Source organism: Xenopus laevis, chromosome 1L (assembly GCF_017654675.1).
Source record: "Xenopus laevis strain J_2021 chromosome 1L, Xenopus_laevis_v10.1, whole genome shotgun sequence".
NCBI lineage: Eukaryota > Metazoa > Chordata > Amphibia > Anura > Pipidae > Xenopus > Xenopus laevis.
The window spans coordinates 154910633-155054811 of record NC_054371.1 but is presented as its reverse complement, the minus strand read 5'-3'; the positions used below and the strand labels follow the sequence as shown (position 1 = coordinate 155054811).

Sequence of the window (144179 nt, the reverse complement as noted above, 5' to 3'; positions counted from 1 at the left end):
TACTTCTGGATCTCTGACGAAAAAACGACCTCTTAGGCCCTCTATAAGTATTTTGAGGCAGCGTTTTACCTTTCCCGCTTTGTAGGCTTTCTATTAACTGATCCAGTTTGGAACCGAACAGTTTTCCTGGTTCAAAGGGCAATGAACAGAGGCTGTTCTTAGACGACAAATCTGCCTTCCATGCTTTCATCCATAATGCCCTTCTACCAACCGAGGAAAGCGCCATCATCCTGGCTGAAAGTTTTACAGCCTCAACAGCGGGTCCACAAAGAAAATCTGTTGCCAATTTTACATACTTGAGGGATTCCAAGATATCATCCCTAGGTACTCCTGAGTCAATGTCTTCCTCCAAATTATTTACCCAACACTTTAGTGTTCTGGACACGGACACTGCTGCTATGGATGGCTTAGCGATTCCAGTTGCAGCAACATAAGACCTTCTTAGTGCAGTGTCCACCCTCCTGTCCATGGGTTCCTTAAGACCAGATGTATCTTCAACAGGAATTGTTGTCCTCTTAGACATCCTCGCTATGGGTATATCCACTGAAGGAGGTTCATCCCACTTAGCAATATCCTGCTTATCCAACAAAAACATCTGTTTAAATCTTTTGAAAAATCTGGTCTCTTAGCAGGATCTTTCCATTCTGCTTTCATTAATTCTATAATGACTGGATTAACAGAGAAAGTGTCATCTCTTGGTTGTGAGAAAAAAAGAAGTGTATCCTTTGGCAGATCTTTGCTTTTCTTTTTTCCCCTGATCTTCCATAACTTTATTTACTGCTTTCACTAGCTTGTGAGTTTTTTCAGGAGGGAAAAGAAATATATTCTCTCTTTTATCATGGACCACAGAAGAGGCAGAAGACGAGGAAACTTCCCCCGAATCTGAATCAGCAGACACTTGATCAATAATAATCAAATCTTCCTTCTCAGAAGTTGTCACTGTTTGTCTCATTTCATCAAATGTTTTTGACATCATAGACTTAAACCAGTCTATAAAACACTCAGATTTCCTTATCTGATCTTCATCCACATTAGCCTTAATACAGGGAGCACAAATCTTCTGTGCATAATCTTCAGGTAATGGCTGCTCACATGCAGCACAAATCCTGTGTTTGGTTTTTTGAGTTCTTTTAGCAGGAGATTTAGACATCCAAAAAAAATAAACAGACAGCACTTATTAAGCTGCACACATCTAAGGCAATATAACTGACCTGCAGGAATAACTATACCTTAGTCCGTTTATTTATCTCCCAACAGCCTGGCAGAAGGACAGAAGAAACACCCCTCCAGTCAATGGCCCCCCTTACTGGCAACAAGGGTCTATATATACCTTAAAGGAAGCTGAGATGTGTAGAAAACGCTGCTCCATATCCTCCTGAGATGTGTAGAAAACGCTGCTCCATATCCTCCCACGCCATAGCTGCTGCTCGCGTGCGAAACCGGAAGTGACGTCACAGCAGCGCGACGTCTGAGCGCACCTCAGTGCGGTCTCCTCTTGCTCTGAAAAGTACCTTACCAGGACAATGAGCCCCATGCGATCTCATGGATCTGCGCTGCCAAGGGATATATACTCCCCCAGGGGTTAACCCTCAGGTAACCCTCAGTCGGCCATCAAACTCCTAAGAGCCTGGATGTTCATGGATCTTCACTACCTTGCCCACAGGTAGGACAGGAAAAAACATGCAGTGGGGGGGTGATCAGGGGATTTGAAGGCTGCTAATTGAATATTTTATGTTACCTGTCCTATCAGGAGAGACACTGGAGTTAACCCTTGGTGTGCTGCCTGTAGGATGTAATGGAAATCCAGTCTCCTGGCTAACACAAAATAAATGTTTTTCTTTCTCTCCTGAAGCTGAGCACTGCAGCAGTTTGTCTCAAACACATTCAACCCTGCTGCTCAGGATCAGGTGTACTAAATACCGCCTAGGGCCTCTTGAAAAACCTGGCCTACAGATTTGGGAATCCGTCCCACCCTACTCTTGCGGGTTCCCAGTAAGACCAGTCCCGGATCATCAATTACAAAAACCTTGCAGAGAGACATAGGGGCAAATTCACTAAGCGGCGAAAATACACTAGCGACGCCTTCGCCGCACATAAGTTTCGCCAGGGTGCTGCTAATTTACTAAAATCCGAAGTTGCGCTCAGGGAGGCGAACGGTAGCGAATTTGCGCTAGCGTTAATTCGTCAAGCAAAGCGAAGTTACGGTAGCGATGCCTAATTTGCATACGGCTCCAAGTTAAACTTGAATGGACGTATATGTAGCAGCAAATACATTACACTACACAAGCCTGGGAAACCTTCATAAAATAAAATAGAGTTGTTATTTTGCCCTATACATGTGCCCACTGTATAGCTAAGGTGCCATATGTTAAGAAATGTAGGGGGGAAGGAGGGTACCCCCAAAAAAAATTTACGATCTTTTTCAGCCTATCACCCTTAAAAAAGGAAAAAACGCCAGCGTTTTTTGGGACTTAGAAATTTTTTAAACTATCTACTCTATTGCACTGCGCCTGGTCTGAGGTGGCGAAGGCAAGTCTGGTGCAAGAGGTAACGTTCAGTAAAATGCGCAAGTTAGTGAATTAGCGTAGTTACATTGACCCTTCGCCAAAGCACAACTTTGCCTGGTGTAAGGGTGCGAAATAGCGCTAGAGTAGGTCCACTTCACTAGCGAATTTACGCCAGCGCCCGTTAGTAAATCGGTGAAGTAACGAAATGACATGACGCTGGCGAATTTGCGCTAATGTTTGAATTTGCCCCATAGTGTTTCTCTGATTACAGCACTACTGGTCTCACCTCAGTAACAATATCTGAGAATCCATGGCCCAACATACAGTCCATCAGTCCAATCACTGGGGACCTTTCTGTAACCATACCAAAATATATATATATATATATATATATAACACTCTAGGAACGGGAGATGAATACCCATGGGCCATGTATTAGATCTTGTTCTCATTATAACATATTGTAACAGGACATTTAGTTTTTCTGTTAAGAGTGTTCCTGTATGAGAATGATACAAAGTCACTAATTACTAGAGATAAGAATGTTACATGTGGTTGTTTTTATCCTTACTTGTTACTTTGATACAATTTAAGTAAATATGGGTAAGTTTTAACTGTTTATGGATTATAGTTTATAACATCAGTGTGATGGGTTAATGAGAGTCGCTGAACATATGACGATACATATACGCAATCATTGCTGTGTTTTTCCCGCCAGTATGTGTATTTAAACAATGTTCACTGTTTGTTTAGCTACTTTGAGAAAGGCTCTGGAAGAGCCGAAACGTTTTATTATTTTTCTAAGACCTGTGAGTGCTGATCCTTTTTTTGTTTTGTATAGTTTATTTACTGATCGTGCACCCAGGCACGTTTATTTGTTTTGTCGTGAGTGCTGGCACCCATTGGAATAGATATATATATATAGATATATATAGATATATATATAGACAAATACAAGAGTCCTCTGCACTCAACCCATTATCAATATATTTAAGACAGAGACATTTTGTGCATCAGATGAAAATTGAGTGTAGGACTGGCCAGATATGGGATGACTTTGACGTTGTTGGCCATCTTAAATATATTGCAATATATGGACAAACAATCCCTGTTTTGTTTAAAGGGTAAGGCATTTTTTAGTAGCAGTATGCACAAAATGTCTCTGTCTTAAATATATTGATAATGGGTTGAGTGCTGAGGACTCTTGTATTTGACTATATGTATTTTGTGGTCACAGCCTCGTTGCACCCCCGCCTAATTGTTTTAAAAACTAGTGGTGAGCACAACTTTCCCTTGTTTGTTTTATATATATATATATATATATATATATATATATATATATATATATATATATATATATATATATATATATATAATACACAAAAGCCATGAATATCTTGTAAATTATATCCTTATGTCATCAGTTATAAACAGTGAGTAGTGATGTCATTTCTGTCACATGACTCACTAAAACTTGTGTATTATAATAAATAAAGTACCCCCTGTTGCAAAATATTCGGATATTAGAAGTTACCTCGGAGTTCCATGACCTGTATAAAAACACTCGGTCTTTGGCCTTGTGTTTTTATATGGTCATGAAACTCCACTGTAACTTACAATATACTTATAATTTACAAAAGGGGTATTTTATTCACTATATATTTATATTATAATAAATAAAGTACCCCCTGTTGCAAAATATATGAGGATATTAGAAGTCACCTCGAAGTTGACATTAGGCCTTGTGTTATTATATGATCATGGAACTCCTCAGTAACTTATAATATCCTTATATTTTACAATAGGGTCTAATTTATTCATATACATACAGTATATATATATATATATATAACAAACAAGGGAAAGTTGTGCTCACCACTATTTTTTAAAACCATTAGGCGGGGGTGCAATGAGGGTGTGACCACAAAATACATATAGTCAACTACAAGAGGTCCTCTGCACTCAACCCATTATCAATATATTTAAGACAGAGACATTTTGTGCATACTGCTACTAAAAAATGCCTTACCCTTTAAACAACACAGGGATTGTTTGTCCATATATTGCAATATATTTAAGCTGGCCAACTACGTCAAAGTCATCCCATGCACAAAATGTCTCTGTCTTAAATATATTGATAATGGGTTGAGTGCAGAGGACCTCTTGTAGTTGACTATATATATATATATATATATATATATATATATATATATATATATATAGATATGTAATGCCCACAAAAACGTGACTAGGGTATGAACTTGCAAGTATCAGTGGAGTGTGTTGGTCAATGCTCCATCTCTCCTAGTAATATGCACACCTAAAATGCAGTACAGTATGTTTGTCATTCTCTATGCTGAGCAGGGCTGTATTTATATATATATGCACCCAAGGGCCTGTGCCAGGGATGGCCCTCAGGTGCATATATAATATATATAAATTTAAAGAATCGCCCCCCCCCCCCCAGCTGCTGCCGGAGATTTCTAAATCTGGGGGGTGAGGGGTACAGAGCACATTGCAGAGGAAATCAGAAGTGACGTTTGGTGGAAGTACTTCTGTACTTGGGGGGTACTGTTAGATACAATGCCTTGGGTGGTACTGGACCTAAGTACAGCCCTGATGCTTAAAATCATTTTGGGGACAAAAGTGTTTATAAAAGTGTTTAAAAACATACAAAAGTTTGTACTAGTCCCACACTGATACAATTCAGAAGAAAAAGATGTATTGCTCTTTCATATAGCTAACACATAAGTAGCCATCTGATGGTGTTATGTTCCTTCAACCTCAAGAAAATAAGCCAACTTTCAAAACTAAACAAATTGTGCTTTGACACAATGGAAAGACACTCCATCAAGTATTCAGTAGGTAGAACAAGAATTCTTTTAAAACATAGACAAGTTCTCATATAAAATGCACTTGCATTTATTCATAATATTGCAGGTAAATCACAGGCAAACACATGTAAGAGGCAGGCATATGGTAAAAAGCTTGATCAGTGATAACCTCTCATGTTATATATATACATATTTTGTCTATAATGATTTATTAGCAGTATCTGCCTCAATCGTTTTTCCTTTAATACCTTCTTATAGAAAGCAAAAGGAGCACCAGCTTGGTTTCATCTGTGCATAAAAATTTTCTCACTCATTCGTGTGCTTCAAAAATCTTTCCCGCAGTATGTGCTGGGCTTCACACCTACACCTGACCTTTAGACTATGATTCTTCTATGCTGAACATAAACTAAATTGTCTCTCTACACACTATTTTACTTTACAATTATACAGGTACAATTTAGGAAAACCCAATAAAAACAGTAAAATTAATTCATACAGAAACCATGGTATATATACTGAATGGCAGGTTTATAGCCCCCTTTTTAGATTATAAACTCTTTAAGAGGCACCACATGTTTAACCAGCAGGGCTGGGCATCAGGGGGTGTTAAGGAAGTAAGTAGCAGGTGAAAGTATTTAAAAGTAGATGTTATATTTGGTGAACAATTTTCCCTTTGCATTTGGAATTTAATTCCCCTTTGAATTTAAAATAGCTTTGGCTAACCCATATATATATTTATATTTTATTTATATATCTGCCATTGGATAAAAGACTGTACATTTGGGGGGTTATTTATCAAGGAAGCATGCTGTATTTTTTCATGTAGTGCAACAGACATTAACCATCCTGGAATGTTATTAAAACCAACCCCTGAATCATATTTGTGCACACAGAGGGTTTTTATGAACATGGCTCATTGAGCCCCATAGTGTTTTGGACATTTGATCACCTAAGACAATGCCACTAATAATGAATTTACCATTTACACTGTGCAGTGACCATTGGCTTAAAATTCTTCATTGATGACAGCAGGACTCCTCTGATCTGCTGGTTTCTAAGTGTCCAAATAAAAGGGCTCATAACAGGGGTAATAAAAGTGGTCACAATGCTCAGCAGTTTGTTGATTTCTAGTGACTTACCCTGTGTTGGGGTCACATATATAAAGATACTACTTACATAGGAAAGTGATATTATGAAAAAATGAGAAGAACATGTTGAGAAAGCCTTTTTTCTTCCATTGGTGGACGAAATACGTAACACAACTATTAATATACAAATATAAGTATAGAAGACTAGAATTAATGACCCAAGAATCACTAGGGAGAACAAGAAAAAATCAATCAGCTGAATGTGAGTTGTATCAGCACAAGCTAGCTTTACTAGTGGCACAGCATCACAAAAAAAATGATTAATTTTATTGGGGCCACAATATGGTAGTCGTAATTTTAAAAACGTAGGCAAACTGATGGAAAGTAAGCCGCCAAGCCAAGATGCTATTATTAAGCAGATGCTTCTTTTCCAAGTCATTATAGTGGAATAATGCAAGGGATTGCATATAGCAACATATCGATCATATGACATAACAGAGAGGAGGATAAAATCCGACGTCCCTATTAAAAAATAAAAAAAGCTTTGAGTGAAACAGCTGCCAGCAGGAATATTTCTTTTCAAAGACAAAAAGTTTTTCAGTGATTCTGGAATGACAACATTTGCCATTAATATTTCCATGAAGGAGAACACAGCAAGGAAAAGGTACATGGGTGCATGTAATTGCTTGTATTTCCAAATCAGTATAATTACAAGAAGATTTCCAGATAATATGATTGTGTAGATTAACAGAAATAGGATAAAAAGTGTCATTGTCGCTATCCAATTTACTGAGAAACCAACAAGAATAAATTCAGATACATATGATTTATTTTTTATTTCCAACATCCAGACACAAGGGTGTCCTCCTTTCTAAAGCAAATATATGAAGATGATGTCCAGAATTAATTCATAAAGGTTCAAAAGCACCGTGTTCCATGAGTTACAGAATATTTGGGTGGCCTTGAAAGAAGTAATGCTTTGCAACTAACAAAAAATGGTTACCTTTGCTGTGGCCGTGATATGGAAGTCGTTTTTAAAAAACACAGTCATACTAATGGAAAGCAAGCCACAAAACCAAGATGCTATTGCTAAGCAGATGATTTATTTCTAGGTCATAGTGGGAAATAAGTAACTGATATATGTTTACTTGAATTTACCATTATCATGTATTTTCTAAAAGGTCCTAACATAGTATTACCCCAATTTACAGATTGTATATATACTGTTTTTCAATTATAAAAAAATGGTTAATATTGAGCAAAGCTTGGGCTGATAGTAGTTTTAGAGGAGAACTGGAAGCAGATCTGGAATTCATGAGGTAAAACGCAAATGTTTTGCAGTAGTTATTTGCAATGGTTTCATATATATTATGCATAGTATTCCTTTAGGTAAAAACACATAGGGACTTTCCCTTATGGGATAAGTTCCAATTTACAGTCACCAATTAAAACTTTCTTCATCAAGGAGCATTGAAATATGAAGCCTCCCATTTCTTTCTATTAAATATTACACAGGTATAATTTAATAATGCTTAAAGTGTTATTAAGTTTAAAATATTGTTAGCTTTGTATTTAGAGGTAACTTTGACAGCAACTAATGACAGAAATGAAAACTGGTCTGTTGTGTTAGAAGAACTACATAAAACAGTATAGAAAATGTTGATTTACTATCAAGTTCCACTATACTGGTCACCTTCCTGTTCCAGCATAGATATGATCTGGGGCATTTATGCGCTTTAACCTATTTTTCTAATAGATCATACTTCAGAATACTGATACAATTCCTGACTTTGCTGGATTTGATAACCTGTTTTATAATTGTTTTTATCATTTATAAAGTAGACTTTGTTGTCTGAAGCACAGTGCAGGACAGACGGAAAAATAGCGTTCATCCTTTTTGTTATTCAATAATCTCATTGTCTTTGTGGCATTTCGCCATACGCCATTCGCCCTCCATTTTTGCCAAGTTTTCTGTACCCCTGAATGTTAATAATTTTGATTTGTGAATCTTACTGCCATCGATGTATGTTTTGTACTGTTTTGTTAATTTGTTGCTCATTTCTATGTGTGCAAGGCTGTCTGAAAACGGTAGAATGGGAAGTGCATGAGCAATCCCGGGAATTTCCCTAGTATACCCTTGCTTGCAAGTCATTTAGGAATCACAAGGCATGGTAGCTGGAGAACACAAGGCATTAGAGATTCCAATAAATTATGGTGTAAGCAAACAAGTAAAAGAAGAGGAAGGGAAGATGTCACTACCATTGCATTTATTTCCCAGATTGTACTTTCCAGATTTATGAAATTTAGATAGCAATTTCCTGCTACCTGCTCTATGAATCTGCTACCCTACTTTTTTGTCTCAAAGGACTTACTGCATACACATTAACAGTAAGTATCTGTCTGTTAAAATGCTTACTTTCACAGACAGATTTGGAAAAGTACATAAAGTCAATCACTACATTAATTGCAAAAGCCAAGGTGTTATCTACTGTATTGGGTGTCCATGTCGCATGTAATACATTGGAATGACAACCCAAAAATTAAATATCAGAATTCAACAATACTGCAGCTGATAACCCTAAAAAATCAGAAGGACCACTATACACAGTAGCACAACACTACAAAAAATTCCATTTGATGGATCCATCCAAAGTCAAGGTATGGGCATTAGAAAAGATCAATCTGGGAATCAGAACAGGGAATTTAGAACAAACCCTATTAAAAAGAGAAAGTTACTGGATCTTTAAAATGAATACCGTATCTCCAAATGGTGTTAATGAAAATAACCTTTTCGCAGCATTCCTATAAAAAATCCATAGATTAGCACATCAACCCAGTATTTGCAAGTTACAAGACATCTGTGAATTCTTATTTATAAAGATTTACAACCAAGTAATAAAGGTTACATATTATGACAAATTATTCACTTGCATGCCCACCTAAGGATACCACCGGTATTAACTTCTATTCAGTTAAAATACCCAATTTTTATATGCATTAGGATATAGAAGATAACAAAAAGAAAAATAATGTTCACAGCATTTTTGTTATATAGAGAAAAAATAAGTGTTTTTATTAATGTAATAATTTCATATTTTTATTAGTAACAATAAATAGTTTTTTTCTTCCTTATTTTAGTTTTATAATATCCAATAAAGGTTATATTTTAAAATCATTCCATTTTACACACTTTATAAATATACACAACATAAACTTTTAGTAAGAGCCATTGTAAGGGTTACAATTACAAGAGAAACTAATTGGGACAAACTGATATTCTCCTTTTTAAATAACCACAATAAATGATAATGTAAACGCTGGAGACCAAGTCTGGAATTCTCACGAGATCTGGGAATAAAATGAGTGAGATTTCAGGGAAGTGGAGTCTCTAAGATGACTTCAATGACGTTAATACTTTTCCCTAGATGGAGCATTGCCCAATGACGTCATTACACATGGCGAGGGGTTGCGCAATGACATGGACGCAATTTAGAAGGGTTACAAATATTCGGCGTCCATTGCAGCACACATTGCCTGTGAAAAAGCTTACTGCGAAACGCGCGTCAGCATACCATTTTATCTAATACCAAGGTTTTTAACCATTTTTCCTGGGAGCGGTTTTCCTTTTGCTCCTTTTTGTTTTGGCTCAGAAATCTAATATTATTCTATCAATCTGTTTTCTCTACTAAGTGCTCTGGGATTGCTCTCAACACAAGTTAGACAAGGTATCATTGAGATCACAGTCCCAGAAGCACTGACTTCTCCATCTTTGCGGGGTCCCGAAGTTAGCCAAATGACAAGATAGTTCTCACGAGACTTCTCCACCTTCTTAATTTTTCCTTTTCATACTTAACTTATGAAATCTGAGCATTTACATTAATAGGGCAAATTCACTAAGCCCTGAAAATGCGCTAGTGACGCCTTCTCCACACTTCGTCAGGTGAAGTTTCGCCAGGGCACCGCTAATTCACTAAAATCCGAAGTATTTGGACAATAGACGTATATGTAGTAGCAAATACATTACACTACACAAGCCTGGGAAAGCTTCATAAAATAAAATAGAGGTGTTATTTTGCCCTATACATGTGCCCACCGTATAGTTTATAGCCTATCACCCTTAAAAAAGTAAAAGACGCCAGCGTTTTTTGGGACTTAGAAAAAAGAAAAAATTTAAACTTTTAAGTGAAGCAAGCCCTAGCTACTCTATTGCACTTCGCCTGGTCTGAGGGGGGACGAAGGCAAGTCTGGGTAACGTTCAGTCCCTTCGCCATAGCTCAACTTCTCCTGGAGTAGGGGGTGCAAAGTAGCACTAGAGTAGGTCCACTTCACTAGCGTTAGCCACATCGCCCTTTAGTAAACTTGCCCCAATTCGAATTTCAAGCTATTTTTTTTGTACTTCAACTAGGGAATAGTCCAAATTCGATTCTAATTTGAAAAGAATTAAAAATTCTACTTCGACCATTCGCCATCTAAAACCTGCTGAATTGCTGTTTTAACCTATGGTAGACCTCCTAGAACCTATTTGGAGTCTATTGGTGGACTTTAAAAAATCTAGGGTTTTTTTGGGAAAAACTTTGAATCGAATTAGATCAAAAGAGCTTTTCCTTTGATTCGTACGATTCGAATTTGTCCGAATACTGACCTATTCGATTGAAAACTGACCTATTCGACCAAAAGATCTAGATTCTTGGCACTCGTATCAGTTTTATTAACACCAACTCCATTGGTGGTGTGAAAACACAGCACACCCATTATTGTACCTTCAGATACATATTCACACCCCTGATATGAAATTGCCTCTGAGACAATAAAAAATGTTACCTGTAGAAAAATATATAGTTTTATATGTACACATTTTTCAATCAACTGGCAGATATTTTGGTCTTGGTTGTTTTCCATTGTGTTGGTTATCTAGAGGCACCTCCCTGGAAAAATTGCTGTGATTTGGACCTGAGACAAAATAGATGTGTGCCTAATTTAGTTCTTTACATTTTTTATATCTGGAAAGATTTGTTTACCCTTTTGAAAGTCAGTTTTTTTTTTTTTTTACCATTCTCTGATTTAACTAGAAGTTAGGTACACATTTTTTTGTTCAATTGCTTGAGATTGACAGATTTTTTAAGCTTCGTTAGTATCGTACTACGTGATAATTGTATGTTTAAGCATTAAGTGTGCATATACTAAGTTATCTTGTCTCAGATGTTCAACATCATTAATCATTTCAGAATATTTCACCCAGTATCATTTGGGAATAGAGAAGGTCGGCCTTTAGGGGATTTGAAAAGAGTATAAATAATTCTACAACAGAAGTGTTTATTTATCAAAGCAGACACATCTTTATGTGAGCAAGAAAAAAAGTGGATGTATTATCAATTACAAGGTGAGATACAATAAATCCACAGCACACATTCATACTATACAGAAAAACTAGCAATAAAAGTCACATTTCTCGAGGGTTAAATTTTCTGTTAGTGTCCTCTGTTAAATTAGTGTGTATTCTTTCCAATAAATTGTAAACATGAAGAAGTAACTGTGGCAGAATGTCCCATTCCTTCATGCTAAAACAAGGAAGGCATTTATATTTTGAAATGACATTTTGAATTGCATGACATCTTTGTATAACTGCATTGCAGCATTAAGGGGCTGATTTACTAACATTTGGATTTCAATTTTTTTCACAAATCTTATTTTTTCCCTAAAAAATCGTGTTTTTTTTATTTCTCTAGAATTCAAAAAATTCGAGATTTAGTGTAAAAACCATGAAAAACTTTAATACAAAACTTCTCCAAGTAAAAGCAGTGAGGCCCATAGAAGTCAATGCTGATCCGATTGGACCTTTTTTTAGCCATTCAAAGATCAGGTTTTTGAGATTTTTTGAGATCGCTCACCTCTTTTTTCCATTCGTTCTTTTTATATTCTGATCTTTTAATAACTTTCATGGCATTTGTGATTTTAGAGAAATAGAGTTTAATCATGGTTTCAAAAAGCTCTAATACCACTAAAATTCTATCTTGAATATATGGACCCAATGTAGCAAACAAAAAGCAACAACATGATTTTTCTCCCAGGCCAGTATTCTCTCCGTCAGGATAACCCATTGCTGTGTACCAAATAATGTGTATTACATATAGCATTTTGTTACAATACAGGTAAATTTATGTGCAATTACACTGGCTATGATGCCTGGGCTCATACTCTCATGTTATACTAAGCCATTCTTCTCTTTTTTTTTTTATTCTGTCATTCCTCCTTTTTACTGGTATATGATTTGAATTACTAGACAATCATATTGTAATAATTTCCATTACTTAAATGTGACTCCTATCTAAACCCTACGTGACACATCACGCAACCAGCCATTCTTGACTACTTTTGTTTTGTTGTTGTTTTTTTTTGGTTAGCCTTTCTAAAATAAAAATCTGTTTTTGTATAAATGAAATATAACACCTGAAATTTGTATGGCCATATATATCTAGTCTTCCTTTTTAATGGCTACAAAATCTTACTGTTGCAATTAATTCTATCTTTTTCATTCTCAATGCAGATATATATTGGTGAATGAAGCATTGCATTGGGGATATCATGTTATTCATCAATCAAACCCATGCCAATCATTTTATCATTCTGGGACTATTAAATACAACTGAGACAAACATGCCTCTCTTCATTGCATTTCTGTGTATTTTTCTAGTCACCCTCACAGGAAACATAATCATTATAACAGTAGTTTGCCTTGACCGTGCTCTTCAAACCCCTATGTATTTTTTCCTCGCCAACCTGTCTTTTCTGGAAATTTGGTACACAGTTACAATTGTCCCCAAATTGTTAGTCAATCTCTCTCTAAAATGCAATTATATTTCCTTTGTTGGCTGCATGACTCAACTTTTTTTCTTTGTGACATTTGGAGCATGTGAGTGCTACCTGCTCTTAGTTATGGCTTATGATCGGTATTTGGCTATTTGTAAACCTCTATATTATTTAACTGTGATGGATAACAAGACATGTTTATATCTTGTTTCTGGTTCCTGGATTATTTCTGTTTTCACAGGATTGATCCCAGTCATGCTTATTTCTCAGCTGGAATTTTGTGGGTCTCGGGAGATTAATCATTTCTTCTGTGACATACCACCCCTACTACAGTTATCCTGTGGAGAGATTTACAACACTGAAATATCTATTTTTATACTGTCCCTGGTAGTTCTTTTCTTCTCTTTAATTTTGACACTGGTTTCCTATCTTTTTATTGTAGTCTCTATACTGAGCATTTCATCATCTAATGGCAGGAGTAGGACTTTCTCCACATGTGGTGCTCATCTCACAGTGGTGCTGATCTATTATGGCACAATGATATTTATTTATGTCAGGCCTCACTCAGGACACATGTCAGAAATGACCAAATTTGTGTCTGTTTTTTACACTGTAGTCACTCCAGGACTGAACCCCATAATTTACAGTCTAAGGAACAAAGAAGTAAAAATGGCATTTAAAAAAATCATCCTTAGATTATTGTCTCCATGCGGATCTTTATTGACCTTTAAAATGCAAATGGAACCTTATCATATTTGTTAATGTTATATTTACATTTAAAAATTAACATTTTTGGATGTATAAGAACAAACCTTGTAATAAGCAGACAATGTAATATGCTGCTAATTTTCTAAATGAAGAAATTGTAATTCATCACAAATCTGTAGCAAAATCTTTGCTACTTGAAAATGCCAATTATTGTTGTGTAATATAATGTACTATTTAATATATTTGGCATTTTGTTTTTTTTTTTTTGTTTTTTTACTTTTCGCTTGATATAAATGTGTGAAAATCCTCCATTACCAAGAAGCAGTAAAAACATCACTTTAAGCACAGTTGATACCAAAACACTGGTAGCACTGGAATAAGCAATTGAAAAAATAAATCACAGCTAAAAGTAAGGCAGTTGTCTCTTGAAGAAAAGGTTGAACTTGATGGATGTATGTCTTTCTTAACTTTATCTGTTATGTATGTCAGTTGACATTTTGTATACAAATAATCCTTTAAATATAGCACACAAAAAAAGATTTGAGACATGAAACTTGATCAGTCATAAATGTTTATGAATTCTAAGAAACTATCATTATTGATCCAATCAACACAATAAAGCACTGTTTTAGCAAACTTTCATGCTTCTGTAGATTACTTTGAAATTGAAAATGCATTATTTTATTCTTCAATGATATCACTCATGCCTTATTTGATCAAACACAGTATAATTCATTTATTTACAGAAAAGTACAACTTCAGCAGCGTTGGCCTCAGGGAAAGTTTGGCTTGTATTTTATCTGTGCACATGTTCTCAAAGGAACAGTAACACCAAAAAATTAAGGTGTTTTAAAGTAAAGAAAACATCATGTACTGTTGTTGCCCTGCACTGGTAGGACTGATGTGTTTACTTCAGAAACACTACTATAGTTCATATAAACAAGCTGCTGTGTAGCAATGGTGGAAATTGGAAAAGGCTATATGGCACAGGTTGCATGTGGATAACAGATAACACAATGATGTTCCACAGAGCTTATCTGCTGTGTAACCTGAGCCTTTCTCCTTTGAATGGCTGCCCCCATTGCTACACAGCAGCTTATTTATATAAACAATAGTAGTGTTTCTTAAGAAAGTACAGCCGTTTTACCAGTGCAGGGCAACACTGCATTATATTTTTATTACTTTAAAACACATTTTTTGCTGTTACTGTTCCTGTAATTTGGGAGTTAGTGGGGTGCTTTTACGATAGACAGGATTGGCTTGTGGGCAAGCCTTCACACAGGCTTAACTGCTGAGTGAGAGTGTTATAGGGCAACAGCCGAAAACGTCAGTCCATAGCTCTTCAATAAATCATTTTTTATTTTTCTAAGACCTGCGAGTGCTGATCTCCCTTTTTGTTACATATATATAGATATATATATATATATATAAATATCTGCAGGAATAGCGACACTCACGGGACTCTTCTGAAGCTTAACAAATGTGATACTTTATTGGAGACTCAACGTTTCGATCCCCCACAGGGATCGTCGTCAGGAGAATACAGAACAAACAACCAGAGACCGCATGGTCCCATAGAATTTAAACCCCCAACTGTTTCTGTGCTCTAAGTCCGTTGCTAGGCAACCCTAATTAGCAAGGAATGTGCAGCATGTAATCTTTATCTTTTTCACACGGAAAGTGAAAAAGATAAAGATTACATGATCCCTTAATAGGGACCGGGTGAAGGAGAAAGCCCTTACCATGCCAAATAAAAATTACCTCTCCAGGTCGTTACCCAGAGTCCCCTCTTGGACTAACCGAACAGCCTTCTACCCAATCACTGTGCAGCATAGAGGTGGGTGTGCGAAATTGCGCACCGGAGTTCTGTACGTTGCTTGACTTCCTTCCAAAACCACATAAATCTGCATGGGGGTATATTTTTAGCGAACGCCCTTGGGTTTATTGACCAGGTAATAATTGGCATATCTGGTAGGTGCAAGAAGAACAAGGTGAAACCAGAAAAAATAAAAACTAGAAGAGAACATAAAGGAGAGGAGTCAGAGCCGAAAAGAGAAATGGCACCGGAGTTGCCATACTGCTTATCATTGTAACACAATGCTTCTATATCAAGTCCATCAAAACATAACAAGGTCATAAGGAGGGAGGGATCAAAGGGCAGAATGGCAAATGGGTATCATAATGACAACAATCATAGTCCAAAGAGTAGTAGTAAAGGATACCCCAACTAGATAAAGCACCCCAATGGTAGGGTCTCGTTCAGTCCTCGTGGGGTAACTGTGTCTAGGCGATAAATCCATTTGGATTCCCTTTTCAGAAGTGTCAGGTCTCTATTGCCCCCTCTGGGTAGTGGCGGTTGGAAATCTATCGTCATGCAACGAAATGTGGGCAGTCCATGGCCCTTTTGTAGAAAGTGTCTGGCAACCGGTTGTTTAGCTGTGTTTTCTTTAAGGGCCTTGCTGATGGCTGATCTGTAGTTTGCGATTCTTTCCCGTAGCGTTGTGCTTGTTTTGCCAACATAGTACAGTCCGCAAGGGCAAGTAACAATATAGACCACAAAAGTTGTGGTACAAGACAGTCTATGCATTATTTTGAAATGTTTCCCAGTGTGCGGGTGGAGGAAATCCTTCCCTGTAAGCAACAATCTACATGTGGTGCAGTCAGGGCAGCGATAGCACCCTAACTTCTGTTGTCCACTCAGCCATGTAGTTGTAATGCAAGTTTTATTAAAAAAGTCTGTTTTCACCAAAATGTCCCTTAGATTAGGGTTTTTGCCGTGTCCAAACATCGGGGGTGGGGACTGATAGAGAGACAAAGTACTGTCCATAGCAATCATTGGCCAGTTATTGTATACACATTTTTTTTTAAAAGTCGGGATATATAAAAGTCGGGATATATGTGAATATTTTGTAGTGAAAATCATTTTGGAAGAAGTATGATCCCCCTTTGGGTTTTTTGTGAGCAGGTCAGGTTGGGTATGTGTTAAAGCCCTTTGTAATTGTTGTTGCAGATCTAGATCTTTATAGCCTCTCTCCAAAAATCATAGGTCTCCCGTAGTTGTATCTCTGCCCGCTCAGGGTCATTATTGTTATGAATGGTACGCAAGAATTGGGAATAGGGAATGGCTCTGATCGTGGAGGGAGGGTGATCGCTTTTGGCATGTAAGATTGTGTTTCGATCAGATGGCTTCCTATAAAGGCAAGTGCCTAGGCCGTCATTTGTTTTGAAAATCTGTAGATCCACAAACTCTATGCTCTGGTCGTTGTAAGTTAAAGTCAGTCTTATAGGGCTGTCCAAGCTGTTGAGCCTGTTAAAAAACGTGGTAAGGGTTGTAGCATCACCACCCCTGATGATCAGTAGGTCATCAATGTAGAGCAGGTATGCGATCAGTTTGTCTGCCACCTTCCCAAGGATGTTCTCCTGTTCGTATTGTGACATGAAGAGATTGGCATAGGCCGGTGCCAGGGCACTGCCCTTGGCTGTGCCCGATGTCTGTAGATAAAAAGTGTTTTCAAATCTGAAATAGTTTTTAGTCAGAGTGAGTTCCAAAAGTTCTATCAGGAACTCGGTAGGGATTTGTCCATTTGTGTCTCTAGGGCTTTTTTTCAAGCCATTATTCCCTGGTCATGAGGTATGACAGTATATAATCTTTTAACATCCATCGTAGCCAGAAGAAATTGTTCAGGTAAATTATTAAGATTCTTTAGAATCTGTATAACGAGTGTCACATCCCGTGTATAAAATGGCATGCAGGTCACAAGAGGTTGAAGATAGGAGTCTATAAATATAGCCACAGTTTGGTATAGTGAGCCTACCGCAGAGAAGATAGGACGGCCTGGTGAAGCAGATTGTGATTTATGAATTTTTGGGAGTGTATAAATTATTGGAATTCTTGGGAAGTCTGAGGTAAGGAACTGAAATGTAACTTGGTCTAAGCAGCCTGCAGATAGTGCCATCCGAAGTGTATTGTCTAGCTCCCTTTTAAAGTGTGTAGTGGGGTCAGCTGGTAGAGGGCGATAAGTCGACATGTCAAGATAATTGGCCAAGTATCTCTTGTATATAATAGTCATAACTGAGGAGAACTATCCCCCCACGCACGTCTGCAGGGCGAATAACCAAGTTGTCGTCCTGTTGTAGTGTCTTAATTGCACGTCTCTCGTCAGGGGAAAGGTTATGGTGGGGTTCAGACTGTTTTACAATTTGTCCCATTTCTTGGGATATAATGTTTGAGAATGTCCTCACCGCTGCCGGGGTGTTGGGCGGGTCAAATTTGCTGGTGGATTTGAATCTAGGAACCAACGTTTTTGGTGTGTTCCTAAAATGTTCCTTCAGTTTCATTTTACATTGGAACCTATTTATGTCTCCCAAGATCTCAATTGGTTCTGGGGTTTTACAATCAAGTCCAAAGAGCAACGGTTTAAAACACTGCACCATTTACTACAAAAGTCAGGATTGTTACTGCCAATCGTGGGAATATTGTGTATCCTGAAGCCCCTTGGTATAAGATTCTGTCTGTGATAGTTGGAGAGAAACACCCCATGAAGTTGTAAGTCCACCTCCTTTCTTTTTAAATCCAACAGTTCATAAAATATATTTGTAGGGGAGAAGAGAAATCCTTCCCCTGCTTTTCTGTCTGTGACATCATTCAGCCCAGTAACAGGCTGGAGAGCGACCTGATTGGCTGGAGACCGCAGTGCATCCTGGGAGGAGAGGGTGTGCCAGACTGTGAAGCTGTGTGTGTAGGCCCTGCTGGATCTGTGTGTGTAGGCCGTGTGATTGAGTCTAACACCTGCTGTGGAGAAAGGATCAAAAGGGTGAAAAGTCCTGCAAGAGCTGCTGGATGTGTGAGGTCTGCAGGAGTGCAGAAAGAGGCTGTCTGACCCTGCCACGCTGCTAAAGCTTCAGAGGAGGAAAGTGCCATTGGTGAGAGTGATTCTGGAGAAGAGTTACTTGTGATTCCAGTGTGATCTGCCTCTGAGAGAAATCGCTGAGTAAATCCCTTGAAGAGAGGATTTGCCACAGTACTGAGCCTAACAGGAAGACAGGCCTTGTGTAATTTTGCCTGCTACGTGGGAAGCTGCTATTTTCCAAGGGAAAAGGTACTCTCGGAAAGGTAGCGCTACCGGGGGAACAAGAGCTCTGGGGGAAAGGGACATTGCATTTTGAACTGTGTGCTTTTTAACCCTTCCAGACAAGTGGGACTGTGATACTATACGAACTGTGTTTGAACAGATAGTTAAAACCTAATAGGGATTTAGGTAGTGTCCCTTATATTCCCATACAGGCGTGACTTTTGTATTAGTTACTACTTTACAGTTTATATAAAGTTAAATATTGTTATCTGCAAAGTGTGTGTGTTTATTATTTCCTAGGGGATTCCTCTGAGGTAAGTTCCTCAGTGCTCCCTAGGTGGAGGCACTGCACTGTGATTCCTAGTTCCCAGTACTTTTCGACTTGCAAAAGGGACTCAGGGCCCCTGAATTGCCAAGGAAGCTATTATTTAAAGGGACAGTAACCAAATTAGCGTTACATATTGATAGAAGATTTACTCACGGTTTCTGCAAATGTAGTCTCAGGGAATAAAATCCGGTCGGCATCTGATGCTGTGAATCCAAACTCTCCTGTGGAGTCAATACTGGATAAGGGGTGTGGATAAGACTCCTCCATTAACTCCTGTGATGTTCACTTCACTGATCCGGTGTCCAGGTGCACTGGTAGTTGAACATAGGGTAATCTTCGACCGATTGTCTTATTAGACCAAAATCCAAATAAAGTGATGGGTGCAACCATGAAGGGTCCAGGGACCCCATATACAAACAAGTCCCAAAGGTGCACTTTGTTTACTGTGTAAATGCCCGGGTGCCAGCAAACATGTAATGGTATATCTGCAGGAATAGCGACACTCACGGGACTCTTCTGAAGCTTAACAAATGTGATACTTTATTGGAGACTCAATGTTTCGATCCCCCACAGGGATCGTCGTCAGGAGAATATAGAACAAACAACCAGAGACTGCATGGCATACCTCCCAACATTTGAGAACAGGAAAGAGGGACAGAAAAATTTTTGCCCACACCCACATGATGGACACCCCCCCAAAGGCACGCCCATTTTACAAAAAGACACCCCTTCTGCTTGGTTGGCATGGCAGCATCAGAGACACAGTGATCACTAACAAAAAGCAGACAAAGTGGCCCCCATTATTTAATGACAGTGTGTGGCAGAAGCATTGCTGGCTCTCAGCATTTAATGGCACATTGTGGTGCCAGCACTTCATGACACCCTCTACCGCACCAATAACCCTGCTCAGTAATTGCTCTCCTAATTACATTAAAACATTATAAATGACACTAACTCAGTTATGATTAAACTTTAAATAGTGTTTATAAATATCATAACAGTTTAATTTTTTAACTTTAACATAATGTGTTTAATGTAATGTCTCTTCAGAGTATTCCTTCAATCATTCAATAATAAAAAACATTGTCTAATTCGCTGGCAGTCTCAGATACAGGTTCCTTAGACAGGTTAGCTGGATACTTGTTTGTTTCTTGCTAAACTGAAGTTTAGCTTGCTGAAGTGTGGCGGCAGCAGCAACAGCAGCAGATGGTTCCTTGCTAGACCCAGGTTCCATAACAACAGCAGTGGATTGTTCACTGCTAGAGCCAGCTGAAGGTTCACTTACAAAACTAATGGATGGGTCCTTGCTGAATACAGCTGAAGTGCCCCTAACAGCAGCAGAGGATGTTTTTCTGCTAGATGTGGATTCTCCAAGAACAGTCACTGCTTCACTGCTAGGCCCAGATACACTTTCACTACTAGCAGCCGCTGGTGGATCTGACCTAGATGAAGAGGAAGGCTGTCTACGACTGGACAAACTTATATAAGTGGCAGATTTAGCACTTTTCAGCAGGCATGGGGAAGGCTTCCACTGGTGACACTTTGTTTGGGAGAACAGATTAATCTTGGAAGCAAGAATCGCACATAATGTATTTCTTACAGTAGTTGCTTCCTCGTAGACGTTTGGTCCAGGCTGTTGGGTTATTGGATTCTTCCCCAAGGAACTTCGTTGGTCAGTTATTATTTTTCTGACAGTGCTAAATAATCTCTCAAATGTAGCATTGTTATGAGGAATCAGACATATAAACTTTGCAAGTTTACAAAGGATTCTGTACTGAGGCTGGCCAATCACAGGATCTTGGAAAAGGGATAATTTCTGCCAGAATTCATCTATTCGCTCACTCTGAAATGCTGAAAGACTGCTGGTTTGATACTCCCTAAATTCTGTGAACAACCTGTCCATGTCCTGAGAGCTGACTATGTTTGGGAATCTTGATATAAGCATCTGTAGTTCCTCTATGGTAGAGGACAATCGTGTGTTGGTATTTAAGAAGGAGAGATTTTGAAGAACCTGGTCCTCCAAAGGCATTGCCTTTTTCATGTAGTCAAGGGCCTTGCAAAAAAAATGTACAGCTTCCTTGACTAATGATTTGAACCTGGATGTGTCAATCATATTCTCTCTCCTTGCATAATTCCTGGTTTCAAAACCAAGCATAATTTCATTTGCTGGTAGATGTAGTGCTGTATCATGATAACTGATGTCAGTTATGTCCTGTACCCCAGCAATTACTGATGGTTTCACAAATCTTACTAACAGGTCCCTATATAATGTCTGCATTGCTGGATGCAAGACATACCATCGGAGCTTCTGTTTGCAGAAGTACATTAAATGTATTGAATACTGGAAAAACAGAGTGCAAAAATAAAAAGTATAACTTGGAAATGGGGTCTTGTATTGTCTGTAAAATCCTTTTCTCTCTGGCACTGCGATTAACACCTTAACACCTGATATAGGATTTAAGTGCATCCCATGTGAGCAGTGTCCGTTCCACTGCTTTTTCCAATGACAACCAACGTGTCTTAACATGCTTCACAATTTTCCGTACTCCCGTGTTACAAAATGACATGTAATCCTGAAGAGTAGCCACTCTTTTTGCACTCTTTTGGAAGTGGTAATAGACGTCAATCATAAAGTCTTCCACATTTACTGACAGCATTTTTGCTGCATGCTCAGCCATCAAATGGACTAAATGACATGGGCAGCCAACAGCATATACTTTTTGTGCAGATGTTTGGCTTGCCTTTATCCTTGAAAGAACACTGTTATGTTTCCCTTGCATATTAGCAGCATTATCCGCTGAATATGTTGCACACATGTTCCAATCCACATGATGTTTTTTAAGCATAACATCGACAGCCTCAAATAGATCCTGGGCTCTGCTAGATGCACAAGCTACCATATCCAAAAAGGCTGTTACTATTAGCCCAGTGTCTGGATGTTCGTAAGTAACTAGCACTGGAAAATATTTTTCAAACTGTTCAGAGCTTGCATCTAGCGAAAGCCCAAAATATTTATTTTTACTAGAAATGACACTCCTCACATTGGCTAATGCTTCTGGTGCAATTGCACCTTGAATTATGTGTGTTGTTTTTGTCGATGAACATGCATATTTTTCTGCAATTTTAGAGTCTGGAAACATTTGTTTGAATAAATGGCTGACGTGATCATTACTGGCTAAGGAAATATTGTGTTCAACCAGAAAACCAGTGAACAACACTTCCGCTTTAGTTACACATTCTGTAGCTCCTGGGTCAGAGAACATTGATGCTAATCCTTTGGAGCGTGTCACAGCTTTTGCCGACCCAATGTGTTTATCAGTGGCAATGTGTCTTGTTACGTCATTGTAGCCACCATGACCAACTATAACGTCAGCCCTACAAAGCTCGCAGAAAGCATATGATGAGCCTCGCCTTGACTTCTGCAGAAATGGGTGCTCTTTCCGCCAATTATCTTTAAACAGACAGAACCTTTTAGCTTTTTTCTTAGGTGACTGAGTAATCAGCCATTTCTTTTAGTAATTGCTTTGTAGTTACTCTGTAAAAGCTATCATTGGGGGATGAAAGAAAAACAATACCAACCATAATAGTCACTGCTAAATTAACAGTAGGTCGAACCGTTTAAACTGAAAAATATAACCTCAGCCTGGTAAAATGTGTTTACTCTTTAATATATCTGGGGTGGGGAAGCCAAGTTATATATCTATGTTATATGTCAGTCATGCTGACAAACTTTCGCATATCATAGTGTTGTACTCTGATACAAAGTACACTTTGACCCAGGTTGATGCTATATTTAAAGACTTCCAAGACTTCACCTTCCAAGACGTTTTTCAGCTCAGTTAGTTTCAGATCTTCACCAGAAATAGACATTTCCCAATCACTTTATATTTTCTATGTATTTTTCACCTTCTGAAGCAGTTTGGAGGGGTCATCGGCCCTCTAAACTGTTCTACATTGATACATTCAGTTGATACATTTCTTATCTTTGTCCCTGCTGAAAAGAATCCCTGGGTGGCTGTTAGAATTGATACAATAGTTGCTAATACTCCAGAGATGCTGCTGAGAAATGTATCAACTAAATTGTCTGCACATGAATTGCTGAGGACTGAATCACCACAGGCAGGGACATTCAACTTAACTTAGATTTTGGAAAAACTGTAAAAAGAACTGTTTATTTCTGCTAAACAACCTGAAAAAAAATAGAGCTGAAAAAAAAAGAATTTTGGAAGATGAATCACCTCTTTAAATACCTGATAAAAACAATGCCCAGGTTAAAGCAATGCAAACTTCTGCTGAAAGAAAGGAAAGAGGGCATGCACCCCTACAGAACAGCACATTTACTGCAGGGCATCTTTAACAACAATGACAAAACAACAACACAGATGTTTATAGATTTGGAACAACTTTATTTAATATGTTAAAATAAACATTGATGCAACAACAAACTCACCAGACTGTGCCAAAATATGTATTTTTCAAGATGACTGAAATTGCTCCAAATAAGTCACTGTTTGAGGACATATAAAACCAGAATATTTAAATATACAACTTTGTTGTTCTTCCAATCATTAAGTACTCATGTTACTATCCCATGAAAGGCAGGCACCTCCTACCGATGTGTATAAATACAAATATACAGAGAAGGAATGTTCTGGGATCACAACAAACTATATTCTCGTACTGTACTGTCTAATGAAATCAATATGGCACCTCCTAACCATATGAATAAATACATATATACAGAGAAGGAATGTTCTGGGCACACAATAAGCTATACCCTCATACTGTACTGTCTAAGGGAATCAATATGGCATCTCCCTCCTCTCATATCTATAAATACAAATATACAGAGAAGGAATCATTTTGGGCATGGTTGAGCAGCCACAGACTTTAGGTGTTGCATGGAGTTTTAGCCTTGTAACACTGAGCTTCAAGCATACATATGTTCAAGCATACATACATACATACATGTTTAATTAGCATTTATTTATAAAGCACCCAGCTGTCCTTTAGTATAGGTAGCTATAAGTCATATGTCAATCTTGGAATGATCACTGCCAGGCACAAACTCATTTGAGGCAGCCCTGATACTAATAATTGCAACTAGCAGCGACACTCACAGTCAGTGCTGAGCTCTTCTTAATCCCACCAACAGAGCACACAACAGCCTGCCAGAGAGCACTCAGTAGAATTTCTTTGAAAGCCAGAGAAAGTGCTTCTCTAAGTTCTTTTGACACGCCAGACCAGTCACGAGGACTGAGTGATCATCACTCAACATCCAGCAGGGAGATGGTGACGTCCTGACCTGAGCGAGACAGAGCTGAGACTGAAGAATGCATCGTGAGCTGGAAGATGCCAGCCGGAAACACCCTCTGCTGCGCCGGAAGTGCTGAACCCGGAAGTCAGCAAGAAGTGCAGGAATCCAAACCGCCGCAGGACATCTCTCCTTGCTATCCGGGACCGCGGAACTGTCCCGCGTAATGCGGGACAGTTGGGAGGTATGCGCATGGTCCCACAGAATTTAAACCCCCAACTGTTTCTGTGCTCTATGTCCGTTGCTAGGCAACCCTAATTAGCAAGGAATGCGCAGCAGCATATCTATTAGGAAAACAGACTTTTTAAATAAAACTTGCAATACAACTACATGGCTGAGTGGACAACAGAAGTTAGGGTGCTATCACTGTCCTGACTGCACCACATGTAGATCGTTGCTTACAGGGAAGGATTTCCTCCACCCGCACACTGGGAAACGTTTTCAAAATAATGCATAGACTGTCTTGTACCACAACTTTTGTGGTCTATATTGTTACTTGCCCTTGCGGACTGTACTATGTTGGCAAAACAAGCACAACGCTACAGGAAAAAAATCACAAACTACAGATCAGCCATCAGCAAGGCCCTTAAAGAAAACACAGCTAAACAACCGGTTGCCAGACACTTTCTACAAAAGGGCCATGGACTGCCCACATTTCGTTGCATCGCGATAGATTTCTAACCGCCACTACCCAGAGGGGGCAATAGAGACCTGACACTTCTGAAAAGGGAATCCAAATGGATTTATCGCCTAGACACAGTTACCCCATGAGGACTGAACGAGACCCTACCATTGGGGTGCTTTATCTAGTGGGGGTATCCTTTACTACTACCCTTTGGACTTTGATTGTTGTCATTATGATACCCATTTGCCATTCTGCCCTTTGATCCTTCCCTCCTTATGACCTTGTTGTGTTTTGATGGACTTGATATAGAAGCATTGTGTTACAATTATAAGCAGTATGGCAACTCCGGTGCCATTTCTCTTTTCGGCTCTGACTCCTCTCCTTTATGTTCTCTTCTAGCTTTCATTTTTTGTATCTGGTTTCACCTTGTTCTTCTTGCACCTACCAGATATGCCAATCATTACCTGGTCAATAAACCCAAGGGCTAAAAATATACCCCCATGCAGACTTATGTGGTTTTGGAAGGAAGTACCCTGCTAATAATATTTTCTGCTTTAACGTTGGCTGAGACGAATGGCATGGGTTTGATAAGGAATCGAGGAGTCATGACTAAGAAGCTGGAAACATCCAGTGTGAGAAAGTTCGGCAATGCCGTGGAAATCACACTCCATATGTAAGCTGCTTCTGTGTCAGGATCTACCAACAGTGTGTGGTTGGCAGGTAGGAGCCGAAATGCATGGTAACATGGCGACACCATGTTTTGTGTTAGAATAACCAGGAAATGGAAGTGTGCTCAGAATGAAGTTTAATGGTAAACTATAAAGAATTGGTACTGGTGAAACGGAAGACAAATAATAAGAAGTAAAAATGAGAACTATAACAAACCAAAGGTTGGGGCAGGCTGATGCAAGTCCGTGTACACAGGCAAGAGTTCATAGACGGGCGGCAGGCGATACAAGTCCTAGGAACAGGCAAGAGATCAGTGGCAGGCGGCAAACAATGCAAGTCCGTGAAACAGGCGAAGGGTCAAACCAGGAGATCAGATCAAGGATGTAGCAGGTACAAGGAATAAACAGGTCAGAGGAACAAGCAGGACAAGTCAGGAATCAGGGACTGGGTAATTTCAGGAACACTGGCACAAGGTGACTAGAACACAGAAATAAATCAATGATCCAGCAATGGCTGGCAGAAAGGTAATGGCTTATATAGAGCCTTGATGATAAGATCACCGACACCTGGCTTCAATGAGATTAGGGGTGGAGACATGGAATAGCAGTAATCTACACTGACAGTTCGAGGTGTGAGCTCCAACTGCCTCCAGTGGCTCAGCATGAGAATGCACTGTCCAGTCAACCTGCAGACCAGGGATTCAATCCCCAATAGTCCTGACATTCTGTCTTTTATGCCGATTAATAGCGCATGCCGGTTGCCTAGTAACGGCCCGGCTCCTGTCAAGCAACGTACAGAACTCCGGTGCGCAGTATCACACACCCACCTCTATGCTGCACATTAATTGGGTAGAAGGCTGTTCGGTTAGTCCAAGAGGGGACTCTGGGTAACGACCTGGAGAGGTAATTTTTATTTGGCATGGTAAGGGCTTTCTCCTTCACCCGGTCCCTATTAAGGGATCGTGTAAGCTTTATCTTTTTCACTTTTCTTCCAACGTACTGTCCCACCTTCCTTTCCTAATAGATATGCTGCTGCACATTCCTTGCTAATTAGGGTTGCCTAGCAACGGACTTAGAGCACAGAAACAGTTGGGGGTTTAAATTCTGTGGGACCATGCGGTCTCTGGTTGTTTGTTCTGTATTCTCCTGACAACGATCCCTGTGGAGGATCGAAACGTTGAGTCTCAAACAAACAAGGTAAAGTTGTGCTCACCACTAATTTTTAAAACCATTAGGCGGGGGTGCAATGAGGCTGTGACCACAAAATACATATAGACAAATACAAGAGTCCTCTGCACTCAACCCATTATCAATATATTTAAGACAGCGACATTTTGTGCATACTGCTACTGAAAAATGCCTTACCCTTTAAACAAAACAGGGATTGTTTGTCCATATATTGCAATATATTTAAGCCGGCCAACTGCGTCAAAGTCATCCCATATCTGGCCAGTCCTATGCTCAATTTTCATCTTATTCATTAAGAATTCTATTGCTTCATTATACATTTTACAAAGGGACTAAGTTTTACCTGCAACTTACTAGCTGCTTTCAAAGTAAAACTCCCAAACTTGGCTGCCATTTTATTAGACACCAGTGGGATCACCTGACTATAGTTGAAAAGGGTGGGAGCTACAACAAGGAGCTGGTCACTGCTCCTGACTATTCTCATCAGTCTAATAAAAGGGCAGCCAAGTTGGGGAGTTTTACTTTGAAAGCTGTATTTTGTGGTCACAGCCTAGTTTTCCCCCGCCTAATGGCTTTAAAAATTAGTGGTGAGCACAACTTTCCCTTGTTTGTTATAGTTATACAGGAGCACAGAAGCCTTCATCTTTCCCTGACGAAGGCTTCTGTGCGGAGCCGAAACGTTGGATCACCAATAAATCTCCACTTTCATTTGAATTATTGACTTGATGTATTTCCTTGGAGTGCTGTCAATCCCTGCATTTTATATATATATTATCATATATATTATCCCAAGCTGCCTCCCTGCCCTTCGGAATGCAGAGCAGCGCTGATTGTTTTTCACAACCCATCAGAGGATTTCAGCACGCAGTTTCTGGAGGGACAGGAGTGGGAATGGTGACTTGAGCTGCAGAAGAATGCTTTTTTTTAAAGAAATGGTACTGATATGCTAACTGAAAATAAATTGCAAATATGCTTCTTTTATGTGAAGAAGAAGTAGATGCCTTTATATCCCCTTTAATAAAAATACATGCTTTAAAAAATTATAGATCTTAAGTCAATGCTTTATTTTTACAGATTTATGTTACTTTTATTGACTCATTAGGCACTAGTGCATACAGCAGAAGTAGCTTAATGGAAAATGTTCTTAAACAGGAGGCTAATGAAGTTACACTGACTGACCGAGTAACATACAGTGGTAACATACATCTAATTTAAGGTGAAAAAAGGCACATAACCATCAGGTTCAACCGTTTTTTGTAACAAAATGGGGGGAAATGCTGCATTGTGGGTAAAAAAACATGCTTATTGCACTTTTATAGCAGCTAACCCATTGCATTTGCAGTTCTAAATGAACTCCTATGTCTCAAAAGGTTCCCACTTGTTGTAAGCCAAACTTGGGTAAGACCCATATCTAAGGATGTACCGAATCCATGATTTGGTTTGGGATTTGGCCAGGATTTGTCCTTTTTTAGCAGGATTTGGCTGAATCCTTGTGCCTGGCTGAACCAAATTCTAATTTGCATATGTAAACTAGGGGCAGGAAGGGAAATCACGTGACATAAAACAAGGAAGTAAAACATTTTCCCCCTACTTTTTCCTTTACTGACCCTAATTTGCATATCCATATATGCATATGCAAATTAGGATTTGGTTCGCTATCTGGTCTAATCTTTCACAAAGGATTCGGGAATTCAGCTGCATCCCAAATTGTGGATTTGGTGCATCCCTACCCATATCTAAGCCACAATTCTGGTTCTGTTTAAGAAGGAACCCATAAGCCCTAGTCATTGTTACCTAAAAATACAGGGTCCTACCTATATCTACCAAATCCCTCTATCAGTGCATGGTATGCTCATATGTTGACCATATTCATTTTGTATTAATCTTGGAAGAAGAGATGTGGCATTAAAGTCATGCAAAAACAGCTAATGCGAGCTACCATGGAGGTAGGATGTACAAAGGTTTGATTGAGTTTTATGAGTGTGAACAGGTGAACAATGTGTCTCAGTCTGGGTCTCATGTGTGAACAGTACTGGGCTGTAGGGGTGTGAACAAAAGAGGTGTAGCAGGTGTGAACAATGCAGGGGGGTTACATGGGTGAACAAATGGAGGCAATAACAGTAGTCACAATCTGAGGTTCAAACAATGCAGTTCTGTCGTGTGAGTTTCTGAATGTGAAAGAATCATGCCTTGAACCTGGATATTTTGGCAACTACATCAATAATTTTGGTATGGGCATCACAAACCACCTAGGAGAAACATTTTGAAACATTTGAAAACATTTTGAAAATATGAGTAAAAGTTTGAAAATGCTATAAAACAACCACATATATTTGTAAAATACTCTACCTACACATTAATAGAATACAAGTTTCCGATTATAATACAGTCTTTCTTTGTTGGAAGGTGGTATCAATGCAATGTGTGTGCAGTCTATGGCCCCAATAACATTTGGCATATGAGCCATGGCATAAATGTCTTCCTTGATTCTACATAAGTTATTGGTGCTCATGTTGTAGTGGAGAAGTTGAGGTGTCAAACTACATATCCCTGCTAATACTTTGTTTAACATTTTAGAAAAAGTAGGCTGGCTAAAACCAGATACTGCTGACACTGTTGTCTGGAAGGATCCAGAGGCCAGAAAATGTAAAGTAGCTTAATTCCAGAAATAGCATGGTTGCGTTTGATTTGTGGATATAAGTGGCTTCAATTTTGAATGTAAGTCTAGGATTGCTGTTCTTCCAAACGGGTAGTGTAGTCTGATTTCCTCATTAGTTAAGTTGTCCAAAATGGTTCTGTTATGAAATATTCTGGGTCTGCGAATTAAAATTCTTTCCTTATCCTCATTGGAATCTTGCTGAAAAGCTAGTAGAGTCTGCAACTGTGTTGGAAGTGACATTTCGATGTGTGTTAAAACTCTCATGAAATGAAGTGCGCAAATGTAATTAAGTCCCACCTTTTGCCGCTGTTTTCGCATTGCTGTAAATCCAACTGTGCATGCACGGACTTTTGCAGAACATAATTTGAGAGTGATTTCGCAATTAAAGTGTGTCTTTGTGCATCATGAGAGACTTTTTTCGCAATGATGTATTTCCAGTTGTTACAACAGATGCGTAGATGCAAAAGACAGGGCTATTCGTTTCTGGGAACAATTCCAGGAATGCCACATTCTTTACCAGCCCGGATTCCACCCAGCTGTGGGGCCACTCCTCCGCGCACCACTTTCCGGCCCAATATGCACCAAAGCCTGTGCTGCCCGGTGCGTCCGTGAACAATTGTAAGGAGTCCGCCGGTACCTCCTTCTCCTGAATAAATTGGCACCCATTAAACGATTCCAGGAACTGACCCCACACTTTTAAATCCTCCCGTATCCTGCCAGTTACCCGTTTGTGGTGATAAGGCTTTGTCACACCCGACGTGCTCAGGGAAAGGCGTCTGCTGAAGGCCCTTCCCATCGGGAGAATCCTACATGCAAAATTTAATTTTCCCAAGAGTGACTGCAACTCCTTTAAGGTTACATTCTCTCGACTGGCCACCCCTCTCACCCTCTCCTTCAAGTCGACTAACTTATCCTCGGGCAACCTGCACTCAAGCTTCACTGTGTCAATAGTGATGCCTAGGTATTTGAGGCAGGTAGTAGGGCCCTCCGTCTTTTCTTGAGCTAGCGGGACCCCCATGACCCATGCCACCCACTGGAGAGTACTGAGGAGATGAAGACACTGATCTGCTGCCGGACCTACACAAAGGAAATCGTCCAAATAATGCACGATCCCCTTGGAGCCCGATTCAATTCACACCACCCACTCTATGAATCGATCGAATGCTTAGAAATATGAGCAGGAGATGGAACATCCCATGGGCAAACAAAGATCGACATAGAATCCTCTGACAGTCTGGGTGCACCGCAACAGACGAAATGCGGACTCCACGTCAGCCTTGGCCAACGGCGCTCCTCGCCCGGCGCCCCTGACCAAGTCCAAGGCTTCGTCAGATGATGTATATTGCACTGAGGTTAGGTCCCGGCAAATCCCGTCATTAACCGACTCCCCTTTAGGGTAAGACAGGTGGTGGATCAGGCGGAACTTGCCGGGCTCCTTTATGGGGACTACCCCCAGTGGGGATACATGAAGGTTCTGCAAGGGCAACTTCTCAAAGGGCCCAGCTGTTTGCCCCAGTGACACCTCTTTGTTAATTTTTTCCCTGACCACAACGGGGTATTCATTCACCGACCGCAAGTTTTTGCCACAATCCACCCCAGGTGCATCCTGAAAAGGAATCCAGAACCCCCGTGTAAAACCTTCCCTCAACAGGATGGCATCCCCTTGACAACTACAACTGCTTAACCACCGCTCCATTTCTTCTAGCCTCACGGGGGTACTCCCCCTTTCCCCCCGCATCCCCGGGCTTGTTGCCTTGTTTGCCTTTTTTGAAGCATTTTGAAAACGGGTGCCCCCCACCGCAACTGGAGCATTCATGCCAGAATCTGCATGTATTCCTCCACTTGCACTGTCCCTCATTGAACTGAAAGCATACTGGCTTCCCGCTGCTTGCCAGCGAGCTGGACTGTTGCTGCCCGCTGGCGCCCCCCTGAAAGGGCGACCCTTTTTGAGGACTCATCAATTTTAGCCATAAGTTTATATCCTTATAATCCCAACGCATATTGGGGTGCGCCGCTTTGCGCTGACGAAATTGCTCGTCATATTTCCACCACGCGTAACCCCCAAAGTCTCTGCTTACCGACCAAATTTCATCAACATAGCAAAAAAGGGATGAACATAGCTGGGGTTGTTTTTCCCCCAATACACTAGCATATATGCAAAAAGCCCTCAGCCACGTGCCAAATGTTTTAGGAATTTTTCTGTATCGCCTTTTTTCCTCCTCCTCACGCTTTTTTGCTTTTTCTTTATCTTTTTCCTCATCCACATCTACAAAGTCCTCTCTGGGAAGTAGCGAGTACAGCTCCAAAAATTCCCCCTTCCATATCTTTTCTTTTTCTTTTATTTTCAGGTTTAATATGTACCCCCAAGGGGCCAGCACAACAAAAATATGACCCCCCTAAGGCCGTGTCTACCACCTGTACTCCAGCACCCACAGTGCCCCCGGCCGCCACCGCAGTGGCCTGCTGAGCTGGAGGCTCCGCCATCTTGATCCCTGTGTTGGGCTGACTAGTCCCCACGACAGGAGGAGGACTGGGGTTTGCTACCGGGCTACAACTCTCGGCCCCCGAGGACCCCAATTCCCTTTGTACCGGTGCCGGTGTGGGGTTCTCCCATTCCCTGTTTTCCAAGATGACACCATATCCCTGAGCCCTGTCAGCAAGCCTAAAAGTGACCCATGTCCCCCCCCCCCGGGTCTCGCCTGCACTAACACCACCTGCTGCGACTGCATTATTGGTAAAGCATGGTACTCACCACCCATAACGACTTGAGGAGCCTCAAGACGTTGTCCTAAACATCCCGGTACCGCAGTGCGGTCAGCTTCCCCTGATACACCACTGCTTCTGACCTCGCCTTGGTCCGCATTAGTAGTGGTAGGTCGTGAGTGATGACAGCTGCAGCGAGTGGTCCGGTCCTGAGATCCATCTGACTCCGAGCCATGGGGGCTGTATGACCGGTCCCTGTTCTGATTGCGTGGGGGGGGGTTCCCCCCCGGGCTGTCTGGTCCTGCCTCTGGTCTGGAAGCCCTGGTGGGGGCTGTGCCTCTCCTGTGCTTCCCTTCTCCATCTGAAGAACTGCCCTGCTCCCTTTCAGAAGCCCTGTCCTGGGCTGTTACAGTCCCATGACTCCAAGCTGCAGCTGCTTGACTGGTGTAAGCATTCTCCCCAGGGCTATGAGACGAAGATGCTGTACCCCTACTCTGCCTGCGTAGGCTTGGAGGGGTATTACTGCTGCTGACAGGTACAGGGGGATTGTCTCTGGTGCCTCTCTACCTGGCTGTGCCTCCGCGCGCACCCTTTCTTAGCCAGAATTTTGACATTGGCTGTTAGGAGTGAGTTGGGCTTATATGACTCACACAGTAATTTTATAAAACCTTTATTGGTATCCCAGCCACACCTGGGGCATTCCCATTGGGAAAGGACTCAATTGCCTCAGTCATTACACTTTTAATATTCTATCATCTGCATACAATGACAACACAATTCTTTGAATTGCATTGTGGAAACATTTTAAAATTAATGTGGATTCAACAGATCACTTGCTTGCTATGTTTTTAAATAAATACTTTGTTCAAAATTGTAAGTCTGTATTTGTAATACTTAACATGGTAATTTATTTTCAAAAACTGCTAATAACATTTTTTTGTGAATATTGGCACATTTCTGGTAAAGTATGCTTACTTTGAGATTTAAAGGCAGCCTTCACTTATCTTCATTCTTGGCATCACATCGCCAGGCTTTTTCAGGCGACTGTTGAAAAGCGCATCGCCTCGTGTGGTTAGCACAGGCGTTTTTACATAGGCGCCCATACAAAACTGTCGCCTGCGCCGGTCGCGGCGACTGTCGCGGCGCTTTGTCGCCGCGACCGCAAACGCGTCGCTATCTCCCCGTGTGGACTAGCCCTAAAAAATTACCACAAAAACCACAGTCTATAATAATTACTCCAATTATTATAGGCGCATTTCAAAAAAAATGTTCCCATGGAAGCCTTAGTATCTTTGGTGATTTCTTTAATTGTAGACTCTGCAAAGCTTGAGTTTATTTGGTCTTCACTTTGCTAATTTCAACTGGGTCTTCATTGGGAAACAATTTATCCAGAACAGCTGCAAAATGATAAAAGGAACAAAGTTAGTTTTGCTAATCAAGTTGATATGGTAAGTATGTAGTTTTCAAAAACACTTATTTCCTTAGAGAAATTAAAGAACTTAAGAAATGTTTCTGTTCAAAAATGACACTTGGTTAGGTAGCAGGTAGAATGTGCACACATCACTTCTAACCATTGCATGGCAGTTGCCTATTTCCAGGTCTGCCATATACATTTCAGAATGATGCCCACATGAGCTGTATCAGCCAATACCTTTTGATGTATTCTGCAGGCAGAGGTGAACATTTATTCCCCTACACCTCACATTCTGATCCGCAAACTCCCATGGACTTAAACAGACTTTTAATTAAAAGCTAATTACAAATCTCTACTCATATTTACTGAAAAATTCAACCCAGATGCTCCTTATTGTCATTATGTCTATTAAATACAATATCCATTTACCATTTTTAGCAACTGACTTAGGATCACTACTATCCAAAATAGAACCACCCTTCACTAAAATGTCCGGGATTGTTTCTTGAACCTAGTAGCCATAAAATATAGAATTATAATGATTGGATAAATGGATAAATGAAGACTTAAGTATTTATTATTTGACAAAATGTACCAAAATAATAAAATAGAAAACAGCCAAAAGTTTGATAGACTGCTATTTATATTTGACATGTAGAAGAGATCAGCACAGGGAAGATGATTCACAAATATATGTCCAAAAAAAAATCATAATTCTATGGGAAAGTACAATCAAAAATATTATTTTTAAAGCAACATAAATTTGTATGGTAGATAGACCCAGACTGGCAATGTGTTCAAACAAGTACAACATGATTAGCCATTAATTTACAAACACAGCCTGTATTTCGGCCTCATTGTAATTGTGTTTCCTGCCCCTTCTTTGACTTCAAGTCCCACTATGAAAGTTGTTCTTTTTATATAGACCATATATAAGGACCAACATTTTAGTTTGCCATTTAGAGTGATCTTTAAAAACATGAACAGACAATTTATGCCAATATATAATTTTATATAATTAACAAAGAAAAAGAGATGTTACTTGGCTCTCAAATTGACTAAGTTGTTTACTTTCTCCATCACCTCCTCCAGTTTTCCGCCTGCTTTTTTCTAAGTAATAATAGCTGTTTCCATTCAGATTCTGTCATAAACACCTGTTCTTCTGCCATAGCCATTTTGTGGTAAACTGCAGCAACGCCTAACCAAATTCCACCAAGACATACACTAAAATAAAACATTTGAAAATTTTCAATAATAACAATACACACATAGCCAAAAAGCAATGCGTAGCTTATAATTAATCTTAAATACACATTTGTATAATAGGAGGTCTACGGTAAAAGTAAAAAAAAAATGTTCATGTTCTGAAACAGATGCACGCGGCCACAAATATAGCCCTTTGTTCGCTTTGTGAATATTTATAAACATTGTTTTGCGAACACGAAATCCTCATTTATTTCATTATTTCATTACCTCATTAAAATTGCCCAGAATTTTAAATATGACGTTTTAATGATATGCGCAGTAAGGTTCTGAGTGCGATGTGAACTATTTTACACTGTGCAACGTTTATAAATAACCACCACTGTATGTACACAAATTAATATGCATAAAAAGAAACATTAGAGAAAACTTCAACTGCAACAGCCTTATTGGTCACACATGTTCCCTTTATAAATATAAGGAGCACCAATTCTTTAAATACCCTCTTTAAATGTATAATAAGACCATGTAAATGTAAGATCTGAATCCCTTCAGTGTAGAAAACTCATGTAAGTCTTTCACTAACGTTAGTCTTATCACATTTACACATAAAAAAACTTGGGTATTAAAATAAATTGATCTCAGAAGTTATCATAATGATATGTGAATGATTACTCACAGGAAAGAGTTTTTTTTGTGGTCCTTTAATATGGTGCATTTTGTTTTAGTTCACATCCTGATATAGAGCACTTTTTGGCATAAAAAATGTTTAATGTATGTTTTCCAACTCTTATATTCTGTTTCCTATTAATTTCTGACCTGACCCTGCTAGGTTTGTTGGGTGAATTCCATGTACTGCATTTTTCACAGTATGCCATATATACCTGATCGTTATTATCTAGCTGTAAAGGATGGTTAATTGCACTAAGAAAATAAATCACTAAGGAGTCTCTTGTGAATTTGTTACATCTAAGGACCTGAAATCCCTGTAGGGTTTGAATTTATATAAATCTCTTCTATTAAAGCAGCAAATCCTGTAACACAGATTCCTCCATTATGTATAGCTGGAAGGAAAAATCATTTTGGCATATGAACATGTAGAGGTGAGATACAAGCAGCCCTCTCAGTTCCTTATGGAATTTCAGTCTTAATACTGCTTCAAATTTATGAAAGTGATTCTCTGTATTTTACAAAACAATTAAAATGTATGTGTCATGTAAAGGATATTTTTAGCAATTTTGGGATTTTCCTTTCTTCTGTCCACTTCAGGCCATTAACGTTATAGTGTACATGCATCCTGTATATAGTGCTCTCAGGCCTTGTTTTAAAGGAAAACTATACCCCCCAAACAATGTAGGTCTCTATTAAAAGATACTGAGTAAAACAGCTCATATGTAAAACCCTGCTTCATGTAAATGAACCATTATCATAATAATATACTTTTCTAGTAGTATGTGCCATTGGGTAATCATAAATAGAAAATTGCCATTTTAAAAAATAAGGGCCGCCCCCTGAGATCGTAAGATTCACTGTGCACACATACAAACCACATGTAAGGTCACATGAGCCAATTAACAGACAGAGTTCTGCCTTTTGCTTCCTCACTTCTTCCTGTTACAGTTAGAGTTGAAGTATTTCTGGTCAGGTGATCTCTGAGGCAGCACAGATAGAGTCACGAAATGGTGGTTCAAGGCAAGAGATGTAAAAGGGCAATATTTATGTAAATATATATTCCAGTTTGGTAAGATTCTTTAATATGTCATTCAATTTGATATAAACTATCTGTTGCTTAAGTATTCATTTTGGGGGTATAGTTTTCCTTTAAAGCAATTATTTAGACATTCATTTTTTTTAGGTAAAAGTGGTGTGTGCTAGCTGAATACTAAGAAGTCAACGACATGGTATGTACCCATGAGAGTAGGAATTGAAAGATTTCTCTGTAAGTTGATTATTCATGAAGGAAGACAGAAATGAGAAGAGAAAGTAAGTGTTTTATGCCAGAAGGAAAGAATGAAAGAAAGGACCCAAAGTGACATGTCAGGCATGGGTATTCAGAGAGGTGGTAAAGGGGGTTACTTGCCCCCCCTGGAATTTTCCCCTCAAGCAGGTCAACAGAAAGTACTCCTTACCCGAGAAATGGTGTGAAAGATCATAATAACTGCTAATTATGGGCCTCTCTCAGAGATTACAGGTCTTTGGCAGCTGCAGCAATTTGAAACATGTTTTTTGAAACTGACTTACAGCCTGGTCACATGATGCTGTGTGAGGGCAGAGCTCTCAATCTGGAGGGAGGCCAACCCACCGGGAATTTAACATTTTTCGTGAAGCTGGTGACTTAACAGGAAGTGATATAACTGTGCCTGTCCCATTGCCTATTGCTCGCCGCACATAGGAAGCCAGGGGGAGGTGACCCAATTTGGGTAACTCCCAACAAAATAGTGGGAGGTGACTGCTGTGTGTGAGAGAAGAGAGGGTAAATATGGCTCTGGTTCAGCTTTGGGGAGAGGAGGCTGAATGTGCTGTCTCTGTGTGCATGTCAGAAAGTATAAGTCTGTTTTCAAGTGCGTAACATATATATATAGAAAAGCACAAAAAGGCAGCACTCAGATTATGCAAAAAAGTGTATTAGGTGAAAAAATTCCACATTAAAAACAGGCTATGTTTTGGGCAGGCAACATGCCCTTTGTCAAGCTAAAAGTAGTATAATATATATATTATATGTAGTAGGTTATATATATATAGTAGGTAATACTTCTTTTGGCTTGACAAAGGGCATGTTGCATGCCCGAAATGTAGCCTGTTTTTAATGTGGAATTGTATTATGATTATTAATTGTATTAATAAAATCTCTTTGACAATATGTACATAGGTGTTAGTACTTAGCACTTATAAGTAAGAGGCAGCACCTAAAGTAGGTGCGTTTCCCCTTCCACGCCTAACAAACACATTACTGCTGCTGAAAGCAGAAAGCAATGTATTCACAGATCTCTCTGCTCCAAAATAGAGACCTGTGCCAGTTCAACTAGAATGTCAAATTGAGCCTGTTTTTTGTAAATGTATCCATAACTTTGTTTTTGATCTCATCCAAATGTTAGACAGCTTATTAGAAGACTAATACCAGTTTATTTAAGTATTTATAGAAACAATTACCTGTCATCTTAAGGCTTGCATATAAAATTATGTTTGCTAATTGATTCATAAATGTACTTATCAAACAATTAAAACTATATGCACGACAATGCTACATATTTTTGTCACTGCACTAATACAACTATGACTTGATAAAATTAGCCTATTTATTAATGAACTATGATTCAATGGATCAAGTGCAGACAGAACAGAATTACAGCACAGAGTTGCATGTCATTTTCTTTTTAATACAGGCTCAGCAGGAAGGACATTTAACAATCACTGAAATACTTCTGTTCTGTTTTGGTGGTGAAACAATACGTGTTTGGATGATGGTGCTTAAGATTGGATAGTACCTATCCTAAATGAATTGTACATATGTGCATAACAAATAAGAGTGATTGTATGCTTGTCTGTTTACTCATAGGTACTTAACTGAACAGCTTCTCAAAGGATGCTGGCTTTAAATGCCAATTAAATGTACACTGGGTTGCCAATCTCCTGAGTGCCAGTTGTCACAACAAGGCTGTGACTTTTAAGAGATTTGTCATCAACCTGTTCACACTGGCTAGTTTCTGAATGTTTCATTGACAAGGTGCCAGTGAATCTTGTGAGTAACTTAATCCACATGGATTTGTTTGGCAAGTCATCTCAATTTCCACTGCAGCGTTAGTAGGCATAAGTATCCTTGAGATAATGGTATTGTATTTACATACAGCACATAATTTGCAGTTTCACAAGCTGGACACAGCCTGTAACACAGATAATAGTATACCTTGAAGCATACCTCCTAATATTTAAAATTTGAAAAGAGGAAATTCAATTACTGTAGACCACTTGAGGTGAAAGACAAAGCTTATTTGGCACAAACGCTGGCTTCTGAACTCATCAAGAGTCAGATAGCTGAACAAAGAAATCATAAGGTTTGTTTAGTCTGGGAGGAGTACAAGTGAAAGTGAGACATCAGTAAGGAGTTTCCAATGGGAGAGCATAAACATACCTCTTTGTATCACAGTTAACAAAGAATGTCTCTTACTGCCTACAGGTGGCTCTGCCCTCAAGCCCCAAGATAGTTCTGCTTGAGAACAGAATCCTAGGGACTGCACAGAGGATTTTGCATACACAGAATTTTGGTCTCTGTCACTGTGCTGTGTATCAGTATGATTCTTCAAATATGGATCTACTGTAAAGAGGGTGGCACTGCACAAGAACAAAGAATTCATAGGGTTTATTTAGACTGGGAAATGTTATGCAAAGTACGAGTACGAGTTAAAGGGAGACACCAGTATGGAGTAAAATGAGTTAGCGGTTAGAGAGTATAGACATCTCTTTGTATCACAGTAAACAAAAGAACATCTCTTACTGCAAATAGGTGACTCTGCCCTCAAGGCCGTGAAGTAGTTCTGCTTGAGAACAGAATCTAGAGGGCTGCACAGGGGATTCTGTATACACAGAATTTTAAAAAATGTAATCTGTCTGTGCGCCATATCTACTAGTTTACTTTGCATGGGCAGCTTCTTGTTACGCTCTGTAGTTTTGATGTTTGTGCTGTTGCCCAAATGATTGAATAAAAAAAATGGTCATGCCACATATGGCCCTTCATACAGTATCTGCCTGTTCATGGTTGATGACAACTTTATGATGAAGGAATGTCTCCAGAATATTCCTAAAAATTTTAGAAAAATCTGAAAACCCCACACATGACCAAAATCACCTTCTAAAGGTGATTTAGTTTTTTCTGACAGATGTTGTTAAACCAAACTTACTATTCTCAGACTCAGAAATTAACATTTTTAAGAAAGACTCACTCCTGCCCCAGATTACACCCTAATCTGCTCCAGCATAATCACCTCCTTCTTTCTACAGCAGTACACCTGATTGGCAAATATGTTTTACTGAGGAACAGGATGGGGTGGGGCTGAATCAACTAAAATTATTATTGGTGGGCTGGAGGAAGAAGGCGTATCATGCTGCAAGAAGGATTGGGCAGTCTTTCCCAGTGTCCGACTGTGGGGTAATTAAGGTAAAGTTGTTGTACTGTGATAACCAGTCACAGGGCAAAAAAAAGAAAGGTGGTTTAAAGGTGAAACCTCTATTGGCTAACTAAGATAATCATAGGAAGCTTTCAGAACATTTTAGTTCCTTTTTCAGCTTGAAAAGGGAACTAAAATGTTCTGAAATCGTGCTATGACTAGCTTAGTTAGCCAATAAAGATATCACCTTTATACCACCTTTCTTTTTTTTGCCCTGTGACTGGTTATCACAGTACAACAACTTTACCTTAATTACCCCACAGTCGGACACTGGGAAAGACTTTTTGTTATTGGGATATTTAAGTTAGCATGCAAGGACTGCAGGACAAGCCTCTGTTTTTTGGACTGCCTGCTAATTTAAGGAATGTTACGAGGTATGTTGTAGCAATAGCCTAGTGGATGGTATTCAGAAGAAGGTAAGTCAGCCATTCACACAGAGCACTGCTCCAAAGTGTGTTCCTGTCAACCAGTATCCAGCTTGGTTCCATTCTTTCTAATAGTAGCCATAGGATCAACTTTTAAGAGTGCTGGGAAGTGGGGATTAGTGGGATCTCAGCCTAGGGGAGTCCTTGATAATCAGATATTCTAATTTCTTACATTCTATTTTTTTGCTTTAGGAAGAAAGTGGAATTAAACTGTCCAGGAACAACAATGCAACATCTAGTTAAGAACACAATATGCTGTGTGGTCATAATAATCATAATTTTCATATGAATGCATCTGAAATAGCAAGTAATCAGTCTTGATGCATGTGGATTTTATATGTAATGTATTTAAAAGGGAAGAGAAAGCAATCATAATATACAGAAGGGACTACTGAGTAACAGATGGATTGTAAACCACAGCCAATACTATAAACAGTAGGCGATTGACAACAACAGTATTCATTAGAAAGAGAAATTATTCCAAAACAGATAATAGTTGGCATGAGGTTATTTATACCTATACTATTGTAAGTTATAGTAGTTAAAAATGACTCGTACAAATAACACTGTGGTAAATGATTTCATCTTGTTGGGTTTTCCAAGTCTACAGAAACTCTACCCCGTCCTCTTCTTGGTTTTTCTACTAATATACCTCTTCACAGTCACCGGGAATATCCTAATCTTTTTGACTATAATTCTGAGCTGTACTTTGCAAATTCCAATGTTTTTCTTTCTAAACCATCTCTCTGCAATGGAAATCGTGTACACTTCAGTAATAATGCCCAAAATGCTCTCAACCTTTGTGACAACCAATAAGCATATTTCTTTCAATAGCTGCATGATTCAACTTTACCTTTTCAGCTCACTTGGAGCATCAGAGTGTTACCTTCTCACAGTCATGGCCTATGATCGGTTTATTGCCATATGTAAACCACTACATTACTCTGCACTAATGACAAACTTGAAATCCTTCCAACTGGCCTCTGGATCCTGGGTGGGTGGCTTTCTTTCCCCAGTCCTGCCTGTAACCTTGATATCTAAGTTGGTATTTTGTGGACCAAACACAATCAACTACTTCTATTGTGATGCTCAACCTCTTCTCAGACTATCCTGCAGTAGAACTGATTTGACAGAAGCCATAATAACTATTTTAGCATCTGGCCTCATCTTTACCTCTTTTCTTCTTACCGTGCTTTCATATATGTTTATCATTTTGACAATTTTAAAAATACCCACAGCCAATGGGAGAAAAAAGACCTTTTCTACCTGTGCCTCACACCTAATTGTGGTAATTATGTATTATGGAACTATTACATGTATGTATATGCAGCCCATGTCTAGTTTCTCTTTAGAGATCAACAAAGTCCTTTCTTTGTTGTACACAGTAGTAACCCCAATGCTGAATCCTATTATTTACAGCTTAAGAAACAAGGAGATAAAGAAAGCTTTTTTTAAGATTTTGCGTTAAATGTAAAATTACAATATTAATAGAAAACTACAACAGAAATAAAACTACAATATCCAAATGGGTCTGAATATAAAAAATAGCTATCAAACAGACATATTACAACACACAGGGGGCTATTTATCAAAGTCCGATTTTATCTCAACATGTTCTGCTACAAACTCTGATCAAATCCCCACTGGTTTTTTACACTTATTTATTATTACATTTTCGCAAAAATGTGCAGATTTTCCCGATTTTTTTTGACTTTTCACTGAAAAAAATCAGATTTCCTATGCTTTTTTGCCCAAAAACTCAGAAAACTTCAGGGTATTGCACGAAACCCAGCGCACATCAAAAAATCATTGGGACTTCTCCCATTGACTTATATGCAACCTCGACAGGTCTGAGATGCAGGATTTTCTGATTCTGACATCCTCGGGATTTAATAAATTGTGAAAAATGTGTGTTTTTTTTTTTTAAAAGTCCAATTTTTTAAATATAAAGCAACATAATCTCTTCAATAAGCCTCTTTTTTTAGTGGTAAAATGTGGCCAAAAACTGGTATAAAACAAACTCTTTTACATACTCCATGTATATATATTGAATGAAATTGCCCTCATTTAGAGATGACAATTCTTTTCCTGTTTGGAAGGACATTACAGGTATCGGATCTGTTAGCCAGAAACCCATACGGGAAGGACGTTCCCATAGACTCCATTTTAATCAAATAAACCAATTTTTTAACCATTTTTTTTCTGTAATTTTAAAATAGTACCTTGTACTTGATCCCAACTAAGATATAATTAATTCATTTAATTTTTAAATTACTTTTTAGTAGACTTAATGTATGAAGATCAAAATTATGGAAAGATCCCCTATCCAGAAAACCCAATTTCCCAAGCATTCTGCATAGCAAGTCCAATACCTGTATTTCCAATAAGTATACTGATGAATTACAGTATTTATCTTCCTGTAAGGCATTTACAGAAAACTTGAATTCTATGTGACTAACTTTCAAGGTATTTAAAAAAAAAATGAAAAAGAAAGAGAGGGTGCATATTGCAAATAAGTTCAATCCCTAAAGTGCATGTAAATATGTTAATTGTATAAAGATAATGACGTCGAGGCCCATTTATCAAAAGTTGAATTTTAGTGGTTTGAAATTTGAAAACCTAAAAGTCCAAATTAATTAAAAATGGTCCAATAAGATCAGTGCAGCTCCCATCAACTTCTAAAGGACTTCGACAGTTTTTACATGGCGATTTTTGGTATTAGAGTGTTTCATGGTTTTTACACTTTAAATCTGGAATTTTTAGAGTTTTAAAGAAATATAGAAAAAAATTATTTTTGGAGATTTGTGAAAAAACAACTCAACCATGTTCTGTTCATTCCTATGAGATTGTTAGAATTGTATTTATCAAATGGTGAGTTCTAACTTTTACCCATTGATAAATACAATTATAAAAATCCCATAGGGATTAATAGAAAAAGGATGTGTTTTTATTTATTAAGCTGTAAACTCACATTTTCATAAATCTGCCTCTATGAATGTATGTTTAGTTTAAATGATTCTAAGCAGGGGTTGTGCTAGGTAGGTTGATTTCATCTGTATACATGATAAAGCAAGTGTGTTAGTAAGACTTGGGAACATACTGCAGTTTTTAGCTAATTCTTCTATTCAATTTCTTAATGAGGGCATTTTTAAAATGAACAGCTGATAACATTCTTTGATTTGAAGGATCTCTGAGACTATTGGAGTCATTTATTATTATTAAGGCAGTGTGCAAAGTTAAAAAAACAAGTCAGCCCTATTTTTTCACACTTTGTACACTGTCTTCTTTAAAGAATTTCCAAGAGCATGTACTTTGTGAACTTTGGTGAATTAGAAAATTCACACTTAAGTAAATAAATATCAATATACAAAATCTGTATGAACCTGAGTATGACAGAATTTACTTCATTTGAACTACTGTACACCAGACAGAGGGGCATTAATTCGCTAGCGTTAGGCATTTTCGTTACTGCGCAAATTCACTAACGAACGCTGGCGTAGTTTCGCTAGTGTTACTTTGCACCCTTACGCCTGGCGAATTTTCGCTAGAGACGTAACTACGCAAATTCACTAACTTGCGCAGTGTACTGAACGCTACCTTTTACGCTAGACTTGCTTCGCCACCTCAGACCTGGCGAAGCGCAATAGAGTAGATAGGGATTGTTTCAAAAAAAGTCAAAAAATTTTCTAAGTCCCAAAAAACGCTGGCGTGTTTTCTACATTATGGGTGATAGGCTGAAAAAGATCGAAATTTTTTTTGGGGCTCCCCTCCTTCCCCCCTACATTTCCTGACTCATGGCAACTTACCTAGACAGTGGGCACAAAATAAAATTTTTATTTGCTGATTTGAAGGTTTTCTAGGCATTTGTAGTGCTGATACGTATTCCTCCATTGAAATTTGAATTTGGCGCCGTATGCAAATTAGCCTTCGCTATCGTAACTTCGCTTTACATAGCGAATCAACGCTAGCGCAACTCCGCAACCTTACGCTACCCCTGAGTGCAACTTCGGATTTTAGTGAATTTGCGGAGCGCTGGCGAAACTACGCCTGGCGAAGTTGCGCCTGGTGAAACTACGAATGTTAGTGAATTTGCCCCATGGTGAGAGAAAAGGAGTGGTATAATAAGTGGTATTAATTCAAACCTGGTGGAGGAATACCCTTGTCACTATATGTGTTACAGGAAAAAAAAATAGAGCATTGGAATATGATATGGGCCAATATTAAAAACTTTTATATGCTCTACAATGAAAGATAATAGCTATTAATTATTTTAGCTGGTACCATGTTACCACCCTTTTGCAAAAACTTTTCCCAGAGTCATGGTAACAAGAGTATAGATGTTCACCCTTCTGTTTATCAGATACTTACCTCCATACTACAATTATGTAATAAAACAACAACCTCTCTCTCATCCCTCTGCAATTGTTCTTATGAGGCTCACCAGCTGCAGGGAGGTTGAACTCCTCAAACCATCTTACACCACCACAACGACAGAGCCATTTTGGCTCCCTCACTCCAATAACAATTCAACAGGCCATAACCTATAGCAATCTGTTGTACACCATCAGGCCCAAACCATGTAGCCTTAGCCTCCTCAAAATCATTGTGTGTAGTTACACACCCCCATTGCAAATTAAAACTTGCCTATGGCCAGTGCTTGAATTGGTGCTAAAAAGGTGGAGGGATGGTACGTGCAGCGCTTTTGTGTCCCCTGCTTGGCTTTTTTCTTTACCTTTTTATTTTCTTATACATTTGGGCTTGCTTTTTTCTTCCAGCATTTCTTTACTTTTCTTACATATTCTTTAGTTTTACATTCTGCTTTTGTTCATCCTGTTCTTCAGCTAGCTCCTCTCTTTTCTTTGTATCTCCCACATTCCCCTTTCTGAGTCCTGTCTCTTGAATCTTTTTGACAGTCCTCCCATTTTTGTTGTGCCCTGGCCTCTTCATATTTGTTCTGTGCAGTGTGCACTGAATGATTACAGCAATAGCTGACCTAACTTTGCCCCTGGTAGCATAAACCCTTTGACAGTATAGCCAGCTATAATACACAAAAGCCATGAATATCCTGTAAATTATATCCTTATAAACGGTGAGTAGTGATGTCATCAGTTATAAACGGTGAGTAGTGAAGTCATTTCTGTCACATGACTCACTAAAATTTGTGTATTATAATAAATAAAGTACCCCCAGTTGTAAAATATGAGGATATTAAAAGTTACCTCGGAGTTCCATGACCTGTATAAAAACACTCGGCCTTCGGCCTCGTGTTTTTATATGGTCATGAAACTCCTCGGTAACTAATAATATCCTTATATTTTACAAGAGGGGGTACTTTATTCACTATATAATCTCCTGCTCTTGCTTTGTCTCACATTGAAATATTTAAGTTAAACAGCAGTTTACAAGTATTGCCAACAATGCAATCTGTTGTGTGACATTAAAACCCGTTAACTAGTTTAAACAGCAGCTCTTATGCATATTCAGCAACAAATTACGATCCATCTTGTGGCCTTAACTCCCCCTTATAAAAGTTACTGTAACTTCAAAGAGCAGCCGTCTGGTATGAGCGCCCTTCTCAGAGCACGAGCGCCCGTAGACTACAGAAAACTACAGCCACTTGTGCAGTCCAATCCTCCTAAGCCTGTTTCCCCAACCCCCCTTTGCTGGATTATTAGCTAAAACCGCTGCCTCCAAGCCTCGTGATTCCTGTCTTGTTCCTGAAACCTGTTATCCAGAATTCTTGTTTTGTCCTGATAAACAGTTTTTTCTGCTCCTGACAATATCCCGGTAATCCTTGTTTCATTCCTGTTCCCTTGTACCCCTTCTTGATCTGTTTTTGACTTCCCGGAATTAACCTTAGCCTGATATTGGACATTGCATGAACTGTGCCTGTCTTGATCTTTTTGCCTGAATCTGATTCTGTTTGTCTGCCGCCTGCCATTGAATTTCAGCTTGTTTTTGGATTTGGTTTTTTCTGCCTACATCTGGATTTGTATTTTTTTTTTTTGCTGTATATATCTTTCTGCATAAGGCTGCATATATTTTTTGTTCAATAAATACGCTAAGTTACTCAGCACCCTGGCTCCTATCTGCAAATCATAACAGCCATCCCTAACAGGCACCTTCTGACCCTATTTTGTCTGTGAACTTTAGCAAAAACTCTCTCAAGGTCAAAGAAACCCAATACTATAACACTGTTAAGTAGTGATTATTGAAATTTTTCACAGAGTTTCACCACAAAAATGATGCCCATAGACTCCAATGGTTGGAAAAAATTGTCGCATGGCAAAAAAAACATTTGATCTGCCGTATTGAAAAATTTTTACGGCTTTATGGCGCCCGCTTGAGGTTGGGATTTGTGTGATGGTAATGAGAATGCAAACTTTCATATGAAATGAAAGTAAGTAATAATGGGAGAAGGAGGATGATTAGGGCAAGAATAAAATCCACAAGCTATTTGACCTTTATTTCTGTGCAGGACATGTTCAGTAAAGTAGAAATATCACAAAAGAAGTGATTTATGGCTCCTGAGTAGCAAAATTTGAGATAAACGATGTAGTAAATCTTAACAAAAGATATAGGGAAGCCAATGAGCCAAGATCCTGAAGCCAAAATCAAACATAGGTGCCACCTTATTATAGTGATGTAATGCATTGGCTTTCAGATAGTCACAAAAGGGTCAAAAGCCATTACAAATAACAGGACACATTCTATGGAAACCAGGGAAATGAAGTAAAGTTGTGACATGCAAGTAGTTAACGAAATGTCCCTACTTTCCACCAGCAATTTCGGAACAGTTACTGTAATATACCACAACTCCAGGAAAGACAAATGTCCCAGAAAAAAGTACATGGGTTTATAGAGTTTAGAATTAGTCCAGAAGATGACAATAACTAAAAGGTTTTCCATAATAGTTAAAATATAGGCTAAAAAGAAGAAGATGAAGAGCAATATTTGTAACGTTCTAGAGGAAGGGAATCCTAATAAAATAAAAGTGCCTCTTGTCATATTTCCATTTTCTTCAATAGTCAGCTTTAAATCCTGCTTTGGGAATAAAAATTTTTTTAGTATTGAATGAGCTATTAAAATCGAGCTTTGCTAGAAAATAACCTGCAGCACATTTTCCCCCAGAAAAGTTAACTCATGCTGTCCCAGTCCAGCCGTACCTCTTAGAACTGTGCTGTCCAATTTCTGTGGGACCAAAGGCTGGAATTTTTCTGGCGTACGTGGTGGAGGGCCAATAATGGAAGTCAGTGTCAACCACACTCCCTGTTTTTTAACAACACCCACTTTAAACCACACCCACATTACCACAAGAACTTTTAAGATAATATACACATCAATGGTGGTAGCACACCAAAATAACAAATGGTTGGTGCTCATTGCAGGAATATCACTCATCACTTCTATGTGAAAAAAAGTCATAGTAAGACATACCCTTAAATCCATATGCCTCCTCCTCCTCCTCTGTGGATAACACATGCCCCCCCCCAGCACATGATTAAACACCTTAGCGGCCCCTAACAACCATTTCCAAATGCTAACAAACCCCCAGAAAAAAACCCCTACCAGGCTCACATCCCATAGGGAGCATAAGTCATGCAGAGTAGGGCAAACAAGAAGCATATGGCAGGCAGAGTATGTCACACACAGGGAGCATAGGGCAGACATAGTATGGCAAACACAGGGAGCATAGGGCAGGCAGAGTATGGCACAGACAAGAAACATGGGGCAGACAAAGTATAGTACACACAAGGAGCATAGGGCAGGTAGATATGGCACACACAAGGAACATGGGGCAGGCAGAGTATGGAACACACAGGGAGCATATGGCAGGCAGACTATGGCACACACAGGCAGCATAGGGCAGGCACAGTATGGCACACATAGGAAGCATATGGCAGGCAGACTATGGCATACACAGGCAGCATAGGGCAGGCACAATATGGTACACACAGGGAGCATAGGGTAGCATATGGCACATACGTACAAAGAACATGGGACAGGTATAGTATGGCACACAAAATAAGCACAGGGGAGGCAGAGTATGGCACACACAGGGAGCACAGGGCAGGCAGAGTATGGCACACACAGGGAGCACAGGGCAGGCAGAGTATGGTACGCACAGGGGGCAGAGGGCAGGCAGAGTTTTTAACCCACAGGGAGCATAAGGCAGGCAGAATACAGCAGGAGACAGGGAAACCTATTGGGACCACTCTAAGATGAACAGTACATACTGCTCTACATACAGTAACACAATGCTGGCTACCTTCCCACAGTTTGTATGAGTGTGAACAGATGAACAATGTGGGTACTTTCAGTCTGGGTCTTGTGAGTTGTGCACAGTACAGGGCTTTAGGGTGTGAAAAATCAAGGTGTCACTTGTGTAAACAATACAGGGGGGATTACAGGTGTGAACCTTACTGTCTGAATTTGTGATGTAAACAATGCTGGGGCCAGATACTGATACATTTTAAATCTTACACAAGGTAAGCAGTCACAGCAGGCAGACATTCATGTGGGGGGGCACACAAGGGGGGTTGTGGGCCAGATGCGGCTTGTGGGCCACCGGTTGGACAGGACTGTTTTAGAAGATTGGGAAAGAAGTAAAAAAAACAGTTCTCTAGCCAACTGATGGATTGCAGAGCTTCAACCCATAGTGATTGACACAGTAGGCTCTCTTCTGGGACTGGGGTGATTCTAGGCTGGGTGTGATTTTAAAATTCTTATTCTTTTTAGTAATACTGTCACATATTGGGTTTATTGGTTTTTACGCACCTTCTAACCACCCATCACCACTGTTTAGAAGTCCTTTAATCTTAGACGTGCAGACAGCTCTTAAAGATTAACATGAATTGTACCAGAAAGAAAGGAACTAACGAGGTCGCACAGCCTTGTTAATAAATATAATTAGATTGTGTGTGTAACTTGGAAACCATGAAAGGAATAATTAATGGCTTAAATTTTTTTTTGATGAGTGCAAATAAATTCATTCACAATAAATTCATTGTGTCCACACTTTGATGTGTTGTCATTATTATATCTCGTGATAAACAATTAAGAGTTAATAAAGTGCAATAGTGTAAGGGGTGCTAATTACGTAAGCAATAGTTCAGATTCCACTAGTCTGTTGAAGAAGGAATCACTCAATAAAACATAACATTTAATAGTTCATTTAAAATCAAAAGAGGGAATTAATGAAATATAAAAACACTTAAAAATATGATGTATCCCGATCTGGTTTCACAGTTGTAAGGATTGCAGTATATCTGAGTATTGAAAATACTGGTCCCACCTAGATCATTACATCAGCCCTTTTGCCCTTTAATAGTAGTATGAGTTGGGGTGGGGAGCAGGAGGGTGTGTATAGTAAAAGAAATTAGGTTGCTCCCATTGTGGGAAAAACAACGGACAAACCAACACTTTTGTATGCTGGACCTTGAAGTATCGCACAAGTGTTAATTCCAAAATGGTGTGCAAGCAGAGTAAACTGACACTTTGGCGCCCGTTTACTAAAGCGCGTTAAAAATATTTGCACAATATATAGACAGAATTTTCACCAAATATGTTATCGCCAGTTTACTAACCTGCGGTAAATATAAATTTGCTAATTTTCTTGCGCAAGAATAATTGTTCGCCAGTTATCGCATTCACTGAAAATAACGCTACGTACACATTAATGCCCGTTTTACTAAACAGCGAAATGTGCTAACGACAAAATTAATGCCAGAATATTCGCACAATTTTACCGCCTCCTTTGTACTGACGCTAAAGTATTTTTTTGCCAGAAAATTCTCTAGGAGACAGGAAATATCTTTTTTTACCCATCATTCTTTCCTGTTCCCGTTGTCATTGCTGACAAATGAGAGAAAAATTTCTGGAGATGAGAGAGAATTGAAAATGTATTTGTTTTTGCTGTTATCTGCTGCTACAGCAGGTTTTTTGTCTCAGAGACGAATTATTGGCAGGAGGGATGGAAGGATTTGTTAGCCTCGACAGTTTCGAGTGCGGTCAATCTTGGAAGAGCTGAGTGACAGTGATGTCCGGGAGTTATTCCGATTGAATCATCAGGCCATTCTTGCTTTTTACACCTATATCGCCAGTGATCTGGAGCCACTGACTGGAAGGTCACAGGCCATACCTGGCATTGTCAAATTACTTGCAGTTTTAAACTTTCTAGCTACTGGTAATTTCCAACCATCAGTATCAAGGGTGATAGGAATCAGTCGTTCAAGTTTTTCAAGAATTCTCAAGCAGGTGTTAACAGCTATAGTTAAGCTCTCCAACATATTTATCACTTTTCCAACAACTACTGAGCAGTGGCAGGAAGTAAAGTCTGGTTTTTACAACCTAGGAGGGATGCCTAACTGCCTTGGTGCAATCGATTGCACACATATAATGCTTACACCTCCTCATGCTACTGAGGAACCGTTTTCGAAACCGCAAACTTTCCCATTCCCTGAATGTGCAGGTAGTTTGTGACTCGCATCAGCGAATATTAAGCATCAACTCTGGCTTTCCTGGGAGTTGCCATGATTCCTGTATTCTCCGCCAGTCAGCTCTTTTTGACCGCTTTCAGCTTGGTCTAATGCCAGAGGGCTGGTTGGTTGGTAAGTCAAAAACTTCCCTTTTATTTTTTCTCTATAGTTTCTCTATAGTTGTTAAATTATTTGTCTTCTTATGACTCTTTTCAGCTTTCAAATGGGGGTCACTGACCCCATCTAAAAAAAAAATCTTCTGGAAGGCTACAAATGTGTTGTTATTGCTAATTTTTATTACTCCTCTTTCTTTTTTTTCCAGACCCTCTCCTATTCATATTACAGTCTCTTATATTCATATTCCAAAAACAGGCAGATAATCTGGCAAATCTGTTTAAAGGATTCCTCCCAGCAAATTTGCCTTATGTATGGACATTGTGTTGGTGCACTGTACTCGCTGCAACATGACTGTAATGAAAAGTCATCCATATATTTTAAGGATCATTAATTTTGTTCATAATTATTTTAGGGGATGCCGGATACGGAAGTCAACCTTGGCTTTTGGTTCCTGTTGCTAATCCAAGGACACCAGCGGAAGCAAGATTTAACCATGCTCATATAAAGACACGCGGAATAATTGAGCGGACTTTTGGAGTATTGAAATCAACTTTCAGATGTCTGTCGAAATCTGGTGGATGCCTCCAATATTCTCCAGAAACTGTGTCGCTAATTATTCAAGCATGTGCAGTTTTGAATAATGTTGCCTTGGATCATGGTGTTTTTTTTGAAACGGATGATGAGCTTCCACCGGAAATTCCTGGTTACCCTGCTGTTTCCAGAGATTCCAGTGAGGAAGGGAATTGTGTGCGATCACATCTCATTACATCTTTTTTTCAGTGTAAGTTATTTTGGGCATTGAATGGAACATATTTATGTTTGGAATTAATGGTAGGTCATGTTGGCAAAATTTGAAGAATGCCTTGAAATACAAATAGGAAAATGCCTGATTTTAAAGATAATTATTAAAAAAGTAGCAATAATAATTGAAGCCTTAGATCAGTCAGTGACCCCCTTTTGTAAAGCTGGAAAGAGTCATATGATAAAGGCAACCCTATTTTATCTATTTATCTATTTTCTTTTAGGAATGTGATTTCCAGTTTATTTTTAAACTACGGTTGAAAGCTGATTATAAAAAGTTCAAGTTTAAAATTTGAAATTTCTACTTTACCTTGTACCAAGTACAGATGTTTTAAGGTCAGTATCCATCAGAAATAAAAGTGTAATATAGCAGAAATGCACGCATAAATAGTGAATCACACAACATTGGTATACATGATAATCCTTTTATTGCGTCATAACAGGAAGTGTATAAAAATAAAGTTTAAAAGTAGTCTCCAGTTTAGACAATTTTAAAGGCATATATGAAAATTATACAAAACAAACAAAACTTTGCTAATTATAAGCTTAGCAAAAAAGAAATTATAAAAAAACAAAATCTATGCTAATTGTCAGCTTAGCAAAAAATAAAAAGGGGAAAAACAATGTAAGGCAACGGCGTTAAGCCTTTCTGTCTTCTATGTCCTGCTTGATGTTGTCAAGGCAGGTTTTTATGTCAGCAATGTCCTTTTTGATTTCTGCCAGCACTGGTGCATATAAAAGTTCTGTGCACGTTTGTGTGCCTGCTTCTTGCACAGATGGGCCCTCTCCTGGATCCGCACTGGCTCTCTCCTCTTCCACAACAGCATCCGGTCCTGGCTCAATTTCAACCGGGGCAAGTTCTGGGATAAAATAATTCAAAATAATGTTTTGGTTTATTATTTAAACAACCTACTGTACATTTCTAAGGTACTGGACTTGCTAGGGTGCAAAGTATCCTAGTAACCATGCATTGATTACATGAAAAGGAGAGGCCTGAATAGAAAGATGAGCAATAAAAAGTAGCAATAACAATACATTTGCACTCTTACTGAACATGTTTTTACATGGGGGTCAGTGACCCCCACTTGAAAGCTGGAAATTGTCACAAGAATATGAAGGCTATCTTAAAAGTATATTAGACCATTCAAATGTAGCATTTGAATTACCGAAATAAATACAAAATAAATAATGAAGACCAATTTAAAAGTTGTGTAGAATTATCCATTCCATAACATAACAAAAATTAATTTAAAGGTGAACCAGCCCTTTAAGATTGGTGACAGACAATACTGGTGATGTTGCCCATACAAACAAATCAGCTACTGCTATACAGTCATAACAATATCTACCTTCTTGGACCTCTTGGATCATAGCATGGTTACGCCTTTTCATGTCAGACCACAGGCGTTGTAGTTGCCGGACCTCCATGTCCAAGCCAAACTTTCTGTGCATTTTACGCACTAGTTTGTGCATGATTCACCTTTTTACTTCATGCACCCCCACGGTGCCTAATGGCTGAGTATCATAATCACGTCAGAAGATATTTTGCCACGTACTTTGCTTCTTCAGTTGACAGGGAGCTAACTCCAGGCATGTCTCCAATTTGCTATCCCAGTAAAGACGTCCGCACGTGCGAGTGACGTCATTGCGGCAAAATATTATTTGTCGCGGAAATAGTCTCCATAGTAGCGTTGCGTATAAGTTATTAGAATAGTCGCTATTCATACTGACCGTTACTATATATTAGTCGCCTTATTTTTCTTGTTCACAAGCTGCTAATTGTCGCCACATACAGGATAACAATGAGTATATTTTTGCAATTCATGATATATATGTATTATTCTGTTTGCCTTTAGGAAAGAGATTTCCAGTTTGTTGACAAGTTTTGTTGGAACCTGTTTGTTAACATTTCAGTCAGTCAGTCGCTAAAGTGACGTATTTTCCGTTGCTAATAATTGTCGCAACATTCTTGCGAATAGTCTACAAACACATTTATAGGAATAGACGCAAATTAACTTGTGCAATACTGTAGTCACCATTAGTTAGCTGAATTAGTCGCCATTAGTCAACTGAAATTAATCGCCTGATATTCGCAATTAGTCGCACATTTTGCATTGAAAACACCCTATTAATATATTCATAAAATCATTCATGTATTTATATATACATAACATGAAATGTTTTTTTTTTTTGTGTAACCAACAATTAGGTCTTGCAGCAAGGAATTCTACTAAGACCAACTTTATTCAGCTGCTATCAGTTTTGCATGTTCAGCAATGTGATTGCTTTGGTAATTAATACCCTAGCAACCATGCACTGTGAATAAGTTATATTATATTATTATGTTACATTATATTGAACCACCTTTTTAAATGTAATGAGGGTAAATATAGCAATATTTGTGCGATTTATGCTAATATGTGTATTCTATTTTCCATTACAATAGTGATTTTAACAGTTTCTTGGCAAGTTGGGTTGAACCAGAATGTTACAATTGGAAGTTCATGAAGAAGCAGAGATCTTTACCATTATGTTTAAAGGTCAGTATCCATCAAATGAGAAATACAATAAATATAATCAAAGTACATGGTGAACAAATGAGCTAATGTCCCCTGCAAAAAAGTGTAGAATAGCAGCATATATATAAATATATATATATTTTTTTTTTCACAGCAAAAAAGTAAAGAAAATGGATCATTGTCCGTCTTTCAGGATTTTTTTTTCCTAGCATCCCGGTAAGTATTTTTGGTGTAATATTTCTGTGTTTTGTGGTTGACCCATTGAAATGATTTATATAGCCATTAAAAAATGCTGTCCCAAAAATTATCCAGTGCAAAGCTGATTAAACATGCTAAAAAATAGACTTGAAAATAACAAATAGGGGAGTACCATACTGTAGGAGGAAGGCATTGGGCCTGTCAGTAGAGTGCCTTTATACCCAAGCAATATTTCTGTGACTATAATTACAGCAATCTTACCCTTAAATTTACAGGTCAGTATCCAATATGATAAAAATAAAACAAACAAGAGATTTCAATGTATGAAAACCAATGCCAAACTTTATTTGAACAAAATCAAAAACACATAAAAAAATATCTTAAAACATTTTTTTTTAAGGTCTGTAAGCCTAGGGGGCCTAACACGTCTCCCACCCCTTCTCAGACCAACCCTACTGGTAACTGTGGCCCTTGCTGGCTCCTCAGTTTGAACTGCCCTTGCTGGCTCCTCAGAAATTGCAGAAATTGTTGTTGGCCTTCCCTGCATGAGTACTGCCTGCAACATTTCCCTTAAAACATTTTTTGTTTCCTGCCACGTCTAACTTCTCCACCGTTTGCAGTTGTAGGTTCTGCATTTGTGACATATGCCTCGACATCTGTCTCGCCTTTTTTTTCTTTAACAACATGTATGACCTGCCTAAATGTGTGATTACATTTAAATGATCACTGGTTTCAACAGGCCTTCCCCTTCCAGGAGTTCGCCTCCTTGCACTAAATGGTCCAGGAGCACTCCTTTGTGGTGGGATTGGGATTGGGATTGCAGGGGGGCTTTCAGGAAGACATGGAACTGATGGACCTGCTGTCTCTTCATCTGTGGTTTCTATAAAAAGATTATATATATGTTAGAAATAGTAAAGAAAAATTAATTTAAGGTATTTTAGAAAAATCTAATACATACATACATACACACACACATGCACACACACATATCACTCGTAAACATACAAAAGACATATATACATACTTACACACATACAAACACACACTCAACGGGCGCCTCACACTCTCCAACATAAACATCCACAGATAGAAAGAAGATGATTATAATTAATGGATACAATCCTGAAACGAGTTAGGCGGTTTACAGCAGTTTCTCCCAATAAATGTATCCAGAAGTGCCATCAGCCTGTGGAGTTTTTGACATACCTACATACACACACACATATTGCTCCTAAACATACGAAAGACATATATACATACATATACATACTTACACACACACACAAACACACACTCTCCAACATAAACATCCACAGGCTGGCCCATCAAAAGACAAGTATGTACCTATATCATTTCCTGCGAAGTTCACTATATCTGCAAGCTCCACTGTCTCCAGCGTTATATATTCTAATAAAAAAACATATTTAGGAAATTGAGTATTTAGCATTTTAAAGTGGATGAACACACATGGCTGTGTTAATACTTACCTTCACCATTACTCTGCTCTATTTCAGGAGCACAGATGACTTCCTCCATTGCCTGCTCAGCAACTTCACTGGCCGGGTGACCATCTACAATCACTTGCTGTTGTGCAATCTGTTGTTGAACTATGCAAAAAAGAATAAATACATTTTTTGGACTATTCACACTGTTTCTATATAAAGCACACTGTTATCTAGGGCATTAAAGTGCTGCAAGTTTGAGTGGGGTATAGATAAAATCACATGTGTGTAGGACAAGCAGAGGCAGACAAGCTAACATCAGTAACCATTACATGCACACGGTGTGTGTGTTTGTGGGGGGGGGGGATTATGACAACAGATAGGGAAATAAGTGGGTTTTTGGGGTGCATGGTGAAAGCAGAGGCAGACAAGCTAACATCAGTAACCATTACATGCGCACGGGTGTGTGTGTGTGTGTTTGTGGGGGTTATGACGACAGATAGTGAAATAATATATTTCACATAGCAAAAACAGAAGACAAGAAGGAGTACAGCAAACAGGCAAGTGCAAACAGTATCAACTCATATCATCAACAAATCTGTCAGGGGAGGGTTGGTACAGATGTTGCAATCCTGCCAAGAAGGCAGCAGAGTGGCAGTTAATCAGTGCAGTTGTAACTCTGCAGAGTAAAATGGAAAGACAATAGAAAAATCTACCTTGAAGATCTGTATCATTCTGGCCTTGGATTCCCTCAATGACATCCGGTCCAAAAACCTGCTTCATTTCCTCCTCATAGGGCAGATACTTTAGTGTCAGAGCTGGACCCCCTCCTGTTCCTCCTATTTTGACTCTTGAGCCAACTTTTTCTTTAATTGTAATTTGATGTCATTTAGCCTTTTTTTACAATTAATAATTGTCCTTTTATGAAAAGATACTGCATTGACGGCTGTGCATATCTTTTCCCACAGAAAAGTTTTTCGGGCCATGGAGGTTCGACTAACATCCTGGCCAAAGAGCCAGTGAGCAACTGGCCCATGTACCAGGGTACAGTTTTCATCATATGAAAATTTTGTACTTCTGCATCTCTTCCCTCCACAAGCATCCCCTCCTTTTCACTCTTTTGCGAACGGTGGTTACTCTGCAAATTCACTAAAATGCTAATTTTACTGAACGTTACCTCTTTTGCCAGAGTTTACTTCACCACCTCAGACCAGGCGAACTGATAAAACAAAGCTACATCTTCCTCATTCTTATGTCAGTGACATCATATCCTGTATGCTGGAAATGCATTAACGTTGTCAAAAAACGCTGGCAACTTTTCTTTTTTTAAAGCGGGATTGCCTTCAAAAGTCCCAACTTTTAAAGATTTATGTGCAAACTATTTTTTTAACTAATTTGAGGGGCATGCCACATTTGTTTAAGACTGGGCTCATGTCTAAGGCATTAGAGGATCTCTTCTGTCTTTATTTTGACAGACAAAGTCGACCTAAGCGTAAGGGTAAGGCCACACTAAGCGATAGCGCGGCGATTTGACTCGCCGCGACTATTCGCCGCGACTTTTAATCCTCAATCGCTGGCAAAACTTTGGCGCTGGCGTCTATGGGAAATCGCGCAAAATCGCCAGCGTAAAAACACACGCGGCGATCTTTTTTCTATAGTCGCTCGAAATCGCCTAGCGAGGCGATTTCGAGCGACAATAGAAAAAAGATCGCCGCGTGTGTTTTTACGCAGCGATTCCCCATAGACGCCAGCGTCAAAGTTTCGCCAGCGATTGAGGATTAAAAGTCGCGGCGAATAGTCGCGGCGAGTCAAATCGCCGCGCTATCGCTTAGTGTGGCCTTACCCTTAGAGTGCTAGCAAAGATTCGCTAGGCAGAAATTAATGCTAGCGAAAATTCGCTATGAAATGTTCACACAGCCGAAGTAACACTAGCAAAAATTCAACAACGTTTGGCTGCTGAGATGCAATTTTGCATTTTAGGGATTAAGCGTAGTGGTAACAAATTTGCACCTGGAGACGTGGCGTGAAGTGTGGCGAATCAGTCACTGGTGAAAAAGTGAATTGGCCCCATAACTTCTGCATACATTTACAAGTTAAATACTGTAAATATGTTTGTGATGTGAAATGTATTGATAAAAATGATCTCGTATTAATGCCAGCAAACTAAAAATTCACTGGGTAAGGCACTGATGTTGTATGAGGGCTCATTTTAAAAATGGACATAATAAGGAATTAGATTCAGTCGACGACATACTGCAAGGAGTTGAAAAAACATAGCAATTTGCATCCAACATTGCACTTTGTACAATGCTCTTGCACTTTTAAGTTAGACCTAAAATCTTTTTATAAAACAGCCCTGGACTGGACTGCACCAAGGCCAGACTGGATTCCTGACACATGGACATATTGCACTCTGTTGCATTGTACTTACACTATCCAAATAATTGTATTTGTGTGTTTTATTATAATATCACTTACAAATACACATATCTATATTTACATCTATAAGAGTGTGCATATACAGTTTACATTTTGGGGAAGTCTTGAAAGTGTGAATGGCTTCCTAAATATAAGTTTTCATTCTTCTTACACTGTTACAAAAAGCACAGCAAATATATGTTTTAATAATCAATTGAATGCATTCCTATATTAATTATGCCAATGGCATAACTGATTGAAGGAAATAGGAAGTAAGGACTTAAGGTGGCTATACACGGGCAGATAAAGCTGCTATCGGCCATTTAGACCAATTCGGCAATTTATCTGCCCGTGTATGGGGGCTTCTGACAGGTCTTCCCGATCGATATCTGGCCATGATATCGTTCGGGAAGGTTTCATTTTTCCGGCGACTGACCCGTCGGACCCCATTGCTCCTAGTTGTAATCTGATCGTTCGGCCCTGTGGCAGAATGTTCAGATTCCCCCGATATAGCCCTGCCATTGGTGGGCATATCGGGGAAAGATTGTTTGGCGATGCCAGACCAGACGAGCGGATCTCTTTGTGTATGACCAGCTTAATAGTGTAGCAGGAAAAGATGATTAGCGCAAATCACTGATACAGCACATTTAAACAAGGCTCTATGATTTGGTGGAATATACTCACAGATACTTAGAGACCTTAGTTCAGTTTAAACCAATCCATTATTCTTAACTCTAATGTGGTGTGTGATGTACAGTATATGTGGTATGTGGCAGTGAATTGGAGGAAACTGATGTAATTTCAAAATTCTATAACACTCTTTTTGGGCTATTTAGGCCGACGGGTTGGAGAACACTTGAGAAAGGGGGTAGATCCTCCGAAACGTAGTGTGGAAATCTCAATAAACCAAACATATTGAGCACATTTTGTATTTGTGAGTACCATCTGATTCCCTTCTTGTTCTGGCTGTAATTGGAACACCTGAGCAGCAAAGTTCCCAGATAGAGCACCACTGAAGTCACCACACAGAATCTGGATTTTTGTAAAATTGTTCAACGGTTAACAACCAGCTAGTATACTAGAGCATGAGTTACATTTGAATTTTTAAGACAGGGCCTTCGCAAATTGGAAGAAACAAAAGTGTAGAGTAGTGCAACTCCCACAGGCTACTGTGTATAAACTGTGTATAAATTGCCCGACAGAACAGAATATTTTTCTAAACAATCTGAAAATAAAAATTAAACTATCTCCAGGTTTTGCTTTGTTGCTTCTAGATGATAGTAGACTCTCTTCAAATTTTAATATAGAATTTAAGTCCCAAGAAAATAAAATATTGACAATTTTATTTTTGGCTGCCTCCAGAAAGACTTTATTTAACTGTTGGCTACAAAATGAGTCTCCCTCATTGACAGACACTATTGCTTACATGAACCAGCTTAGTTATCAGGAAGCTTTATTAGTAAAAACTAAAGAAAATAATTCCAAAGAATCATTTAGACTTATATGGTCTCCTTAATTTGAGTTCTGTGACTCCAATACCAGAAGTCAAATATCTCAGTTTCTTCAATTGTAAAATGTTCATAGGGGGGTTATCTGACATTCCCAAGACAATGGGCTTTTTCTTTCTTCTTTTTCTTTTAAGAATGTCTATGTGTCCACTGGCTTAGTTAGTGATAGTTAGTTCTTGTTAGTTTCTATTTTATTTTGCATACAACTTCCCTCTAGGCAGAAATACCTCACACACATGATCTAGATCTCACCCAGTGGAGTGGTCAGGGAGGAGAACCTAAAACCTGACACCCTATTCCCTGTGTCCCTTTACTGTAGGCAATCTTACAGCCTAGGGAAGCTACTCCCTGCTACACCTCCTTGATGGAACACAAAGCTGCTCTTTCTACCTTCCCTCACTATCTTACTCACCTAGAGAGTACTATAACAGATATTAAACATGTAACTAACTAGCCTCATCCATGGGGTCCCTGCTCCGCAACTTATCTAACCTAGAGGTACTGGTCCCTCTAGGGCAACTTGGCTTTACTGGGCCTTGGTGCACCCTGGCTCCCTGGAAACATCCAGCTGGGTCAGCAACCAGAAGCCAAAGAGGAAGATGCCCATGTTACAACTAGCTACATGGGCATCTGCCCAGCAACTAGGGAGATTGGAAAATGTCGGGATTTAAAGCCATAGGGGCACATTAACCCTATGGGTCCCTACAATTCCAAAAAGATTTATGTTCTCATTCTGGCAAGAACAATTCTACTGTAGGAAAGTTATCTGAATATTTGTTAAGAGATACTATTCAAGATTGTGTTTTTAAGCATTGGTTCCACAACTTGTGGCCCAGAGCAGAGGGCAGTGCCCAACCTGAAGACCAACTGGAGTGGGACTTGGTTTGCATTCCTATTTCTTCTCATAGGTAATCTTTGCAGTTTAGCTTGGAGGTTAATTCATTTTTGAATAGCATATTCTTGGATCTATAGCAAAGTGTTCATACAGTTCTACCTTGTTATGATGCAAACATAAGTGAATCTCAAAAGCTATATAATGGCTCCATACAATAAATAACACCATGCCTTATCAGTAGATCTTTTCTAGAAGAGGAATCATCTCAAGCTTTGTAAAAGATTATTTAGAGGTCCTACAAAGTCATAGAATTCTCTCCCACTTATATTTGTAATAAGAGGTATAATAGAGTGTGAAAGTTTCAAAAAAGGGGTTGGATGTCATTATACAGGTGAGAAAATACAAGGCTAATTGCATGCAAACTCATTGTACAAAGCATATTTAGTGACAAGTCTAATTGCCCTTTTGATTATCTGTATTTACCTAACTTGGAGGTGTTAAATTGTACTCTTGTATTTTTGGTTCTAAAATAATAGCGGCTATAATTAAACATCAGATTTGTGCCTGGAGGACACATATAAATACAAATATCACATTTTTAACTTACTGAGATTTCAAAGGAGAATCTGTAGGTATGAACCCATTTGTGGGAAATGTACAAAATTCAGTTTGATAAATATATAATTGCTATAAGCAGATCCTTAGTTCTTTTTACAAACAGTTTGAAATAAAATTATGCCATTAGAAATATTTCTGATTACACGGATAGTCCTAATTTTACAGAAAATGATCTGTTAACTAACAGGAACAGGTATGGCTTTGCAAAGAGAAATCCAGCATTATCTGGGAGATGTTATTAATATTCCCATAACACTAATGAGAATAAATGGCAGCCTCCCACTGGAGCACCCCAAGAAAAGGGAAATTAAAAATCCATCACCACTGCTACATTAAGGGGCCTATTTACTAACATTTGGATTTCTATTTTCTTTATTCTCTAAAAAATGTTTTATTTTATTTCTCTAAAACTCTACAAATTCGAGATTTATTAAGTTTTATTACATTTAAATTTTATGAAATTTTGAATTTTTAGTTTTATTAAAAATCACGATTTATTGTTATATTAAATGTATTAAAAACTGGGGGGTTTTTTTTAGATTTTTTTCCAGTAATTGTCCAAAAAACTAAAATTTTTAGAGGTTTTTGTATTTAACAGAGCATCATTCAGTGTTTTTTTCTGCTTGTACTTTTTATATTCGAATCTTTGAATAACTTTCATGGCATTCATAGTTTTAGAGAAAATAAGTTTAATTGTGGTTTCTAAAAGCTCTAATACCACTAAATAAATGGGCCTCCCAAACAAGAAATAGTTAAATACATAGAGGATAAAGGGAGAGAATAGATTGCTGGGAGAAAAACAGATAAAGAAGGTGGAGGCTTTAGAGAGGGTTATAGAGAAAAGATGAGAAGAAGAAAACAGGGGAAACAAAAAGAGAAAACTAAGGTATTAAACAGCAGCAGATTAAGGAATAGTAAGAGAATGATATATATGAACTAATCTTGGGTAATATAGAGTATGATGGGGTTGTGCTATGTTATGACACACAATACACAGAAAAGATGCTGTGTTTGCAGAAGCTGAATTGACAGCCAAGAAAAGTCATATGCACAATTTTCATTTTGGGGTCCCTACAGGTCACATACTGTACTTTAATCTATGCATACCGGATAGCAAAATGGCTTTGCTTTAAAGTGGGTGAAACCAGAAAGTATTGGTGCATGAGGCTTTTTATAAGAATAGGTGTGGATTACTAGTGTGGGAGAGGCTTGTTTAGCATTCTATGCTCACCACACAGAGCATCACTCCACTTTTTTCACTCCAATTCAAGCACTGGTTTTTATAACCTAGCCATAACAATCTTTTGGTTGAAATTGTCTGACAGGAACCAAGAAGAGAGATGTATTAATGATCTGACATTTGGTGAGCAAAAACAGCAACTAGAAGATCGTCTATAGTCACATTGGCTATTCCTACTGGTATGAATGACACATAAAATGATGGTTCCCTGGGAAAGAAGAGCACACACAGAGGCCCATTTATACACACTGAGCCAATTTACATGAGTCGTAACCCAAATAAAACAGTGATATACTTTTTTCAGGCAGCTGCATTTTGAATAAAAAAAATAAACCATTTGATTGGTTGCCATGGGTTACTATCTAGGGGCAAATGCACCCAGTGTTTATACATTAACCCTAGAGTATCTTAGTCCTTTGTTCTTACCCTTGTTGTATTCTATTCCTATTAATGCATCTGACTCACGCACCACTGTTTCTAGTTCTTTCAAGGCATAACATTTTAAAGAAGCAAGACTGTTTAAATCTGCATATTTCAATTGTGCATTCACAGATTCTTCAGGCAATGAACAAAAAACTTTGTAAACTTTCAACATTTGGCAAACTAGTTTGTTTATTTCTGTTGGGATCAGAAAGAGCTAGGAAAGGTAAAAAGTAAGACTGATGAGCTGGATGGGTTTTCCCAGGAATTTTGTGAATTTTTAAAGGGGTTGTTCACCTTTAAATTAACTTTTCACAGGGTGTAGAGAGTGATATGCTGGTTATTTGCTTTTTATTTAGCAGTTCTCCAATTTGCAATGTCAGCAATCTGGTTGCTAGGGCCCAAATTACCATAGCAACCATGCATTGATTTCAATAAAGGTCTGGAATATAAATAGGAGAGGGTCTGAATAGAAAGACGAGTAATAAAAATTAGCCATATCAATACATTTGTAAGCTTACAGAGCATTTGTTTTTTAAATGGGGTCAATGGCCCCCATTTGAAAGCTGGAAAGAGTCATAAGAAAAACACAAATAATTCAAAAACTATAAAAAAGAAAAAATGAAGGACAATTGAAAAGTTGCTTACAATTAGCCATTCTATAACATACTACAAGTTAACTTAAAGGTGGTATACCGGGAAAAAACTCGGTGGGCCCCGGCCATCATGGGCCCCCGCCGAGCCAGACCCCCTCTCCGGATCTCCTGGGCCTGAAGAAAAAAAACATTTTGCAAAGCTGCACATCGCTCTGTGGCTCCGTGCGTGCATGCTTGTTGTGCAGCTCCGTGCACTGAATCGTGCCGTGCGGCTCAGTGCATGGATGCGTGCCTTCTTGTGCGCATGTGCTGCGTCAAGTATGGATGCCAGGGGGTCCGGAGGGGGGTCCTGGAAAGAGGTCTCGGTGGGCCCTGGGAGCCCCAGTCCGACCCTGGATGTGGCTGACATCCCACCTCTAAGTGCTACTCTGCTACTAATGTCATATTTGTGGGAAAAAGTATGTCCCTGTCAGATTCCAGGGTGGGACAAAATTTGATCTACATTTGAAAGGCAAAGGGACATTCGGGTAATGATGAAGCTGTTCGGTGGAACTAGTTAAAAATTTTGAGTATCAGACCTGTTCAGCTTTTACTTTTAATGTCTCTTTGGAAGGAAAATGGTAGACTAGTACACTACCAAGGTTTTCTCTGGAAAACAGATGCTTGCCAGGAGGTATGATTACTTTTTACAAGTACATTGGAGGATGTTACAGACAGATAGCAGAGGGTCTTTTAACTCATAAAAAAAAGCATCAACGCACCAGAGGCCATCTCTTTAGGCCACAGGAAAAGAAATTTAATTTGAAGCATCATAGGTGGTTCTTCATGGTGAGGCCAAAGAGGTTGTGGAATGCACTGCTTTAAGAGGGGCTGGATCATTTCTTGAACAAGCATAATATCAAAGGCTATTGTGATACTATAACCTGCAATTTATATATATATATATATATATATATATATATATATATATATATATATATATAAAATATAAGTAAGTGTAAAGATAGATCGGTGTGTGTGTGTGTGTGTGTGTATATATATATATATATATATATATATATATATATATATATATATATATATATATATATATAATGTGTGTTCAGTGTACGCACTCTTACCGGATCGAAAAATGAATTTGGGGTGCGTAGGTCAAATCATATATACTGTAGCAAATGGCCCCGCGCTCCTTGTATTGTGAATAAAACGTGTCTTTATTTCCAAGCATAACCAATGTTTCGGCCCACATTAGGGCCTTTATCAAGGACAAATTGCATGTGTATAGGTGCATACTTAAATACCCTTCAAAATTGGTGCCAAGTATGATGTCATAGGCAGTATAAGCCTTACAAAAAAAATTTTGTAGAAACAAAAATGCAGTACATACTTTTCACCACATGGTGCCACTGTTGTGCAAGTGAATGACTTGTCCGACTGTGTGAAACAATGGTGTCCATTCAAAGAAAAATCCATTCATAGAAACCTGCAAGTTTATATAGAGATATATATATATATATATATATATATATATATATATATATATATATATATATATATATATATATATATACTATGTAATTACTTCTCAAATCTGTCTAAGCACATATTATTCCACAAGAGTATAATATCAAGTTAGAAAGCAGCTTAGCGCTAATTGTCCATTTAACCCTTTGGCTGTTCAAGTGCATGGATCCAATAGTGTTTTGTTGGTTTTTTCTGTACACTTTTTACCTTAGGGTCAGAGCCGGGCCAAGGTAGTTTGGCACCCTAGGCAAGGACTTCAATCACGCCCCCCCCCTGTTCTGTAGGACCATTTCCCACCTAATCACTTACAGTTTTTTTTAATAAGCCAGCAGCACCCAAAATATTGCCCCCAATCTGTACCTGTGCCAGCAAGCAGCACCCAAAATATTGCCCCCAATCTGTACCTGTGCCAGCCAGCAGCACCCAATCTGTACCTGTGCCAGCCAGCAGCACCCAATATTGCCCCAATCTCTACTTGTGCCAGCCAGCAGCACCCAAAATATTGCCCCCAATCTGTACCTGTGCCAGCCAGCAGCACCCAAAATATAGCCCCCAAATCTTTACCTGTGCCAGCCAGCAGCACCCATTATTGCCCCCAATCTGTACCTGTGCCAGCCAGCAGCACCCAATATTGCCTCCAATCTGTACCTGTGCTAGCCAGCAGCACCCAATATTGCCCCAATCCGTACCTGTGCCAGCCAGCAGCACCCAAAATATTGCCCCCAATCTGTGCCAGCCAGCAGCACCCAAAATATAGCCCCCAAATCTATACCTGTGCCAGCCAGCAGCACCCAATATTGCCCCAATCTTTACCTGTGCCAGCCAGCAGCACTTAATATTGCCCCCAATCTGTACCTGTGCTAGCCAGCAGCACCTAAAATATTGCCCCCAATCTGTACCTGTGCCAGCCAGCAGCACCCAAAATATTGCCCCCAATCTGTACCTGTGCCAGCCAGCAGCACCCAAAATATTTCCCCCAAATCTATACCTGTGCCAGCCAGCACCACCCAGTATTGCCCCCAATCTGTATCTGTGCCAGCCAGCAGCACCCAATCTGTACCGGTGCCAGCCAGCAGCACCCAATCTGTACCTGTGCCAGCCAGCAGCACCATAAATATTGCCCCCAATCTGTCCCTATGCCAGCCAGCAGCACCCAATCTGTCCCTGTGCCAGCCAGCAGCACCCAAAATATTGCCCCCAATCTGTACCTGTGCCAGCCAGCAGCACCCAGTATTGCCCCCAATCTGTACCTGTGCCAGCCAGCAGCACCCAAAATATTGCTCCCAAATATACCTTTATACCTTTGCCAGCCAGCAACACCCAGTATTGCACCCAATCTGTATCTGTGCCAGCCAGCAGCACCCAATATTGCCCCGAATCTCTACCTGTGCCAGCCAGCAACACCCAAAATATTGCCATCCCCCCGAAGTCTGTACCTGTTGTGCCAAACAGCCAAGATCAGTGTGTACCTGTCCTCTCTCTCTCTGTTCTCCAATAACACCAGCCAGCCGCCACTACACAGTTTCAGAACCAGTTATGCCGCACCCTGCAGGCCCACACTGCCTGAGCCTCTCTCTCCAACGTGCCAGGCCAGCACAGGCGCACAGCATAGCACAGCTCCTCTTATCTCTGTGGGTATCTATAAATATATATAACATAGGTATGTGTATTTATGTGGAGTTTATCTTTTATTTATGTAGAGCTCACATTTTATACAGAGTTTTTCAGAGTTAAACGATATGGTTCAGAAATGCTAATTTTGTCCAAGGTCTGACTGTGCTCTCCATCTTGCACCAGGTTGGAAATGTGAATGCCACACAAATTAAAGGACAGATGGAGGCAAGAGGGGGAATTCCTATGCGGCTCCCCCCACCTATGAAAGCATTTCCGAAAATACAGGGCAAGGATAAAGCATGGAGGTTTTATCTACTTTATGCACTTTGCACCCTGGCCTACACATTGTAAGTAATCCATTGAGAGACCATACAAACTGCAAGGGAGCTGTGGAAGAACTCCAAGGCTACTTACAGAACAATGTAATGTGTGTTACTTATCTGTCCAAAACATGAGTGACATTTGATCATCGTCAGGGCAGAGAAATGTGCTATGGTTCTGCATTCCAGGAATCAGTTAGGTTTTCACAGTTCTCAGGTGAAATTGTTTTGGATGGGATCGAGGGGACTCAGATGGGATGAGGTAGTGCCAAGGGGCTTTAAAAAAGCAAAGTGGATAGGCCCCCCCACACATTTTGCTTGTTCATTGTGGAGGGAACGATTTGGGGCATTGTCCCATGAAACAGTTGATTAAGAATATTAGATGGGATTTTATGAGGCATGGGGCAGTTTTTTCAGGCATAGGGCTCATTTGGTCAGAGATTATACCCAGGTTGCAGTGGAGGGATGCACAGTCAGTGGTGGCCATAAACAGGGCCAGGATAAAAATCAGGCAGTATGTTTGATTTGAAAAAGAAGAAATTTTTTCCCCCGTTTTTTTAAAAATTCTTTAAGTTTGAACTTGTAAGGTACCATTCGTTCTCCAATGCGGCTGCCCCAGCAGAGTTCCGCTCTGCTTCCCGACCCTCTTACTTGCCCAGTTTGGTGGAAGGCATGGAATTTACATGGAAGGCTTGAAGTAGCACGCAGAGTTGAAGGGGTCAATCTCTGCATGCTGTGGCTGGCCCTTGTCTGCTGGGTACAAAATTGTGCCAATAGGAGAGGCATAGTCATGATGGGATGGTTTAACCCCTAAGGTGGGTGGCCATCGGGAGGAATATTTTGTGAGGTTAGGTTGAGAATGCAGTGGAGAATTCAGGCTATTTATTAAATTGGTTTTGGTCACCCACATGTGACCCAAATGGTACAGCTTCCATCTAATAAGCTAATAAAAAATACCTCAGTCACTAAAGTGTACCATTGAGAAAGATGGCTTTTTTACTGTTAAAGGGGTAGTTTACGAGTAAAGTCATAACAAATTATTTTACTAGTTACTGTTCATAAGAGTATATCTTACAGGTTGAGAGCAGTCTGACAGCAGAAAAGCCAATGCTCCATGTGCCCTGGCCCCTACTGGAACAGCTGGACAGACGACCCCCCCACATTGTTTCTACATCCTCCGTAGATATATTCAGTGTAGGGGCCAGACCCCCTCTCCCAAACAGTTTTTCAAAAAATAAAATTTTGGCGCATGCGCACCTAGCGCCGTTTGCGCAATGCGCCGCCTGGCCAAGTATGCCGAGCAGCGCTTCGCCTCAAAGTAGGTAGCGGGGGGCCAGAGGGGGGCCCTGGACAGCAGTCCCGGTGGGCCCCGGGCCCCCCAGTCCGACCCTGGATATAGTTAAGCTACAGAAAACATCATTACATGCCTTTTGTAGCTATGACATATTCAATGTTTGGAGAGAGGCAAGAGTAATGTGGGAAACATTTACTATTATGTGCTAAACAGTGGGAGAGTTTGCAGATACCATTGCTAAGAACTGATACTACTTTTGACCGGATTCCCTGGTTTTCCATTGAATCCACTGCTTGAACTACTGATTCTGTACTGTCACGGTTTCCCTCCCTTTTCTTGTATTTATTATATGTTCATGTTGTAAACACAGGGGCCAAAGAAACTAAGGCTACTGGTGCACACTGAGACTCTTCCTGACCATTGTTGTTTAAAGGGCAGGAACCAAAATATAACAGAGATAAATCCAAAGACCGAAGGGCTGAACTCCACGGGTGTCTTTCGTTGGCTCTCCTCGGATCGACAAAACACAGGCGACCAGTCGGATGGAGCCACAGCCAGCAAAATCGAATTGGAATGAACGAAAAGTAGCAGGTAAGAACTAAATGATAAGACTGCCGGATGAAGATGCAGCTTTCTGCATTCACATCCGACAGTTGTGTTGTTTCAAATGGAGTGTAGTTCTTACCTGCTACTTTTCGTTCATTCCAATTAGATTTTGCTGGCTGCAGCTTTATTTGACTGGTCGCCTGCGTTTCCTCTCAGCGCGTCAGATCTGAAGACATTGCGCCGTGGAGTTCAGCCCTTAAAGAGAAATCCATTAGGAAGTCAGATTCAGATACCCTTATAAAATGTGTAAACATTTAAAAAGACCATTATTTGTATCACTAGAATCACTAGAATAATAACAGTCTAGAAGGAGAAAGTTATTAGGCTAGGGCCAGACAGGGCCGAAATCAGCCTGCTTAAATGTGCAGGGCAATTTCAGCCCCTACCACGAGCAGTATCCTCCTTCATTCTCATTCGGAACCCTTGTGTTGGCTCTGCTCTCTGATGATTTCAAAGCAAAATGCGAATTCTCACATTTCTTTGCCAAAATCCACAGAGTGTGTTTGCATGGAGGCAATACAAGGGTTCCGAACGTAACGGAAGATGAGGATACAGCTCGCAGTAGGGCCTGAAATCAGTCTGCAGATTTCAGATGGCTGATTTCGGTCCCATGTGGCCCTAGCCTAAAAGTTTTTTTCTGATACCAACATTTATTTTGACTTTGCTGATTAAATTAAAATCACACTAGTCATACCCCTGTGATATTTTATAGAACTATCACAGCATATTTAGACTGACAGCTAGGTTAATATCCTTCATCTATGTAAGGAGTAGTTATGAAGTGATCAGTCTATTGCAGGAAGGTGTAGGAATGGAGGGTTGATCGCTAGCACATCCACATTCATAAAATCACCTAGAATGGAAAATGTACTGCCTGCTGACCACAGTAGCGTAAAGAGATTGATCATCTGCTGACTTGAAAGCAGCAAAGCAAAATACTGTATAATCCCGTAGTACTAAACAACCCAAAGGGTGCAGGTTGGCATTACAGCAACTTGTATGGTGATCATTACCCAATATGCCAAACTTGTAAGAACTGATCAATTTAGTCTTATTCATTTATATCCAATCAGATATTTGCTTTTACGGTTCAACCTGCAGCTTGCTGATTACTGATCGGTTACTATGCGTTACTGCCCAGGTGCAAATTTGCCCAGTGTTTATAAATGAGCCCCAAAGTTTTTTTGTAGCTTTAAATATAGTTCACATTTACCAGCAGGCCTTATCCCATTAAAGGTACACTTACTGCGTCTGTCTTCTGTCATTCAATGTAACTGTTCATTAGTGGTATCATTTTTTATGGGAAACACATAACATAACTTTTAGGTTACGTATAACATTGATTTATAGATGTCCCTAGTTGTTAAGGGAAAGGCAACTAAGAAGGTGCATGGTCTTAATTGTAAATGTAATTAAATCCCTCAGTATATTTGCATAAATAGAGAAATACAACACAAATATCAAGACATTTTATGACTAATTTTCAGATCTTAACATGTACATCTTAGAAAGGTAAAGGGAAATATATATTTAAAAAAACCATAACATTAAATGATCAGAGTCTGATTAAAGATCTTCTGATCTGCTATGACAAAATAACTTATGTTTCTAGGACTAGAGATGAGTGATTGTATTGCGAACACTTTTGAATTAATAGCAAACACACCTTGATCTGCGCTGGCTTGCACTCATTTTGATGATTTGAAATGCAAACATTTCAAAATGTTACCTTTTGCCACTTCACTCATTTCTATCCACCTCATACTTTTGTTGTGACTGGTGGGAACACAGCAAAAGGGGGGAATTTTATTTTACAGACTTCTGAGTTTCTTCAGAGCTTCTAAGCAACTTTCCAATATGCATTAATTGCACATTGTATGTGGTTTTAGAGTTTTTTGAAAATACAATTGCTTTTTAAAGCAGTATTGATCTGTACCAGTCTCTGTCTGGCTGTTTTGACTTATAACAATATAACAGGAGCCTGCTGATTAACATACCTGTGAAAGCCTATGCAAGACATTGTGCAAACTGAAGCCTTTCTAGAGGAGATCTGGCTTCTGTTACATTGTTTCAGCTTTGCCGCTTTCAATCTCATTTACAAATTAAATTTAAAACTTTTAAAAACTTTTTTTTGACTCGTGTTCAAGTCTTCATTGTTAATCAACATATAAATGTGTGTGCTCACTAAAAGTCAGTTTGCTTCCATAAAAGTCTCAGCACAGTGTTAATCAACAGATTGCTCAATATGCAGTCAGCGATTAAAAAAAATGTTACTTAAAAGTTTGGTACAAAATTCTTTTGTGCAGCCAGATGTTCCCAAATTGGTGGGCTTGTCACTCTTGGGTAGAAGTTTCAAAACTTTGTGGGGAGTCTCCACAGTGGTGAGTGCAGCGGACAGCAAGGGGCACAGCAGGATGCTACTAAGAGAGGGTAAAGACCAGGGTTGTCCAACTTGCAAGCCGTATCTGGCGTGCTATTAACCAATAAGTAAGGAACATAAATAAAAAAAAATACAGTATCTTGCATGCAGATTTTCTTGGATTAATTCTGTTTATGGGTTAATTTTCAGGGGAACTTCTGGATCACAAGGAACTGCACAGAGCCACACTCCCACAAAACAATATCATAGGACAACCCCTTAGCTGTTGCTCTCGGTGGCCTCAAACCAGGTGCTTATTTTTTAATTCCAGGCTTGGAGTCTGTGGCATAAAAACCAGGTGTACTGCCAAATAGAACCTCCTGTAGACAGCCAGTCCATGAAGGGGATACCAAATAGCCAATCACAGCTCTTATTTGTCACCCCAAGGAATTTTTTTATGCTTGGGTTTCTCCTCAACTCTTTTTACAATTGATTGTGGCTCATGGGTAAAAAAAGGTTCGGGACACCCTGGATTAAGACAGTATACCCATCCATATATTTGGGCACATTCAATATCTTGAGTTAACTCCTGTGAAAGATACCAAACCGAATTCAAACCCTAATTTGCATATGTAAATTAGGAAAAGCAAGGGTTAAAGAGAACATCACGATTAAAAACTTCCTTGTTTATGTGATGAAAAGTCACAAGATTATTTATATTCTGTTTGGCTAGGCACTTGGATTCAGCCGAATCCTGCTGAAAAAAGCAAAATGCTGGCTGAATCCCAAACCGAATTCGGTGCATCCCTACATTTAATTATAGCATGTCATTAAGATTTAAAAGCCTGTTTTTAGTAAAGGAGTGAAATATACAAAATAACGGCACATTTTACCATGTTCTTCAGTTGTGATTCCGCTGGCGCAGTATGGAGTACCTGCAGGTGCAACACACAAAGGGAGCCCTATACCAGTTGCCCTTGTTGTTTCAACGTAGGTGCAACTGGAAATTTTTTGAATGGCAGATGAACACAGTATGGAGGAACACAGACTTGCATCATCTATAGTATTTTAATGGGCACAATTTTGCATTTTTGTACAGTACCAATCCCTAATGAATCCATTAATAAATTACATGAAAAAAATATTTACAGGACAAAAAATATATATTTTGCCTGTAATTTGACTCTTTCTTAGTTGGAAAAGTGAAAAATGTACTCAGTCATTTTATTCTTTGTATACTGTATGTGGATTTATCATGAGATAGTAACATCAAGGGGGTTATTTACTATAACTCGAATTTATCTCATGATTTTATTAAACCAAGCTCGACCAAACTCCCATCCACAATTTTATCTTATTTATCAATAAAATAACTCAAAAAATGGAGTGAAAACCCCAAATTTTTGGATTATTGGATGAATCTCAGCACAAATCATGATATCTTCAAAATGTAAAATCCATTGACTTCTACATGACTTTGGCAGGTTTGAAATGCCAGATTTTCGGATTCCGACTTTATACAGCTTCAGGGTATAATACATCGTGAAAAATATGAGGGTTTTTGTTCAAAAAACCACAACCAGAAAAAGTTGCGGTTTAGTAAATAACCCCCCAAAATTTGCGGATATATTCTCCATTGACACATGAACATATTTTTCATGGAATACATGGCAAAACATGGACATTATTAAAGGAAAACTATACCCCCCCAAACAATGTAGGTCTCTATTAAAAGATACTGAGTAAAACAGCTCATGTGTAAAACCCTGCTTCATGTAAATGAACCATTATCATAATAATATACTTTTTTAGTAATATGTGCCATTGGGTAATCATAAATAGAAAATTGCCATTTTAAAAAATAAGGGCCGCCCCCTGAGATCGTAAGATTCACTGTGTACACATACAAACCACATGTAAGGTCACATGAGCCAATTAACAGACAGAGTTCTGCCTTTTGCTTCCTCACTTCTCCCTGTTACAGTTAGTGTTGTAGTATTTCTGGTCAGGTGATCTCTGAGGCAGCACAGATACAGTCACGAAATGGTGGTTCAAGGCAAGAGATGTAAAAGGGCAATATTTATGTAAATATATATTCCAGTTTGGTAAGATTCTTTAATATGTCATTCAATTTGATATAAACTATCTGTTGCTTAAGTATTCATTTTGGGGGTATAGTTTTCCTTTAAACATCATTCACAAATGAAAGTATGCAAAGAAGGAGTTTTTAGTGTCCACATAAAAGCAATATACTGTACTGTAGGTCTGAGGCAAAAATAACAGGTAAAAACAGCACCCATTAGTAAGGTATATTGTTCCTTTTAGTTTAATTTGGCAAGACACATAAGCAATTCCAATGGATTGGCCTGCAACAAAGTTGGTTATATCACCTTGTGTAGTTCAATGTTGGCATGAATCTATCAGGCCTTGGTTGTTTGGAAACCACTAGTTTGGTCTGTAGCTGCCCTAATTCTATATAAAATCTGTGTGAATGCAATTTATGAACAATTACAATACTTCTCATATTTATTCTAATGAGCTAAAGGGACATGATGTATACTTATACCTTAAGTCAGGGGTCCATAAAGTTTTTTTTACCTGTGAGCCACATTTAAATGTAAAAATAAAATTGGAGCGCAACATAAGCAGGCAAGCAGTTCCTGTAGATGCCATAAATGGGCTGTGATTGGCTATTGGTAGCCCCTATGTGGATTGGAAGCCAACAGGAGGTGCTGATTGGCAGTACACCTGGTTTTTATGCAACCAAAACTTGCCTCCAAGTCTGGAATTCAAAAATAAGCACCTGCTTTAATGCTACTGGGAGCAACATCCAATGGATTGGTGAGCAATATATTGCACTAGCCGCTGATTGGGGACCACTGCCTTAAGAATAAGTGTTTCCTTTAACCTTATAAAAAAGATTCTGTGTTTTAAGCTGCCCTAGAAAAGATGTTTTCAATAAATGAATCGATTCTGGTTCCACTTTACTGATTAAAGGAGAACTAAAAGTGTTGGTTAGTGAAACTTCCAATATGTTATTGGCCATTAAAGACAAAACTAATACAAAAAGCACTTTGAATAGCATGAAAACACGTCTTTCTAAATACTGCACAACGTTATTCAAACATAGTCCGTTGTAAAGTAAAAGGAAATTGGTAAATTCTGTGATTAGAGGCGGGAGGAACAATTTAAATGCTTTTAGCTTATGTTTGGAAATGAGTGTGCTGTTAAATTCAACTTTGGAAAAACAAACTCCATTGGGTCTCCTCTCCAGCTCAGCAAACAATGCCCATTCCAATAAAGGCATATCTAGTGGGGGCATCTAATCTGGGCTTTGAAGGTGATTTGTGAAGGTTGTAGTTCTGTTTACTAAGGTGTTTAAAGACAAAGAAACATCTTGTGAAGATTAGAAATCTGTGTACTTTTTCACAGCAAGAAAGTCAAAAATTCTACCATGAGCAAAGCCATAATTGCTTATTGTTTAATTCATATATAACCAGAGAAGTTAAACTGTTTGGAAGTTTTTAGTTTCCAACATCACGGCACACTGGGGGTCCCCAACCCTTTATTTTTTACCTAAGAGCCACATTCAAATGTAAAGAAAGTTTGAGAGCAACACAAGAATGAAAAGGGTTCTTTGGAATGCCAAACATGTGCAGTGATTGACTATTTGGTAGCCCCTATTTGCACTAGCAGGTACAGGAGGCTCTGTTTGGCAGTGCACCTGTTTTTTTCTGCAACCAAAACTTGCCTGGTGATATCCCAAGGGCTCCCTACCTGAAGATCACATATTTATTTTATTTAGCAATGGTAGAAGTCTTTAGGTTGGTGAAACTTTGCTTTTTTCTAAAAACTGAAATTTTAATTTTATACCTTGTTCACTTGCTTGCTGTGTGCCATGATTTGGCTGGCAGTCATATTACTCAGCCTAGGGTTAAATAAAGGTGATCAGGATTTTTCATAACCTAAATAATTAGAAACTCTATTTTAAGAACATTAAATCCTCCAATAAGGTTAATGTGACCTTTATAGTTTTTAAATTATTTGCCTTCTTCTTCTGACGCTTTCCAGCTTTCAAATGGGGGTCACAGACCCCATCTAAAAACAAATGCTCTGTAAAGCTACAAATAAATTGTTATTGCTACTTTTTATTGCTTGTCTTTTTATTCATGCCTCTCTTTTTTCATTTTCCAGTCTCTTATTCAAATCAGTGCATGGTTGCTAAGGTAATTTTGACCCTAGCAACCAGATTGTTGAAATTGCAAACTGGAGATCTGCTAAATAAAAAGCTAAATAACTCAAAAACCACAAATAATAAAAAATGAAAACCAGTTGTAAATTGTCTCAGAATATCACTCTCTGCATCATACTAAAAGTTTTTAAAGATGAACAACCCCTTTAAGTTGTTAAGGTATGAACGTAATGAATAAATATGCAAAGTAACTGTACCCATCACTATTAGGGTAGGACTTCATGGTGCGCGAGGAACCAACATGCGATAAAATGCGATAAAATGCATGTGACGCGCTGCATTTTCATCCGACAGTCGGATCAATGTAGTTCTTACCTGCAATTTCTCCTTCACTTCCTTTTTCTTTAAAACATCCGACACGTCGCATGCATTTTATCGCATTGCGACGTGTCGGCTCCTCGCACACCATGAAGTCCTACCCTTAAAGAGATACTGACACCAGAAATTAAAGTTTTTTACATCTATCATAATATTGCCTTTGAAAGCTACTTATAACTTTGCCATTAAGCATTTGCACAATGATTTTACATTACCTGTCTGATGTCCCATGTTCCTGTATGAGGGGGCTGCCATATTTGTACAGCAGGAGTCTGTTAACATTAGAAACTCTAACTGACAGGCTGAGATGGGACAGTCAGGTTGGCAAAACAGTCAGGTTTAGGAACTTCAACTAACTATTACTTACAAAAACAAATCTCTCAGCAAAAAACAATCAACATGACCTATAGGTAACTTGGGGCAGATTTACATATGGTCGAATATCGAGGGTTAATTAACCCTCGATATTCGACTGCCGAATGTAAATCCTTCGACTTCGAATATCAAAGTCGAAGGATTTACCGCAAATCGTTCGATCGAACAATTAAATCCTTAAAATCGTTCGATTCGAAGGATTCTAATCCATCGATCGAACGATTTTTCTTCGACCAAAAAATTGTTACAAAGCCTCGGTAGGTTTTAGGTGGCGAAGTAGGGGGTCGAAGTTTTTTTTAAAGAGACAGTACTTCGACTATCGAATGGTCGAATATTGGAACGATTTTTAGTTCGAATCGTTCGATTCGAAGTCGTATGGTCGAAGTAGCCAATTCGATGGTCGAAGTAGCCAAAAAAAACTATTCGAAATTCGAAGGTTTTTTTTATTCTATTCCTTCACTCGAGCAAAGTAAATGTGCCCCTTAGTACATTCATATTTTAAAAAGTAGTTTTTAGTGTCAGTATCACTTTAAATGATGTGGTCAAATTGCGATAGAATATAAACATAAAACATCATGAGTGTGAATGCTTGGTTTGCCATAAAGAGTAAGTATTAAGACAGATCAGGGGATTTGTATGACCAGTTCGGCTTCCATGTGAGTTGCATTTTTTTCAGTGTGACTGAAGGAACTACAGCATGCAGAAGTAGGTCACCTCCAATGCTTACCAGAAGCAGGAATTGGCCATAACCTCTGTCTGTATGTAGTCTCCCTATGTAGTTCAGACTATAATACTAACGATACCTCCTGTATCTGAGTCTCTGACATACATTGAGCACATGGTAAAATTTGACCTTGCACATAGTAAATAGAAATGGTTCAAGCATTAAAAATATTATCTTCAGAAATATCTATATTTTATGAAAAACAAACACCAATAAATTAATACCACAGAATGTATGCTTAAGGTGCAGTTCATAAGTTGGTCATTCTTCTCAATGCCATGATGCAGCTCCTGCAATAGTGCAGGGGTGGCTTTGGAAAAAAAGCCAAAATAAATCTTATTTAGCTTATCGGTTGAAATTTCACATAGCTTCAGATAGTATAAGCAGTCAGAATTTCATTATCGGTAGACCCAAAAGAAGACACTTATGCTGAGGACACACAAGGCATTTTCTGGAGGCTGTGCTAAAATTTGCAGATTCTGCTTGCATGCAGGCAAATGGAGTAGAGATTGGCCTGAGAATGCCTGCTTTTGCAATTTTAGGCCTACTTTGTGTACCTGTACACAAGTGGAAGCTGTACTTTTCAGTGTAGATAAACAGAGCCGTGGAAGGGAGCATATCCGCTTCTCTTAGCCTTGTTGAAGCAACGTGTACTTTTTCAGTCTTCCCTGACACTGTATACTTTTCTGTCAGCTTAAGGGCCAGGGTACATGAAGTGTCTCTGCTGCTCTCAGCCAGCAAAAAAAACCTCAGGCTGAGAGCAGCGGAGCCGATGCTCTGTGTGCTTTAGACCTTAAACTGAGGGAAATATTCTATATATGAATATATATGTTAAATCCATATGGATTTGACAGAAGGAATGCCATTAGTGATAGTGATACAATTTGCAAAAAACAATATTTTAGAGGTAAGCTTCCTGCCAGGGTAATGCTACTGCAGCTATTCTTTATATTGGCTTTACATAAAAGGCCATTTAAAAGCATTTAAAAGAATCATATAATGAGATGTATTTTGCCAGGGTGTTGACATGTCTGCTAATTAACCCTGTTAAGAATTCAATATCCTGCAGTTATACATACTATGAGGAAGATTTACTAAAGGGTGAAGTGGCCATCGCTAGCGAAGCCAGAAATCCAATCCTCAGGGAGATCGCCAATTTACTAACAGGTGTAGAGGACTATTCGCCAGTGAAAGAGACCGTCACTGGTGCAGTTTTACACCCTTTCGCCAGGTGCATTTTCGCTCAGGCAAGCGATCGTTACTCCGAAAATTATCTGAAGTGCTAATCTTTTTTTTACAGAACATTACCTTTCACCAGTTTCCATTGCCAGGTTATACCTATTCAAATTGCGTAAGTAAGTGTACTAACGAAATTTCTCTAGGCAGAAATTAACGTTATCAAAAGTTGCATCTTAGAGAATTAACCTATGCGCTGCGAAATTACGTCTGAAGAAGTGGCGCGAAGTGCGGCGGAGTCTTTGCAGGAGAAAATTCGCAACTTTAGTGAATTAGCCCCAATGTCTTTTATATTCTCTGAACATGTGGTCTCAATACAACTACAGTTTTATACATTTGATGACTTTTGATCATGCATGTACAAAACAATTTTAGATAGTAATCAGACTTTCAGATCTTACATTCTCACTCTAAAAAAGGGGGGGTAATTAAAGGGGCAGGCCTGGATTTATGTAAAGGCCACAAAGGCTCTTGCCTACAGCGGCATAAAATTACCGGCAGCATGCAAACTAGCTGCAGTTACCTCTGGAGCATTGGATGAGCAGGAGTCCCTAGTCCCCAGAGGCTGAAGAATGAACAAAGTAGCCGGTGGACGCGCATGTGTGCATGGGAGACAAGGAGCAGTGGGCTGTCAGGTAGGCATGCATGTGCGTGCTGGAGACAATGAATAGAAGAGAAACTGAACAATAAGACAAAAATTTAAAAAGAAACAATAACAATAAAATTGGATCATTTGGAAGCTGGAAAGAAGTAGAAGAGAAATAAGTCAAAAACCTTAAAAAAATGTAGGCCAATTGAAAAGTTGCTAAGAATTTGCCATTATATAACATACTATTGGGCCAATTCATTAACTTCGAGTGTAGGAATAGAAGAAAAAATACTTTGAATTTCAAAGTGTTTTTTTTGGCTACTTCGACCATCGAATGGGCTACTTCGACCTTCGACTATGATTTCGAATCGAAAGATTCGAACTAAAAATCGTTCGACCATTCGATAGTCAAAGTACTGTCTCTTTAAGAAAAAACTTCGACCCCCTAGTTCGCCTTTTTTTGGTTGAAGGATAATCCTTCGATAGTTGGATTAAAATCCTTTGAATCGTTCGATTCGAAGGATTTAATTGTTCGATCGAACGATTATTCCTTCGATCGTTCAATCAAAGTATTTGCGCAAAAGATTTTGCAAGATTTGCAAGATTTTCATTCCCAGTCGAATATCGAGGGTTAATTAACCCTCGATATTCGACCCTTGATGAATTTGCCCCTAATAGTTAACTAGAAGGTGAACAGATTTTTGCCAATTGCTATTATTTGTATACAATCTGAAAAATACAGTATGTATCTATTTCCTCTATTTTATTTGATTGGAATTGTACAGGTATGGGACCTGTTATCCAGAATGCTTGGGGCCTGAGGTTTTTTGGATAATGTATCTTTCTGTAATTTTGATCTTCATACATTGTCTACTATCATGAAATAAACCCAATAGATTGGTTCTGCCTCCATTAAGGATTAATTATAGTTTGGATCAAGTACAAGGTACTGTTTTATCATTACAGAGAAAAAGGAAATCGGTTTTTAAAAATTTGGATTATTTGGATAAAATGGAGTCTATTGGAGACTGCCTTTCTGCAATTCAGAGCTTTTTTGATAATGGGTTTCCAGATAATGGATCCTATACCTGTATACAGTATGAGAAAAGAGCTTATCCATAACTGGGGCAAATCATTTGGGAACTGTTGCTAAAATGAAAATTCAATATAAGCTTCATCATACTAAAATAAGACAGGATTTGGGAGTTTGATTTTGAATGTCTAATACAGGCTTTAGGGGGGCTCATTTTGCCTATAAGATGTCTTAGAGCCTACTCTTTTAAAATCACCAGAAATCTTGTTTCCCTACATGCAGGGTTTGTGGCAAATACATTTGTTTTGTTTGTGCTGGAATCGGTTATTTGAGTTAGCTCTAATATATTTGCTAGGAAAGGGAGCCTTCCCCCCTAAAAGATATATTGGATCTAACTGTCAATGAAAATCTGACACCCAATTCCTGCAAGAAGACAGAATAAAGAGAAACAGCTGCTGAGCGAGTGACAGTGTAGATAAACTTGATTATTTCAGAAATGGTACAGAAATTAAATTTTATTATTTAGAACGTTTTTTTTATTTCCGTATGATAAAGCTTATAATAAATGTTTTTTTAAAATTTTAGCAGTAGTTCCCTTTAAAAGGATACTGTCATGGGAAAAAATTCTGCACTGAAATCCATTTCTCAAAAGAGCAAACAGATTTTTTTGTATTCAATTGTGAAATCTGACATGGGACTAGTCAATTTCCCAGCTTCCCCAAGTCATGTGACTTGTGCTCTGATAAACTTCAATCACTCTTTACTGCTGTACTGCAAGTTAGAGTGATATCACCCCCTCCTTTCCCCCCCCCCAGCAGCCAAACAAAAGAGCAATAGGAAGGTACCCAGATAGCAGCTCCCTAACACAAGATAACAGCTGCCTGGTAGATCTAAGAACAACACTCAATAGTAAAAACCCATGTCCGACTGAGACACATTCAGTTACATTGAAAAGGAAAAACAGCAGCCTGCCAGAAAGCATTTCCCTTCTAAAGTGCAGGCACAAGTCACATGACCAGGGGCAAATTGACAAAATGTCTAGCACCATGTCAGATTTCAAAATTGAATATAAAAAAATCTGTTTTCTCTTTTGAGAAATGGATTTCAGTGCAGAATTCTGCTGGAGTAGCACTATTAACTTATGTGTTTTGAAAAAAACATGTTTTCCGTTGACAGGATCCCTTTAAGCTTTTCAGCCTACAGCAGGCGGCAAGAACTGGGCTTGGTTCTTCTTACCAGATTTTTTATCCAATGTTCATTGCAAAAGGCAGAATTCCACCAGGGCATATTTCTGTATAGGCACCCAAGGCCTCTATGCTTAGGGCCAACAATGGAGTGTTGCTCCATTAAATAATGGTACCAGTATGGTTGTAACAGATACAGATAAGGCAAATGTGTTAAATCAGTTCTTTTCTTCAGTGTATACAATAGAGGAGTCTGGGTTCACAGGCTCACTTAATAACTGCACGAATGGTTCAGCTCAATCTAGTCTGTGGCTGACTCAGGATATGATTCAAAAAGCTTTAATACAAATTAATGTAAACAAGGCTCCAGGGCCTGATGGCATACACCCCCGGGTTCTAAGAGAGCTTAGTTCAGTTTTAGACCAGCCCTTATTTCTGATTTTCTCAGATTCACTGTCATCTGGTATGGTGCCTATGGATTGGAGAAAAGCTGATGTTATTCCAATATTTAAAAAGAGATTACGATCTCAGCCTGGCAATTATAGGCCAGTAAGATTGACATCTGTGGTGGGCAAATTATTTGAAGGCTTGTTAAGGGATCACATTCAAAATTTTATCCTAATGAATGGCATTATGAGCAACAATCAGCATGGCTTTATGAAGGATAGGTCATGTCAGACGAATTTGATTGCATTTTATGATGTGTTAAGTAAGATTCTGGATAGTGGGGGGGCAGTAGATGTGATCTATTTGGATTTTGCCAAAGCGTTTGATACTGTGCCCTACAAAAGACTGCTTTCTAAACTAAGGTCTGTTGGGCTTAATGAAGTCGTTTGCACGTGGATAGGAAACTGGCTACAGGATCGGGTACAGAGGGTGATTGTTAATGGGACATTCTCTACTTGGAGTAAGGTTCTTAGTGGGGTCCCCCAGGGCTCAGTATTGGGTCCACGTTTATTTAACTTGTTCATTAATGACTTAGGGGAGGGTGTTGTAAGTAATGTATCAGTGTTTGCAGATGACACAAAATTATCCAGCCCGATTAATTCCATCCAGGATGTGGCATCCTTGCAACATGATCTTGACAAACTGGCAATCTGGGCAGCTAAGTGGCAAATGAGATTCAATGTTGATAAATGTAAAGTCATGCACCTGGGATGTAAGAATATCCAAGCCACTTATACCCTTAATGGGACTGCACTAGGCAAATCCATTATGGAAAAGGACCTTGGAGTCCTTGTAGATGATAAACTTGGCTGTAGCAAGCAATGCCAGTCAGCAGCATCAAGGGCAAATAAGGTCTTGAGCTGTATTAAAAGGTGCATAGAGTCAAGGGAGGAGGGGGACATTCTTCCACTGTATAGAGCACTTGTAAGGCCCCATCTAGAATATGCCGTACAGTTTTGGTCTCCATCACTCAAACAGGACATTATTGTATTAGAGAGGGTACAGAGAAGGGCAACTAAGCTGGTAAAAGGTATTGAAAATCTTAGCTATGAGGAAAGACTGGCCAAATTGGAGATGTTCACGCTGGAGAAGAGGCGCTTAAGGGGTGATATGATGACTATGTATAAATATATAAGGGGATCATATAATAATCTCTCTATTGCTTTATTTACCAGTAGGTCCTTCCAGCTGACACAATGTCACCCATTCCGATTAGAAGAAAAGAGGTTCCGCCTAAGGGGTTTTTTACAGTGAGAGCTGTGAAGATGTGGAATTCTCTCCCTGAATCAGTTGTACAGGCTGATACATTAGATAGCTTTAAGAAGGGGTTGGATGGCTTTTTAGCAAGTAAGGGAATACAGGTTATGGGAAATAGCTCATAGTCCAAGTTGATCCAGGGACTAGTCCGATTGCCATTTTGGAGTCAGGAAGGAATTTTTCCCCCTCTAAGGCAAATTGGAGAGGCTTCAGATGGTTTTTTTTGCCTTCCTCTGGATCAACTGGCAGATAGGTAGTTAATAAAAAAAAAAAAAGGTTGAACTCGATGGACATGTGTCTTTTTTCAACCTTACTTACTATGTTACTATGTTACTGCATGGAGGGGGACCCTCAAGTCACTATATAGGGTGCCACGTGATTTTCATTTTAAACTATAGTTATACAATATGGCAACTTACCAATGTTTTGGGACCCCAGATATCTAGTTAGGGTAAGGGCACACCTGGCGATTCAGGGAGATTTAGTCGCCAGGTGTGCCCTTACCCTTAAGCCACTGGGGGGAAGCACTCTGATCTGATCTGATCCAGTTGTCACATGTGCAATAAGCTATGTGTATGTACCATTTGGATCTGAGAAGAGGCTGATAAAGAGAGGAGTTTCTAGTGATGGAAATCTGGTGCTAAATGCCACAGATAAAGCTATTCGGTCTGTTACCTATTCAGTCTCAGATATCCAGAAGATTCTTCCCCCGGACCCTCCCCCTAACACTAAAGAAAAACAGAATCTGTAAGGATTGTAGAGATAAGAAAAGCAAAGAGACCACTTGGGTTATTGTGTTGTAAAGGAGCAGTAATGTAACTACCCTCTTCCGGGCCTGGGTGCAAGATGTGCACTGGCCCCCCCTCCAGACGCGTGGTTTCATTACCGTGTTTGCTGTGGCGTGATCTCTGGCGGGCCCCGAGGGTGAGCGGGTCCAGGTCCGATTGCACCCCCTGCTCCCCTGGTACTTACGCCACTGCAAAGGGTTGGTTTGCCCTTAGCTACTCCCTGTCTAACTGGGAATAAATTATATATAGACAATTGAGTTTACAAGAAGTTCTGCGTTACAACTTTATAAATCATGTGAGCACTTCAGTACACACACACACATATATAAATACTAAATATGATTTTTTAATTGGTAGAATTGTTTGAATTTAACAGAACTCTTTACTATTTACAATTTATAGATCATCAGAGGGAATACAGCTGAGTGGAGCTAATGGATTGTCCAGGAAAACCCACCATTCTCCATTGGAAGATTAACTATACAGCATGCTGACAGCTTTAGGTCTGATAAAACTTGTTATAGGTTGGTGGGTTCTGCAGTAAATACGTATTGGGTAGACAGCTCTGAAGACCAATATAGGGATAAAGGGGTTGATAAGATTTATGCCAATGTCCATAGCATTACTAATAAAGGCATAATGCACACTTTTTATCTTATAGGAAGGATGGAACTTTAGAATTCTCGGGGAATATTGATAAAACACTTGCAGAGGCAGGCAAGCATAGAATCACTTGAATGTTTATCTGGAAGTGATGAGGCTTCATCTGGCTATACTTCAACCACCGATGGACAGGTTTTGGAAATACAAGAAGAAAATGTGCAAGAAGCATTACAGCATCTAAATCAATCTATTGAGGCTTTTAATCATGGACTTCAAATGCTTCCCTGCCCCACAGACAACCAGAAGTCAGAAGATGGCTTGGACAAAATTGAAGTAGAGCCTTCTCTGTCTGCTAGAATTGCCCTAAATCCTTCAGCCTTGCCCTTCTGCCAAAAGCTAATTACAAACAGACAGTTGGCCTACAACACCCTAGATTCCACACCGAGGCATGAATTTTACATAAACTCTGTAGCACCTGGGAGACTAAAATGGAGTCGTCCATCACTAGATTTTCTTCGCAATGCTATATTGGTATGGTTTAATTCTTACTATTACACAAACTCAGTCTAGAATATGGCTCTACTTTTTAACTTATTATTCTGGCCATACATGTTTTCCTTTATACCTTGTCATGTGCTTTGTTGTCCTATATTTCCATTTTGTAATTGAATTATATTTTATGCAGGATGAAAACAAAACAGTCCCTGTGCCCTTGGACCAAGATGTGGAGAGCGGTAACAAAGATGAGCCTGAAAACTCTGAAGTGGTAAACACTTAAAACAGTAAGAAAAAAAAGAAAGAAAGTGGACCTGTTCATTTTGGATGGGTAAAAGGTGTCATGGTAAGAATCATTTCAAATTATGTTTTATAGATTTTTCACTATAGGATCGTTTTGTATTGCAGATCCAGTCATCTCATATTCTCTGTAATATAAATTAAATATTTTTCACCAGATTCGATGCATGTTAAACATCTGGTGGGGTCATCTTGTATCTGCGATTGCCATGGATCACTGCACAGGCTGGAATAGGTATGTTAATAATAAGGCTGGGAATATATTTCTATTGTAGTTTTCATTTTAGGAAAGCAAAAAATGGAAGGTCAGTATCACATGTCATATTACATGATATTTGCAGCTACATTTTCTGAGTGTGTTTATATTTTGGTTTATCCTGGTTGCTTAGAAAAATATTTTTCTAATTGTATAACTTTTAAATTAAATATACTGCTCTAACACTGATTGCTGAAGATAGCTCATTGGTCTGCTTTTTTTAATGCAGTGACATCGTCTAAAGCAGTTGTATGTATGTTCAATAAAATCAAATTGCATTTTCTAGAAAGTGATTTTTATTCACAATAACCCTTTCATCTTCTACTTATAACATAGGTCTCACTTGGGTGATCATACTTATGTCTGTCCTGGTGACTTCTATCACAGGCTTATCTATTTCTGCCATTTCCACCAATGGCAAAGTCAAATCAGTTATACTGTTTGTAGTATGTAAACAATATTTGGTATATAATCCCATATAATGGAATCTGTCTGACTGAGAAGATGATTGATTGAGAGAGGGGTGATCATATTTGCAGAAAATAAGTACTTTTCCTGAACTGTGCAATCCTCCTGCAGGTGGGACATATTTTCTTATCTCTCGCAGCCTGGGACCTGAGCTTGGAGGCTCCATCGGACTCATCTTTGCATTTGCCAATGCAGTCGCAGTCGCTATGCACACAGTAGGCTTTGCAGAGACTGTTCGTGATCTACTAATTGTAGGTTTTGTTTTTTCAAATGTCCACAAATGATATGTTAATGTACTGGAACGTGCAATAGAAATATATAACGTATTTTAAATCTAAACTAATAATTCAGCCTTAAGGGGTAAACTGAGTTATGGGCTATGTACAATTGAAACTAAAACTTTAGTGTTTCACTGCACACTCTTAAAATAAATTTACAATAATTCATCTAATGTTCAAATGATCACAAGTATAGCTTTTACAGTAGTGAGTAGGCTATGTTTATATACATACCCACAGGCAATTATCCCTGTAGGTCAGATATTGAACGAATAGTCTACACTCAGTCCACAGCCAATAATCCTGTTGTGTTAGATGACATATTCTATTTTATTCATAATATAAGGAAAGTAAAAACCCTGTGGTTAAAACAGAATTTCTATATCTGAGAAATTCTGTGATTTTAATTCCATCACTGTAACATAGAGCATTCTTAAAAGAACTAAGTTGAATAAACCGAAGTACATCAACAATTAAGTCAATATACCCAGATGAATAAAATATGTATTAACAAAAACGTTGACATGACAGTGTCCCTTAAATCTGTGTGGTTCTCCTTTAAAGGAACAGTAACACCAAAAACCTGTTTTAAAGGAATGACACTTTAATGTAGTGTTGCCTTGCACTAGTAGATGGGTGTGTTTGCTTCAGAAAGACTACTATAGTTTATATAAACAAGCTGCTGTGTAGTCATAGGGACAGCCATCTAAGAACTGGATACACAGCAGATAACAGATACTTTCTGAAGAATCCCATTGTATACCACAGAGCTTATCTGTGATCTGTTGGGTATCCTGTAACTTTTCTCCCTTTTCCAGCTTGAATATCTGTCCCTGTGGCTACACATCAGCTTATTTATATAAACTATAATAGTCTTTCTAAAACAAACACACCCATTGTATCATTATATGTTACATTATATTTTCATTACTTTAGAACACTTTCTTTTTTTGGTGTTACTGTTTCTTTAAGGCACTGTGCTTACTATAAAACCAACGCAGCCCATATTAGAATCGGCTCTTGACACATTGCAATATTCATCTATGTATCCAAAAACAGAAGTGAGGTTTTACAGAAAAAAAAATTGTCGTAACTGATTTCCATATTTTTTTCTAATAATTATCTTACTGTTATGCTCTGCCTTGATGCCTTTAAGCAATCTCTGTACTTGCCGTACCATGCATATAAAATATTGCTGTCTTTATAGGAAAATAATGCAGTCATTTCAGACCCAGTAAATGACATCAGAATCGTTGGTGTGATTACTGTGACGGTTCTTCTTGCTGTCTCATTAGCAGGAATGGAGTGGGAAGCCAAGGTCTGCATTATATTATACTGTTAATAAAGACTGTATATGATCTTCATCGGACTGATTTTTAATGAAACTCATACTTCCTTTTTTATTGAATTTTCACCAGGCTCAGGTTGTCTTTTTTATTGTGATCATGGTGTCCTTTGCAAGTTATTTTGTGGGAACATTAATCCCTCCTAGTGAGGAGAAACAAGCCAAGGGATTCTTCAACTACAAAGGTAAGTAAGCCAAGAATGCACCTGAAATCATCTGGTTTTCTCAATTAAAACAAATGATTAGTGCAGAACCTGCTACAGAGTACATTATAAAATGGCTTTTCTATGACAACAAGGGAAAAAATGTAGTTTTAAACTATTGAAAACAAGTGAACTATTTGACTTTAACTAATGGCACATAGAGTAAATCTAAGTAAATATTAAAGTCTGCTGATATTTACCTGATGTAACAAACAACCAATTATACAGTTCTTATGCCATAGGATCAATATTCATGGAAAACATTGTTCCCGACTGGCGAGGCGAAACTAGTTCCTTCTTTGCCATGTTTTCCATATTTTTCCCATCAGCTACTGGTATCTTGGCAGGTGCTAACATCTCAGGAGATCTGAAGGTACTGGCATTTGGTTTTCTTTCAATATTAAGGATGCGCTTATAAAAATGAACTATAACTATAAATTTATAACTATAAAATAGAATATTTTTATATTCCCAAAACCAACAAAAGTCCATTAAAATCCAAAGATAGAAATTCAGTTTGTAATTCAATGTGTAGTCCAGAAGTCCCAATGCAAAATAATTTTGCGACAATCAATCGGTCTCTGGGCGCTGCCTCTTCAAATAAACGGATGGTCAAACTGGTACAGTGTCGGACTGGCCCGGCGGGATACCGGGAAAATACCCGGTGGGCCCCGACCCTAGTGGGCCCCCGCCGGGCCAGACCCCCTCTCCCAAACAGTTTTTTAAAAAAATAAATAAATAAAATTTCGGCGCATCGCAGCGCCGTTTGCGCATGCGCGCTGAGCGCCGTTTGCGCATGCGCGCCTAGCGCCATTTGCGTGATGCGCCGCCTAGGAAATTATGCCGAGCGGCGATTCGCCTAGGTAGCGGGGGCCAGAGGGGGGCCCTGGACACCAGTCCCGGTGGGCCCCGGGCCCCCCAGTCCGACCCTGAACTGGTATGTATCTATAAAACAAAGTAAAAGAAGGGCGTGCTCCCCTAGTGTAATACCTTTTAAAATGTTTTTTTATTAAAATAAAATGCACTTACAAGATTGTAAGCATCAACAGCTCATCAGTAAGCAGTAAGAAGAATCAAACCCAATGCGTTTCATCACCAATTTGTGACTTCCTCAGGGGCACATGATCAATACAGCATGATCTGCCTGTCAACCTAGTGCCCACTGACACTTGCAGCTAGGTATTAGAGGGATGAACTTCTGACTGTTCCCTGGGTAACTCATGCAAATAGTACATATCTTATCGATCATGTTACCCTGAGGAAGTCACAAATTGGTCTTGATTCTTTTCACTGCCAACTGATGAGCTGCTGATGCCTACAATCTTGTAAGTGCATTTTATTTTAATAAAGGAACATTTTAAAAGGGATTGCACTAGGGGAGTGTGCACTTCTTTAACTTTTCTTTATAAATATATTTGATTTTCTTTGTTTCTTTGCTTTCTTTTGTGTTTTAATAAATCTTCTTTCTATGAGGTGGCCTATTTTTGTTCAATAATCACAGGCCTTGGACTACTCATGTAAGTTCTTACTGCAATTAGTGTAAAGTAAACAAAAGCCATGTTTGCTAACCTCTTATTAAATGTCAATTTCAGGACCCAGCAGTGGCAATACCAAAGGGAACACTGCTGGCTATATTCTGGACAACTGTTTCATACTTGGCTATCTTTGCTACCATTGGTGAGTTCATATCTCTTAACTAATTATAAGAATTTTATATTCTGGAACCAGAGATTTTTTTAAAAGGCATATAAATGTCAACATTAATTTAACAGTAATTACTGCATTAATCATATTTAGCATTATTTCTATAACACAAGTTTTCCAATGAATCTGATGATTTTATGTTGCCTTGAAAAATATCCAGCTACTTAATTATTTCTTACAGTAAGGGTAATTTATCAACACTCTGCAAATTTGCCCATGGGCAGTAACTTATGGCAACCAATCAAATTTTACTTTCAGCTGGCTGAAAAAAAACAATTGCTGATTGGTTGATATGAGTTACTGCACTCACACTTGATAAAGGGCTCTGGGCCCGAAACATGTTGTGTGCAATAAAGAGCACTTAGCAGCAAGTTCTGCCTCTTCGTTTGCTTTCTCTCAGCTCTCTTGTTAATTGATCTCATTTCCTACACCTGGAGCGGGGGTGCCTTGCTGAGATTGAGAGCATAGCTGCCAGTTCCCCAGTCACCCTGTTATATTGTCCAGATATGAGTTACTGCGCAGGGCCCCAATGTGTATGTGTTGTAACACTGCCATACATGTTCTGCTAATCTAAGTCTATACTCTGCTCTGCACTCAGGTTCATGTGTTCTGCGTGATGCATCAGGTATTTTAAATGACACAATACCTATGAATAATACAATGGATTGTGAAGGGCTGAGCTGTCAGTTTGGATGGAACTTCACTTCATGCCGGGAAACAGAAAGTTGCTACTATGGACTAGCTAACCACTATCAGGTGAGATTGCCTGTCATTACACAGAGCAAGTGCACTTAGTGCAAAAGATGTAGAAGATACCACCATATTTGCTCCTATTTGATATTATTTTTGCCAATATGCTCTGATCTTTGGTAAATATATGGACACATAATGGAAAATAAATATGCAAAATAATTATAAATATTAGCTGTCATTTTATACAGTAACACCATTAATGAAATTCCTTTCTCTACATTCTATAAAGCAAATTTATATGTAATTTGATTTAAATAATAAATTTCACACAATTTTAACAGTCCAGCCAGGTGATTTTCAAATTACATACATTCGATAGGTACCCACTTTAGGTGGAATACATATACAAGGTGTATAAGCTGTATAAAATAGTTGCTCTATTTTCCTTCAGAGGGCACACAAAGTTTTTGCTAATATGTATAAATTAGCAGACCGTCTCAGTCTTTGTGTTGCCAGTTTAATGTTTTACACTTACAGTAAAGACAGCAAAACCTGAAAATATTTGGCTAACCGAGAGATTGTCAGATCAGATTAAGATAAAATAATATAAGCAAGAAGTCTTGGGTATATCTATATATATACAGTATGTGTGTCACAACACATGCATCTACACACACACACACTTGTCTTCTTAATCCTTAATCCTTCTTAATCCTTTACAGTAATTGCTTTAAGTGAAGGCCAGTATATCACCATATTCAGTGTTTTGGTTTCTGTTTCAATCCCAGGCAATGAGCATGGTATCAGCCTTTAGTCCTCTCATCACCGCTGGCATCTTTGCTGCGACACTTTCCTCAGCTCTGGCCTGTCTTGTCTCTGCTCCCAAGGTCTTCCAAGTAAGATAACATTTCTGTTTGTTTATTTCTCTGCAATAATCATTTACACAATATTTATATCCGTTAGAACATTTTTTTCGTGCTGAATTCCTCATTTTCCTTTGTATGTAAATTAACTATGTAGCTCTCACTTTCTCTGCCACCCAATAGTGCCTTTGCAAGGACAAACTTTACCCTTTCATTGGATTTTTTGGGAAAGGTTATGGAAAGAACAATGAGCCAATTCGAGGATACATTGTCTCCTTTGCAATTGCTATTGCATTCATACTTATTGGTGAGTGCTTATTAGTCCCTATTTCAGAACAACCCTTCTTTTTTACATTAATTTCTGTGTGCAAATTTGTTTAATCTCCATATTCAGGTGTTTAAAAGCTATGAATTTCCATGGTTCTCTAAGGCCTAGCTACATCATCATTACATGATAGGTGATCTATACATCATGCATTCTGCAGCTAAAAAAATGTATTATTGTCTTATGCTATTACAAGGTTAGCTGCATGATATGTGGCAGATAAGCTTTCGGTTTCAATTTATTTTTTTACCAGCATTTCTCTACTATTAATCCACAACCATACAGTAGTGGAGCCTCTTTTGTAAAAATGAAGTTCTCATTGTTAATGATTAAATGACCAAATGATGAGGAAATCTCAAATACGAATACAATGAATTGACCTGTTAGATACCAAAAAACAGATTTCTAACACTTTTGATATTCTACACAGCTGAGCTGAACACCATTGCTCCGATAATCTCCAACTTTTTTCTTTGTTCTTATGCTCTTATCAACTTCAGTTGTTTCCATGCCTCCATCACCAATTCTCCAGGTAAAAACAGTTAAAAATATGAATAACAAATGAAGAGCCATGTCGCTCTCTAAGTATTTCTATAATATACTATTAATTCTTCTTAATCTTTCAGTTTTCATTATAGTTACTGTAAATATGTTTTCATCTGTTTGTATACTTGGTATAAACCAAAATTATTATATATTTTTATGAGAAAGAGCATAGTATTACCCTGCTGCAGCATTTTTAATCTGAAACCACTGGTTATAGCTAGCGTATAATAAATTGTCTACTCTATTGCTCTACAGGCTGGCGTCCCTCCTTCCGTTACTACAGCAAGTGGACTTCCCTTTTTGGAGCTGTTGTATCTGTGGTCATCATGTTTCTCCTTACTTGGTGGGCAGCAATAATTGCTGTTGCCATAATCATAATACTTCTGGGCTATGTAACTTACAAGAAGCCAGGTATGGGAGCCATGTATATATTTGTCCCTTTGAAGCGCCAGTACATAACTGCTGCCTAGACATGCTCATCATATTTAAAGGCCAGCTTGCTGATGTTCTGTTTAATTTTTCTTTCCCTATGTAGAAGTAAACTGGGGCTCTTCAGTGCAGGCTGGTGCATACAACATGGCACTCACATACAGTGTGAACCTAAGTGGAGTCCAGGAACATGTCAAGAACTACAGGTAGTGATCAGTATGTTTTACGGTATTATATGCTCAATGCATATAGCATAACCATTGTGATGTATTTTATACAGGTATTTCATGCTTATCCCATATTTTCAACTGTGTTTTTTTTTCTCTCCTTAGGCCACAATGTCTGGTCCTCACTGGACCTCCTAGCTTTCGTCCAGCTCTGGTAGATTTTGTTTGCTCAGTTACAAAGCATACCAGTTTGATGATTTGTGGCAATGTTGCTATTGTGAGTACTACTGGGTAATATTATAAGGGTTTCATCTTACCAGTTGATCCTCTAAATTATTTTACATGCTCACTTAGGGGCAGATTTATCGAGAATCGATTTTCGAAGTGAAAAAAACGTTGAAATCCGACCATCGAATAGGGTAGTCCGACATTCGAAGGCGAACGATTTTTAAGATCGAATGATTCGAACGATCTAATCATACGATCGTACGATTTGCTTCAACTTCTAAAAACGTAGCCAAATGTTGGCTATATGTTCTAGGAGGTCCCCAAAGGCTAACATAGCAATTTGGCAGGTTCAAGGTGGCGAAGTGTCAAAGTTTTTTTAAAGAGACAGTACTTCAATTATCGAATAGTCGAATCGAAGTTCGAATCGAAGTCAGTCGAATTTAGCATATTCGATGGTCGAAGTACCCCAAAATTACTTCAAAATTCGAAGTTTTTCAATTTGAACATTCACTTCGAATTTACTTCGACCCTTAGTAAATGTGCACCATAGAGTATATACCATATACTTGTTATACATCAGAACTGAATTCTCTCTACAGTCTTCAAGACAGTCTTGAAATATTATATGTAATCAAGTTATTGACATTTGAGACCCATTTACAGCTTCATAAGATTGATTCTAGGGCTTTGCTAAAATGGGAGATACCACTGCTTAAACCCCCCAGAACTGAAGTTGATGTAAATAGCAGAGGTCGTTATTGTATATAGCTATAACACATCTAGATGGAGAAATCAGTGTGCACAACATTTAAACTGGGCACTCATAGGCCATGTTACAGTAATGTCTAGACTTTCATATCCTGGGTTAGGAACCCTGTAAAACAACAGAACATGCCTTTTAAAGAATTTTAAAGAACAGTATCATCAAGAAATAATTATTTTAAAGTAACTAAAATACAGATATAGGATCAGCTGGGAAATTGACAATATGTCTAGCCCCACGCCAGATTTCAAAACTGAATATAACAAAATCTGTACTCTTTTGAAAAATGGATTTCAGTGCAGAATTCTGCTGGAGCAGCACTATTAACGGATGCGTTTTGAAAAAAATATGTTTTCCCATCACAGTATCCCTTTAAAATCTGCTTGAAATTGGGTCTATGGGAAATGGCCTTACTGTAATCTGGAACTTTCTGGATAACAGGTTTCCATACCTATAATAATAATGTACTGTACTGTTGCCTTCACTAGGCTGCAGGCATGCATTTGTGGCTTGACTAATTATCTCATAGAATTGCTGGGGTGGGTGGGAGGGAGGGAAGCAAAATTATCCTTTTTTGGTTTTCAAATCTGGTGAATTTGCATCAAAGTACCAAACTATATTTTTGAGGGTGCCACGCAGAATCCAACTGTTTACCTGTCCACAATGAATGACCTAATCACTATCCATTGTTTAGGGTGATCAACCTTAGAGCGCATACACAAAATAAATTTGCCAATCTCCTCTTTCCCCATATATGCATTTTAAAGTATAAACTCTGCAGCATATTTTTCTTATGTTTTTTTCCTCATTACTCCTTGGAATTAGTTGGAGGAAGAAGCAGAGTAATGATGATGTTATAGATATAAGACAGTCAATCTAGGATTTTAGTAATGACACTTCAAAACCTCTACTAAGTGTGTGCCTGAATAAGCTGCAGCAGACATAAATGAGCAGGAAGAGGAAAGAAGAACAAAAAAAATATGTGAAAGAGTCAGAGAGAGAACAAATAGGAAAAAAGAGACAACCAGAATATGACATTTTCTCCAGTATAGAGTATTCATGGATTTTGTGTTTACCCTTACTTTGCCAGTCCTTGGTTTGCAAAGATTCTTAGTTCCATACAACAGTACTACTGCCACCCCAGTTATGCAGCCCTCCTCTCATCATTCCCATAACAGTTTGATTTAAAAAAAAAATGGGAAGGGAGTGGCAGATAAAAGGAAGATTAATAAATGAAATTTTGTGGATTATAAAACATTTTTTAATAAATGTCAGAAATATGTAACATCTTACAGTGTCAAAGCACATACAGAACTAGCACCTATTAGTATTTTCTTTTACAACTGTATCGTTTCTTACAGCTAAGGAGCCCGCATTTTCTTTATATAACTATACGGAGTATCACATGAATGTAGCATATGTGCATCCCCTTATGGCAGGGATCATCAACCTCTTTTCAGCCATTGTTGAACTACAATCCCCAAAAATATAGTTCAACAACAGGTAAAAAGTTACAATCTCACAATTCCTCCCTTAAAGGTACATACAACTTCTAAGGTTAAGGTAAATATGTTACAGGAGTGGCAAATTCCATGCATTCTTATGACCTGAAAACAAGTTTCAAAATTGCATCGCTATGGGCATTTTTCAAGCACCAAATATTGTCATTTAGTACAGTTATGCCCTAACACTCCCAAATGGAACATGTGGGTATATATGGTTTTACGGATTGTTAGCACCACAAAAAAATAGCAGTTTTGTCATATAGGGCTGTGTTGAAGAGATGTCAATCACTACAGTGTATATAATTTATATAGTCATATTCTATGGCTATATAGTGTTTTAGGTTGAATGATTAAAAATAATCTAAGACTACAGAAAGCTTCTAGGTAAACAAGGATTCTGTAATATGCATAAAAGATACATTTTCAGATGCTTAACAAAATGAAACCTATCTAGTCGATGTGTTGTGACTAAAACAAAGTGGTCTCCCATTGTACATAGCAAATTCCTGCTATGGTTTACAATAGCCCAATACATTATTATAAACAGTTCTCTAGTCAGAAAAGCAATGAATTGAAAAAAAATCCAAATTATGCCAACCCAGAAAGATTCTATTTTTAAAGAAGCAAATGAATCTAAAATATTTTGGATTGAGCATTTTATGTATATTACAAAATCCTCTTGCATACAGGATCAGCTTGTAATTTTCTTTTAATCATTTATTTTATATGGCCATCAAGAGTGTTATTGGACAATGGTCACTGCCCATTACTTTGCTCCTGATCTTGCAATCACATAAAGCTGGGCGTAATGCTTTAGACAGCACAAAATAATCCAGCCTCCAACCAACATTCTTAGCCCGGGCATTCATCATATATGTCCAGAATGTGTATGCACTTGGCTTATCAGGGTACAGCTCTCGGAAGCTGTCCAGGTAGCCCTCAGCCAACAGTTCTCCAAAGCCTTGGCGTTCCTGTGGGGTGAAACCAGGGGTCTTCTTGTTTGTCTTGGGGTTCTTTAGGTCAATCTCCTGGTGCGCCACATTCAGATCACCACACAGTATTAATGGCTTCTTGCTGTCTAATCCCTTTAGGTAGGCACGGAAATCCACATCCCAGCGCTGGCGATAATCTAAACGCACTAGGCCACGGCTCGAATTGGGGATATAAGCAGCAATTACAAAAAAGGAGTCGAACTCTGCTGTTATCACACGACCTTCCTTATCATGTTCTTCAATTCCTACAAGAGTATACAACATACAGGGTTACATTACCTCTCTGCCTGTGGTACCTATGGCAAACAGACAAAGTTAATCGAGAAATTCTTCTGTCAGAAATAAAGCATTTTGAAGCAACAATCTTGCAAGAATACAAAGTGTGTACTTTTACCTGAGCATATAAAAACTATGAAATCTGAACCTTTAATGTAAAAATGTTTTTTTTTTTAAAGACAAATATATATAGAAAGGGTTAATTATACAATGTCTCAAAGAATAATGAAAATATTTTTGTCCCAGTTTAGTCAAACTGTAAAAAAAACAAAAAACAGTAACACCAGGAAATAAGTGTTTTAAAGTAATTAAAATACAGGTATAGGATCTATTATCTAGAATGCTTGGGACCTGGGGTTTTCTGGATAAAGAACAGATAGGATTAAAGAGATACTGACACCAGAAATTAAACCTTTTTTTACATCTATCATAAAATTGTCTTTGCATGCTATCTATAATTTCACCATAAAACTATAAAACAGATGCTTTTACATTACCCATCTGATCCCCCATTTTCCTCTATGAGGGGGCTGCCATATTTGAGTTTCAGCAGTCTGTTAACATTAGAAACTCACAGGGTGAGAAGGGGCAGTCAGGTTAACAAAACAGTTAGGTTTAGGAACTTCAAGTAACAATTAAAAAAGCAGCCCTATGAGTGAAAAACAATCAATTTTTTTTGTGTTAGTATCACTTTAAGTACAAGGTATTTGATTTATTAATACAGAGCAAGTTTAAAATGTGCTTATGGGAAATTGCCTTCCTGTAATCTGGAATAAGGGATCCCATATCTGTCATGTACTGATGCCCTACACTGATAGAAGTTGCAGGCCTGAATCTGTGGGCAGTCCACAATGCCTAGAAAATTCACAGGTTTACAAAGCGATAAAAGATTGGCTCTCTAAAAGCAATGAGTCTACAGAGCCTTATCTGTTATCTGCTATGTATAGTAGTCTTTCTGAAGAAAAGACACGATTACCAGTGTAGGGCAACAGTACTTTATATTTTTCTTACTTGAAAACACTTTCATTTTTTGGTGTTGCTGTTCCTTTAAGCATCAATGCAACGCTTTTAAAAAAGTAGTTGGATACTTAACTGAATTCATGGACAAGTTCTTCCACTTTATTTTGATCATGTACATTGTTGTGCATACTGCCCCCTTAATATATCTAGACTTTAACAAACTCCTTGTATGACATTCAAGGGGACCAATTTAAAATAAAAACAGACCCAAGGGCTTCACCTTCCTACAAACTAATCTTTTCAGACTGTATACACAGATGAAACCAAAACAGAATTAATTGGATATGAATACTTACCAATACCATATGTGACATTTAATGGCTTGTCCTTGCAGAGCATGGCCACTCCACTGTACCCCTCCTTTTCATCAGGGCATGCCCAGTATTTGTGGGGGTATTCTGGCATATCCTTAACATCTGGAGGCAGCAATTTCTCTGCACATTTTATTTCCTGGAGACACATGATGTGTGGGTCCTCCTCTCGCACCCACTAAATAATTAGAAAACAGACATTTGTGTACTAGTCAGCTTGTGAATGGGGTTGTTTCTAAAACATATAAGCCTTATTTTTGTCTGAAAAACTGCAATGAAATAAGTCTGTGCTGAAGTAAGCATGGTGTGCGTGCGTGTGTGTGTGTGTGTAATAAACTGTACTTTTTGTGCATTAACATTTTTTGTTTGACAATTCTTTAAATCCTAGGAGTGCTGTTCTTGGTCTTGTACTAGCTCACAGGTTTGGTTGCTGCATATGGTGTGCATCCTTTCACCCATTTTAAATATATTTTAATATTTATTTTCAGTTAGGCCATATATACTACCATAAACATGCCACTGTTTTTTTTCCTCTCAAATTCACACCTTTACTTCTATGATACTGAACCCTACTGTGGCCATGAGAAGGCATTGACATTCTTTTTTTTACTGCAATGATTTTATCCATACTACATTATTTAGCTGAGCTTCTTTTATGTAAATCCTACATGCCTCAGAAATATGCACCTTTACCAGCAATTACGTCCTTTCATAACACAGGAATGACAATGACCTATGCTTCGAAAATATAAGACTACTATAACAATGTATTTTTGTTCTCACGTTGTGCCGGACTGCATTCAAAATGACCTAAAAACCAAAGCATGAAATCATCTTATAATCAAGTGTAAATGTCATGTGGATTACATGAGCAGTATCTAGGTCCTTTCTTAAGTGGAGGTCTGTTTTCACACATACTCATTTTTCCCTACCCACCATTAGCACTCAGTAATAAGCCCTTGTGGATAACATAACATAGTCATATCAGATGTGACAGCTACTATAACCGTTAGCCCAAACATTATTACTACAGTAGCTATTTTCCATGCATAGACTTGTAAGGCAAAATGATAAACACAGACTTGAATTCAGTCTCATTGCATCAAGTATTAGTAGAAGATGCTGGGATTTGTAACTTACTAAAAGTAACAGGGAAGTACATTTGACAACCCAACAGACATTTCTATGCACACACATTAGATATATACACTTACAAAAGTTTTACAAAAAAAAATCACTCAAAATGTTGCATATTTTTTCCAGGAACATCTCATAACTGCATTAAGTTCTGTCTCTCAGAACTTCTACCTTGTGCGGATTTCAAACAGAATCAGTTTCGGTTTGACAAGCCCCACATCCTGTTTGCGCGAGTAGACTACAGTAGCTTTGTTACATCTGGGTGAGACCAATGTTATAATTATTACTAGAAAGCAGAACTTCTGTTGAAATTATGGTGGCAAACAGGAAGAATAGACCATAAATAGTAAAGCTGTCTAACTGACATTGCCCTTCTCCCAAAGTGAGTTTAACTGTACTCACTAACCAACAAACCATTGTGTACTAAACAACAAAAAGTGTTAGTAAAGATGGCATGTATAATACTTGCAAGATATGTAAGTGTTGAGTGGGACACCAGTTGACAATCTGAAATGAACATAAGTACTTAATATTTATTATAGAAGACTAAAGGGTAAATATTTACTGTCAGCCATCAATGGATTGGTTTATTCTATATTGTAATGCTATTGTACTCACATTCAATCCCTGCTTTTTGATCCAGGCCCTGATTCCATCAACGTTCCAGGAGCTGATCTTCAGTGTGTACTTTTTGCCATCAGCTGAGGTTACATTGTCTGGTGCATCTTCATACAAAACAACTGGTTCTGGCTCTTTTGCAGCCTTCCCTGCTCCCTTCTTCCCCTTCTTAACTTCCGGTTCTGGAAGATACAATGGGATACTCTGATAAGGTCATAATTCCCAGACAATAGCAGAAAGTTGTACCATGTGAAAATATAGAACAATACCTTTTATTGGATAAATTAGATTATAGAAGGAAAGTTTCCCAGACAACTTAGATACATTGGGTTTATACTACGGGTTATATTTATCAAAGAGTGAAGTTAGAGATCTCCACAGTCCGGTGAAATACCGCCCGTCTCCATTCATTTCTATGGGATTTTTAAAGGTGTATTTATCAAAGGGTGATCGTGAAAGTTCATCATTTGATAAATACGCCTTTAAAAATCCCATAGAAATGAATGGAGAGAGGCTGTATTTCACTCTGTGGACTGTTGAGATCTCTAACTTCACTCTTTGATAAATATACCCCTATGTCGGAAGAAGAGACATTTCCTGCATTTTATGATCAAAGTATATTAAACCACCGAAAAAGGGGGCACAGGACAATCTATATTGATCATGCACCACGTGGAACAGGTGATCCAGGTGCACCAGACCATCAGCTTAGGGAGCGGATAAAACAGTAAGATACAAAAAGAGGGGTATCAGGCACATCGAAAAACTCCACAAGTTAAAAATGTAGTATTTATTGTAGATTCATTTAAAAAAGGAACTGTATCTCCATTGGCCCTATGCGTTTTGTGCCTCTCAGGGTATGACTAAGGACACTTGCATGCAGGCCCAATGGAGATACGGTTCCTTTTTAAATTAATCTATAATAAATATTACATTTTTAACTTATTTTTGGCGGCCATTGTGGAGTTTTTCAGAGTTCCAGATCAACCTCCTTTTCTATTTTTCTTATAATCTAAGCAGCCAATAAAAGGCATGACCATATATATATATATATATATATATATATATATATATGTCCCGTTTGTCACATATGCAGGTGATCATCATTGGAGCTTATTCTTACCATTCCCATCCTCCTGGGGCTCAGCAGCACAAACTTCTTCCTTCTTCCCTCTCTTGGGCATTTTCAGGGCTGTACAAATTGGCCTCAGGGAGAGCAGAGATCGGAGCGTGGTGAACAAAGGAGCTGGGCAAGGAAACAAAGACAGTCCATTCATTCATATGCACACATTTCATTTAGCAATCGAATCTCTTGCTACTAACAGTGAAGTTATAAACACAGCCATTCTGCCCCCCAGTGACAAACAGCAATTACACACGCTGTCCAACAGTCTGACTTTTCATAACAAAGCCCCGCAGTCTCTCATCACTACTTACACGTCCTGCAACGTTGTGTTTAATAGAAAGCACCTCGAGTCAAGTGCTACACAGAATCCCTACGTCACAAGTCTCACCACGCGAGATTATGGCGGCACGAAGCTACGTAAGTGCAGTGACGCGTCACGTAGCCGACAGGCAGGGATGGAGTGTCTCAGTTTTAGACTTGCATAAACTGCTAACAAGTCGTGGTAGGTCAGCTCTTTCTTCCTCTGGTCGCACCTACTGTTTTCAGGTATTGCTCGATAGCCATGTTTTCAGCTACCAATATTTAATCAGAAGTCATCTAGAATGTCTGCTCAGTGCTCAGACTTGAGCCAGGGAATACAGCAATGACTTTTTGTTCTAGCTGTCAGTAGTACCTGTGACTGTCAAGAGTCTCTTCAATAAGTTGACCATAAAGGAAAGAGTATTTGGGCAAACTAGGGTAGGGTTGCGGTTTTGACCTGGACAGCCAGGTTTTTTGCAGGGCTGCCTGGTTTTCCAAATTAGGAGAAACGCCAGAAATCCCTATAATTGACACTGCCATGAGCCAATAGTCCACCCCAATATCACTGCCCGCCCCTTTCATGTCATGGTCCAGCCCCCTTCACATCACGGCCCCGCCCCCTGCCAGGTCTCCACCTGGCTTAAATGTGACAACCCTCCAGGTGAAATTAAAGGGCTGCTGTCATAAGATATATTTAAACATTTTCTTTCTTGTTAGTAGAGCAAAATAAATAGCTTAACTATCTTGTTTGCTTTAGTCTTGGAATTCACAATCACAGCAGGCGGTTGCCATTTTGTGGGCACTGTTACTAAGGCATTCACCAGAATGTGGTACCTGATGGCCATGCACAGGCTACATAGACAGTGAGGAGGAAGGGAGAGTGTGCAGTTATAAAGAGGAAGTGTAGAATGGAAAGTGAATTTAATTGATTGACCGCTCAGATTTTTAAATGTCATTTTAAGTGGTATGAATGGTTAAATTTTTAAAAAGATGTGGAGTTTCCTATTTAATTTGTAAAGGACTTTCATTATACAGCGTTTTATGTTAGTAACAGGTCTCCTTTAATCATCCTTTTTTTTATTTTTTTAGATTTTTTTGTGCTGGTTTTTAATATTATGGCTAATTTTTTTTGTGCAGGTTTTTAATACTATGGCTAATTCAGGGAATGGGTGAAATTTACTAAAAACAATCTTGTTACCCTTTGTTTCCTTTGGTCCAACTCTGAAGTATGCAGCAGCTCCAAAATGGTGTTGGTCAAAACCAGTGCTGTCGGGAGTTTTTCTGTTCCCTGTTTTGGTCCCTAAATTTTGACAAATCTGTCCCCTGTTTGCAAAATAAAACCTTTAACATCACCATGAACAAAAGAGCCTAACAACTTAAAATTACTGTTGTATATTTCACCCATTGTCTTCTCCTAAATTAGCCCCTTTTTTGTCCCTAAAATAAATATCCCAATATTTGACCAATGATGTGATCTGATGGACATTTGTTGGCCCACCTGCACTGATACAACAGATTATTAAAGTATTTTATAAACCCTAACATATTCCGCAGCACTGTGCAATAGGAGGGACTACATGCCAGAAATACAGATTACATATAAATACTGACAGTACAGAAAGTTGGCCCTACATACAGCTCACCAGTCTCCTTAATGGCTGCAAGTCTTAGGACTGTGGACCTATTCATTTCAGGTTGCCATGTGACATAATTTTCGATTTTTGTTGAAGTTTAATGGTTTAAAATAAACAATTCTGAGGGGCAATATGTGTACAGATTATTGTACAATTTAGTGTGAAAGTGACCAAATATAAATTAGGATATTGGTTAATTAAAGGGTTGTTTACCTTCCAAATACTTTTTTCAGTTCAGTTGTTTTCAGATTGTTCCCCAGAAATAAAGACTTTTTTCAATTACTATCCATTATTTATTCTTTACTGTTTTTCCAAAATCTAAGTTTAAAGTTGAATGTCCCTGTCTCTGGTATTTTCACTCTGGCAGTTTAGTAATTCAGGTGCAGAGTCTAAACCAGGGGTCCTCAACCGCAGACAGTCCTGAATTGGGCCGCCAAACAATTAACTTGGCACACCGAATTGGTCACCGGCACGCCAGAATTGGAAGCCGACCCCTCCCAATCCCCTCCGACCGAACACCCCCCCGGTCCTTGCAAACAAATTTGGCTCTTCTTTGGTCCCCGGGCCAAAAAAGGTTGGGGACCCCTGCTCTAAACTGTTACAATTTTGCAACATTTAGTTGATACATTTCTCAGCAGTATCTCTGGAGTATTAGCGACTATTGTATCATTTCGAACAACTGCCTGTAATGAAACCCACAAAGATAAGAGATGTATCAAATAAATTTAGAACAGTTTACCGAGCTGCTTTAGAAGGTAAAAAATTACATTCTACGCTTCATTTGAAAAAATGGTGACACAGAAGATAGAAAGTAATTGGAAAAAGTAGTTATTTCTGGTGATCTATCTTAAAAAACAACTAGTTGTTTGAAGGTGAACAATCCCTTAAATAGACTTTTTAAGGAAATATTTAGCAAAAAGTTGATATCTACATTCACTTTCTCCCTTCAGACATCACTATGACCATTGTTGTTGGGTTCGAGGGGAGTGCCAACAAGATTGGTGTAGGAATAATCCAAGATGGGAAAGTGCTGAGCAATCCACGAAGAACCTACATCACTCCTCCAGGACAGGGTAAGATTCATATGACAGCGACTTTATCAGTGAGGCCTATGACAATCATTGTGTTCTCAGGAAGGTGCTTCGTAGTCAAATCTCCCTTCCACGAGTCTCATATTTAAATCCGTTCATGTTTGCTAGGGTAATTTGGATACTAGCAACCGGATTGCTGAAAATGCAAACTGGAGAACTGCTGAATAAAAAAAGTTAATTAACACAAAAACCACAAATAATAAAAAATGAAACACTACTGTAAACTATCTCAGAATAGCACTCTCTATATCATACTAAAATTTAGTTTGACAATGAATGCTTAATGATGCTGAAGAATAACCAGAAAGTGATGTGCGGGTCAAGAAAAACTGTACCCACACCCAACTTAACCCAAACCCGTCCCCTCCATTTATATATAGGCCCGTGCTAACCTGCCCTACTGATGACATCACAAAAGGGGGCAGGACAAGAGTATAAAAGAAGGAGGCAGGAAGCAGGCAGTGTAAAGTCGTGGGTGGTAAGAGCAGGAAGAAGAGCTCAACCCAAACCAAACCAAAGACCCACAAACATGTGCTGAGGTCGCCCCGAACCTGCTCAACCTGTGGGTAAACCCGGAGGTATCGGGCCAGCCCACACATCATTATAACCGGACTCTGTGTGCAGCACTATCTGCATTGGAAGACAATGGTGCACCCAAATCAATGTCACAAGTGCAATATTTTACCTGCAACTAAAATGTGCTTCTACCTCCTACTATAAGTCCAGGCCCTTGTTGTGCTTTCATGATGTGCTTCATTTTACAGATGCATTCCTACTTAAAGGAATAGTAACACCAAAAAATTAAAGCGTTCTAAAGTAATTAACATATAATATACTGTTAGCATGCACTGGTAAAAGCTGTGTGTTTGCTTCAGAAAGACTACTATAGTTTATATAAATAAGCTGCTGTGTAGCCATGGGGGCAGCCATTGAAGCTGGAAAAAAGACACAGGTTACACAGCACATAACAGATAAGCCCTGTATAATACAATGGTGTTTTATCTGTTATCTGCTGTATAACCCTATGCCCTTTCTCCTTTTTTTTAGCATGAATGGCTGCCCCATGGCTACATAGCAGCTTGTTTATATAAGCTATAGTAGTCTTTCTGAAGCAAACACTCCAGTTTTACCAGTGCAGAACAATTTAATTACTTTGATACAATTTACATTTTTGGTGTTACTGTTCCTTTAAAGGGGGGGGTGCCACTCAAAGTTTGAGAGTGGGTGCAGGCTCCTAATGCTTCACTTTCACTGGTGTGCCCTGTCCCTTTCCATGATGGTGGGGTGGGCGCGGGTATATAAGTAGGAGCGAGATAGGGTCAGAGGTCGAATGCGGTTCGAGGTTTCTCGACCTTCACATCACTAACAAGAAGGTGAAAAATTAAACTTTACGTTTCAATATTAGAAAAATAGCCACAAATAGAAAATAGAAAGTAATTGAAAAAAGCCTTTATTTATGATGAAAAAAAACCAACTGATCTGAAAGTGTTTGGAAGGTGAACAACCCCTTTAAATATGTATGTAGCTGAAAGCTTGCATTTGAGATTTGAGTCGATTCTATTGAAACCATTGTTAAAAATTATTTTAATTTATATATATATATATATATATATATATATATATATATATATATATATATATATATATTATTTTTTTTCTTAATCAGGCTTCATGCCAAGTGACACTGCACGTCACCATCGTTCCTGTATCCTAGATGTGCTGCAAGAAGCGCTCGAGGAATCAAATATAAAGCCGGAAGATGTAGATTGTGTAGCTTATACCAAAGGTGCGCAGTAAGATGGGTTGGGTTTGTGCAGCCATTTTGCACAGTATGACTTTGAAAGTATATTATTTACTATATGAAGGGACAATGGAGTTTGTGTCACAGAATACGCGAGGAAGCACTTTTGTAGAGAATAACAACCACCGGGATTCAGACTATGTACTATCCAGAGAAATAGTGATCAGTAGATCTCAAGACACTAACAAACAGCTTGACTAAATCACCCTCCTATTTCATGCTTTTCATTCAGATATTTATTATGTTAAAGAGATACTGACACCAGAAATCAAACTCTTTTTTACATCTATCATAATATTGCCTTTGAAAGCTACTTATAACTTTGCCATAAATTATTTGTCTGATGTCCCATGTTCCTGTATGAGGGGGCTGCCATATTTGTGCAGCAGGAGTCTGTTAACGTTAGAAACTTTAACTGACAAGCTGAGATGGGACAGTCAGGTTGGCAAAACAGTCAGGTTTTAGTGTAAGTATCACTTTAAGGTTATACAAGAAATTATATAAATTTAGAAATTATAAATCAATATTTGTCATATTTTCCATGGAACAGAATGCTAACAATGCTTTTATGAATGTAGATTATAATGGGCCAACATCACTAAAAGTAGACCTTGCATTTGTAAAGTATGGGCACGCCTATCTTAAAGGCACATTTATCAAGGGTCAAATTTCGAATTCATGTAAGTTTTTTTTTTTTTTTTTTTAAAACTCCCATAAATTCGAAATTCGACTAGTGGAAATGTTTTAATAAAATCAAATTTTTCCAACTCAGATAAATTAAACGACACGAAAATTGGAACCGACTTTGTTTCAAATTTGATCAAACTTGATTCAAGTTTTTTCTCCGAAAAAAATGTCAGGAAGGCTGCAAACATCTCCAAAATGATCCCTCTCCCATTGACTTAAAGTGATACTGACACTAAAAAATGAATTTTAGTGTATGAATGTACATTAAATGCTACCTATAGGTCATGTTGATCATTTTTTGCTGAGAGGTTTGTTTTTGTATATAATTGTTAGTTGAAGTTCCTAAGCCTGACTCTCTGACACTCTGACTTTGCCAACCTGACTGTCCCATCTCAGCCTGTTAGTTACAGTTTCTAATGCTAACGGACTCCTGCTGCACAAATATGGCAGCCCCCTCATACAGGAACATGGGGGATCAGACAGGTAATGTAAAAGCATCATGCAAATACGTTATGGCAAAGTTAGAAGTAGCTTGCAAAGCCAATATTATAATAGATGTAAAAAAAAAGTTTAATTTCAGGTGTCAGTATCTCTTTAAACAGCAATTTGCCAAACCTCAAAAATTTAATTTGAATTTATTTTAGATAACTCCTTAGTCAAATATGACAGTTTTGACCATATAAAAAATTTGAAAATTCAAATCCAATTTCCAATTCAACCCTTATCTGCCCCTTACAGTTGCTTACAATCAGTGCTTAGAAGGAACCTAAGAGCAACTAGGCCTTGACAGCCCTGGAGCCCCACCTTTTAAAGCAGAAGCTGCAGGGACCTACATTAGTATGAATGTAACAGAACAGATAGGGCGCTAGAAAAAGAAACATAATGGAAGCCTTTCTAATAATTAGGGCATGCTGTGCCTATATACAGGGATGGGATCCGTTACCTGGAAACCCGTTATCCAGAAAGCTCTGAATTATGGCAAGGCAGTATCCCATAGACTCCATTATAATGAAACTTTTTAACAAATAATTTCCTTTTTCTCTGTATTCATAAAACAGTACCTTGTACTTGATCCAAACTAAGATATAATTAATCCTTATTGGAAGTAAAACCAGCCTATTGGGCTTATTTAATATTTTCATGATTTTCTAGTAGACTTAAGGTATGAAGATCCAAATTATGGAAAGATCCGTTATCCGGAAAGCCCCAGGTCTTGAGCATTCTGGATAACAGGTCCCATGCCTGTACTAAAAATACAGGAAGCCCTGCAGAGGCTACATGTGAGCAATACTCAGTGCAGCAGATGTGCACACAATGGAGACTTAATTATTTATTTTTTAAACTTAAAAACTTAATTTTTTTTGTAATTAATTATTGCTTAATATATCTGTTTTACATAGGCCCTGGAATGGGAGCCCCTCTGCTGTCAGTAGCTATAGTGGCTCGGACAGTCGCACAGCTTTGGAAGAAGCCCCTATTGGGTGTTAATCACTGTATTGGGCATATTGAAATGGGAAGGCTGATAACTGGTGCAGAAAATCCCACTGTGCTGTATGTGAGCGGGGGCAACACACAGGTACTGGACAGAAAGCAGAATGGTCTGTGTTTTTAATATCACTGTAAGCTTGTGTATTAACAGTAAGAACTTTATGTACATGTGGTCATGTGATTACCTTAAAGGGCACCTTTTAGGTAAAAATGTTATCCCCAACCAAAGGTGTGGGCTAATAGAGCCCGCATTCCGTTGGGGATAACAGTAGTTTTTCATTTTTAAAAATTCCCAACCCCCCCCCCCACCAGCGCTACGATTCCCGCACCGGGAGGGAGCTCCCGGTGCGAGCAGCCATGTCCGGTCACTCGCATACGCATAATGAGCAAGTCGGGGCAGCTTTACATTATGTGCATGCGAGTAACCGGACATGGCTGTTTGCACCGGTGCGGGTAGCGTATCGCTGGCGGCGGGTTTTTTAAAAAGTAACGACTGTTATCCCCAACTGGAATGCGGGCTCTATTAGCCGCACCTTTGGTTGGGGATAACATTTTTACCAAAGAGGTGCCCTTTAATTGATGATGCTATTGTGTTTGTATGACTAGGAGCTTCCATCCTACTTGCCCAAAGGACACATACTATAATGTTATTTTTATACTATAACCTTATTTGACACAGGTAATTGCATATTCAGAGCGCTGCTATCGAATATTTGGGGAAACAATAGATATTGCTGTGGGAAACTGTTTGGATCGATTTGCCAGAGTGCTAAAGGTGAGAAACAACTTAAGGTTCTCAAAAGGCTTTTTAGTGCGTTTGTTGTCTTCACAACCTCTGTTTGGTAATAATAATAAATAATTAGACAGGCCCTGTAAATGGGCAGCTTCAGTTTAAGACACAGAACATTCTTCCCTCTGGAGATCCTCCAGATATTGCTGAAATACCACTCCTAGCAATCCTTGCTAGTTGGTAAATATTGCAGTTTAATAATATTTTGAGGACCACTAGTCCCTCATGGCTGCCTTAGGGCAATGCCACAAAATATTTAATAACCAAAGGTAGATATTTAATGTGACAGTTTTAAACGTGGGATCCAGGTGAACATGCTCCAGGTGACCATCAGCAAATGGAGTTATTCTTCAACTTTAGCTAAAATCAGGACCATGCTGTATTTCCCCAATTCTTATTATTTAAAAAAAAAAAGATACATATTTTTTTACAATTATGATGTACTAACAGATCATTGTTTTGTTTTAACCCGTAGCACCTCCCCTGTAACATAAGTTAAGGTGGCCATACATTGGCCAATAAACAGTTTCGGCAGCTTATTCCTCTATGTATGGGGACCTTCGAGGGGCCTCCCAGACTATATAGCCAAAATTGTCCAGATGTTGATAGGGCATGTTTGAAAATACTGTCAAGACAAGGAACACATCAGCTTGTTGATGCGCTGTTTAGCTAACAAGATAACAAAAACCATAAATTTTTCTTAATTCTTACCACAGACAAATAGTATGTTCAACAAAAATTCCTATTTACTGAACCTAACAAGGGTGTTTACTGTTCCTTTACATCAGGGGTGCCCAAAACGTAGATCAGGATCTACCAGTAGACCTTTTGCTGGGGATCAGTAGATCACAAGACAATGTCAACAAACAGCTTGTCTAAATTACCCTCCTATTCATGCTTTTCATTCAGATATTTATTACGTTAAGGTTACATATGAAATAGTTTATTAAATATAGCTAAATTCTCTCATGAATCAATATAATATTTAAGTAATGTTATCCATGGAACAGAATGCTAACAAATGCCATCGCTTCTTCTTCGGACAACTAATCTCCCAGAGCTGCCTTTTTAGTGCTTTTTAGGCTACAATGTAAATTGCCGGTGAGATGGCACTCGGATCGCTTCGGCTTTCTGAAGTCGCCCGAAGTTTCCTCGTGAGGCAGCATGTCTCTCTGCCCTAAAATGATACTGACATGTTCCTAAAAAATAGGAACGTGTCGGTATCAGTGAAAAGAAGCTGCATTAAAATATAAGCAACTAAAAGCTCCCCAAAGCTGCCCTCAACCCAGCGAACCCTAGTAACGGCGACCCTATGACACCATTAAATCATCTTCCTGAGTTGTTGCAGTCACGCAGTGCTGGGGGTGGTGAGATCCCTCGATAGGCTAATTACAAATAAAAACAGGACTCCAGCCTACTGAAACAACTCAGGAAGATGATTTAATGGTGTTGGAGGGTCACGATTACAAAGGTTCGCTGGGCTGGGGGCGGCTTTGGGGAGCTTTAAGCTGATTATATTTCACATTCAGCTTCTTCTCACTGAGACTGACACGTTCCTATTTTTATAGGAACGTGTCAGTATTACTTTAATACTAATGTGGGCTGCAAATTGTATTAATCCAACATTACATGCAAAGACCAGCCTCAAGTAAAGCTTAGCTATACAGCTGTTCAAGTTTAATACACAGTGTCAAACTTAAAACAAGTCTAATAAAAATAGACTAATCCCTTTTATATCATTATTTTATCATGTTGCTTTTCAGATATCCAATGACCCCAGTCCTGGTTATAATATTGAACAGATGGCAAAGAAGTGAGTATTATCAAGCATTTCAGTTTATCCTGAGTGATGCTTTTATTCACCATTAAGTCGCATTATACTACAGGTAGATCCCCAAGCTCAATGTTGTATTGTTATGAGATGGGTATTTAGTACACAAAGCCTTTGATATGCTGAGCTTAGCTGTCTGTTTTGGTCTTTCTACCAGAGGCAAGAAGTTTGTGGAATTGCCATATACAGTTAAAGGAATGGATGTGTCATTCTCTGGAATTCTGTCTTACATCGAGGTAAGGGCAAGAAATGTGTGATTGCTTTCAATATAAAGAAGAAAATGTGCTAAAATCCAGAAAAAGCCTCCTTGTTGCTTTAATGGTGTACTAAGGCTGATAACATAGTGTGTTTTCTCCACCACCACCATCATCACCTTATTTTATGCCACCACTTCCCCTGCCAGCTGCCATTCACTTGTACAGGAAATACCAATATAGTCAAAGTAAACTTTATGGTCATCTCAGCAGTATACGAATACACAGTGAGACGTAACACCAGTACTGGTTCTTTTTCAGTCTGAAGATGCTCTAGGTAGCTCTAACTATATTGTATTTAAGGAACAGTAACACCAAAGGAATGACAATATAATGTACTGTTGCCCTGCACTGGTAAAACTGATGGGTTTGCATCAGAAACGCTATTATAGTTTATATAAACAAGCTGCTTGAATGGCTGCCCCATAGCCACACAGCTAAGGATTCACAATAGTTAACTGATCATTTTTAAAGAATCCCATTGTATACTACAGAGGTTATCTGGTATATGCTGAGTATCCTGTGCCTTTTATCCTTTTTTTAGCTTTGAATGGCTGCCCCCATGTCTACACAGCTGCTTATTTATATAAACAATGGTGGTGTTTCTGAAGCAAAGGCAACTACATTATATTGTCATTACTTTAAAGGGGTTGTTCACCTTCCAAACACTTTTTTCAATTCAGTTGTTTTTAGATTGTTCCCCATAAATAAATACTTTTTTCAATTACTTTCCATTATTTATTTTTAAGTTTTTTTCCAAAATCGAAGTTTAAAGGTGAATGTTCGTGTCTCTGGTGTTTGAGTCTGGCAGCTCAGTAATTCAGGCACAGACTCTAAACTGTTAGAATTTTGCAACATTTAATTGATACATTTCTCAGCAGCATCTCTGGAGTATTAGCAACTATTGTATCAAGTCTAACAGCTGCCTGTAATGAAACCCAGAGATTCTGCTCAGTTGGGACAAAGATAAGAAATGTATCAACTAAATGTATCCATTTAGAACAGTTTACAGGGTCGGCGACCCCCCCTCCCAGAGCTGCTTCAGAAGGAGAGAAATGACACTTTATACTTCAATATTAGAAAAACCGTCACACATAGAAAATAGAAAGTCATTGGAAAAAGTCGTTATTTCTGGTTATCTATTTGAAACCAACTAGTTGTTTGAAAGTGAACCACCCCTTTAAAGAAGAATGAAAACTACAGAGGCAGTTTATTGGCAATAGATTATCCACAATATTACAAGCTAGAATGCTATATTTATTCTGTAGAATGTTGTAAACAGCTCTAGAAGCTCTCTCTGTTTGTTTAGGATAGCAGCAGCCATATAACCTTGCTGTGACATCACTGCCTCACTCATAACTCTGGGCTCAGGCTACAGCAGGGAGGGGAGAGGAGCAAACTGAGCATGCTCAAGCCCTAGCCCTGCAGGGTTAAGCTGAAAACAGGAAGTCTGATACAGAAGTCCATGTGTACACAATAGAAGGAAAGAAATCCAGTGTTTATTTTGACAGAGGACTCAGAGCAGAATTACTTTGAGGGTTTACTGGTGTATTCATATAGACCTTTCTTATAAAGCTTACTTAATTTTAGCCTTCGCTTCTTTAAAACACTTTAATTTTTTGGTGCTACTATTCTTTTTAGGGGTGTTTTACTGTGCAGTGTTTTTAGACATGTTGCTGTGCTGGATGTCATCTCGAATATCTGATTTTTATCTTTTGATCGGTTTGCAGGTCAGAGCATTATTCCTTAATAAATCTTCTTAGGTGGCTGTATTCAGTGGCCCACAAATCCCATTCTCGGTCTATTAAATCTATTGTCTCTGGGACACCTGTAAAGGGAGTTCTGATCATACACAGTATTAGAGGCGTGAACAGAATAATCCTGTTAGTTAATCCTTGAAAGACCTTGTTTCTCAAGGCTGGAGCTACATTTCTACATCAGAATATGAGTGTAATAACTCCCTGTGAGTTTTAAACAAACACTACAAATATACAAAGCAAGCAGTGCCAACTAAATTGAGCAAAATCTGGCACCAGAAAGGTTAAATGTATCTATTTCTAACCTTTCTCAGTATTTTATATATATAACAGTGGCAATATACCAAGCATGTGTCACATGCAGAGACTGAACATTCTAACTCACAGGTACCGTTTGAGTTTCTATTGTAAACATGGAAACCATCTGTTTGGCTTTGCAGACCGTTTTTTTTATCCCTGCAAAAGGGATACATTGGTAACTCTACCTCAGTCTGTTTTTCTTCTCACATTCTTCTGTTTCTCACACCTGTGTTTTTGTTCTGTTACCAGTACACAGAGTATATATTGGGTGAAAGGCTCTTTAGGAATAATAAGGGCTTTGTGCAATCATGTCACTTTTTCCATCACACAAGAGGCTTTTTATACTATGGGGCAAGGTGCTAGTGCAAGCAAATGGCACAACTCTTTTTGCTTAAAGGGATACTGTCATGGGGAAAAAACTATTTTTCAAAATGAATCAATTAATAGTGCTGCTCCAGCAGAATTCTGCACTGAAATCCATTTCTTAAAAGAGCAAACAGATTTTTTTTTTATATTCAATTTTGAAATCTGACATGGGGCTAGACATATTGTCAATTTCCCAGCTGCCCCCAGTCATGCGACTTGTGCTCTGATAAACTTCAATCACTCTTTACTGCTGTACTGCAAGTTAGTGATATCACCCCCTCCCTTCCCCCCCCAGCAGCCAAACAAAAGAACAATGGGAAGGTAACCAGATAGCAGCTCCCTAACACATAACAGCTGCCTGGTAGATCTAAGAACAACACTCAATAGTAAAAACCCATGTCTCACTGAGACACATTCAGTTACATTGAGAAGGAAAAACAGCAGCCTGCCAGAAAGCATTTCTCTTATAAAGTGCAGGCACAAGTCACATGACCAGGGGCAGCTGGGAAATTGACAAAATGTCTAGCCCCATGTCAGATTTCAAAATTGAATATAAAAAAATCTGTTTGCTCTTTTGAGAAATGGATTTCAGTGCAGAATTCTGCTGGAGTAGCACTATTAACTGATTCATTTTGAAAAAAACATGTTTTCCGATGACAGGATCCCTTTAAAAAGTACCTTGTACCCCCTTGCTGCAGATAGAAGTGCTTTAGGGCAGTGACACATGGGGGGATTAGTCGCCTAGAATTTTTAAGAGAGATTTGGCGATTAAATGTTTGTTTTGTCTTCCAAATGAGAATAATATAAATCGTCAGCGTCAAAACATACAAGCCTACTTTTAATCGCATGTCATTCCAAAACACACACAGACCCTTTTCTGAGCGACTTCACTGAAATAGCAATTCCATTACCAAGTATTGAAATCTACCAAAGTAAAACACACTGGGAGATTAGTAGCAACGATTGTATGTAAATTTCACGTATTGACGCTATACATAATTTCCTGGGAGGTGGTTTTGAATTGTTCTGTCCCAGCATCTTGTTTCCATGCACCATTCATAATAAAAACACGCATACGAAAACACACCAAGGAAATCCCGCAAGAGAAAACAAAATTTAGACTAAAATGCCATTCCTGAAGCATTTTTCAATAATGATCAACTTATTGATCTTGTGGGAGGAGAACAGTAGCGTGTGGCATCATGGGTAGTAAATCTTTTGGGAGCTGAAATCGCATGAAATCTTTGCTTCGCTATAGACCCACGACTTGTTGCTGAAACGGAATAAAAAAAACTTTAAGTAGCATTCCATTTCTTGAACCTCTGCCCATAGTAAATGTACCCTGATCAGGCACTGCAGAAGAGGACTCAGGAAATTATTTTTGCATCGTCTGAAACTGGATTATGAATAGGAGAGGGCCTGAATAGAAAGATAATAACAGATAACAATATAATTGTAGTATCACAGGGAAATCGTTTTTTTTTTTGGCTGCCAGGGTCAATGACACCCCCATTTGAAAGTTGGGAAGAGGCATAAAAGAAAAGAAAATCATTAAAAAAATCATAATAAAATGAAGATCAATTAAATAGTGTCTAAAAGTAGGTAATTGTATAACCTATTAAAGGGTAATGTAAAGGTGAACAACCTCTTTAAGACTTAATTATATTACTGGTCACCTGTTTAGAGAAAAATCTGAGCAAACCTTGTGACTTTTTATTACATATGGAGGTTAGTCGATTGTTAATTAGCACAGGGAATTTGCATCAAAGCATTTTGGGTTGAATAAACCCAATAGGATTGTTTTGCCTCCAATAAGGATTAATTATATCTGCGTTGGGATCAAGTACAAGGTACTGTTTTATTATTACAATGAAAAAGATTACAAATTTGAATTATTTGATTATAACAGAGACTATAAAAGTTGGCCTTCCCATAATTCAGAGCTTTTTGGATAATGCGTTTCCGGATACTGGATCCTACACCTGTATTAAAAGTAGGGGATTATTTATTCACTGTAAGACTTTCAGTAGAGTGTTAAATTGCCAAACTTAAGTTCTTAAAGGATAGGTAAACCTTTACAGTAAGTGAATATAAAATTGATGATTGTGCTATTCTAAGAAAGTTTGCAATGTGCATTCGTTATTTATTTGGTTTTTATTCCAAGATATTAAGGGATACATGTACTGTTAATACGAATGAATTTTGTGAAAGGTTTCTATTTTTTTTCCTAATCAGAAGAACATTAGAGCAGACTCTTTCTTTCTCCTGACAACTTCCTTGACTTGGTGGTCAGAATGGCTGGAAAATGACCAGTAGGAGGAGCTGTTGTAACAAAATTCATTCATATTAAAGGGATACTATCATGGGAAAACATGTTTTTTTTCAAAACGCATCAGTTAATAGTGCTGCTCCAGCAGAATTCTGCACTGAAATCCATTTTTAAAAAGAGCAAACAGATTTTGTTATATTCAATTTTGAAATCTGCAAGGGACTTGTGTTCTGATAAACTTCAGTCACTCTTTACTGCAAGTTGGAGTGATATCACTCCTCCCCCCCCCCCGGCAGCCTAAGAACAGAACAGTGGGAAGGTAACGAGATAGCAGCTCCCTAACACAAGATAACAGTTGCCTGGTAAATCTAAGAACGACACTCAATAGTAAAATCCAAGTCCCACTGAGACTGATTCAGTTGCATTAAGTAGGAGAAACAGCATGCCAGAAAGTAGTTCCATCCTAAAGTGCAGACATAAGTCACATGACTGGGGCAGCTGGGAAACTGGCAATATGTCTAGCCCCCTGTCAGATTTCAAAATTGAATATATAAAAAATCTGAGAAATTTCAGGGCAGAATTCTGCTGGAGCAGCACTATTAACTGACGGTTTTGGAAAAAACATGTTTTCCCATGACAATATCCCTTTAACAGTACATGTATCCCTTAATATCTTGGAATTGAAAGAAAATAAATAATGAATGTTAATTACAAAAATGCTTAGAAAAGCACCCTCGTCACTTATTGTATAGCTTTACTTATCCTTTAAGCCAATTCAGATAGAACAAGTGTTCCATTCACTTTAATGCAGTGCAAGTCTAAGTATTGGTAAGAATCTTTATGGCAGTAATACAAATTGATAGTAAGATTTAAAAATGTTTGTAAAGGATCGATAATTTGGTTTTCATTGGAAATCATCATTACTACCCCCAAACAAATCCTTCTTAAATTTGCCTCTACTTTTTTAACCGCTGTCATAAGAGTTTTTATACCCAGGCTGCAGCCCTTGTTTTCTAAATGCATAGAACTGTGTTATAACCACATACATGAAATGAAACCTAATTGGGGTGGAGATATAGCTTATCTTACATTATTTTTACAATAGTGGACACCAATGATGGGTTGTATTACAATTGACATGTCAGATACATTGGAATATTCTCCCTTATAGAAAATATGTATAATACTGGGTGGACATTGTGAAATAGGGCTACACTGAAGTTACACAGCAATCCCATATATATATTTTTGCTCAGTGGTGACTTAATCATCCTGTGCAAGACTCACATCATGGAGAGTTCGCTGTTGGGACAATACCAGGGGTACACAATTCATCGTTTTTGTGGGATCAGGTTGCAAAGTTGCACTGCTATTACCTAATGTAACGCTGGATGGCAGTGTTGTGTTTTTTTTTCAGCTGCTTCCACAATCATCTTTAGGATTTTACTAGATCTAATATATTAAATTGCCTATGGCAAGGACAAGATTTTCCCAGGTAGGGTGGGGGTGGATCCACCATGGGCATTGGCAATACCATTAGTATTTATAAATAAGCATTTGAAACATATTTGTCCGTTCTCTAATGAACAAAACATTCCTGCCATGGAAAGCACTTCAAGTCACACTGCATTTAAAAATATGAGCTCCTGTCAGACTAACATAGTAACTGTCATATTTTAAAGATCATTTCATAAAGCTTCTCTTAAAAGGTGTGTCCAGACATTTTTAGCCCAATTGCACTGTCTGTGTACACAGGAATTCCCAGAAGGTTAGATTTCTAAATGTCATCCTTTAGATATTAAACAAGAAGCACAATACATTGCATTCACTAATCTTTACTGTGTACAACACTTAAGGGTGTGGTGCTGATAGTGGGGTTACAAAGGGATCATGGGAAGTACTGCCTAGTCACTTGGGGTTACCCAGTGCTAAACTTGTGCCACACCTTCATTATATTTTCTTCTAGCCCTGTCTTAAAGGACAACTAAAGAAGTAGGCTCAAAATGTTGTACATTATGTTTTGAGCTTCTGTACCAGCCCAAGGTAACCACAGTCCTTTAGCAGTAAAGATCTGTGCCCCCAAAGATGCCCAAGTAGGTCCCCATCTTTCTGCTGATTCACTGCACATGCTCTGTGCTGCTGTCACTTACTGAGCTTAGGGACCCACTCACAATATACAGTAAACATAGAATAGAAATGTCACAATATAAGGCTGATTCGTAATTAATACAGATAATTACTACATGGCAGCACAGAAACCAGTGCAACTAAAGCTGGCCATAGACACACATCCTGTCGTACGAATCGAGGATTCCTACAATTTTCAGATGATGTGTGGCGTGTGCCGACATCCTTCAGTCTGGCGGAGATCGGTCGTTTGGTCGATCAGTCAGTTTTGATTTTGACCCGACCGATCCCGCCGGAGCCCATGGCACATCGTAATCGGATTGTTCGGCCATACGGCCGAACAATCCGATTACCCCCGATATAGCCATGCTTGTTAATGGCAGTTCGGGGAAAGATCCGCTCGTTTAGCGATGTTGCCAAACGAGCGGAGCTTTGAGTCTATGGCCACCTTTACATCAGCATTTACTATTCAGCCTTGTAACAACAACTTAGATTTCAGACCAACCTCATTTTCTGCTTGATAATTTGTGACAACCCCCTAAGCTTAGCTCCTCAACAGCTGCTCAGAGTCCACGGAGCATACAAATGTCGCACACACTTTCCAAGATGGTGACCCCCCGTTTGAAGTCCTGGATAATTGCTGCTAGTGAGAAGCTGAAACTTTAGGCTGGTTCAGTATATACAATATGGCATTTTTAACCATATACATTTTAGGGGTTAGTTCTCCCATAGACCTTTCATTTCTCTCCTGTATATGCTGCATCATGGAACTGGGGAACTCTCACACATATATCTTGATTTACTTGTTCTAAGCAGCCAACCCACAAATATGAGCATTAGGACAACTTGCCATCCCCCCTCTTTGTGTGTATATTGCTTTGGAATAGTGTATATCAGTGCCATCCAGCCAAGAGCTCTGTTTAATTCTTTGTATCACATCATTATGTTATTACAAATATGGCGCCTGGACATGTGATATAGTGAATAGCTAGCCCAGTACAAGCTGAGGGTTGGACTGCACTGACCAACATTCCTATTGTCCACCAGCAGAATCTGAAATACAGTATGCTGTTCTTCTTATCCTGTGGCTTCACTGGGACTGACTCTCTCTCACTACATTTTTGTAGGACATGTCTCATAAGATGCTGTCATCTGGAGAATGTACCCCTGAGGATCTCTGCTTCTCTCTACAGGTTGTAGTCTCACTGTTGTTACTGGAATACCAAGCAGCTTGTTTCCAAATGATCGTATGTTATGACAAATGACTGCTCATGACTCTTGTCCATTCTTGTGTAGGAGACCCTCTTCTCTATGCTGGTGGAAATTACAGAGCGGGCAATGGCACATTGTGGGTCACAAGAAGTTCTGATAGTGGGAGGCGTTGGCTGTAAGTGACATTATTCTGTAGTCTGATGAATTCATACCCAAATACAAAATATAAGAGTTTGAACTGAATTACCAGTAGCCGCAAAGTTCAATTTTAAAGTAATACTAACTCCAATATAACCAAGCAATGCAGTATTTCCATCCCTAGGTCCCAATTTGGTGGCGATTAGTTTAGTCCAAAATTCCGTATTTTCAGAACTACACGTATGGGGCCTGTTATCCAGAATACTTGGGACCTGGTGTTTTCCAGATAAGGGATATTTCTGTAATTTGGATCTAGAAAATTGTGTAAACCTTAAATAAACCCAACAGGCTGGTTTTGCTTCCAATAAGGATCAATTCTATCTTAGTTTTGATCAAGTATAAGCTACTGTTTTATTATTACAGAGAAAAAGGAAATAATTTTTAAAAATTAGGATTATTTGGCTAAAATGGAGTCTATGGGAGGCTGCCTTTCCATAATTTGGAACTTTCTGGATGACGGGCTTCCGGATAATCGATCCTGTACCACATTATCACAACAGGTCTGACTGCCCCTGAAGCACTGTCAGGATCACTTTTGTATTTTCTGTCTGATATAGTTCTGCAAGTGGAGCACTTTATACACAACTATATGTCAACCCTAGGATATCTATTCTCCAGGATCGCAAATTCCAGTCCAAGTTTGTGTCCCATTCTAACTGTATGACTAGTGTTCATAGTCACAGTGCAACAGAATTTAGCTGTACAACAGACCACAGTGATTAGCCAATATACCTGTATTTACTCATGCAATCCTATTTCAGATAGAAGAGCTGCGTGTTTGATATTTACTGTATGATTAAAGCTTATGTATATTTGCCTAGTCTGTATTTTTTCATGTGTCCCGTAGTCTGCATGGTGAACAGCTTAGTACACTTTAGTAGATAATTGACTGAGATTGTGGAAAATAGATATACAAAGGAAACATACAAAGGTGCAACAGAAAGGCTGAACAAAGATTGTAACACTCCTTTGGCCTTCACTTTTCTGCCTCGATTTCAGACACTATGGTTTCATGCACTGCTTAAATGATTAAGCTTCATAGGCTTTATTTATTATGGGACAAGGTGCAAAGAACAAAAGGGCATTGCTCTCAGCAGGTAGTTCTCTACCCTGTTCAATGTCCACTAAGCACATAGACTTCTTATCAATCAGGAGACTGTGCAACAGTAACCAAAAAGGCAAGAAGGAGAATTTGCAGTGGTAACAGCTGCATGCAGAAACTTTGCAAACGTAATATTCCCTCTGTGGAATGTCGTTCCTCCATTTTTCTATATCACTGATAAATATTTCGTTCTGCAGGTAATGTACGTTTACAAGAAATGATGGGAGTGATGTGTGAGGAACGTGGAGCTAAGATTTTTGCAACAGATGAAAGGTAGGCCCCAAGGCTTCCTGCTGCAACTCTTATCTATTTCCTAGACAAATTATAGAAACAGAACACGTGGGCTCAATTACATCGATATGCACACACCTAGGCTTCAACACAAGAGAATTTCTGTATCTAACCTATGCCTTGACCAGGCATTACAGAGGTTGTTCAGCTTTAAGTTAATTTTTAGTATGGCCAATTCTGAGAAACTTTTCATTTGGTCTTCATTATTTATTTATTTTTTACAGTTTTTAAATGACTTGCAGCCTTCAGCGTTTCAGCTATCAAATGGGGTCACAACCCCATCTAAAAACAAATGCGCTGTAAGGCTTCAAATGTATTGTTATTGCTACTTTTTATCATGCATCATTCTATTCAGGTCCTCTACTATTCATATTCCAGTCTCTATGCATGGATGCTAGAGTAATTTAAACCCTAGCAATTGGATTGCTGTTATTGCAAACTAGAGAGTTGCTAAATAACTCAAACCACAAATAATAAAAAATGAAAACCAATTGCTTCATAGTATCACTCTCTACACCACACTAAAAGTTAACTCAAAGGTGAACAACTTCTTTTATTACAGGGCTTCTTTTGCATGTGCGTGCCTATAACTTGATATTGAACCATTGAAAAACAGTTAGGCTGTGTATGTAAACACTCAAGACTTGTCAACTTGTTATCATTTTCTTAAGGTGGCCATACACTAGAAGATCTGCTTATTTGGAGAAGTTGCCAAACAAGCGGATCTTTCCCCGATATGCCCACCAAAGGCAGGGTTGATATCGAGCTAATCCGATCGTTTGGCCCCACGGGACAAGAAGCGCATCAACTAGCAAGAAAATCAAACCTGCCCCTATCGATATCTGGGCAATTTTTAGCCTATCGATTGGGGAGGCCGTCGGCACACCCCATACACGTGCAGATAATCTGCCAAATTGGTCTACAGAACAGATATCGGCACTTTTACAGCTAACTAGGTTGCCAACCATTGTACCGTTTCCTCCTAAAGAAATAATCTGGGCTAATCAGAAATTTTTTTTAGGGCCCTTTACATGTTTTTTTTTCTTGTAGATTCTGCATAGATAATGGAGCTATGATTGCACAGGCTGGATGGGAGATGTTCCGCGCTGGACAAGTAACCAATCTGCAGGATTCATGGATAACCCAAAGGTACAGTACAGTAATTTACAGGATTGAAGTAGTGCTGAATGTAATCCCACTGTGTTTATATCATATCTCTCCTCCCTATAGGTACCGCACTGATGAGGTGGAAGTGACATGGAGAGATTAACTCCGTGGGATTAAAGTGGATGACTGGATAAGAAAACACTTCTGTGAGATGTCAAGAGTAAAACCAAACCTCCCTTTCTCATGGACCAACCTGATTAGAATTCTTTGGTGCATTATGATAAAGTATATCTAAAAACGGCTAGAACAGTATTTTCTTTTTTTCACAGGGAAAGTTTATATTAAATTTTTAAAACAAGAATGCAGTTTGTTTGGAATGAGACTGTTTATTTACATCACATTGATCAAAAATGTATAGAATTGTATTATCTGTGTTACACAGACTGTGTGTCAGAAGCTTATAATTATACACTCATCACATTGTACAAACCCAGGTTGTATTTGAATCACCCCTTTTACTGCCATATTTCTGCTACTAGGTACCCTGGCAAAGGTAACTACTAGGGATGCACCAAATCCAGTATTCGGTTCTGCCTTTTTCAGCAGGATTCGGTCGAATCCTTCTGCCTGTCCCGAATCGAATCCGAATTTGCATATGCGGGGATGTAAAATAAACAGTAAAAAATGTTTTCCCTGTCCCACCCCTAATTTGCATATGTAAATTTGGTTCAGTATTCGGCTAAATATTTTGCGAAGGATTTGGGGGTTCAGCCGAATCTAAAATAGTGGATTCAGTCCATCCCTAGTAACTACCAGGTGTTGCTTAATATCGTTAAGGACATTGGGGGCTGTGCAAGTTAAATTACTGAAGATTCATAAGCTGTAGCGACCTGTATCATCAAGATTCCGTTTCTTTACTGGCCCTTTGGTTACAGTTGTCATGATTTTTGTTTTTAAACCCTTTACATCCTAGGTGTTGCTTTGTCTGTAATCCCTTTGGCAGGAAAGAGGCTGTTGTATGTAGGTAAGGCTTTTGTAACCGTTTGATAGGAGCTAAAGATATAAATTTGAAGACAGTGGAGATCTCTGGTATTTTATCAAAATAAGAACAATAACAATGGGGGAGGGGGGGGGTTTGAGGTTTTTTTTTGTTTTTTTTTAACTAGCGCCAGGATAGAGCATGCCAAACGCTGTACGAAGTGGGAACGATTATTATTACTGGACATACATCCTTCTCTTCTGAATTCTGTGTGAGCATTCTAACATGAGTGATTTTATTAGTACAAACTAAATTTCATAATATAATTAACAAAAAATGTTAAATATTGCCCATATCTCATAAGCAGTTTATTTTTATATCCTTACAATTAACAGAAAAGAAGTAACCTTTTTTGACACATCTGTCATTCTTCCTAGGCATCAAGTGAATGTTTTTAGCAGAAGCTAACATCATAGCAGCTTTCACTTAAATATGCAGAAAAGGTTTGTTTTTTGCACATAATTACTTTAAATTGAGAGAAATAGCTGTGATGTAAACGCTTTGCTGGCATTGCTTGTTACCTGCTAAACATCTTCCTATATTGGTGATCTTACTCTGACCCACAATTTGTGCTCTCGGCTAGAATGTCGACCATCCACTTAAGAGTTTTTTTCCTTTTAACAAATCCCACACATGCCTAGAATTCATTGCCATATCATTGTGCATATTGAGGTATCAATACCTTGTGGATCCTTTACCTTAACGATGTCCATTGAAATGACTCTTGCCCTTATGATACCATCAGAGTGTTAATTAACACTGCCTAGGCTCTAGCTCTCAGGTCGGCATCCTTCAGCATACATTGTTAAATTTAAAATGCCTCTAGGTAATGTATTTATACCAGTGTGTTGGCAAAGAATGCAATAAAAAACAGAAGTGGTTTATTCACACTATACATGAGCAACTGTTTAGGCAATCATAAAAGTCCTATGTAAATATTTTCAGTCTTGTTTCTAGTTTACCTATGTAGGGAACTTTTCCCTGTGCAAAATCAAGTTAGCAATGCTGTTTCTGACAATTTGTTGCCCATCCACTGACTAGGAAACAGCAGGATTTAGGGCCAGTGACCCTGCTGGGTTTTATACAGAGAAATAAATATGGCAGAGAAGGTGATGACTTTGAATCTAATGTACATTTGGATTATATTCATTATGAAAGCAAGATGTTAACTTTAACCACAGTTATTTTCAGTGTTATTTTACCTCTTTATGTTAGATTCCCTGGAGAACAAAGTAAACACAAAACATTACATTTGTTCTAAGCGGCTTCATGAGGATCATTATGGAATCTGTAACGGGTGCATGGGTCTGCGTTATGTGCGTACAGAGATATATATATATATATATATATATATATATTTGCCCACAAGGTGTTTTCGGAACAATGTTTTGCCAATATTCTGGAAGAAAGCTGAAGGCAAGAAAATGTTTAAAAAGTTTATAATCCACTGCAACCAAAGTACAATTTGCAAGAGGCACACCAGCAGGAAAAAAATGAATTAACAATTATATACAACTAATGCAATTCTGTACAGCTGCATACACATAAAAACAGGTTGGACCCAGTCTGCTTCCTGCAGTTAAATAATAGTATTGACATGAACTCATCCTAGGGAGCAACCAGTACACTTAAAATTCTCCATATACATTTAAATTCTTTCACTATCTGGAAGAAAATCTCTCTTTAGCAAAAGTCAGACTTTGTATTATATGATATGAAGGACAGATATAATTTCTGTAGTAAGCAAACGTCCTACTGGCATTATTGCTAATGGGAAGTTTATGGCTCGCTGTAATGAAACACAAAATGACTTGTGCATTTTCAAGCAATGGCTGCTCCTATGAACCACGGAGCACTTCCCTTTGCTGACAATGGAAAGAGATCAGCTGTTTTCCTTGGAGATGTCTCTGGCCTATATTTAGCTGACCATAAATAAACAAGCTTTTATGTACCTCTACAGCTGCTGATGACATGTAAATCCCAAAAGCCATGGTAGAACACACGCAAGCTGTTTTACTCACACAAAAACAAAATGAGAAAAGGAAGGTGGCCAGATTATGGGAAGTAAACATCCTCTACAAATCTACAGCTCAACACTTTTTTTTTTTTTTTACATACACAAAACTAGGGGGACTCATGATAAACCCCAGTCCAGCTCAACGTGTAGAAAACACCAATCTGCTAAAATATCTTAAGAAGGCATTCACCCCATTATTATGTAAGATTTACTGGACAGAAGAATATTCTGTAACTCATGTCTGACAAAGCGAGGATAGTGCAAATCTTGAAATGTTACTTTTGCAGCTTTTCTACTTAATGACAATAAAACCCAAAGTACCACTTAAGGCTCAGCTGAACCGTATTTGTGCCTCGTTCGTGCTAATTTGGGTGGATTTTAAAGGGGAACTATTGTGAAAATGTAATATAAGCTTCATCATACTGAAATAAGAAACTTTCTAAATACGATCAATTCAATATTCTGCATCGTTTCTGAAATAATCAAGTTAATATTCACTGTCCCTGTCTTGCAGCAGTTGGGCATCAGCAGTTCGATCCAATATATCTTATAGGGGGGCTTCCTTTCCTAGCAGATGAATTAGAGCTCACTCAAATAACTGATTCCAGTACAAACAAAATCTAACAAAATAACTGCCTTTTGCACAAATCCTGCATGTAGAGAGACAGGATTTCAGGTGATTTAATAGTGAGCTCTAATACAAATTCTAGGCATAAGGATCCCCCTATAAGATATATTGGATCTAACTGTAAATGAATATCTGACACCCAACTGCTGCATGAAGAGAGAATGAAGAGAAACAGATGCTGAGAGAGGGATAGTGAAGATGAACTATGAAAGAAATGGTACAGAATTTTTAATTGATTACATTCAGAAACCTTCGTATTTCAGTAAACTGAAACTTATATTAAATTTATTTTTGTGATAGTTCCCCTCTAAGTTGAAATATGGATATCGCCCACAATGTGAGCAAAAGCAACATTCGCCTCTTAATTCATAGCTGCATTTCCACGTACAAGTTTTGCAAAGCAAGGACTTTCTCTGCTAACTTCTCTAATATACTCTTACATCTACCAACAGACAGGTGATAGGATTATTTTTTCTGTGACTGTTCCCTTTTAATAGATATGTAGATCGGTTTTTATTGTATACCATGCCCTTTCATTCCAAATGGTTCATCTGAATTTTTTGTCTGCAAAACACTGTTAGTCGCTACTGGTTGAATAGAGCTGTGCAATAAAGCATCAGGTCCTAGAACTGAGGAGAATTCAGGGTGCTTACTTATTAATATTGTGGCGCTGTTCATGATTGGAATTGCCATTTCTTTATATTGTCCTAGATGCAGCAAACATAAGGGGAAAAATATCATGGGCATATGTAGCCATTCATTAATATGATTAAAGGATGAGCAGGAAGGAATGTACATTTAGGGTTATTAACATTATACTCAAATGAAAATGCAACAGGAATTTGAGTTTGGGGTTGGTTGTAAGAGACACTGTCATACCACTTTTCCAGCACATTACCATACATTTTAAGGGGATGAGGTAATTTTCTTCCTAAAGGGATAAGAAACAGGTCTCTTTTATGTGAGCAGGGTTTTGAGTGCTGCTTCCCCTAAAGCTGGCCATAGATGCAAAGATCCGTTTGTTCGAATCCTCGAACGACCAGACTTCCCAATCTCCCGACCTGTCGCTAAACTTCAGTTTAAATAAAGTAGTAAAAGAACAGATCAAGAACAGATCCGCCCCTAACAGCAATCGTACGAGACTTTATGTCCGACAAAGCTAGTGACAGTCTCCCTCTGAAAATCGTACAATTGGGCAATACACGCAGAGATATTATCAGCAGCCGACAGAAATCTTTTAACCTGTCCGATCGACCAAACGACCGATCGACATGGGGCGAAAAATGTCGGGACTCTCTACAAGCGGTCCGAAAATTGTACGAATTGAGGATTAGTATGATGGGATCTTTGCGTCTATGGCCAGCTTTAGTCAGGCTGCAGAAGAAAGGCTTTCCTCGAATTTCTCAGGGACTACAGCAAAAGCCTTTATCTCAACAAACCGTAAAAAGGTAAAAACACAAAACAAGCCTATACATTGCCTTACTTTCAACATGCCAACCTGCCTGCAAGCCAGCCTTACAGGTAGGTGTCCTGCTCTGAATTTAAATAAATTCACCAAATTTAGTGACACATTGAGCACTCCCCAATATGCGGTTCCTCAAAGTAAACATTGTCCTGGATTTGCTATATAAAGCAAATCGTGTAGTGTTTCTACAACCTGCATGATTTCAGTAGTGTATACAAGGAAAAGTATTTTTAGCCCTGTATTGTCAGAATAGAGAGGCAGGTGATTTAGGACTGCGGAACCATAATCATAACTGCATTATAATGCAGCAGGTATTCCCCCCCAATTAGTTGTGAGCCACTGCTCTCTCGCCATCCTGTGCCTTCCAGCGATTACTTGTCATCTTGGCCATTTTGGGGAAGCTGAATGAGGAAGGTCCTGTGCTCATGAGAAGCTCTGGACAGGGTGACTGACACGCATACAAGCCCAGTAGATACCACGGCCAATACATGCCAGTGCTAGGAGCAGCAGAATTGCCCAAGAGGCATAGATCCCACCATATTTGTATGCCAAAGTCCAAGTTCCTCCCTGTATGAAAAATAGAATGAATTATTAGATTTATGAGCATACACAATGACACTACAGATTCTAATTCAATACATAAGAATCCACATTTAGGACAATAACACTTAGAACCACAGAAGCTGCCTTCCCCTCTGCAGCCACATGCAAATTAAGCTTTATTTGAGGTGAAGGAATGGGGGGAAAGATAAGAATTTGGCATACCAAATAAGAATTTGATATACCAAATAAGAATTTGATGGGATAACATCACTACCCATCTGACACAAACTATATAAAAAAATGTGCTCCGTGTACCCACTCAATTGATCTGAATATGATCCACCTAAGTGCGCACACATGTAGCGGAGGTCGATACCTCCATTCCCATATTTGGGCTGACCTCCACTGCTCTCAGCCTGAAGCGGATGTGCTCCGTGTCCCTATTTAAGTGATTTGAATCTGATCCACCTACGTGAGCACACGCAGCGGAGGTCAGCCCAAATATGGGAAAGGAGGCATCACCAGGCTGACCTCCGTTGCATGTGTGTGCGCGTGTAGGTGGATCAGATTCAAATCAATTGAGCAGGGACACGGAGCAGATCCGCTTCAGGCTAAGAGCAGTGGAGCCCTTCAGTCCATGTATTCACAGTCTAAGGCCAAACAGGGGAACAAGCTACATCTCATGTAGCTTGTTATGTCAAGGAAAAAGCTTCACTTCCTTCATAGAGCTTGTGGCTTGAGCAAGCCTTGAGTATGTCCCAATTCCTTGTGATGTCATACGTGAAGGCCATAACAATAAGCATTCCGACTGTCAATACTGGAAGCTTAGGGTTCACCCAGCAATAAAAGAATGTCACTTGGGGTATGGTCATCACAGAGTTTTGGCAGGGTGTGGATGTCTCAACCACATTGCGACTGCTATTAAGGGCCCTGTTAAGCATATTCTAGTGAGGTAAATGATGTATAACCTATGTAAAGCACGGTGGCATATGTCAGTACTATATAAATCATGGATAAGTACGTTTAATGGTCACAATATGAACAGTTTGGCTTTAGCTGAACACCCACTGCTTTTCCTATACAAAGAATTAAATGGAAGAACTCACAACAAGTCCTGCAGCAGCCAGAGCCAGCAAAACTCCCAACAAGAAACAACAGAAACATCTCTTTCGCGGATACCGCATGCCAATTGAAGAACTGAAAGAGAAACAAATAAGGTGAAATTCCTTTGGTCCAAACCAGTATGGCTCCAGACCATCAACATCCTATCAGATACTTACACCTTACGGCAGTGTGGGCAGCGAGCTAAGGTCCGATCTGAAAATTCTGTCCACTAGGGGGGGGGGGAAAAAAAAAAAGATACTTTTAACAGAATATTTTATTCATTTATAACTTTTTTTTTAAAAAAAACATGTTTTTATTTATTTATCACATAATAAAGCTTGTTTTCAGTATGTAGTTTCATACATAATAAAAATAATAAATACAGATTTTTCAACAGTTTTTCAACAATATATAGTAACATTATGAAATTTACAGCTCAAAATTTAGTATATGACCCTACGTAGGATTTAGTGGATATGTAGCTAATATTCTATTTATTTGATGACTCCTGGGTGGTGTGAAATCCAGCCTTTCTCGTTTGTGTTGCAATGTGTCGAGGTATTGGGATGACTCCATTACAAGTGGGTGTTCTCTAAGGGTTTCTTTGTCGTACCATGTTGTTTGTCTAAAGGTGTAAACTGTGAGGTGTCTAATATGTTGTGGAAGTGATGTTATATATGTTATCCGGGTGTTAAAGAATTTCGTTGTGTTTTGTTCTTTTCTGATTATTGCTTCCAACCAATCCATATGAAATATGGAAGGTAATTTTTGTTTGACTATTAAAATAGGTGGAGAGTCAGGGGTTAACCAATGTTGTAATATCGTTTCCGAGCTGCTGCCGCTAGTCCCAATCATATTTTTCTCTGGTTTTGATAGTTGGGTATAATTTGTGGTGTTACTAAATATTGCCCATTCAATTTGTATTTGGATAGGTTTCCCAGCCATCTGTCCACCATATGTGGCTACCTCTTGCCAAAAAGTTTGTAATTTTGAACATGACCAAAGGTTGTGTATTAAGTCGGCTCCTGGGGAGCAGCATCTTAGACAGTTATCGGAGGAGAGATTTCCCATTTTATATCTTCTGGTTGGAGTTAGATTTGAATTATGAAGTGTTTGGAGAGCCATCTCTTGATATCTGCTTGCTGGGAGTAATTTCATTATTTTCATGTGTTGTTTTAAAATATCTGATTTTGTTGTGTCAGGTATGTATGTCACCCATTTAAAGGCAGAATTTCCTTCATCTTCTAATTTATGTTTGTATCGTCTGATATAATTGTGATGTTGTTTGTTAGTTTCAGTGTTTTTCCATATTTTATTAAATGGGTGATCTTTTTCTCTATCTGATAACTGAGTAGTTGTATGATTTGCAAAATGGATAAGTTTTAGTCTCAGTAATATATGTGGTGTTGTAAATGGGTATTATTCCATGAGTTTTGTTTGGGTGAATATTGAATAATTATCATCTAATAAGTCTTTAAAGTTATGCAGTCCGTTGCTGTGCCATTGGAGAAGTATTGGGTTTCGTATGCCTATTGGGAATTTTTTTGCATTTATAACTTGTTTTATATTAGCAAGAGGGGTTTGGGCAGCTATGAGAATGTATTTGGAGCATACAGAGGATATAGGATTATTATTATTTACATGGTATTTAGTGACATAAACAAAAGCTTTACTGCTATGCCAACAGTTCTGTGTAAACCTGTTTAATGTGGCTAAACCTGCTCGCTGCAGTAAAGCCTAAAGAATGGATTTCCAATACCTTTTATGATACTTCTGAAAACCCAAGCAGCATTTCAGCAGGATCAACCAATAATAGAAGCCAGGGGATCAGTCACCCACTTCTGCTACTGATAGAACATCTAGAATACCAGACTGTGTGCAGGCTTCAACATCAATGCACGGTGGAATAAAAGGTCCTGTGTGTTCAGTCTTAAAATATACCGAGTATTATTATTAACATTATCAATAAACTCAGAAAGAATAAGCTGACCTAATACCTCAGACGAATGCATCTCCCCCCAGAAAAAGCAAAAAAAATAAAATAAAAACATCTTCCATTCACAGTACCAGAAAATTGTTCTTGCAGTGTCCACAAATGACTCTCACACCAACCGGCTGTGGTTCCGGACTCAGGGGACCAGCATGTACAGGGCCAAGGTTTATAATTCTCTTACTGTAAAAAAAATATAACACTCAGTTTCGCATATCAATTTGCATTTCTGTACTCAACCCCTGCAATAAGGTTTTGCCTATTGAAAGAAAATGTAATTCTGCAACACTTTGCAAATATACATTCATTAAAAGGTCCCAATGGTTGTAAAGAAATTTGATATTGTAAGCAAAATTTGTCTGTCCCTTGATTTTCAGCAAAGCATATCCATATCTTCCCATAATCCTTGGTACCTACCAGTAGGGTCTGGGGCAAGCTATCCTCTGGGATGTCACTTTACATATTAGAAGACAGTTGCAGGGACAACGAACATATTTCTTCCCTTGAGGGGCATTTTTTATTGGCTGCAAAAGACAAAAATAATTAAGCAAACCTCTGCGGTCTACCTGCCTTGTCTACCTTACAAGGTTAATTGTCCACTTTGTTTGCCTTACCGTAGCCTCATTGCAGACACCACACTTAACCACATGTTGGTGCATTTTTCCTTCCACATTAATAAGTGACTGGCAGACTCTGCAGGTGATCATGGGTGCAGAGCCACTTTCTGGACTTGTCAAAGGGGAATATGGAGGAGGGTCTTCTCCTGTAATAACGGAGCCATGAGCAGCTGGGAACTCTGGGAAGCCTGCATTGGGGAAACAAATGATGAAAAAAATGAACAGAACGAACAACCTTTTAACAGCTAAAGCCAGCAATCATTTCTCATTTACTAATACAGCTTGATCTCTCAGCTGCATTTGACACTGTAGATCACCCTCTCCCCCTCCATTCCCTTGGCCTTTGTGACATGGGCCGGTCCTGGTTCTCTTCTTACCTCACTAATTGTTCTTTCAGTGTCTCCTACACTGGAGTAGCATCTTTTCCCCGACCTCTTTCTGTTGGGGTTCCCCAAGGCTCTGTCTTGGGCCCCCTATTATTCTCCCTTGGCAGACTAATCAACTCGCATGGTTTCCACTATCACCTCTATGCTGATCACACTTAGATCTCTCTCTCCTCAACCCAGAACTCCTAACTCGGGTCTCCTCCTGCCTGTCCGATATCTCTACTTGGATAAATTAAAACGGAAATGGTTCTCTTTCCTCCAACTAACCAGTAACATCTTGGAAGTATCTATCATAGCTAACATTTCCACTATCACCCCATCTCCCCAGGCCCGGTGCCTTGGGGTTATCCTATATACTGCCCTGTCCTTCAATTCTTATATCAAGTCACTTATTAAATCATGTCATTTCCACCTAAGGAACATATCCAAAATACGATCATTTACCACCCAAGATGGTGCCAAAATTCTTATTCACTATCTCGTCATATCACGTCTAGACTACTGTAACTCTCGTTTAATTGACCTTCCCCGCCAGAGACTATCACCTCTCCAGTCCATAATGAACACTGCCGCGAGGCTAATACACCTCAGCAACCACTACTCCTCTGCCATGTCACTCTGCCAATCCCTACACTGGCTTCGGAATAAAAATGAAATTTATGTACTCACCGTTAAATATCTTTCTCTTCAGTCGCTTGGGGGACACAGGGACAGTAGGGTATAGCTGGTATATCTAGGAGGCAGGACACAACTAGGAAAAAACTGTCTCCTCCTCCACTGGCTATACCCCCAGTAGGCAGAGTTCCACTCAGTTTGTAACAAAGTCAACAGGAATATATTAACCTCTATCATAAAATTTTAATATAGAAAATCAAAACCGTAACATGTCTGGGACTGGAAGAGCAGTGTTCTTGGAAAGACGGGACACTGGTGCATCCACTGAGAGTGGAAGGGACCATTTCTCCATAATTTCATTGGAAAAACGATAGAGTCACTGATTTGAAACTGCCTCTCAGGCTTGTCCCACTCCTGAGTGATGAGATCAAGTTGTGCGTGGGAAGGGAAAACTGGAGAAGTTTTGCTGTGACATTTGAAAAGAGACTTGGAGACTTCCGGTTCTTGAAGGTGAAGAGTCTCTAAGACTGAAGTAATGAGATAATCAACTGAGTCTGAAGAGTGTCTAGGGAACTCTTCCTCAACCTGGTCTGAGATGGAAGAAAGCTCTCCCTCAGAACGGTCGCAGTCGTCCACTGAGTAAGATGATGTATGGAAGACATTCTTGATGGGGAGTCATTCTCTTCATCAGAAGGGGAGGGGGCTCTGCGCTTTGAAGCCCTTCCCTTGGGATTATCGAGACGTGATAGTAGTTTGTCCAAAAATTGAGCAAGTTTCATTCTGGGGGAGAGGGAGGACCCCTGGGTGGTGAACTGCCTTTCGTGTGGGAAGAGGATTCCCCTTGTGTGGTCAGGTCTGCCTGGGGAAGGGTAGGTTCTGGGGGTTCAGAAACACTTTCAGCAGGCTTACATTTATTGCATTTATTGCATAATGTGTCTTTGTGCGCTGAGGGCAAAAGTTTGCGGCATTTGGCACAGGCAAAGTCAGTCAAGCTGAACAATAAGGAAAATAAAAAATGTGTACAGAGAAAATATCCTCCTGAGGACACAACTCAAACTGAGTGGAACTCCGCCTACTAGGGGTATAGCCGGTGGAGGAGGAGACAGTTTTTTCCTAGTTGTGTCCTGCCTCCTAGATGTACCAGCTATACCCCACAGTCCCTGTGTCCCCCAAGCAGACATGGAGAAATTCAAATGAATGATCCTGACATTCAAAACACTTCATAACTCTGGCTCTCCCTACATCTCTGAACTCATCTCTATATACTCCGCTTGCTACGCTCTTCTACTGATCTGCCCCTCAACTCTTCTCTCATTACCTCCTCACATGCTCGCATTCAAAACTTTGCAACGGCTGCACCCCTCCTCTGGAATTTTCTCCCACAGTCTGTCCGACTTTCTCCCAAACTTTCTGCTTCTGATCTGTTAAAACGCACTTATTTAAAGAAGCCTACCTCACTCTGTTTAACTACCAAATGCAATACCACATACAGTACTACATCTCTTACCCACTGTATTCTGATCGTAAATTAGGATCATGAACACTGATGGGTAGATGCAGCTCACCAGTTTTAAGGGACCAGGTGCGCTGCCCTGAACCTTCAGCTGAGGGAGCGGATAACCGTGTATAGAAATTGAGCAGGCACTTCTAGGAACAAATTTTCCAGGCGGACTTTTCAATTAAAAAAGTATTTATTTATTAAAGAGCACTAGGACACAGCCTAACGTGTTTCGTATCAACAGGATACTTAATCATAGGCTGATGATTAAGTATCCTGTTGATACGAAACGCGTTAGGCTGTGTCCTAGTGCTCTTCAATTAATAAATACTTCCTCACCTTTTGTACCGTATTGGTTGTGATGTATGTAACTCCATATGTTCTATGTATGTAATTCATGTGACTTAGTTGTATAAACACATTTACTTTACAGCGCTGCGAAATATGTTGGCGCTATATAAATATATGTTAATAATAGTAATAACATTCAATGGCAAAAGTAAAATGACAAAAGCAAATTTCTACAAAACAAACAAGACATTAGGAAACTAGTACAAAAACAAATACAGCAGAGGGACTCAGTACAACAATATTACGTGCCCCAATATATAAAACAAAATCATCTTTAAACCTAAAATAATCCAGGCCCCATTGTACTTGCTGAACCAAAAAATGCTCTATAGTCTGCCCACACACTACAAGGGCTTAGAACATAAATTATCTTTTAAAATAGCCACCTTTATCCAAGCAAATGCACACTATCATATCCTGATAAACGTTAACACAAAACACAATCAAGGACATGCAACAAAATTAGAATTGTAGGTGAAATATAGAATGCTGAATATTAAACTGAATCCGAACCCTTAAAGGACAAGGAAAGGCAAAACAATAAAATCCAATTTTTACATTCTTTAATGAAAAATAAACCTTTCTCCAATATACTTTAATTAAAAAATGTGTACAGTTTTTATAAGAAACCTGACTGTATGCAGTGAAATTCTCCCTTCATTTACTGCTGTGGATAGGAATTGTCAGATGGTCCCTAACTGCTGAGCAGGGAAACAATCATACTTATGAACAGCAGGGGGAGCCCTCGCCTTACTTACCAGCCATGCAGAATTCGAGCAGCTTTGTTTATGACTATCCCTAAGCAGCCCAGACCACACTGAGCATGTGCAGGGTCAGGGTCAAGCCAAGATGTTTAACAAAGTTACAAGATGACAGCCCCCTGTGGCCAACTTTGAAAGCATAAATTATTTGTTCGATTAGGCTTGTGGTGCAGTAAGTTCATGTTTATATTTAGTATACAAAATACAGCATTTCTATAGCCTTATTCTATTTTAGACTTTCCTTGTCCTTTAATGGCATCATGTGTGAACAAAAGTTTGACGATTCATTTGTCCAAAGTCACAGGATTTGAGGGTTTCGATGTGGCCCGATCAATATCTTGTTAAGAAAGAAAAAAGAAAGAAAGTGCTAGGATTCAGCCAATTCCCAAACTGAATCCTGGATATGGTGGATCACTAATACAAATAGCCTTAAACAATCACAAATTATGATAAAAATACAGCCAACAAACCACTGATAGTGAGAGACCCAGTGCTAAAACAGATTGATAACCCACTAGAACAGTAGTGAAGTCTTTTCAGGTGGCGCTTAAAATTGCCCAAAGCAAACAACCTGTCTGGTCTAAATGGACCCCCATATGGGGCAATAAATACCCTCCACACTTCAGTTCAGTATCCAGTATTGCTAGGTGGGTAACTGCGGGAGTCTAGGGACACTAGGAGATTTTTTTAATATTTAATTTTGAAATCTGACATGGGGCTAGACATGTTGTCAGTTTCCCAGATGCACTCAAACATGTGACTTGAGCTCTGATAAATTTCAGTCACTCTTTACTGCTGCACTGCAAGTTGGATTAATGTCACCCACCTCCCTTTCCCCCTCAGCAGAACAATGGAAAGGTAACAAAATAACATCTCCCTGACACAAGATAACGCTCCCTAGTAGATATGAGGATAGCACTTCGTAAAAATGCAAGTCCCACTGTGACTTCTTTAGTGTGATCCTATCTAATTTAGCCAATGTCAGATGAATTAATACAGAATGGTGTGGTGTTCCTCTCCAACAGCAATGGTCAAAGTTCATTGCAAGATGAGCATTCAAGGATATATTCAATAAGCAGACAGCCTATCTAATCAGAATTGTGGGGACAAAGCAGCCTCACGCAGCTCACTGACAGAAAGATGAGAAAAGAAGAAAAATTGCTAACAAAATTGCAATCTGTAAAAGTTCTGTTTGCAAAAGTGCATTACAAACAAAATAAATAACTTTTCACATGGCATCTTGTTGCATTATGGTGTCCCTGTTAGATCCCTGACAAGAACATGTTTTGTTTGGGGGGGAAGGGGTTCATACAGATTCCATCTTTCAAAAGCCCAGTTGTGTGATGACAGTTCTTAAACACAGGTGGCCTCTGACTGGCTTTCCATTGCCATATGATTTGGCTAAAGGTTGAGGCTAAAGGTTGAAGCCATCTACCAAAGTACTTTTGGTAACTTCCTACTGGCTGCATTCCCAGACTGTGCTGGAAAGCCCAAGACTCTCAGCTATATGCACTGTAGGATGCTAGCCAATCAGCAGCAAGTCAGACCTGACAGAGAACTGCAATTAATATTTCCCTGTATGACTGCCTACCCACAGTCTCCTGTCCTTCTTGGGTGGGATCAATAGGATATGCCCACCACACATTTTTTAACAGATAAGTAAGGGAAGATTAGGTCCAATAAAAGTGTCATTTTCAATATTTACAGTGCTTCTGGCCCAATTTATAAGAAGGCACCAAATTTATTCATCATTGCCGACAGAATGAGGATGATTTTAAAAAATGCTTTACGTTCACTTTAAGATTGATTCCAATAAAGGCCCTTTTACACATTTTGCTGTTTTCTCTGACTGGAGCTGACAAACTCTAAATCAGAAGGTATCTGCAAGGGGACATATGGCATAACTCAAAAGGCAAAAGGCAAAAAAATACTCTATGGTGGTCGTTTCTAGCTGCTGTAAAAATTATAATATTTTAAAAGGATCCCTTTATTGCAGCCCCCCCCCATAGATCTTCTTGGCCCCTGTGTTTCAAATGAGGGGTGGGTGTCCTAATAGTCCTTGCCAAAATCACAGCTCTGCATTCATGCAGGCAAAGATAGGTTGCAGTACCCTGTCAGGTCCGTGTATCTGCTAAATGGCAGCGCATCCTACAGTCCAAAGTGCTGAGAGATAAAGCAGAAGGAAAGGTATTTGCCACTTGCGGGGTGCTTAGGGGTAATTGTATTTACTAAATGCAATTGTATTCACTTACTTGACACCCCAGGCCGGTGCTTCTATCAGCGATCCACTTCCTGCTTCTTCACTCTTCAAATTTCCTGGGGCAGACCCATGCGCAGTAGAACGAAATAGCCGACTTCTTTGTTAAAGTTCGGCTTTTCACACAATTGCGCAGCCGCAAGAAGAAAGAAGAAGCCGGAAGAGGATCGTTCTGTGGTGCGCACTGGAATAACCCCAGGCCGGTGCAGTTTTCTGCTGATAGGAGCACCAGCCTGGAGTGTCAGTTAAGTAAATACAATCACTTGAGGGTGCCTAACATGTAGATATTACGTTCCTTCTCCTTTAAGGGCTCCTGAGCAAAGCCTGAGAAAGCAGACAGCAGGAAATGGAATAGATTGGTGTTAATTGTACGGTATTGAGGGGAAATTCCCAATAAAGCACATTCCTTCTCTGTAGAAGTGTAATGCAATGGCACATTCATTTTTTTTATCTTTTTAACACAATAGGTCTCCTTTAGTCCACTTTCATACAAGCAGTGGGGAATTGTACAGAAGACGCATGACATTGCCCCACAATCTCAAAGATAAGATCCCCATAACTGCACTCTTGGGCCCATCAGCAAGGGCTCAGGTCGGCCCACAGGACAAACACCACTGCTGTATACACACAGGCACTGGAGAATGAGGACACTGACCTTTGGTTGGTTCTGCAGTTTGTAAGGCAATTTACAACCCGTTGTACCTACACCATGTATAAACTGATGTATTTTATATCATCACATCTTTCTACGCTCCAGAATAATGAGTAAGTATAAGTTATACATCACATGTGCTATAAATTAGATCCTGCTGTCAATAGGATACATGTACAAATAGCATTCACACCATTGAACATGTGTAATAAATGTATATTGAAAAGTTGAATTGAATGACATTCTCTTTCATTAGAGGGTTTGCATGGCCTTTAAGGAAATGCCAATAAAGCAGACACTGGCTGAATAACAGAAACACAATTTCCTACTAAAAGAAACTGCCCCAGGAATGCAAATGCACAGCAGTTATATTTCCTGGTCTAAACCATGGCAAACAATGTCTGTAGCCCCACACACAGCAAAGAACTCAACAGCCCACTGCTTCCGATAAAATGCTGAGACATCATTCCGTCTAATCCAAATACAACAGACGCCTATAGAATCCACATTCACGCCCCACAGCCTCTTACCACGCCCCCAGGCCTAAAAACACACTCAGAACACCATAGCCCCGCCCCCATAAGGCTGACTCTCCTACTAAATATGTAATGAAACCTAGTGAAACACAGCACTCCGCCTCATGAATAAATTATCAGTGGGCGGCGCACCCACCTTGCGGCTTATTAGAGGCGGGGCCAGGGCCACCATACGGCGGAGCAGTGGGGAGCGCACTCCCCGGGGAAGGGGCCCCAGGACCCATCGCTGCTCCCATGCCTCCTCCATCACCAAGGTCCGACAGAAGCGGGGAGCGCTCTCCATCCGCCATATCCAGCGCTCCCGCTTAGCACCGGCGACTACGATTCTACTGCTGCTTTCTCCTGTCTGCTGACGCAACACTCAGTGCGGCTGCGCAACAGGCATGCGCGGGATCCAAGCAAGCCATAAGGGTCCTACTGAGCATGCGCGATGAGTCAGAATTGCTTACGCGTCATGTGATCCCGATGCTTGCAAACACTCCTCACGTGAATCAGCAACAGAGTTGCCAGGTTGGCGGGTTATCAGCCAAATTGTGCTTCTACTTTAAAGCCCAGGCGGGTCTTGAAAGTACAAACTAACTAAGGAACGGATTTGGGCTACTTTTTGGGCCTTTGGCTGGTTTGTACTTGGGAAACCTGACAAATTTTTTTCTTCTTTTTATGTGCCAAACCTGTCTCCCAAATGCATGTTGGGTAAGGTAGTTTTTGTCTAACAATTTGCCAAGCTTAATTTAAGACTACAATACCCAGCATGCAATGGGAATGACTTGTGTAGAAGTCAGGCGTTACCAGATTTTGGGATTTGTACCCTAGTCTCCTGTCCCATTCTAACATTTTCTGCTGACTTTCCTTAATTTTGGGGCAAAAATCTGCTGGCCACCAAAATGTCTAGAGGTTGAATTGTTTTACCAATATTTATTGAAATTGTACCGTATATGTATTAGGGCCTTATGGGGCCCCTATACCTGCTGGGCTCCCCTCTATAGTTACACCCCTGATGACAGGCAAATCTGTCTTCATGGAAAAATTGGCAAAAGAGTGAAAATTTGAAAAAAACATTTTCACATATATTCATTTGTTTTTTTAGACTTTTTTATATACTGCACATATTGTGCTACTTTTGAAGTGCCTCTTGGCTAGTTTTGTAGCTGAGTTTGGCTGGTTTTGAAAATTAGACCTGGCAACCCTGATCAGCGAGTTTTTCGGGTTTCTTTGGAAGCTAAGTGATGTGTAGGGGAAAGAGAGCAATTCTTTGTAGGTAAAGCATTTCCTGTATTTGTTCCACATAAGAAGGAACTATAAACAATAAGAAGGAACTATAAACAGAAAATAAGAGAGAACATCAGCGTGTCCTAAGAATCCTGGCACTTATAAAACTTAATAAGCTTTACTTCCTGGATCTCCCCAACCCTGTTATCTATAGTGAATGTAAACCATCACCAAGAAAAGGCAGAATCATTGCTTTAATCATCCTGAACACCCTAAAATATAATGTTCACTTTTAATATGTTATAGAATATTCCTAGTCACCTTTGAATTGGTCTTCATTTTTGTGCAGTAACTTTGTAAAATGATTATCCTTCCTCTTCAAAAAAATTATTCAAATACACCTTTACCTTGGAATTGACTTTTAGTATGTCATAGAATGTCCTTTTTTTTAGCAATATTTCAGTTGGACATTCTCCCGTATGATGAACTTTCTACACAACCATGATCTGTTGGACCCACTGCAATCTGGTTTCCAGCCTGGTCACTCTACTGAGACTGCTTTGTGCAGAGTTACAAATGATTTTCAGGTTGCCAAAGTCAAAGGTCACTTCTCTATCCTTATCCTCCTTGACCTATCCTCTGCATTTGATACGGTTGATCACTCTCTCCTGATGCAGATTCTCTATTCGCTTGGCATCCGTAACCAGGCTGCATCTTGGCTTTCTTCTTACCTCTCTAACCGATCATTCACTGTCTCCTATGCTAACAAAACCTCATATCCAGTTCCACTTAATGTAGGGGTGCCGCATGGCTCTGTACTTGGTCCATTGTTGTGCTCCATGTACGCTCTGTCTTTGGGAGATCTCATCCATTCATTTGGCTTTAATTTTCATCTGTATACTGATAATACCCAAGTATATTTATCCACCCCTTCCTTTACAGCTGAAACAGAGGCTCAAATTTCTAACTGCCTCCTGGCAATCTCCAACTGGATGAACCAGCACCACCTCAAACTCAACCTAACAAAAACGGAACTAATCATATTTCCACCTAAGCCTGGTCCTACTCCCCTTTTACTACCTCTATTGATGGCATGCTCATTAACTCTGTCAACTCAGAATGCTGTCTAGGGGTAATCTTTGACTCCTCTCTCCTTCTCTGCTCACATTAACACCACTTTCTAAACCTGTCACTTTTTCTTACGGAATATTGCCAAAATCCATCCCTTTCTTTCACCTGCTACTGCCAAGATACTGATGTATGCTCTCATCCTATCCCAACTAGATTACTGTAACCTACTAACTGGCCACTACAGTCTGTATTAAACACTGCTGCCAGAATTATCCTCCTCTCATACAAAAGGGTACATGCTCCTCCCCTCCTGAAGTCCGTATAACTTCCAATAAAACAAAGAATAACATATAAACTCCTCCTCATAACCTTCAACGCCCTTCATTCCTCTGCACCTAACAACATCTCATCTCTCGTCTCTCTATATGCACCTGGCCAAAACCTCTGCTTCTCTCAGAGCAACGGCTTGGTTGCACCCCCCACTACTACTGCTGTTTCCCGCATCAAACCCTTCTGTCTTGCCATTCCTTATACTTGGAATGTCATTCCCGAATCTCTCCGAAGAGAATCATCCTTCAATGTCTTTAGAACTAAACTCTAATTACATATGGGGGTATGACTACCTCTGGGAGCACCTGGATAACACTAGAACTGGAAACTTGCACTTATATGACCATGTAACACACTGTAACTTACAGCACTTTAATACCCCTCCAAATTGTGTCTGTAAGTTACCCTCCCATTTAGACTGAAAGCCCTATGGGGTAGGGTCCTCCATCTTTTTGTCTTCTTGACACTGAGCACTTAATCTGTATTGTAATTATATTTATGTGAATTGTATTTCTAATAATGCACTAATTGTTTTTCATTATTGCAGTGGCCCCTTGTTTGTTACTACTAATTTAATGTTTTTCTGTAGAGTGCTTTGCCCTCAAGGAGTGCTATACAAATAAAAATATACATACATACATTCTTTAACTATCTACCTTCTTTTTTTGCCTCTTTCCAGACTGCAATTTAAAATGCTATCTGGTTGTTCAGGGTCACTGCCCCTATGAGGCCAAAAATATTGCTCATGATGCTACAATTTTGTTTATATGATTCTTCTTTTTATTCAGACCCTTTCCTATTCATTTTCCAGTGTCTTGTTCAAACCACTGCCTGATAGATAAATCTGAATCCCAGCAACCAGATAGCTGCAATAATTTCAAACTGGAGAGCTGATTAATAACAAGCTGAATAATTCAAAAAACAAAATAAAATTATTTGTATATTGTCTCAGGATATTATTGTCTCTATCATACATGATACATCTATCATGTATCTGTGACCAAACCTGAATTATCTAAAGTTGTGCTGTGCTTCCATAATATGACATAACTAACTGGTCCATTAGTGATGAGCTTTGCCATATATGCCAGTTTGGACCCTTATGCACCATGCTTCAAAGTGCTGCTTGATATACAGGAATATTGTTAAACCAGCAGATTATTCTTACATGCAAAGCCTGCTTCCTATTATTGCTCTTCTTTACCTCCCCTACTCATGTCTATGCTCATAAGTCTGAATCATGACTGCCAGTGCTCTCTGCCGCTTGTTGCCTAGGAATGTTTAGAGAAGGGATGCTCTTTGCCACTCCACACAGCCAACTACAGTAAGAACAATGAAATTGTAGCTAGTAAGCGTTGTCCTTGCTATTTCATAACTCCACACTGTGCTGCAGGAGGGCAAGGTGCATTTATATAACAAAAAAATGATTAAATTAACCCCTGCAATGACTGCAATTTGCTATGATAAAGACTAATTGCAATAATCATCTCCTGTAAAAGCATTCCCATAGGCAATAATATGATTTGCTTTTGGTAACTTGAGGCAACTTCAAGCGATTTTGGGAGACTGAAGGGACACATGGGTTTTACTACCAGTGATTCACAGTATTGCCTATGAGAAAGCCTACCATTATGTATGAAGGTAACACAATATTGTTATAGCTTGTTGCTTCTGTAAGACTGCCATCAGGGATTCACTGTGTGGGTGTCCTGGAAAGACCATTCTCATTAAAATTCTAAATCTGTATTTAATTTGTGTGTTTACCGCATGCATTGGAGGATAAGCATAGATTAAAAAATATACTATACATGTGTATAAGAATAGATAAAAATATACAATATATGAGTCTGGATGCTTGATAAAAATTAAATGCAGCGCTCCTGCCCCTCAAAGTTTACAATATTCGTTGTGGATGAAAGAGTGTAAAAGACACAATGGAAAGAAGATCACTCAAAAGAGTTTATGTAGCTAGAGGTGCAGCTTTAAATAACAATAACATTTGGTTAGCGGACTTGGAAGAGGCCATTAAAGCAGTGAATGAATTCATAGCAGAAGCTTCTATGGAATCTATAAAGTTAGCAGCCAATTCAATGAGTCGTTAGTCGTTGCCAGAAGAGGTCTGTGTCTTATAAAATGGAACGCAGACTCACAGTCAAAAAACAATCTTTGTGGCATACCATTCAAGGGAAACTTATTATTCGGATCAGAACTAAATAACATAATATCAAAAGCCTCAGCTGGAAAATCTTCCTTTCTACCACAGGATAGAAGGGATAGGAGAAATTCATCCACATTTTAAAGAAACTCTTTCAAAGAGGTCCGACAATACAAACCTGGAAAACAATATTTCAGACAGTGGAAGAACATGAACCAGTCCTTTCCTGCAAAGAGAAACAATCTTAAAACAGGAAACAACAAAGCATGAAGGTGCGGGGGCCATTTCGCACATAGGGGTAAGATTGACATGCTTCAGTGCGGGGTGGTCCAGAGAATGTCTGGCTCGATGGGTACTTGATGTAATCTCCCATGAATACAAGCTAGCTCTCCAAACAAATACTCTAAACCATTTTGTGTCTTCAGACAAATCAAGAAGCACAAAAAAGACGGCCATATTAAAATCAGTCATCAAAGATCTTCTACAGAACAGAGTAATATCAAGAGTCCCATAACACCAAAAATACACAAAAACAAAGTTGGTTACTCCCATTTCTTCCTCAGAAACAAGCCAAATGGTCAGTTCAGAGTTATCCTCAATCTGAGAAAGTTAAACAAACAGCGGACGGTTCCAACCTTCAAAATAGAATCACTGCTGTCCATAGCGCAGCTTCTGGATCCAGGGGACTGGATGGCAAAATTAGATATCAAAGATGCTTATCTAAACATACCTATCAAGAAATGCCAAAGAAAATTCTTCAGGTTCAAAATCCTAAACAAACACTTTCAGTAGAGGACTCTCCCATTCGGTCTAGCCACGGCGCCCAGTCATGATCAAATCAGACAACTTCACAGCGATAAGATATCTGAACAAGCAAGGAGGAACCAGATCTCTTAAATCTATTAAACTATTTCATGGGCAGAAAATAATCTGGCAGATCTGAGAGCAGAGCATATACCAGGAATCCTGAACATGTTAGCGGACAGATCAAGCTGATCCACAACTCATCCAGCATCAGGCAGCATTCAATATGATTCAGAACAAGTGGGGGTCATTTTGCATGGACTTTATGGCATCAAGAAAGAATGCAAAAATGACAACTTTTGTCTCTTGGACGAAAGATCAGAAGGCCATGAAGAAGGATGCATTCTCTTTCCCATGGAAATTTCGGAGAGCATATGTGTTTCCTCTCATTCCTCTAATACCAAGAATCATAAAGAAAATAGAAGGACCATGCAGAAATGGTATTGATATCTCCATAGTGGCCAAGGAGATCATGGTTTTCTAAAATCATATTACTCTCCAAAGACAAACCGATCAGGCTCCCATATTGAAGAGATCTTTTGACACAGGGCGACATGGTCTACCCTCACCCAGTAAAATGGACTCTAACGGCCTGGATCTTGAAAGGCTAAACCTAGCGTCATCAGGACTTTCTGATGGTTCAATCAAAACACTAATGGCAGCCAGGAAACCAAGCACATTACAAAGATACTTCGTAGTGTGTGAAAAGTTCTCAGGATGGTGCAACGAAAATAATCTTAACCTGATCAATATAACAGAAGTTAATGTGGTGGAATTTTTACAAAAAGGAGTAGACCTAAAACTGAGCATCTCTACATTGAGAGGTCATGTCACAGCAATATCCCATTTTTCTAAAGTAACCTGGGCTCAAAAACCTTTGGTTAAAATATTTTTCTTAGGACTTAAGAAAATGAATCCGGTCAACAGAGCACAAATACCTCCCTGGGATTTAGAACTTGTCCTAGATGCACTTAACTGTGATCCTTTTGAACCAATTGAGACAATCCCGGTCAAAATTCTGAACCTAAAAATGTGTTTTTTACTGGCTATTACATCAGCTAGAAGAGTGGCAGAAATACA

The 144179-nt window shown here is 38.9% G+C and overlaps 6 protein-coding genes across 7 annotated transcripts; 4 read left to right on the top strand and 2 right to left on the bottom strand.

The window, feature by feature from the left end:
* Nucleotides 1-13011: 13011 nt before the first annotated feature.
* Nucleotides 13012-13998, top strand: LOC108695640 (olfactory receptor 11L1). The gene has a single exon (XM_018224363.2). It carries the CDS (start codon nucleotides 13012-13014, stop codon nucleotides 13996-13998), a length of 987 nt encoding a protein of 328 aa, XP_018079852.2.
* Nucleotides 13999-41128: 27130 nt separating this feature from the next.
* LOC108697043 (olfactory receptor 6N1) lies at nucleotides 41129-42173 on the top strand. Its single transcript, XM_018226719.2, has one exon. It carries the CDS (start codon nucleotides 41253-41255, stop codon nucleotides 42171-42173), a length of 921 nt encoding a protein of 306 aa, XP_018082208.1. The 5' UTR covers nucleotides 41129-41252.
* A 42876-nt stretch (nucleotides 42174-85049) lies between these two features.
* Nucleotides 85050-92871, top strand: LOC108695638 (solute carrier family 12 member 3-like). The gene is made up of 13 exons (XM_041584923.1): nucleotides 85050-85184; nucleotides 86009-86188; nucleotides 87423-87533; nucleotides 87634-87745; nucleotides 88006-88136; nucleotides 89356-89440; nucleotides 90066-90223; nucleotides 90949-91056; nucleotides 91207-91330; nucleotides 91779-91880; nucleotides 92150-92305; nucleotides 92430-92529; nucleotides 92656-92871. The coding sequence occupies exons 1-13, from the start codon at nucleotides 85050-85052 to the stop codon at nucleotides 92783-92785; spliced, it is 1632 nt and encodes a 543-aa protein (XP_041440857.1). The 3' UTR covers nucleotides 92786-92871.
* Nucleotides 92872-94724: 1853 nt separating this feature from the next.
* On the bottom strand, nucleotides 94725-100806 carry apex1.L (APEX nuclease (multifunctional DNA repair enzyme) 1 L homeolog; the record flags this gene model as incomplete). Its single annotated transcript, NM_001091760.1, is given in 5 exon segments — nucleotides 94725-96223; nucleotides 97571-97763; nucleotides 99341-99522; nucleotides 100464-100586; nucleotides 100778-100806. Coding segments are annotated over 4 exon segments (951 nt in total). The 3' UTR covers nucleotides 94725-95708.
* Nucleotides 100807-100901: 95 nt separating this feature from the next.
* Nucleotides 100902-121432, top strand: osgep.L (O-sialoglycoprotein endopeptidase L homeolog). Of its 2 annotated transcripts, none has more exon segments than NM_001087318.2 (12): nucleotides 100902-100968; nucleotides 103351-103473; nucleotides 105158-105277; nucleotides 107380-107555; nucleotides 108147-108242; nucleotides 110021-110070; nucleotides 110246-110324; nucleotides 118289-118354; nucleotides 118458-118548; nucleotides 119871-119946; nucleotides 121015-121113; nucleotides 121195-121427. In NM_001087318.2, coding segments are annotated over 11 exon segments (1008 nt in total). In that variant the 5' UTR covers nucleotides 100902-100968; nucleotides 103351-103358; the 3' UTR covers nucleotides 121235-121427.
* Nucleotides 121433-124207: 2775 nt separating this feature from the next.
* pip4p1.L (phosphatidylinositol-4,5-bisphosphate 4-phosphatase 1 L homeolog) lies at nucleotides 124208-137873 on the bottom strand. The gene is given in 7 exon segments (NM_001094660.1): nucleotides 124208-126787; nucleotides 127870-127960; nucleotides 128044-128096; nucleotides 129935-130040; nucleotides 130275-130381; nucleotides 130472-130662; nucleotides 137667-137873. Coding segments are annotated over 7 exon segments (846 nt in total). The 5' UTR covers nucleotides 137821-137873; the 3' UTR covers nucleotides 124208-126643.
* Between the last annotated feature and the right edge of the window lie 6306 nt (nucleotides 137874-144179).

Bases quoted from the DNA above. Each gene is read 5' to 3' on its own strand.
- LOC108695640 (XM_018224363.2), top strand. From the start codon at position 13,012: ATGTTATTCATCAATCAAACCCATGCCAATCATTTTATCATTCTGGGA.
- LOC108697043 (XM_018226719.2), top strand. From the start codon at position 41,253: ATGACTCGTACAAATAACACTGTGGTAAATGATTTCATCTTGTTGGGT.
- osgep.L (XM_018225828.2), top strand. From the start codon at position 103,359: ATGACCATTGTTGTTGGGTTCGAGGGGAGTGCCAACAAGATTGGTGTA. The intron at 107,556-108,146 runs GTACTGGACAGA...TATTTGACACAG, and splicing joins TGAGCGGGGGCAACACACAG to GTAATTGCATATTCAGAGCG. The intron at 118,549-119,870 runs GTAAGTGACATT...TTCGTTCTGCAG, and splicing joins GATAGTGGGAGGCGTTGGCT to GTAATGTACGTTTACAAGAA.
- LOC108695638 (XM_041584923.1), top strand. From the start codon at position 85,050: ATGTGCTTTGTTGTCCTATATTTCCATTTTGTAATTGAATTATATTTT. The intron at 87,534-87,633 runs GTCTGCATTATA...AATTTTCACCAG, and splicing joins GAATGGAGTGGGAAGCCAAG to GCTCAGGTTGTCTTTTTTAT. The intron at 91,057-91,206 runs GTAAGATAACAT...GCCACCCAATAG, and splicing joins CTGCTCCCAAGGTCTTCCAA to TGCCTTTGCAAGGACAAACT.